This window comes from Ranitomeya variabilis, chromosome 5, assembly GCF_051348905.1.
Source record: "Ranitomeya variabilis isolate aRanVar5 chromosome 5, aRanVar5.hap1, whole genome shotgun sequence".
NCBI lineage: Eukaryota > Metazoa > Chordata > Amphibia > Anura > Dendrobatidae > Ranitomeya > Ranitomeya variabilis.
This window is the reverse complement of record NC_135236.1, coordinates 179,112,906-179,257,084: the sequence shown is the minus strand read 5'-3', so window position 1 is coordinate 179,257,084 and position 144,179 is coordinate 179,112,906. Positions and strand designations below refer to the sequence as shown.

The 144,179-nt window shown below is 44.3% G+C and overlaps 1 protein-coding gene across 2 annotated transcripts; it reads left to right on the top strand.

The window, feature by feature from the left end:
- Window positions 1–78,485: 78,485 nt before the first annotated feature.
- Window positions 78,486–143,699, top strand: CKMT1A (creatine kinase, mitochondrial 1A). Of its 2 annotated transcripts, none has more exons than XM_077263581.1 (10): window positions 78,486–78,626; window positions 113,150–113,353; window positions 117,663–117,861; window positions 124,181–124,276; window positions 124,372–124,593; window positions 129,266–129,351; window positions 133,298–133,421; window positions 142,607–142,741; window positions 142,905–143,030; window positions 143,359–143,699. In XM_077263581.1, exons 2-10 carry the CDS (start codon window positions 113,202–113,204, stop codon window positions 143,473–143,475), a joined length of 1,257 nt encoding a protein of 418 aa, XP_077119696.1. In that variant the 5' UTR covers window positions 78,486–78,626; window positions 113,150–113,201; the 3' UTR covers window positions 143,476–143,699. The 2 variants fall into 2 exon arrangements, with proteins under 2 accessions (XP_077119696.1, XP_077119698.1); XM_077263583.1 differs by having other exon boundaries at window positions 78,511–78,626; window positions 113,184–113,353.
- The last annotated feature ends 480 nt before the right edge of the window (window positions 143,700–144,179 follow it).

The following is a 144,179-nucleotide window of genomic DNA, read 5'->3' as shown; positions in this document are numbered from 1 at the left end:
GTCTATTTTTTTTAACAATAAAACACTCTTGTTAGACCGCCTAGTAATGAGAACATTAGAACAGGATACATCACATAGTGAAGTCGGTGGCCTTCGGGATATAGCAATACAAAGACTTCCTTTAAAAATAAAATTGTTAATTTACCACTATACTTTTATGTAACAGATAATAGAATAAAAAAGTATAGATGGGGAAGAAGAGGATGGTGGGGGAGGATTAGGGGTTTACTACAACAGTGGAGAGAACAGCCGACCTGTCAATAAATGTAATCAGGTGAGATGCTATTGCGCATCGGAGTGTTTGCTATTGGATTGAAGTGGCGTCACAGAATCCAGAGGATCCTTAGGGGTTAATGATGGCCAGATATTCATTACTAGTTCTAAAAGATTTCCAGGGAGGCCATGTTAAATAGAATCTATCTTGTGAAAAATAGGTGTATGCAGATATCTCCTCTATATAGTATAGTTGATCAACCTTATTAACCCAATCTGAGAGGTTCGGACAGCTTTTGGTCATCCAGTAAACTGAGACAAGGAGTTTAGCTGCCGAAAGGAGAAATGCCACTAGAGATTTATATTTAAATTTTGATTTGTCCCCCTTCCAATTCAGAAAAATGAGTGTTAGAGACGGAGGTTGTAGTAATTTACAAATGTCAGTTGTGTATTTCAATACTTCCTTCCAAAAGGTTTGTATTTTTTCACAGGACCACCACATATGCAAGAAAGTTCCAGTATCTTTGGAGCATCTCCAACAGGTTGATGTGGCCTTAGGGTACCATAGGTGGGATAACGATGGTGTAGTATACCATCTGGTGATGATTTTGTATGAGTTTTCTTGCACCCTAATGCAACTTGAGGGGCCGTGTGAGTTTTTATATATTTGATCCAACTCCCAATCTTGTAATTCAATACCTAAGTCTTTCTCCCAACTACGGATAAAAGCTCGTTTGAGCGGAGTTGTATTCCTTATGATTACTTGATATAACTTGGTCAGAACTTTCTTTGGTGAATTTCTCTGCACTAAGAGTTGTTCGAAAGTTGTAAGTTCTCTATGATAGTGGCCTGTCTTAAGATAATGTTTTATGGCATTTTTGAGCCTGTTATAGTGAAGGAAGCTTAATTGAAGTTGGGGGAATTTTCATTGTAATTCCGATAATGGAAGCAATGTGCCGTCAATCATTATACATTCCAGATTGTCTCTGATCTTGTATAGGGGGTCTGACGCTGGGGACATAGAGTCCTTTGGGTAAAGCTCTGGTAAATCCGCCACTCTAACAAATGGAGAGGGCAGAGGCATCAGTATCTGCGAGTGTTTCGACCAAGTTCTAATAATGTTTTTGGATATTGTGAGATTTTAATTTTGTGAATAAACTCTTTGGAAGCATGAATGATAGCATGAAGGGGTACTGGGATTGTGGTATCCGCAATTTGTGTCCAAAGATTCTGGACATCTACTCTCCACCATTCAACCATCAAAGATAACGTCACTGCATTATGATATTTTTGAGGATCTGGAGCTCCCATACCCCCCCCTAGACTTGGGACGTGATAGCGTCGTGTAATTGATTCTGGGCCTAGAATCCCTCCAAATATACCTCCCAAACATTGAGCGTACCCTAGAAAAGAATGCATTGGGAACGTTTATTGGTAACATTCTGGATATATAACTGAATTTAGGGAGTATAAAGCCTTTCAAAAGGTTCTTCCTTCCTATCCATGAGACATAAGGGGCTCTCCAAGACTTCATTAATTCAATGGTATTATTAAGAAGCGGGGTGTAGTTAAGTGAGAAGAGTAAGTGCCAGTGCGGACTCAGTTTAATTCCTAAGTATTTGATGAATTTTAAGTTCCATTTAATTGGGAATTTAGTTGTGATGTGTCTAATGTTTTTTTGTTTTACGTTTATGCTCATTGCTTCCGATTTGTCTAGATTTATTTTAAAATTAGAGAGGGTCCCAAACTTCTCGATCAATCCCAATACCGCTGGAATCTCCTTATCAGGGTTGGTCAGGGTTAGTAGTAGAGGCAAAAGCCGCTACTGTGTGGGTTGAACCCTCCACTTGAACTCTCCTAATATCTGGGTGCTGCTTAATATTCTGGATTAGAGTTTCGATTGATAAGACAAATAATGTAGGAGATAGGGGACATCCCTGTCGCGTGCCATTCTTAATTTCAAAGGGGGCGGAAAGATCTCCATTTACCCTTACTTTTGCGGTAGGGGAGTTATACATTTGAAAGATAGCTTTTATTAGGATCGGAGGGAAGCCGAAGCGACCCAACGTCTCCTGCATGAATGTCCAGTCCACCCTGTCGAACGCCTTCTCGGCATCTATACCCAACAGAACCAGTGGCTTATTGTGAGTGAGAGCCCGTTGCATTAGATACAGTATTTTCAGAGAAATGTCTCTTCCTTCTCTGCCCCTCACAAAACCTGTTTGCTCTGGCATTACCAGTGAGTCAAGTATCAGGTTGATTCGGTTAGCGATCATCTTTGCAAATAATTTTAGGTCATTGTTTAGGAGAGAGATCGGCCTGTAGTTGCTACACACTTCGGGGTCCTTACCCTCCTTGTGTATAAGAGAAATATGGGCCTCCAATGTTTGCTAGGAGAAGGGTGCTCCTTTTAGTGTTTCATTAAACAGTTTCAGGAGAAGGGGACCGAGGGTCTCCTGGAAGGTTTTATAATAAGAGTTAGGGAGGCCATCAGGCCCTGGACTTTTGCCCATTGGACCGCTCGACAGGGCGGACCGGAGTTCACTTAACCCGAAGGGGGCCACCAATTCAATTCGCTGAGCCTCACTGAGGGATGGTAGTTTAAGTGATTCTAAAAATGAATTGATCTCGACTTTACGTTCCGTTAATTGGACATCAGTTTCACCTGGGCGTATATTATATAAATCGGCATAATAATCTCTGAAGGCAGAGGCAATTTCATCTGGATTTTTAGTCAAAGTTCCTCCCGGGGTTTTTATTGAGTATATTAATGCTTTTGCTTTCTGTTTTTTGATCATTGCCACCATAAACTAAGACATTTTATCTCCATGCGCAAACATTTTATTTTTCCATCTGGTATATAATTTAAGCGAGTCTTGGTTTAAAAGGTCTTTCAGAGTTTGTCTTTTTTTTTTAAAGTGATATAAATATTTGGGGGTCTAACGATAATTTGTGTTTTTGTTCCAACTCCTGAATTTCTTTATAAAGGGTTTTCACTTCTGTTTGTCTTGTTTTATTTTTATACGAGGACAGGGAGATCATCTCTCCTCTTATGGCCGCCTTATGCGCTTCCCATACCGTTGCGAAGGAAATGGTATCGCGATCATTAATTTCAAAGAATTCCTTTAGTTTTGTTAATATCTTATCTTTGGTAGATTTATCAGTCAAAAGAGTCTCGTTCAATCTCCATACATTAGATTTAGGCCTCTGTCCAATCAGTATTTTGCTAATAAGTATCGAGTGGTCTGAATGGATATTTGGAATAATTTGTATATCCTTTAGAAGTGAAAACATTTGCAGTGGAATAAAAAGATAATCAATACGACTGTAAGATAGTTGTGTTTGAGAAAAGTGCGTATAATCCTTGGAGGTGGGATGAAAATACATCCAAGCATCTATTAATTGGTGCGAATTTAGAGTCGAGTGAATTCGTCTAAAGGCTTTTTTAGGGATATTAGACTTCCCAGTGGAAGAGTCCACTACCGGTTCTAGTGGGGTGTTAAAATCTCCTCCTAATATTAAATGGCCCTTCAACAAAACTGTCTACTTCTTCATTGTTTTAGCCAGCCAAATATCCTGCTTTGTGTTGGGTGCGTAAACATTGCCTATTGTGATTAAGGGTACTGTCACACTCTGCAACTTTCCAACGATCACGACCAGCGATACGACCTGGCCGTGATCGTTGGAAAGTCGTTGTGTGGTCGCTGGAGAGCTGTCACACAGACCGCTCTCCAGCGACCAACGATGCCGAAGGCCCCGGGTAACCAGGGTAAACATCGGGTTACTAAGCGCAGGGCCGCGCTTAGTAACCCGATGTTTACCCTGGTTACCAGTGTAAAAGTAAAAAAAAAACAAACCGTACATACTCACATTCCGGTGTCCTTCAGGTCCCTTGCAGTCTGCTTCCCGCTCTGACTGAGTGCCGCCGTAAAGTGAAAGCAGATCACAGCGGTGACGTCACCGCTGTGCTCTGTACTGCCTTACGGCTGGGAGTCAGTCAGAGCGGGAAGCAGACTGCAAGGGACCTGAAGGACACCGGAATGTGAGTATGTACGTTTTGTTTTTTTTTTACTTTTACGCTGGTAACCAGGGTAAACATCGGGTTACTAAGCGCGGCCCTGCGCTTAGTAACCCAATGTTTACCCTGGTTACAAGCGAACGCATCGCTGGATCGCTGTCACACACAACGATCCAGCGATGACAGCGGGAGATCCAGCGACGAAAGAAAGTTCCAAACGATCTGCTACGACGTACGATTCTCAGCAGGGTCCCTGATCGCTGCTGCGTGTCAGACACAGCGATATCGTATGGATATCGCTGGAACGTCACAGATCGTACCGTCGTAGCGATCAAAGTGCCACTGTGTGACAGTACCCTAACTTGTGGGCGACTATACCCTTGATAAAGATAAACCTTCCTTCCCTATCTCTAAGAGTGTCCAGAAGTTGGAAAAGGGTATGTTTGGAAATGGCGATCGCTACTCCCCTAGATTTCCTGGATGTCGAGAAAGAATGGAACCATGTATTATAGTAATGTTTTTCAAAACTGGGGGATTTGTCTTGGATGACGTGAGTTTCTTGTAATAACAAAATATCTACACCCAGCTTCCTAATGTGTGCTAATACCTGGGCTCTTTTGATCGGCGTGTTTAGACCTCTCACGTTATATGAGGAGATGGTTGTCTCTTGAATGTGGTCAGGCATTGCAAATCTGGATGTAGATGGGTCTCCGATGATAATATAGTTTTGTTCGTCGGCAGGGGTGGGGTGGGGAGGAAAGGGGGTGAGAAATTGAAAAAGAGAGGTAGAAAATCACTAACATTATAACAAAAACAAAAGAAACAGGGGCTTGACGCCCAATACCATATATTAGAACCATTAGGCTTTTTAGTTTGTGCCGAGCAGGAAATTGAAGTCAAGAAGTAAATAATAAACAATAAACAGCGAACATGCCATTCGGACAATATATCTATATTCAAGAAGATCTAAAGGTTGTGGTTATTAAGACCATCCTATTGGAGCGGTCTACAGATAGATCTATATTAATTTTGAAGTGGTCCAGAAACACTTTTTTTTTTTTAAAGTTTGTAAATAAACATTCAACTGTGTAACTTTGTTAATCATTTACGGTCGCCGAAGCACTCTCGGGACTACTTCAATCAGCAGGAAGTATCTTCGGTCAAGATTTTTGTTCCTAAAAGAAAAGGAGGTGGAAGTTCTCCAGGCATTATGAAAGTTCATCGCTGGGATTTCGTTGGTCGCTTTTTGGGTCTTTGTCCCTTAGGATTTTCTGTAGTGTTCCAGGGCTCATGGTCCGGGAGGCTCGGGAGCCGGAGATCATTATGAATTGTCCTCAGATCTGGAAGGTGATCCAAATGGATGTCTAATTCCTCGCATACTCGGCTGACGTCCGAAGATGTTCTGATTGTGAACCTCTCACCATTAGCGGTTATTAGCAAACCAAATGGAAATAGCCAGCGAAAAGGGAAGCGCCGTTCTTTGAGGACGTCTGTCAGAGGTCTCAGAAGGTACCTTTTGGTAAGGGTTGATGGTGCGAGGTCTTGAAAAATTTGTATTTTTGAGGTTTTGTATGTCAGGTTTTCTTGAGATCTGGCATTCCTAATAATTTTTTCTTTCACTCGGAAGTCCATAATCTTACAAATGATATCTCTTGGTCGATCCAAGGTTTTAGGTTTTGGTTTCAATGCTCTATGAGCCCTCTCCAGGATCAGAGACTCATCATCACTACTTAATTCCGCCAACGGGAGAGCTCCTGGAGAATAGCGGGGATGTCTTCCCGGTCAGGGGCTTCCGGAATGCCCCTTACTCTTAAATTGTTCCTTCTGATTCTATTCTCTATATCCTCCATGGCGGTGCAAAGGGTGTTAAGATGGTCTTCATGTTGTTGAATTCCTGTGGAAAGAGCTTTAGCATAGGTTGTGAGTTTCGCCTGGGTTTCCTCCAGTTCCTCTACTCTGTTACCTATGTGTTGTATGTCTTTCTTAATGTCAGAGAGATCTTTAGATAAGGGTGCCAGAGCAGAAGATAGAATGTTTTTAAGGAAACCTCTTGATATAGGTTTATCAGAGTCCTCAGGATCAGACGGGTTCCCTCCCCAATCACCAGATCCCGATTCGTCCCGGGCTTCTTTGTTATTTGGTGAATTTTGTTTAGAACCTCCAGATTTAGTAATACATTTTTCCATGTTGTTGTTGGGGGGCTGTCCGCCGTGATCGGTGGAGCGGCCTATTTTAACCATAGTTTCTTTAATAAAGTCTCCCTTTTTTTTTTACTTTTTCCTATTAGAAAATTATTCTTCCTGCCTCTGCCCCAGTCGCCACTAGATGGGGTATTTGCTCCAAATTTGGTTCCTCTTATGATGAAACATGGAATAAAAGAATATAGATTTTAGAGGAGAATATAGATATTTTCCTGTCCATCTCGGAATATTGTATTACTTATAGATAGTTACCAAGTAGCGATTTACAGTGATGCTCGCTGCAGGTGTTTAAAATAGTTTGTTCCAGCTAGATAAGTTAGCAGACAAATCAAGGCATTCTGTGCTCCTTGGTGACTGTTTATATAGTTGTAGTTAGCTGTGCCCAAGATTGGGTAAAGTTATCTAGCCTTGTTAGGTGGTATAAAAGAAGACCTCCAATATTTCAGATTGGTGTGGAGGAGTGTGCGTTATTTACCGTATTTATATCACAGCTTCTCTACCCCTATCTCTCCTCCCATTAAGTAAACAGGTGGCTTGGAGGGGTCTCAAAATGGTATTGAGGTCTCCTACCTTGCAGCCAGAAGACACCGCCGCTGTCGCCTGCCAAGCAGGGCCTGCACTCTCCAGCTTCTGCACGGCTCCCCTCAGGTACACCCGCTCCCTCTCAGCGCTTCCTTCGTCCGTACCAAGGGACTAGAGCAGTGATGGGCAACCTTTTGAGCTCGGTGTGTCAAAATTCGCCAAAAAACCGAGCATAACTTGGGTGGTGTGTCACCTTGATAAAAAAACAATTTTGCGACATGTATAGTTTAAATAACAAATATGTATAATTAGAATTAACTTACCTGCTTAGTGACTTCTTTGTTCATCTGTCAGTTGGTTTCTTTTGTTGGTCTTGCTATTATTTAACTTGTGTGGGGTGCCGTGAACTAAGATAAGTGAGGGGGAGGGGGAATTCTTCCAGTGATGGCGAACCTGTGGCACTCCAGCTGTTGCAAAACTACAATTCCCATCATGTCTTCACAGCCAAAGCCTTTGCTTTGAATGGCCAGCCATGATGGGAATTGTAGTTTTGCAACAGCTGGACTGCCACAGGTTCGCCATCACTGATGCCTCCCTCTCACTTATCTCAGTAATGGCCAATGACACCCCACAGTTCACTGGATGATGGTTGCTGTAGTAGTCACAGGGCCTGAGTCCAGACAGCTATCACAGGGCCTGAGTCCAGACAGCAATCACAGGGCCTGAGTCCAGACAGCAATCACAGGGCCTGAGTCCAGACAGCAATCACAGGGCCTGAGTCCAGACAGCTATCACAGGGCCTGAGTCCAGACAGCTATCACAGGGCCTGAGTCCAGACAGCAATCACAGGGCCTGAGTCCAGACAGCAATCACAGGGCCTGAGTCCAGACAGCTATCACAGGGCCTGAGTCCAGACAGCAATCACAGGGCCTGAGTCCAGACAGCAATCACAGGGCCTGAGTCCAGACAGCTATCACAGGGCCTGAGTCCAGACAGCTATCACAGGGCCTGAGTCCAGACAGCAATCACAGGGCCTGAGTCCAGACAGCAATCACAGGGCCTGAGTCCAGACAGCTATCACAGGGCCTGAGTCCAGACAGCTATCACAGGGCCTGAGTCCAGACAGCTATCACAGGGCCTGAGTCCAGACAGCTATCACAGGGCCTGAGTCCAGACAGCAATCACAGGGCCTGAGTCCAGACAGCAATCACAGGGCCTGAGTCCAGACAGCAATCACAGGGCCTGAGTCCAGACAGCTATCACAGGGCCTGAGTCCAGACAGCTATCACAGGGCCTGAGTCCAGACAGCTATCACAGGGCCTGAGTCCAGACAGCTATCACAGGGCCTGAGTCCAGACAGCTATCACAGGGCCTGAGTCCAGACAGCAATCACAGGGCCTGAGTCCAGACAGCTATCACAGGGCCTGAGTCCAGACAGCAATCACAGGGCCTGAGTCCAGACAGCTATCACAGGGCCTGAGTCCAGACAGCTATCACAGGGCCTGAGTCCAGACAGCTATCACAGGGCCTGAGTCCAGACAGCTATCACAGGGCCTGAGTCCAGACAGCTATCACAGGGCCTGAGTCCAGACAGCAATCACAGGGCCTGAGTCCAGACAGCAATCACAGGGCCTGAGTCCAGACAGCAATCACAGGGCCTGAGTCCAGACAGCTATCACAGGGCCTGAGTCCAGACAGCTATCACAGGGCCTGAGTCCAGACAGCTATCACAGGGCCTGAGTCCAGACAGCTATCACAGGGCCTGAGTCCAGACAGCAATCACAGGGCCTGAGTCCAGACAGCTATCACAGGGCCTGAGTCCAGACAGCTATCACAGGGCCTGAGTCCAGACAGCTATCACAGGGCCTGAGTCCAGACAGCAATCACAGGGCCTGAGTCCAGACAGCTATCACAGGGCCTGAGTCCAGACAGCTATCACAGGGCCTGAGTCCAGACAGCTATCACAGGGCCTGAGTCCAGACAGCTATCTCCTCAGGCCTCAGAAGTGCAGCCTGGGACTTCTGGTCGGTGCAGCCTGGGACTTCTGGTCGGTGCAGCCTGGGACTTCTGGTCGGCGCAGCAGGGAGCAGCGCAATGTCGCCCAAACAACACAGATCCGACGCAGAGGCCTGGGACTTCCGGGAGCTGCGCCGGGCCTACCGGAAGTCCCAGGCCTAGACGCTCTGCACCGGAGCTCTGTTGTTTGGACCCACAGACCTCCTGCATGGCATCCGATCCGATAAAAAATCGGATCGGATGCCATTGTTTAGTATTCCGATACCGCAAGTATCGGGTATCGGCCGATATTTGCTGTATCGGAATTCCGATACCGAGATCCGATACTTTTGTGGTATCGGGTATCGGTATCGAAACAACATTAATGTGTGTAAAATAAAGAATTAAAATAAAAAATATTGCTATACTCACCTGTCCGACGCAGCCTGGACGTCCGCGAGGGAACCGGCAGCGTTGTTTGCTTAAAAATCGCGGTTTTCCTTCCTTACTTGAAGTCCCGGCTTGTGATTGGTTGCGTGCCGCCCATGTGACCGAGACGCGACCAATCACAGCAAGCCGTGACGTAATTTTAGGTCCTTCAGGATTTTAAAATTACGTTCCGGCGTTGTGATTGGTTGCGTGCGGTCACATGGGCGACGCAACCAATCACAACGCCGGAACGTAATTTTAAAATCCTGAAGGACCTAAAATTACGTCACGGCTTGCTGTGATTGGTCGCGTCTCGGTCACATGGGCGGCACGCAACCAATCACAAGCCGGGACTTCAAGGAAGGAAGGAAAACCGCGATTTTTAAGCAAACAACGCTGCCGGTTCCCTCGCGGACGTCCAGGCTGCGTCGGAGAGGTGAGTATAGCAATATTTTTTATTTTAATTCTTTATTTTACATATTAATATGGTTCCCAGGGCCTGAAGGAGAGTTTCCTCTCCTTCAGACCCTGGGAAAGAAGCAATTTCTATGGGGCCGCGGCCGGCGGCCGGCGTGTCACTGAAAATGACTACGCGTGTCAGCACTGACACGCGTGTCATAGGTTCGCCATCACTGGACTAGAGGATCCCCACCCGGCAATCTTCCCGCCGCAGCTGGCGTACGTGTACCTCGATGGCGGGTGAGGAGTGAAGGGTACCTGCTCCTTTAATGTCACCCGTGGTCCGATTAGCGCGCCTCCTCAGCCGAAGTTCTCACGGCTGAAAGGGGGACTCCTCGCCTCTCACCGCGGTGCGATGTTCTCCCGCATCGTCCGCTGCACCAGGGGAGGGGGGGAGAAAGGCGCCGGAGTCCTGTCTCGTGCGCCACTCTGAGGTCCGACTCCTGCAAGGCCCCAGAGATGCGGGTTCCTCTGGGGTGATAGATCCCTTCTGTGGGGTGCAGTTTCCTGCCTCTATCAAGGTGAGATTGACTTAGAGGGCTCCGGTAAACTTTTAGCCTGTATCCAGGGCCCTGTGGTGGAAAAAGCCTCAGATGAGGCAGGAGCTCCACACCACACGTCCCGCTTCATCGGCGGCCATCTTGGATCTCGGGAAAGGTCTTTTAAGGGAAAAATGTTTATAACTCTGTAGTGATGCCACCTGTGGTGTTTGGTCAATAGTGGGACCGACGGTGCGTTAAAGGGGTCCTCTGGGGGATGTTATTGCAGCACTTATGGTACACTTCCCACAGGTAAAGCGGGGTCCCCAGGGGTCCTAAGGTGTAAGACGTTGATGGCATGTGCCGGTGAATAAAGATAGGACACGAGTTGTAAGTCTTTACCTGGTTTACTGTAGTTGGCAGGCCACAGCCCAGGGCACTGGCAACAGGTATATAGGAGTCCAGGCAGCCCAGAAACAAGCAGAATCCCCTTGGCAAGTCAGGTTAGGAGCCTTCCACTCTGCGCTTGCTAAAGTCCCTTGCTGCCTGAAGTGCTCTAAGCAAGGTCCTAATTCTTCCTCCTGTCCTGGGACAGGTACCTGTATGGTAGGCAGCTTGAGCCGTGCCTACTGGGGTCTTTACACGGTGACTCCAGGCTCCAAGATGCTGCTGTACCATAGGTGTAATTTTGGGCAATGTCTGTATGATCTTATGCTCTCCTGTTCTGCTAAGTGCCTTGTAGTTCTACTCTAGCCTCGGGCTCCCGGTACCTGGTCTCTGTGCACTGACTCTTCGGAGGCCTATCCTCAGCCTCCTTGAGCCCTGAATCTCTCCTCTGTTCCTTTCCTGTCTGTCCTCGCTCACAGACTCTCTGTACAAACTGAACTGACTCCTCCTCCAAACCAGGATCTTTATCCAGGGAAGCTGCCCTAAAAAAGGGTTTTGAACTCCCCCTCTTGCCTGGATTTGGATGGTGTTGCGTGTGTGATAACCTGCCAAAGGGAATCTCACTTGTCTCCAGGCATAGCACTACACTCCCCGAGAGGAAGGCAGCACTACTGTGGTACACGAACTCCTGGGGTGCCACATATACACGCAGCATCACACGTGTGGGACAGACTCCTGCAGCGCTCCCCAATTTGGATGCACAGATTAATGGACTAGGGGCTCATCGGGCAAAACCGGTGACCGTCCGTTGCCGCCAGAAGCTGGTCCGTGATTCTTTGGATCCATCTGAGGACACACCGGCCGTTGCCGGTACTCCAACTACCATCAGACTGTTTGTGGATAAGGATCAGAGACGACCACGATAAGTGGCGTTTAACTATCAGACTGTTGCATTAACTATGATCCCTGTTTACTGTTTATTAACTCTCTGCGAGTAGAGCATTTTCACCCTTTTGTTAAAAAATTTAATAATATTGTTATACAGCATTGTTCTACAATCCCTGCTTTACTGCATTTCCACACCTGCTTACACTAACGCACACAGCTAATCTGCAGGCTTTTCCTTGGAAATAGATTTGTGGAGCTCCCAGTCCTGTAGGTGCAGGTGTTCACGTAGCAGGGCTAAACCTCTGACCTTTGATACTGATTAAGACAGGTAAATCAACATACGTGATTGTTACCATGGAGACAAGCTGTGCTACTTTTTCACGATAATTCATTGTAAGAGCGAAAATGACTTACATTTAACATTCACCATGGTACCATGTAATTCTTCCTTGTTAGGCCGGCGTCACACTGGCATATTGAATCCGATGCAAGAGCATCGGATGCGATATGCTAATGACACTCGGCTCCTGCTCGCAGCAGAGCGGGAGCCGAGTGTCATGCGTCTGTGCTCCGATTCTCTCGCACAGGGTGGATCGGAGCACAGCTGCGGAGAAGGCGGAGAAATTAATTTCTCCATCTCCTCCATTGCTGGGGTCCGCTTATAACGCACATCACTCGGATGATATCCAAGTGATGTGCGTTGTCTCACTCGCACCCATAGGCTCATATGGGTGCGAGTGAGCCGAGAGTTTTCCTCGGTCCGAGACAATCGCAGCATGGTGGGAGCTGCCCCATAGCTTAACATTGGTCCGAGTGCAATGCGATTTTTTATCGCATTGCACTTGGCCGTTTAAAACACCAGTGTGACGCCGATCTTACAGTGAATCTTGTTTTACCTGTTGTTCAAACTCTTTAAGGTGTGTACCTCAGTATATAAATTGTTAGAGAAGCACTTTTATTAACAGTTTTGTGGGCAAAACCTGTGTAAATATGTAGTATATGTCATGTAATATGTAAATATATGTAGTGTGGTATAGGTGTATTAATACAGGTGCGTCTCACAACATTAGAATATCATCAAAAAGTTAATTTATTTCAGTTCTTCAGTACAAAAAGTGAAACTCATATATTATATAGAGTCATTACAAAAAGAATGATGTATTTCAAGTGTTTATTTCTGTTTATGTTGATGATTAACCCCTTTCTAACCTCAGATAGAATAGTACGTCCAAGGTCAGATCCCCTGCTTTGATGCGGGCTCCGGCGGTGAGCCCGCATCAAAGCTGGGACATGTCAGCTGTTTTGTACAGCTGACGTGCCCGCAATAGCGGTGGAATCGTGATCCACTCGCCGCTATTAACTAGTTAACAGCCGCATTTAACTAGCGCTTCTGGCCATTGGGTCGGAAATGAGCACATCGCTGACCCCCGTCACGTGATCGGGGGTCAGCGATGCTTCGGCATGACAACCAGAGGTCTATTGAAGACCTCTATGGTTGTTGATGCCGGATTGCTGTGAGCGCCACCCTGTGGCAAAAGTAAAAAAAATGTTTTAAAAAATATGTAAAAAATAAAAAAATATAAAAATTTAAATCACCCCCTTTTGCCCTATTCAAAATAAAACAATAAAAAAAAATCAAATATACACATATTTGGTATCACCGGGTTCAGAATCGCCTGTTCTATCAATAAAAAAAGATTAACCTGATCGCTAAACGGCGTAGTGAGAAAAAAAAATTGAAATGCCAAAATTACGTTTTTTTTGGTCGCTGTCACATTGCATTAAAATGCAATTACAGGCGATCAAAAGAACATATCTGCACTAAAATGGTATCACTAAAAACGTCAGCTCGGCACGCAAAAAATAAACCCTCACCCAACCTGAGATCACGAAAAATGGAGATGCTACGGGTATCGGAAAATTGTGCCTTTTTTTTTTTTTTGCAAAGTTTGGATTTTTTTTTACCACTAAGGCTAGTTTCACACTAGCGTTAACTGCAATACGTCGCAAATGCGTCGTTTTGCCGAAAATACGCATCCAGCAAAAGTTCTTGCTGGATACGTTTTTTCGTCATAGACTAACATTAGCGACACATTAGCGACGCATTGCAAAACGTCACGTCCGTTTTGCGACGCTTGGGCGTGTGTTAGCGGACCGTCGGGAGAAAAAAACGTTACATGTAACGTTTTTTGCTCCCGACGGTCCGCTTTTTCCGACCGCGCATGCGCGGCCGGAACTCCGCCCCCACCTCCCCGCACTTCCCCGCACCTCACAATGGGGCAGCGGATGCGTGGGAAAAATGCATCCGCTGCCCCCGTTGTGCGGCGGAGACCACGCTAGCGTCGGGAACCTCGGCCCGACGCACAGCGACGGGTTGTTCCCGACGCTAGTGTGAAAGTAGCCTTAGATAAAAAATAACCTAGACAAGTGTGGGATTGCACCTTTTTTTGCAATTTATCAGCACTTGGAATTTTTTCCCGTTGTCTAGTACATGACATGCAAAAACCAATGATGTTGTTCAAAAGGACATCTTGTCCTGAAAAAAATAAGCCCTCACATGGCCATATTGATGGAAAAATAAAAAAGTTATGGCTCTGGGAAGGAGGAGAGTGAAAAACTCAAAACCAAAAAAAACCTGGGGTCATGAAAGGGTTAAGGCTTACAGCCCATGAAAACCCAAAAGTCATTATCTCAGTAAATTAGAATAATTAACATAAAGTGACTGTATATACCTGCCGATTGCCATCTTCTCCGGTATCCAGTGGCAGGGTCACATGATGACTATTTTGACCTGCCAGATCATACTGGGGTGTTTGTGTGAGCCAGACTTGGCTATTACAATGTAAGTCTATGAAGCCTCGTTCTGACACCCCTTAGAAACTTACATTGTAAGGCCTCATTCAGATGTCTGATTTTCATGTACAAGTGTTATCCTTGGTATTCACAGATAGCACTTGTACCTGTGATTGTGGGGCCACTCATATGTCCATAAATTTTTGCGGTCATCCAAGTGTTTTTGATTTCAACAGACTGTCCCAAATAAAAAGGTGGAGAAACTTTTTTCCCCTGTACGTACGAGAAAAAACAATAACACTTGAGTTAGGAATTGTGGTTCTGTGCTCCCATCTGGGAATGGATTGGGTACGGTGGTACGCTACTCCGGTCACAAACGCCGCCATTGTCCTGACTCTGTAGGCAGAGCTACCATGCCCACAGGGAAAATGTCCCAATCTTATTTAGTGTTATGTTCTGGCGTAGTAGGATGTGTGGGGACAAGGGACGCCGTATCTCCCACGAATTTCACTGCCAAGTAACATGGAACACTGTGTTTCCTGGTCACCAGGCAATGCAGGATGCTGCTGTGTTTGGTATTAGGCAGTAGTGGGATTGTGTCCATCGGTTGTGCAGGTTAACAGGGAGGGGTTGTCTGGGGGTGATTGAAGATATTCAACACATGATCATTTCCAGGCAGGTTATTTTACCCTGTTCCCAACTCAAGTCTTTGCTGTTTATTACAGTTCCTGTGTGTTGTGGTGGTGAGTGGTGCTTGCAGTATTGGTGGCTCTAGTTCAGGGTTGGTCCTAGAGTTCGTTTCTCTTTCTCTTTGTGCTTCACCCCCAAGGGTTCTCGTAGAGATATCTACCTGGTCTTGACTAGGCTTCGGCTGTGTCGCAAGACGCCAGCTGCTTAGCAACAGTGGGGCTGAGAAGGGCTCTGCCAAAGTTCCTCTCCTATTTACTGGGAGCTGGGTGCAGGGCCGGTTTTAGACAATGTGGGGCCCTAGGCAAAAGTTTAAAATGAGGCCCCCAATGCTCACATACTGCACCATGACTCTCAAACATTTTGGTTGTATTGACATGAGCTGAGTTCAGGCCGTTCAATGCGTGTGATCTACAATATTGAAGTCGTTTGGCTCTTGTTTCTCGGCCTCTTTACACCGGCTAATAAAGAACGATGGGGACAGAACACTAGTAGATGAATCTGTCCCCATACAGTTTCATGTCATAAGCAGCAGGGCTGGCGAGTTGGAGTCAGTGTCCATTTTAAAGCGCTGCACGACAACTGCGGTAATATGTGATGCTGTTCCAATTTTGACATATATATATATATATATATATAAACTCTCGTCTGTTCTTCAGCCAGTAAAAATGTGCATGACACACAAACACACACCACACTCACACGCTATCACTGTGTGTCTATACCCAGCCATATACATATACTAACATATATTCAAGTTAGAGTAATGCAAAAAATGTGTGTGTATATATATATATATATACAGGTCCTTCTCAAAAAATTAGCATATAGTGTTAAATTTCATTATTTACCATAATGTAATGATTACAATTAAACTTTCATATATTATAGATTCATTATCCACCAACTGAAATTTGTCAGGTCTTTTATTGTTTTAATACTGATGATTTTGGCCTACAACTCCTGATAACCCAAAAAACCTGTCTCAATAAATTAGCATATCAAGAAAAGGTTCTCTAAATGACCTATTACCCTAATCTTCTGAATCAACTAATTAACTCTAAACACATGCAAAAGATACCTGAGGCTTTTAAAAACTCCCTGCCTGGTTCATTACTCAAAACCCCCATCATGGGTAAGACTAGCGACCTGACAGATGTCAAGAAGGCCATCATTGACACCCTCAAGCAAGAGGGTAAGACCCAGAAAGAAATGTGCTGTATCAAGGCACCTCAATGGTAAGTCTGTTAGAAGGAAACAATGTGGCAGAAAACGCTGTACAACGAGAAGAGGTGACCGGACCCTGAGGAAGATTGTGGAGAAGGACCGATTCCAGACCTTGGGGAACCTGAGGAAGCAGTGGACTGAGTCTGGTGTGGAAACATCCAGAGCCACCGTGCACAGGCGTGTGCAGGAAATGGGCTACAGGTGCCGCATTCCCCAGGTAAAGCCACTTTTGAACCATAAACAGCGGCAGAAGCGCCTGACCTGGGCTACAGAGAAGCAGCACTGGACTGTTGCTAAGTGGTCCCAAGTACTTTTTTCTGATGAAAGCAAATTTTGCATGTCATTCGGAAATCAAGGTGCCAGAGTCTGGAGGAAGACTGGGGAGAAGGAAATGCCAAAATGCCTGAAGTCCAGTGTCAAGTACCCACAGTCAGTGATGGTGTGGGGTGCCATGTCAGCTGCTGGTGTTGGTCCACTGTGTTTCATCAAGGGCAGGGTCAATGCAGCTAGCTATCAGGAGATTTTGGAGCACTTCATGCTTCCATCGGCTGAAATGCTTTATGGAGATGAAGATTTCATTTTTCAGCACGACCTGGCACCTGCTCACAGTGCCAAAACCACTGGTAAATGGTTTACTGACCATGGTATTACTGTGCTCAATTGGCCTGCCAACTCTCCTGACCTGAACCCCATAGAGAATCTGTGGGATATTGTGAAGAGAAAGTTGAGAGACGCAAGACCCAACACTCTGGATGAGCTTAAGGCCGCTATTGAAGCATCCTGGGCCTCCATAACATCTCAGCAGTGTCACAGGCTGATTGCCTCCATGCCACGCCGCATTGAAGCAGTCATTTCTGCCAAAGGATTCCCGACCAAGTATTGAGTGCATAACTGAACATTATTATTTGATGGTTTTTTGTTTGTTATTAAAAAACACTTTTATTTGATTGGTCGGGTGAAATATGCTAATTTATTGAGACAGGTTTTTTGGGTTATCAGGAGTTGTAGGCCAAAATCATCAGTATTAAAACAATAAAGGCCCCGTCTCACTAAGCGATTTACCAACGATCACGACCAGCGATACGACCTGGCCGTGATCGTTGGTAAGTCGCTGTGTGGTCGCTGGGGAGCTGTCACACAGACCGCTCTCCCCAGCGACCAACGATCAGGGGAACGACTTCGGCATCGTTGAAACTGTCTTCAACGATGCCGAAGTCCCCCTGCAGCACCCGGGTAACCAGGGTAAACATCGGGTTACTAAGCGCAGGGCCGCGCTTAGTAACCCGATGTTTACCCTGGTTACCAAAAAAAACAAACACTACATACTCGCCTTTCGGTGTCCAGGTCCCTTGCCGTCTGCTTCCTGCTCTGACTGAGATCCGGCCGTACAGTGAGAGCAGAGCGCAGCGGTGACGTCACTGCTGTGCTCTCACTTCTCACTGTACGGCCGGCAGTCAGTGAGAGCAGGAAGCAGACGGCAAGGGACCTGACGGACATCAGAAGGCGAGTATGTACTGTTTGTTTTTTTTCACATTTACGCTGGTAACCAGGGTAAACATCGGGTTACTAAGCGCGGCCCTGCGCTTAGTAACCCGATGTTTACCCTGGTTACCAGTGAAGACATCGCTGGATCGGTGTCACACACACCGATTCAGCAATGTCAGCGGGGCCTCAACGACCAAAAAAAGGTCCAGGCCATTCCGACACGACCAGCGATATCGCAGCAGGGGCCTGATCGCTGCTACGTGTCACACATAGCGAGATCGCTATGGAGGTCGCTGTTGCGTCACAAAACTTGTGACTCAGCAGCGATCTCGCTAGCGATCTCGCTATGTGAGACGGGGCCTTAAAAGACCTGACAAATTTCAGTTGGTACATTATGGTAAATAATGAAATGTAACACTATATGCTAATTTTTTGAGAAGGACCTGTATACACACATACACGGCACATGCTTATACACACACACATGGCACGCACTTATACACACACACACATACATGGCATGTACTTATACACAAACACGCATGGCACATACATACATGTACATGGCACGCACTTATACACATACATGGCATGCAGCATTTATTCACACACATACAAACATGGCACACATTTATACATACATACGTGACATGCACTTATATACACACACGGCACGCACTTATATACACACACACGGCACGCACTTATATACACACACACGGCACGAACTTACAGTATATACACACACACGGCACGCACTTATATACACACACACGGCACGCACTTATATACACACACACGGCACGCACTTATATACACACACACGGCACGCACTTACAATATATACACATACATGGCACGCACTTATACACACACACGGCACGCACTTATATACACACACACGGCACGCACTTATATACACACACACGGCACGCACTTATATACACACACACGGCAAGCACTTATATACACACACACGGCACACACTTATATACACACACACAGCAAGCACTTATATACACACACACGGCACGCACTTACAGTATATACACACACATGGCACGCACTTATATACACACACGGCACGCACTTATATACACACACACGGCACGCACTTATATACACACACACGGCAAGCACTTATATACACACACACGGCACACACTTACACTATATACACACACGGCACGCACTTATATACACACACGGCATGCACTTATATACACACACGGCACGCACTTATATACACACATGGCACACACTTATATACACACACACGGCACACACTTATATACACACACACGGCATGCACTTATATACACACACACGGCAAGCACTTATATACACACACACGGCACGCACTTACACTATATACACACACGGCACGCACTTATATACACACACGGCACGCACTTATATACACACACACGGCACGCACTTATATACACACACACGGCACACACTTATATACACACACGGCACACACTTATATACACACACGGCACGCACTTATATACACACACACGGCACGCACTTATATACACACACACTGCACACACTTATATACACACACACGGCACACACTTATATACACACACACGGCAAGCACTTATATACACACACACGGCACGCACTTAGAGTATATACACACACATGGCACGCACTTATATACACACACGGCACGCACTTATATACACACACACGGCACGCACTTATATACACACACACGGCAAGCACTTATATACACACACACGGCACGCACTTACACTATATACACACACGGCACGCACTTATATACACACACACGGCACGCACTTATATACACACACACGGCACGAACTTACAGTATATACACACACATGGCACGCACTTACAGTATATACACACGGCACGCACTTACAGTATATACACACACACGGCACGCACTTATATACACACACACGGCACGCACTTACAGTATATACACATACATAGCACGCACTTATACACACACACGGCACGCACTTATATACACACACACGGCAAGCACTTATATACACACACACGGCACACACTTATATACACACACACGGCAAGCACTTATATACACACACACGGCACGCACTTACAGTATATACACACACATGGCACGCACTTATATACACACACGGCACGCACTTATATACACACACATGGCACGCACTTATATACACACACACGGCAAGCACTTATATACACACACACGGCACGCACTTACACTATATACACACACGGCACGCACTTATATACACACACACGGCACGCACTTATATACACACACACGGCACGAACTTACAGTATATACACACACATGGCACGCACTTACAGTATATACACACGGCACGCACTTACAGTATATACACACACACGGCACGCACTTATATACACACACACGGCACGCACTTACAGTATATACACATACATGGCACGCACTTATATACACACACACGGCACGCACTTACACTATATACACACACGGCACGCACTTATATACACACACACGGCAAGCACTTATATACACACACACGGCACGCACTTACACTATATACACACACGGCACGCACTTATATACACACACGGCATGCACTTATATACACACACGGCACGCACTTATATACACACACGGCACACACTTATATACACACACACGGCACACACTTATATACACACACACGGCACGCACTTTTACACACACACACGGCAAGCACTTATATACACACACACGGCACGCACTTACACTATATACACACACGGCACGCACTTATATACACACACGGCATGCACTTATATACACACACGGCACGCACTTATATACACACACGGCACACACTTATATACACACACACGGCACACACTTATATACACACACGGCACACACTTATATACACACACAGCACGCACTTATATACACACACACGGCACGCACTTATATACACACACACGGCACACACTTATATACACACACACGGCACACACTTATATACACACACACGGCACGCACTTACAGTATATACACACACATGGCACGCACTTATATACACACACGGCACACACTTATATACACACACACGGCAAGCACTTATATACACACACACGGCACACACTTACACTATATACACACACGGCACGCACTTATATACACACACGGCATGCACTTATATACACACACGGCACGCACTTATATACACACACGGCACGCACTTATATACACACACACGGCACACACTTATATACACACACGGCACACACTTATATACACACACGGCACGCACTTATATACACACACACGGCACGCACTTATATACACACACACGGCAAGCACTTATATACACACACACGGCACGCACTTACACTATATACACACACGGCACGCACTTATATACACACACGGCATGCACTTATATACACACACGGCACGCACTTATATACACACACACGGCACACACTTATATACACACACACGGCACGCACTTATATACACACACACGGCAAGCACTTATATACACACACACGGCACGCACTTACACTATATACACACACGGCACGCACTTATATACACACACGGCATGCACTTATATACACACACGGCACGCACTTATATACACACACGGCACACACTTATATACACACACACGGCACGCACTTATATACACACACACGGCACGCACTTATATACACACACACGGCACGCACTTATATACACACACGGCACACACTTATATACACACACGGCACGCACTTATATACACACACACGGCACGCACTTATATACACACACACGGCACGCACTTATATACACACACGGCACACACTTATATACACACACGGCACGCACTTATATACACACACACGGCACGCACTTATATACACACACACGGCACGCACTTATATACACACACACGGCACGCACTTATATACACACACACGGCACGCACTTATATACACACACGGCACACACTTATATATACACACACACGGCACGCACTTATATACACACACACGGCAAGCACTTATATACACACACACGGCACGCACTTACAGTATATACACACACATGGCACGCACTTATATACACACACGGCACGCACTTATATACACACACACGGCACGCACTTATATACACACACGGCAAGCACTTATATACACACACATGGCACGCACTTACACTATATACACACACGGCACGCACTTATATACACACACGGCATGCACTTATATACACACACGGCACGCACTTATATACACACACGGCACACACTTATATACACACACACGGCACACACTTATATACACACACACGGCACGCACTTATATACACACACACGGCAAGCACTTATATACACACACACGGCACGCACTTACACTATATACACACACGGCACGCACTTATATACACACACGGCATGCACTTATATACACACACGGCACACACTTATATACACACACGGCACACACTTATATACACACACACGGCACGCACTTATATACACACACACGGCATGCACTTATATACACACACACGGCACGCACTTATATACACACACGGCACACACTTATATACACACACGGCACGCACTTATATACACACACACGGCACGCACTTATATACACACACACGCCACGCACTTATATACACACACGGCACACACTTATATACACACACGGCACGCACTTATATACACACACACGGCACGCACTTATATACACACACACGGCACGCACTTATATACACACACACGGCACGCACTTATATACACACACACGGCACGCACTTATATACACACACACGGCACGCACTTATATACACACACGGCACACACTTATATACACACACACTGCACACACTTATATACACACACACGGCACGCACTTATATACACACACACGGCACGCACTTATATACACACACGGCACACACTTATATACACACACGGCACGCACTTATATACACACACACGGCACGCACTTATATACACACACACGCCACGCACTTATATACACACACACGGCACGCACTTATATACACACACACGGCACGCACTTATATACACACACGGCACACACTTATATACACACACACTGCACACACTTATATACACACACACGGCACGCACTTATATACACACACACGGCACGCACTTATATACACACACGGCACACACTTATATACACACACGGCACGCACTTATATACACACACACGGCACGCACTTATATACACACACACGCCACGCACTTATGTACACACACGGCACACACTTATATACACACACGGCACGCACTTATATACACACACGGCACGCACTTATATACACACACGGCACACACTTATATACACACACGGCACGCACTTATATACACACACGGCACGCACTTATATACACACACACGGCACGCACTTATATACACACACGGCACGCACTTATATACACACACACGGCACGCACTTATATACACACACACGGCACACACTTATATACACACACACGGCACGCACTTATATACACACACACGGCACGCACTTATATACACACACACACGGCACGCACTTATATACACACACACGGCACGCACTTATATACACACACACGGCAAGCACTTATATACACACACACGGCACGCACTTATATACACACACGGCACACACGGCACGCACTTATATACACACACACGGCACACACTTATATACACACACACGGCAAGCACTTATATACACACACACGGCACGCACTTACAGTATATACACACACATGGCACGCACTTATATACACACACGGCACGCACTTATATACACACACGGCACGCACTTATATACACACACACGGCACGCACTTATATACACACACGGCAAGCACTTATATACACACACATGGCACGCACTTACACTATATACACACACGGCACGCACTTATATACACACACGGCATGCACTTATATACACACACGGCACGCACTTATATACACACACGGCACACACTTATATACACACACACGGCACACACTTATATACACACACACGGCACGCACTTATATACACACACACGGCAAGCACTTATATACACACACACGGCACGCACTTACACTATATACACACACGGCACGCACTTATATACACACACGGCATGCACTTATATACACACACGGCACGCACTTATATACACACACGGCACACACTTATATACACACACACGGCACGCACTTATATACACACACACGGCATGCACTTATATACACACACACGGCACGCACTTATATACACACACGGCACACACTTATATACACACACGGCACGCACTTATATACACACACACGGCACGCACTTATATACACACACACGCCACGCACTTATATACACACACGGCACACACTTATATACACACACGGCACGCACTTATATACACACACACGGCACGCACTTATATACACACACACGGCACGCACTTATATACACACACACGGCACGCACTTATATACACACACACGGCACGCACTTATATACACACACACGGCACGCACTTATATACACACACGGCACACACTTATATACACACACACTGCACACACTTATATACACACACACGGCACGCACTTATATACACACACACGGCACGCACTTATATACACACACGGCACACACTTATATACACACACGGCACGCACTTATATACACACACACGGCACGCACTTATATACACACACACGCCACGCACTTATATACACACACGGCACACACTTATATACACACACGGCACGCACTTATACACACACACGGCACGCACTTACACTATATACACACACGGCACGCACTTATATACACACACACGGCACGCACTTATATACACACACACGGCACGCACTTATATACACACACACGGCATGCACTTATATACACACACACGGCACGCACTTATATACACACACGGCACACACTTATATACACACACGGCACGCACTTATATACACACACACGGCACGCACTTATATACACACACACGGCACGCACTTATATACACATACGGCACACACTTATATACACACACGGCACGCACTTATATACACACACGGCACGCACTTATATACACACACACGGCACGCACTTATATACACACACGGCACGCACTTATATACACACACACGGCACGCACTTATATACACACACACGGCACACACTTATATACACACACACGGCACGCACTTATATACACACACACGGCACGCACTTATATACACACACACACGGCACGCACTTATATACACACACACGGCACGCACTTATATACACACACACGGCAAGCACTTATATACACACACACGGCACGCACTTATATACACACACGGCACACACGGCACGCACTTATATACACACACACGGCACACACTTATATACACACACACGGCAAGCACTTATATACACACACACGGCACGCACTTACAGTATATACACACACATGGCACGCACTTATATACACACACGGCACGCACTTATATACACACACGGCACGCACTTATATACACACACGGCACACACTTATATACACACATACACCTACACACACACATACACACAGATGCTGCACAACAAATGCTCATTTGATACATGTGATTCACATAAACACACACACAGAGCTCACAGACAGCACACACTATACACTGCACACACCTTAGATACATGCTTTATGCTGGAGGGAATGAGATGTTCCACACTATCAGCTGCAGCTCCTCCTGCTCCCAGCAGCACTGTCCCAGCAGACACCTTCCTGCCCTCTGCTCTGCTGGGACTGCCGACAAGAGCAGGAGGAGCTGACAGCAGGACAGGAGCCACCATCACCAGAAGCAGCACACATAGTGGGACGGTGCACTTCTACTTATCTGCCAGCTCAGGTTGGTAGCTGCCATCTCTAGCTCCCCCTCAGAGGCTCCGTGCAGGAGGACAGGAGCACTGGCCAATGAGCACTTCTATCACTCTGATGGGGGAGGTTCAGTGGCCGCTGCTCCTGTGCTTCATTGCACGCTCCTTTTTCACTGCAGAAACATCCAGACAGTCCCTGAGTACATGGCCTGTGGTGACATCACGGTCACATTGCAGGTCACCTGATCGTGATGTCACTACAGGTCCTTAACCAGTCTCTACATCGGAAGCTTCACTGATAATGCTATTATCAGTGAAGCGTCTGCTGTAGATGCTGGGGGCCCCCAAGGGAGTGGGGGCCCCAGGCAGCTGCCTAGTCTGCCTGGCCCTAACGCCGGCCCTGGCTGGGTGAAGAGTATTCCCTGACCTTTATGGCTTGCTTAGCTGGGACAGCTTGCTTCAAGTGGGTCTGTGCTTGTTCCTTTGCTGGTTTGGTACCAATCTTGCTGAATCTGTCTGTGATTGCGCATTACAACTTGGACCACATTCTGATCAAACTCTGTTCAGAGTCTGATCAAAATAATTGGTTTGCATATATGAAATATCGGACATCTAAATGAGGCTTAAAAGTGACTTCCATCTGACACACTTGCCCCCTATTCATCAAGACGATGTGGAGGAGTCAGGCACTCCTGATTCATGAAGAGGTACATGCCTTCTCTCCTCCACGCTTGTTCGCTCCTCACCCAATCGCCTCCATGACTTCTCCCGAGTATCCCCCATCCTCTGGAATTCTATGCCCCAACACGTCTGGTTATCCACCACATTTGGATCCTTCAAAAGAAACCTGAAAACCCACCTCTTCAAATAAGCTTACAGCCTGTAATGACCACACGGCAACCTCAACACCATCGGAGCTACTGCAACCATTCGACCTACTGTCTCCTTCCCCATAATAATGTAGCATGTAAGCCCGCAAGGGCAGGGTCCGCTTCCCTCTGTACAAGTCTGTCATTGTTAGTTTTGTTTACTGTAAGTGATATTTGTATTTTGATGTAACCCTTTCTCATGTACAGCACCATGGAATTAATGGTGCTATATAAATAAATAATAATAAAAATAATAATAATGCACCAATTCTGGCACTTAGTCTTTGTTCTTCCCACTTACCCTGGCACATTGGCAAGTGGGGTAATGGTTTTGGGGTTGATTTCAGCTGTGTAAAGTCCGCTGACATCAAGCCCAGGTATTAGTAATGGAGAGGTGTCTGAGACACCCCCATTACTAACTCCATAGTCAAAAATAAAAAACACAGAGAAAAGTTCTATAATTGTACAAAACACTCACCTCTATTACCCATTTACTGTATTACCTTTAAAAAAATCAAATAATCCAAAGGAATCATGCGTAAATCCATCCCACGCCGCATGTCAATCCCCAATGCAGTGCTGAGTGGTGACATCACTCACGTGACAACTCAGCACGTCCACCAGAATATACTGTCAGTAGTGCGGCTGCTGCAAAGAGTGCTGATGTCAATAAGATTATTGCAGTTTATCGGCTATGAACTGAGATACGGTAACCTTGCCGTCGTCAGCACTTGTCGCAGCAGCTGGATTTACACGCTACTGTCAGTGTGTTCAGGCAGTCATTCTGAGTGGTGGTCACATTACTGATGTCACCACTCAGTACTGCATCTGGATATAGCCCCCTGACCGCTGAACCCATGGACTGCGGGTTTACTCGCCGGGTATCAATGTATGTCCAGACTGTCTATACCGTGGATGTTGTCACCCAAGTGGGTGAACCGCATTTGTGCCAGGAACGCAACAACAGACAACAGAGGCCCTCTTGGACTCAAGGAGCCTAGTGACACTCGTGCATGGGTCACTGATCTCCGGCCTAGAACCCTCGGGGGGAAAGTCGGGGTCATGTGCATACACGGTGAACTCTGAGAGTACCCGACAGTAAAGGTGACCTTTTCCTCTCTGTGTGGGGAAGTTAAGCATGTGGTGTGGGTAGTTAAAACCCTTCCTTATGGGACTGTGTAGGGAAGAGACTTCCCCCTGGTTTGATCCTTGTGGGAGAGTATCATGGGCTTATAGAATGTTAAAGTTGGAAGGGAACTCGAGGGTCATCGTGTCCAACCCCTTGCTCAATGCAGGATTCACTAAACCATCTCAGACAGATGTCTGTCAAGCATCTGATTGAAGACTTCCATTGAAGGAGAATTTACCACCTCTCATGGCAGCCTGTTCCACTCATTGATCACCCTCACCATAAAAAAGATTTTTTTAATATGTAATGTGTATTTTCTCCCTTTCAATTTCATTCCATTGCTTCTCGTGTTTCCATGTGAAAATGAGGATACTGATGATCCCTCTACACTGTGACATCAGATATTTGTAGACCGCTACTAAGTCTCCTCTTAGCTTTCTTTTTTGCAAGCTAAACATTCCCAGATCCTTTAACCGTTCCTTGTATCACATACTTTGCAGTCCGCGTACCATACTGGTAGCTCTTCTCTGAACTTGGTCCAGTTTTTTAATGTTTTTTTTAAAATGTGGTGCCTAGAACTGGACACACTATTCCAGATGAGGCCTGACCAAGGAGGAGTAGAGGGGGATAATTACTTCACGTGATCTAGACTCTGCTCTTCTCTTAATACATGCTAGAACTGTGTTTGCCTTTTTTGCTGCTGCATCACACTGCTGACTCATGTGCAGTCTGTGATCTATTAGTATGCCCGTCTTTCGCACGTGCTGTTGCTTAGTTCTATTCCTCCCATTCTATTGATGTCATTTTCATTTTTCTTGCCCAGATGTAGAATCTTGCATTTCTCCCTGTTAAATACCATTCTATTAGTTACTGGCAATTGTTCAAGTTTATCTAGGTTCTTCTGTATCCTTTCTCTTTCTTCTCAAGTGTTAGCAATCCTTCCTAGTTTTGCATCATCTGCAAATTTGATTAGTTTACCTTCAGTTCCCTTATCTCGGAACATTTATAAAAATGTTGAACAACACTTGGGCCAGGACAAAGCCTTGTGTTACCCCAATTGAAACACTCTTCCAATTGGATGTGCAACCATTTATTACCACTCTTTGAGTACTATCACTGAGCCAGTTATGAATTCACCTAACAGTATACTTGTTAATCCCATACTTGGTCATTTTTTCAATAAGAATAGAATGAGATACTTTATCAAATGCTTTGCTGAAGTCGTGATATACTAGATCTACCATATTTTCCTGACACACCCAGTCAGTGATCATAGAAGAAATTTAGATTACTCTGGCATGACTTGTTTGCTACAAACCCATACTGGCTCTGGTTAATTACTGTATTCTTTCCCAATTAGTTACATATCTGCTATTTAGTAATTTGTTCAAATATCTTTCCTGGTATAGAAGTAAGACTCACTTGCCTGTAAATTTCCGGTCTCCGTCTTTTTCCTTTTTTGAAGATAGGGACAACATTTACCCTTCTCCAATCTTCTGTGACTTCTCCTGTTTTCCAGGATTTCAAAGATTCTGGCTAGTCGTTCTGCAATTTCCTCTGCTATCTCTTTCAGTACCCTAGGATGTAATTAATCTGGACTAGGAGATTTTTAAATTAGTTAAGTGTTGCTTCACCATCTCTCTGTTTATGGATAGTGTAGATTCTTTTATTCTGTCAATGGCACCGTGAAGATCAGTTGATGTTTTGATTGCTTTCTTAGAGAATACGGATGCAAAATAGGAATTTAAAAGTTTGTCCTTCTCAACATCATTTTGGACCACTTCATCCTTTTCATCCTGTAAAAATACTATTGCATCTTTTGACTTTTCTTTTGCTTTTGACATACCCCCAAAATCCTTTTTACTGCTTTTAGTCTCCCTTGCAAGTCTTACTTCATTACTGGCTTTAGCACTTCTAACTCTTGTCCTGCATTCCCTGCAAACAGCATTATTTTCTTCTTTAGACGTGCCCCCCTATTTCAATTTGATATACATTTATTTTTTCCTTTTTAGCAAGTGACTAAATTCTGTTTTCCTCTATCCTGGTCTCTTTAAATGCTTCCAATTCTTCCTTCTTTTTTTGGGATTGTTACTGAATGTGCAGTAAGAATTTCATTTAGCAAAATCTCCCATACTTCTTGGACATTTCTGTCCTTTAAAACATCCACCCATTAGACCTTTCCTACCCTGTTTTTTAGTCCATTAAAATCTGCCTTTATGAAGTTCAACTTTAAAGTCTGGGCCCTGGTTAGTCTTCCTCCTCTTGTGATACAAAATTCAAAGACAGCATAATTACTGTCTCCTAAAAGCCCAGCTACCTTTACTTCCTTAACCATTTCCTCCCTGTTGGTAAGACTTAGGTCCAAGATTGCAGATCTTCTTGTTCTCTCTTTTATCTTTTGAAAGATATAATTGTCAGCAAGATAACATAAGAATTTTCTGGACCCAGTACTTTTGCCTGAGAGAGATTCCAAACAAATATCTGAATGGTTAAAATCTCCCATGATCACTATGTCATTTTTTTTTTAGAACAGAGACATCTGATGTAAAAAGAGTTCATTCATATCTTTAGTCTGTCCAGATGGCCTATAGTAAACACCTACAATAGTGTCCTATCTGTTCTTTTCTTCTTGAATTCTTACTCAAACAGGTTCTACAGAGCTGCCAGTATATGTTTTCCTAGCATACAATGCAATACCTCCTCCCTTCTTGTTAATCCTTTTTCATATTTGAAGTTGCAGCCTTCAACATTTGTATTCCAAGCATGTGTATCATCTTACCAAGTTCAGTGATGCCTATGACATCATATCTCTCTTCTTGTGTTAGCAGCTCTAATTATTCTCCTTGTTTGTTTACCATCCCACATTGCTCTAGTTTAAAGCTCTCCTGTTGAGTGTAGCAAGGCATCTACCACATACAGTGGATACGGAAAGTATTCAGACCCCTTTAAATTTTTCACTCTGTTTCATTGCAGCCATTTGATACATTCAAAAAAGTTCATTTTTTTCTCATTAATGTACACTTTGCATCCCATCTTGACTGAAAAAAACAGAAATGTAGACACTTTTGTATATTTATTAAAAAAGAAAAACTGAAATATCACATGGTCATAAGTATTTAGACCCTTTGCTCGGACACTCATATATAAGTCACATGCTGTCCATTTACTTGTGATCCTCTTTGAGATGGTTCTACTCCTTCATTGGAGTCCAGCTGTGTTTAATTAAACTGATAGGACTTGATTTGGAAAGGCACACACCTGTCTATATAAGACCTCACAGCTCACAGTACATGCAGACCAAATGAGAATCATGAGGTCAAATGAACTTGCCAAGGAGCTCAGCGAAATCATTGTTGCAAGGAACAAATCTGGCAAAGGTTAGAAAAAGAATTTCTGCAGTACTCAAGGTTCCTAACAGCACAGTGGCCTCCATAATCGTTAAATGGAAGAAGTTTGGGACCACCAGAAGTCTCCTAGACCTGGCCGTCCAGCCAAACTGAGCAATCGTGGAAGAAGAGCCTTGGTAAGAGAGGTATAGAAGAACCCCAAGATCACTGTGGCTGAGCTCCAGAGATGAAGTAGGGAGATGGGAGAAAGTTCCAGAAAGTCAACTATCACTGCAGCCCTCCACCATCGGGCCTTTATGGCAGAGTGGCCCGACGGAAGCCTCTCTTCAGTGCAAGACATATGAAAGCCCACATAGAGTTTGCTAAAAACACATGAAGGACTCCCAGACTATGAGAAATAAGATTCTCTGGTCTGATGAGACGAAGTAAACATTTTTGGTGATAATTCTAAGCGATAAGTGTGGTAAAAACTAGGCACTGCGCATCACCTGCCCAATACAATCCCAACAGTGAAACATGGTGGTGGAAGCATCATGCTATGGGGGTGTTTTTCTGCTGCAGGGACAGGACAACTGGTTGCCATTGAAGGAAACATGAATGCGGCCAAGTACAGAGATATCCTGGATGAAAATGATGCAACAAGTTTTTCACACCTGGATTTGGATTTGAGGATACTCTGCCATTCTTCCTTGCAGATCCTCTCCAGTTCTGTCAGGATGGATGGTGAACATTGGTTGACAGCCATTTTTAGGTCTCTCCAGAGATGCTAAATTGGGTTTAGGTCAGGGATCTGGCTGGGCCAGTCAAGAATGGTCACAGAGTTGTTCTGAAGCCACTCCTTTGTTATTTTAGCTGTGTGCTTAGGGTCATTGTCTTATTGGAAGGTGAACCTTCAGCCAAGTCTGAGGTACAGAGCACTCTGGAAGAGGTTTTCATCCAGGATATTTCTGTACTTTGCCTCATTCATGTTTCCTTCAATGGCAACCAGTCATCCGGTAGTCCTGTCCCTGCAGCTGAAAAACACTCCCATAGCATGATGCTGTCACAACCATGTTTCACTGTTGGGATTGTATTGGGCAGGTGATGAGCAGTGCCTGGTTTTCTCCACACATGCCGCTTAGAATTATCACTAAAAAGATCTATCTTCCTCTCATCAGAATAGAGAATCTTCTTTCTCACAGTCTGGGAGTCCTTCATGTGTTTTTTAGCAAACACTATGCGGACTTCCATATGTCTTGCACTGAGGAGAGGCGTCCGTCGGGCCACTATGCCATGAAGGCCAGACTGATGGAGGGCTGCAGTAATAGTTGACTTTGTGGAACTTTCTCTTTCTCCCTACTGCATCTCTGGAGCTCAGCCACAGTGATCTTGGGGTTCTTCTTTACCTCTCTCACCAAGGCTCTTCTCCCACGATTGCTCAGTTTAGCTGGACTGCCAGGTCTAGGAGACTTCTGGTGGTCCCAAACTTCTTCCATTTAAGGATTATGGAGGCCACTGTGCTCCCAGGAACCTTGAGTACTGCAGAAATTCTTTTTGTAACCTTGGCCAGATGTGTGCCTTGCCACAATTATTTCTCTGAGCTCCTTGACCAGTTCCTTTGACCTCATGATTCTCATTTGGTATGACATGCACTGTGAGCTTGAGGTCTTATATAGACAGGTGTGTGCCTTTCCAAATCAAGTCCTGTCAGTTTAATTAAACATAGCTTGACTATGGAGCAGAACAGTCTCAAGGAGGATCACAAGGAAATGGACAGCATGTGACGTGTCTGAGCAAAGGGTCTGAATACTTATGACCATGAGATTTCATTTTTTCTTTTTTAATAAATTTGCAAATATTTCTATATTTCTGTTTTTTTCAGTCAAGGTGGGGTGCAGAGTGAACAATAATGAGAAAAAAATGAACTTTTTTTTAATTTACCAAATGGCTGCAATGAAACAAAGAGTACAAAATTTAAAGGGATCTGAATACTTTCCGTACCCACTACAATCCCTGATAGAAGTTATGTCGCTTATCCATGTTATGTAAATTAAAGCTTATAACGTGACGTTAAATTCATCCACTGGTTGTATAAATTATTCTATTGAAAGCTGAAACCCTCCGAAATGTGGTTTAGGTTAAGAAAATAAATTGGCATCAATGCAGAAATATTGATCGGTTAATGGACACAGAATGGTCAGATTTTGGCAAGACAAAAGTTTTGTTGCCCACAGAAAGTAATGTGATATTCAAACAAATAATTAACTTAAAATACAAATATATGTTTCATAACATTGGTGAATAAAGTTGTGGTGCTATTAGAGTCACATTTAATATTTTGTGTGACTTCCATGAGCTTGAAGGACTGCATCCATGTGGTTCAAACAATGATTCATACAATTTATTAATGAAGTCATCAGGAATAGCAAATAATGCAGTCTTACATGCCTCCCAGAGTTCATCTAGATTCTTTGATTTTGTCTTCCAAGCTTCCTCTTTCGTCCTACCCCAAACATGCTCAATGATTTCATATCTGGTGACTGGGCTGGCCAGTCCTTGAGCACCTTGATCTTTTTTGCCTGGAGGAACTTTGTTGTACAGATGGATGTATGAGATGGAGCACCATCCTGCTGCAGAATTTGACCCCTTTTATGATTTGGAATATAAGAGGTAACTAATATTTCTTGATATTTTGGCTATTGATATTGCCTTCCACCTTGCAAATGTTTTGCACACCCCCATACTGAATTTAACCCCAGACCATGATCTTTCCACCACCAAATTTAAGTTTTCTGGGTGTATTTTGGATCCATAAGGACTCCAGTAGGTCTCCTGCAGTATTTGTGGTGGCTGTGGTGTAATTCTACTGAAGATTCATCAGAGAAATCCAACTTCTGCCACTTTTCCAGCACCCATCTGTTTAGCAGGCTGTGGGACTTTGCAAATGCCACACGGTTTTTTATTTGCCTTTTGTTTAGTGGCTTCTGGGCACTGATTCGACCATGGAGGCCATTTTGAGACAGAATCCTACAAACTGTTCTAGTTGAGACAGGGACTTGAGGTGACCAGGCCTGTTGGAGCTCTGCTGCAGTGGAAGAGGGGCTTGCTTTGGATTTTCTAACCAACAAACTTTCCTCCTGAGCAGTTGTCTTGCGGGGTCTGTCGGACCTGGGCTTGTCAAACACATCTCCAGTCTCTTTAAATCTTTTTTTAATTCTTAGTACTTGACGCTGAGACACGTTAAAGGTGCCAGCCATCTCTGCAGTGGATCTGGTCTTCAGCCTCTTGATAATCCAGGCTTTGGTCTCAGGGTGGATTTTTGGCATGTTGTCAGAGCTCAAGTTGCAGTTCAAGTGAAGGTCTGGGGTGCTGGGTTTATACACACACACACACACACTAATTAACAGATCATTTACTGAGCACAGGTGAGGATGTAAACTAGGATTGGGAGCATTATATGACCAGGAGAGAAATCTTTTGTCTTGCCAAAATCTGACCATTCTGTGCCATTAACTGATCAATATTTCTGCATTGATGGCAATTTATTTTCTTAACCTAAACCACATTTCAGAGGGTTTCAGGTTTCAAAAGAATAATTTAGACAACCAATGGTTGAATTTAACATCAGGTTATAAGCTTTTATTTACATAACATGGATAAGCGACATTACTCCTGTGAGGGAGTGTATATATATGTGTATATATATATATATATATATATATATATATATATATATACAGACGCACTGCTCAAAAAAATAAAGGGAACACTAAAATGCCATATCCTAGATATCACTGAATAAAATATTTCAGTTGCAAATCTTTATTCATTACATAATGGAATGTGTTGAGAGCAATAAAACATAAAAATAATCAATGGAAATCAAAATTAATATCCCAGGTGTGGATTTGGAATGATACTCAAAATCAAAGTGGAAAGTCAAATTACAGGCTGGTCCAACTTCAGTGGAAATTGTTGTGAATTAGACTTTTTGGCTCCCTCTTGTGGTCACTAGTGGTATGACTCTGGGATTGTCTTTTTTCTATTTGGCACTCACCTGGGCCGTTAGTCCAGGGGTGTCGCTATATTAACTTCCTGGATCCTTAGTCCAGTGCCTGGCATCGTTGTAATCAGATCCTTCTGTTGCTCCTGTCTGCTGGTCCTGGCTCTTGCAAAATTAAGCTAAGTCTTGCTTCTTTGTTTTTTGAGTTACTTGCTTTGCTACTATTTTTGTCCAGCTTGTACTAAATGTGATTTCTGACCTTGCTGGTAGCTCTAGGGGGCTGGTGTTCTCCCCCCGGCCGTTAGACGGTTCGGGGGTTCTTGAATATCCAGCGTGGATATTTTAATAGGGTTTTTGCTGACCATATAAGTCATCTTACTATATTCTGCTATTAGCTAGTCGGCCTCTCTTTGCTAAATACCTAGCTCATTCTTATGTTTGTCTTTTCCTCTTACCTCACCGTTATTATTTGTTGGGGGCTTGTATCCAACTTTTGGGGTCTTTTCTCTGGAGGCAAGAGAGGTCTTTCTTTTCCCTTCTAGGGTTAGTTAGTTCTCCGGCTGGCGCGAGACGTCTAGAACCAACGTAGGCACGTTCCCCGGCTACTTCTATTTGTGGTGCTAGGATTAGATATATGGTCAGCCCAGTTACCACTGCCCTATGAGCAGGTTTTTTGTGTTTGCAGACTTGGTATTTATTCCTGAGACCCTCTGCCATTGGGGTCATAACAGTATGCCAGGCCTACATTGAATGTCTAATGCATTGCAGAAGTGGGATATAAGAAAGGAAATTCTGAAATTTTTTTTTTTTTTTCCTCTCTTCCTCCCCTTTACCTCTGAGTGGCTTGAGCTTGCTGCAGACATGAATGTCCAGACCTTGATTACAAGTGTGGACCAGCTTGCTGCTCGTGTGCAAAGCATACAAGATTTTGTTACCAGTAGTCCAATGTCTGAACCTAAAATACCTATTCCTGAACTGTTTTCTGGAGACCGATTTAAGTTTAGGAATTTCAGGGATAATTGTAAATTGTTTCTATCCCTGAGACCCCGTTCATCTGGAGACTCAGTTCAGCAAGTTAAAATTGTTATCTCTTTTTTACGGGGCGACCCTCAGGATTGGGCCTTCTCGCTAGCGCCAGGAGATCCGGCATTGGCAAATATTGATGCGTTTTTTCTGGCGCTCGGATTGCTTTACGAGGAACCCAATCTTGAGGTTCAGGCAGAAAAAGCCTTGCTGGCTATTTCTCAGGGCCAGGATGAAGCTGAAGTGTATTGCCAAAAATTTCGGAAATGGTCCGTGCTTACTCAGTGGAATGAGTGTGCTCTGGCCGCAAACTTCAGAAATGGCCTTTCTGAAGCCATTAAGAATGTGATGGTGGGTTTCTCCATTCCTACAAGTCTGAATGATTCCATGGCGCTGGCTATTCAAATTGACCGGCGTTTGCGGGAGCGCAAAACCGCTAATCCTCTGGTGGTGTTGTCTAAACAAACACCTGATTTGATGCAATATGATAGAATTCAGACCAGAAATGAGCGGAAAAATCATAGACGTCAGAATGGGTTGTGTTTTTACTGTGGTGATTCTACACATGTTATATCAGCATGCTCTAAACGCCTAACAAGGGTTGTTAGTCCTGTCGCCATTGGTAATTTGCAACCTAAATTTATTTTGTCTGTGACTTTAATTTGCTCATTGTCCTCCTACCCTGTTATGGCGTTTGTGGATTCAGGTGCTGCCCTGAGTCTTATGGATCTGTCATTTGCCAAGCGCTGTGGTTTTGTTCTTCAGCCGTTGGTTAATCCTATCCCTCTGAGGGGTATTGATGCTACGCCATTGGCGGAAAATAAACCGCAGTTTTGGACACAGGTAACCATGTGCATGACTCCTGAACATCGGGAGGTGATTCGTTTTCTTGTTCTGCATAAAATGCATGATTTGGTCGTTTTGGGGTTGCCATGGTTACAGACTCATAATCCAGTCTTGGATTGGAAGGCAATGTCTGTGTCAAGTTGGGGCTGTCAGGGTATTCATGGTGATTCCCCGCCGGTGTCTATTGCTTCCTCTACTCCTTCGGAAGTTCCTGAGTATTTGTCTGATTATCAGGATGTGTTCAGCGAGTCCAGGTCCAGTGTTCTGCCTCCTCATAGGGACTGTGACTGTGCCATAGATTTGATTCCAGGTAGCAAATTTCCTAAGGGAAGACTATTTAATCTGTCTTTACCTGAGCATACCGCAATGCGTTCGTATATCAAGGAATCTCTGGAGAAGGGGCATATCCGTCCTTCCTCTTCCCCTCTTGGTGCGGGATTCTTTTTTGTGGCCAAGAAGGACGGATCTTTGAGACCTTGTATTGACTATCGGCTTTTGAATAAAATCACTGTTAAATTTCAGTATCCTTTGCCTCTGTTGTCAGACTTGTTTGCCCGAATTAAAGGTGCCAAGTGGTTCACCAAGATAGATCTTCCTGGTGCGTACAACCTTGTGCGCATTAAGCGAGGAGATGAATGGAAAACCGCGTTTAATACGCCCGAAGGTCATTTTGAGTACTTGGTGATGCCTTTTGGGCTCTCTAATGCTCCTTCAGTGTTTCAGTCCTTTATGCATGATATTTTCCGGAAGTATCTGGATAAATTTATGATCGTTTATCTGGATGATATTCTGTTTTTTTCTGATGACTGGGACTCGCATGTAGAGCAGGTCAGGATGGTGTTTCAGGTTTTGCGTGAGAATGCTTTATTTGTTAAGGGCTCAAAGTGTCTCTTTGGAGTACAGAAGGTTCCCTTTTTGGGGTTTATTTTTTCCCCTTCTGCGGTGGAGATGGACCCAGTCAAGGTCCGTGCTATTCATGATTGGACTCAACCCACGTCAGTTAAGAGTCTTCAGAAGTTCTTGGGTTTTGCTAACTTCTACCGTCGTTTTATTCCTAATTTTTCTAGCATTGCTAAACCTTTGACGGATATGACCAAGAAAGGTTCTGATGTTGCTAACTGGGCTCCTGCAGCCGTGGAGGCTTTCCAGGAGTTGAAGCGCCGGTTTACTTCGGCGCCTGTTTTGTGCCAGCCTGATGTCTCACTTCCCTTTCAGGTTGAAGTGGATGCTTCTGAGATTGGGGCAGGGGCCGTTTTGTCGCAGAGAGGCCCTGGTTGCTCTGTGATGAGACCTTGTGCCTTTTTCTCGAGGAAGTTTTCACCTGCTGAGCGGAATTATGATGTTGGCAATCGGGAGTTGTTGGCCATGAAGTGGGCATTTGAGGAGTGGCGTCATTGGCTCGAGGGTGCTAAGCATCGTGTGGTGGTCTTGACTGATCACAAAAATTTGATGTATCTCGAGTCTGCTAAACGCCTGAATCCTAGACAGGCCCGCTGGTCATTGTTTTTCTCCCGTTTTGACTTTGTGGTCTCATATTTACCAGGTTCAAAGAATGTGAAGGCTGATGCTCTTTCAAGGAGCTTTGTGCCTGACTCTCCGGGAGTCGCAGAACCAGTTGGTATTCTTAAAGAGGGAGTTATCTTGTCAGCCATTTCTCCGGATTTGCGACGTGTGTTGCAGAGATTTCAGGCTGATAGACCTGACTCTTGTCCACCTGACAGACTGTTTGTTCCTGAAAAGTGGACCAGCAGAGTCATTTCCGAGGTTCATTCCTCGGTGTTGGCAGGGCATCCGGGAATTTTTGGCACCAGAGATCTGGTGGCTAGGTCCTTTTGGTGGCCTTCCTTGTCACGGGATGTGCGGTCGTTTGTGCAGTCCTGTGGGACTTGTGCTCGAGCTAAGCCTTGCTGTTCGCGTAGCAGCGGGTTGCTCTTGCCCTTGCCTGTCCCGAAGAGGCCTTGGACACACATTTCCATGGATTTCATTTCAGATCTCCCGGTGTCTCAGGGCATGTCTGTCATCTGGGTGGTATGTGATCGCTTTTCTAAGATGGTCCATTTGGTACCTTTGCCTAAGCTGCCTTCCTCTTCCGATCTGGTTCCTGTGTTCTTTCAGAATGTGGTTTGTTTACACGGCATTCCTGAGAATATTGTGTCTGACAGAGGATCCCAGTTTGTTTCCAGGTTCTGGCGATCCTTTTGTGCTAGGATGGGCATTGAGTTGTCGTCTTCGTCTGCCTTTCATCCTCAGACTAATGGACAAACGGAGCGAACTAATCAGACTCTGGAGGCTTATTTGAGGTGTTTTGTTTCTGCGGATCAGGATGATTGGGTGACCTTCTTGCCGTTGGCTGAGTTTGCCCTTAATAATCGGGCTAGTTCCGCTACATTGGTTTCGCCATTTTTCTGCAACTCTGGTTTCCATCCTCGTTTTTCCTCGGGACATGTGGAGCCTTCTGACTGTCCTGGGGTAGATTCTGTGGTGGATAGGTTGCAGCAGATCTGGAATCATGTGGTGGACAACTTAAAGTTGTCACAAGAGAAGGCTCAGCGTTTTGCCAACCGCCGCCGCGGTGTGGGTCCCCGACTTCGTGTTGGGGATTTGGTATGGCTGTCTTCTCGATTTGTTCCTATGAAGGTCTCCTCTCCTAAATTTAAGCCTCGCTTGATCGGTCCTTACAAGATATTGGAAATCCTTAATCCTGTGTCCTTTCGCTTGGATCTTCCTGTGTCGTTTGCCATTCACAACGTGTTCCATAGGTCTTTGTTGCGGCGGTACGTTGTACCTGTGGTTCCTTCTGTTGAGCCTCCTGCTCCGGTGTTGGTTGAGGGCGAGTTGGAGTACGTAGTGGAGAAGATCTTGGATTCTTGTCTCTCCAGGCGGAGGCTTCAGTATCTGGTCAAGTGGAAGGGCTATGGTCAGGAAGATAATTCCTGGGTGGTTGCCTCTGATGTGCATGCGGCCGATTTAGTTCGTGCCTTTCACGCTGCTCATCCTGATCGCCCTGGTGGTCTTGGTGAGGGTTCGGTGACCCCTCCTTAAGGGGGGGGTACTGTTGTGAATTAGACTTTTTGGCTCCCTCTTGTGGTTACTAGTGGTATGACTCTGGGATTGTCTTTTTTCTGTTTGGCACTCACCTGGGCCGTTAGTCCAGGGGTGTCGCTATATTAACTTCCTGGATCCTTAGTCCAGTGCCTGGCATCGTTGTAATCAGATCCTTCTGTTGCTCCTGTCTGCTGGTCCTGGCTCTTGCAAAATTAAGCTAAGTCTTGCTTCTTTGTTTTTTGAGTTACTTGCTTTGCTACTATTTTTGTCCAGCTTGTATTAAATGTGATTTCTGACCTTGCTGGTAGCTCTAGGGGGCTGGTGTTCTCCCCCCGGCCGTTAGACAAGTCGGGGGTTCTTGAATATCCAGCGTGGATATTTTAATAGGGTTTTTGCTGACCATATAAGTCATCTTACTATATTCTGCTATTAGCTAGTGGGCCTCTCTTTGCTAAATACCTAGCTCATTCTTATGTTTGTGTTTTCCTCTTACCTCACCGTTATTATTTGTTGGGGGCTTGTATCCAACTTTTGGGGTCTTTTCTCTGGAGGCAAGAAAGGTCTTTCTTTTCCCTTCTAGGGTTAGTTAGTTCTCCGGCTGGCGCGAGACGTCTAGAACCAACGTAGGCACGTTCCCCGGCTACTTCTATTTGTGGTGCTAGGATTAGATATATGGTCAGCCCAGTTACCACTGCCCTATGAGCAGGTTTTTTGTGTTTGCAGACTTGGTATTTATTCCTGAGACCCTCTGCCATTGGGGTCATAACAGGAAATGCCTCAAGACAAGGAAATGATGCTCAGTAGTGTGTGTATGGCCTCCACATGCCTGTATAACCTCCCTACAACGCCTGGACATGCTCCTGATGAGGCTGTGGATGGTCTCCTGAGGGATCTCCTTCCAGACCTGGACTAAAGCATCCGCCAACTCCTGGACAGTCTGTGGTGCAACGTGACGTTGGTGGATTGTGCGAGACATGATGTCCCAGATGTTTTCAATCGGATTCAGGTCTGGGGAACGGGCGGGCCAGTCCATAGCTTCAATGCCTTCATCTTGCAGGAACTGCTGACACACTCCAGCCACACAAGGTCTGGCATTGTCCTTCATTAGGAGGAACCCAGGGCCAACCGCACCAGCATATGGTCTCATGGGGTCTGAGGATCTCATCTCGGTAGCTAATGGCAGTCAGACTACCTCTGGCAAGCACATGGAGGGCTGTGCGGCCCTCCAAAAAAATGCCACCCCACACCATTACTGACCTACTGCCAAACTGGTCATGCTGAAGGATGTTGCAGGCAGCAGATCGGTCTCCACGTCATCTCCAGACTCTGTCACATCTGTCACATGTGCTCAGTGTGAATTTGGTTTCATCTGTGAAGAGCACAGGGTGCCAGTGGCGAATTTGCCAATCCTGGTTTTCTGTGGCAAATGCCAAGCGTCCTGCACGGTGTTGGGCTGTGAGCACAACCCCCATCTGTGGACATTGGGCATTCAGACCATCCTCATTGAGTCGCCTTCTAACCGTTTGTGCAGACACATGCACATTTGTGAACAAAATCCTATGTAGAAAAGCACTACAAAACATATCTAATAAATATAAAATTAATGAAAATAAATCATACATATAAACCCAAAAAGATATTCATCAACAAATAAAAAAATGATTATATTGTTTTATTAACATATAAGGCAAAATGACACAACAATACATAAAAAAAATAATAAAAACAAGGAATTTTATTAAAATAATTAAAAAACAAAAATACAAAGAAAAAGAAATATACCTGTATGTTGGAGTGGTGTGTGAGGGGGCAGTGGTGCGTCATATCGGTTGGTATTTGTGGCTGGTTTATTTACTATATTTGGCTCTTTGCCCATACACCGCATATACTCAAGTATAAGCCGACCCAAGTATAAGCTGAGGCCTCTAATTTTGCCACAAAAAACTGGGAAAACGTATTAACTCGAGTATAAGTCTAGGGTGGGAAATGCAGCAGATACTGGTAATTTTCAAAAATAAAAATAGATACCAATAAAAGTAAAATGGATTGAGACATCAGTAGGTTAAATGTTTTTGAATATCCATATTGAATCAGGAGCCGCGTATAATGCTCCTTACAGATCATGATGGGCCCTATAAGATGCTCCATACAAAATACGCCCCATATAATGCTCCATAAAGTTCATGATGAGCCCCATAAGATGCTCCATACAAAATACGCCCCATATAATGCTCCATAAAGTTCATGATGGGCCCCATAAGATGCTCCATACAAAAATATGCCCCATATAATGCTGCACAAAGGTTAATAATGGCCCCATAAGATGCTCCATAGAATAATATTCCCCATATGCTGCTATTAAAAAAAAACCTCTTGTTCCTTCTTGCGCAATGGCTGAGGTAGCGGTCCTGCTGCTGGGTTGTTGCCCTCCTACGGCCCCCTCCACATCTCCTGGTGTACTAGCCTGTCTCCTGGTAGCACCTCCAGCCTCTGGACACTATGCTGACAGACACAGCAAACCTTGCCACAGATCGCATTGATGTGCCATCCTGGATGAGCTGCACTACCTGAGCCACTTGTGTGGGTTGTAGAGTCTGTCTCATCCTACTACTAGTGTGAAAGCACAACCAATATTCAAACATCCAAAACATCAGCCAGAAAGCATTGGTACTGAGATGTGGTCTGTGGTCCCCACCTGCAGAACCACTCCTTTATTGAGTGTGTCTTGACAATTGCCAATAATTTCCATCTGTTGTCTGTTCCATTTGCACAACAGCATGTGAATTTGATTGCCAAACATTGTTGCTTCCTAAGTGGACAGTTTGATTTCACAGAAGTTTGATTTACTTGGAGTTATTTACTTGGAGTTCGATTTTTCGGGTCAGTCCATCCTGTTCGTGACGCCAAGTTGGAGTGCCCGCTAGGACCTTGGGGTACTCGGGCTGGGTTCGGTGGTCATTAAAGTGGTAGTCACGGAAGCAGAGACCCAGTCCATGGCCCTGGGTGTCCAAGATAAAGGGAAGGTCTTTAAAGGGGTTGTTTTGAATTAAGAATGTTCATGACGCCACCTGGATGACCGACGCTTCTTAAAGGGGTCCACTAGCGATGATGGTACTGCAGCAGGAATGGTATGGTTTCCCACAGGTGAAGCTTGATCCCTATGGCTCCCGGTGTAGTGGGTAAAGATGACAGATGGTGTAGTGCCGGGAAGAATTGGTGGACACAGGTTGCAGTTTCTTCACCTTTTACTGGTGTTATACAGCCACAGTCCAGGGTACGGATCATAGGTGATGGAGAGGTCCAGGCAGCCTGGAAGCAATCTGGAGCTGCTTTAAGCAGGTGGGGTTGGAAGCCTTCCTTACTGCGATGAAGTGTGCGTTCCTTGCTGCCTGAGGCTTCTCACAAGGTCCTCTCCCTCTCTGTCCTAGGACAGTACCTGCATGGCAGGCAACTCGAGTCTTTTACAAGTGTCCCTAGTTGTGGCGACTCTGGGCTCTATATGCTGCTGTGCCTTCAGATGTAGTTGTGAACACGCAACTTTAAATCTCCTGCCCTCCTGTTTCTGCTGTGGCATACAGTCCGACACAGTCTCGGACTATCGGTGTCCGGTTCCTGCTCTTCAGTGCGGAGAGAGCCCAGTAGCAGCTCCACTCCAGCTCCTCACTTCTCCTATGCTCCTTCTCCCTCACACTCTCTACAGACTAATCTAACTCCTTCTCCAAGCCAGAACATATATAAGGAAGTTCCCCTGAAACCGAGTCTAGAGCTCCCCTTTCTGGCCTGGAGTCAGAAAGTGTTGAATGTACAGGTTACCTGTTAAAGTGATCCTCCTCGTTTCCAGGCATGGCATCACCCTCCCTGAAAGGAAGGCAATGCTACTGTGGTACCCAAACTCCTGGGGTACCACATACTCCTTCCCCTTCATGAGGTTAACCAATCATAAGCAACACAGAGAGGAAAAAAAATGTCCTCCTTTTCTCCTTACTGATTTTTGCAGCTATTGTGTAGAGCAGGGGCGTGGAACCTCTGGCCGGCTGGGACAGATACCATTTTGTGGGCTATTGGCCCTTAATTCCTATTTAGACTGAGACTTATACACCAGTCCCAGTGTCTCCTACTTGATGTATAAACACCAGTCCCAGTGTTTCCTATGTGATGTATATACACTAGTACCAGTGTTTTCTATGTGATGTATATGCATCAGTCATAGTGCTGAGCATTCCGATACTGCAAATATCGGGTATCGGCCGATATTCGCTGTATCAGAATTCCGATACCGAGTTCCGATATTTTTGCAATATTGGATACCCGAATCGGAAGTTCCCATAGTGCAATAATGCATTATAATTGAGTGTGGGTGGTGCGTGGGTGGAGACTGCGTGTCTCTGTGCGGGCGGGGTCTGTGAGGGACCGTGGGGGGTCTGCGTGCCTGCCGGGGGTCTGTGTGGGCTGCCGGGGGTTCTGTGCGGCCTCTCAGGGGTCTGTGCGGCCTGCCGGGGGGTCTGTGTGGCCTGCCGGGGGGTCTGTGCGGCCTGACGGGGGGCTCTGAGCGGCCTGCCGGGGGTCTGTGCGGCCTCTCGGGGTCTGTGCGGCCTGCCGGGGGTCCGTGCGGGCCTCTCGGGGGTCTGTGTGGGTCTGCTGGGGGTCTTTGTGTCTGTGCAGGCATCGTCCGATGGGACTACAAGTCCCATCGGACGATGCCTGCTAGAATGACAGTGATTGACACATTAGCCAATGATGGGACAGTAGTAGTCCCATCACCCGGCTAATGCGTTGCATGTAAGAAAAAAAATACTACATACATACTACATTCATACTACATACATGCTACATACTACATACATGCTACATACATACTACATGCTACATACATACTACATACATACAACATACATACTACATACATACTACATACATACATACTACATACATGCTACATACATACTACATACATATAACATACTACATACATACATACTACATACATACATACTACATACATGCTACATACATGCTACATACTACATACATACTACATACATGCTACATACATACTACATACATACTACATGCTACATACATACTACATACATACATACTACATACATACAACATACATACTACATACTACATACATACATGCTACATACATACTACATACATATAACATACTACATACATACATACTACATACATGCTACATACATACTACATACATACTACATGCTACATACATACTACATACATACATACTACATACATACATACATACATACATACATACTACATACATACATACTACATACATATGTACATACATACTACATACATGCTACATACATGCTACATACTACAAAGATTAAAATAACAAACATCCAATATACTCCCTGTCCGCAGAAATCCACGAGTGTCCCACGACGATCTCCCATGGAGAACGGCAGCATCAGCTGATGCGACCGCTCTTCAGGGGCTCCAGGAACACAATGACAGGAGGAAGGTATCCTTTTGCACTGTATTCCTCCGCCGCTGTAAAAAAATAGTCCCTAGTCTCACTTTATGCCATTGCTGTGTGAGAAATTTTCCCACGCAGCAATTGCCATAAAGTGAGACTTTGAACTATAGTAACCTCAGTGATGCACTGCAGGAACAGAAAAAACGTTCCTCTGTATGTGTTTTCCGTCCGGCGGAAACAGCTTTTTTGACGGATCCGGCAAAAAACGGATGAAACGTGTGGCCATCAGGTGCAATCCGGCGCTAATACAACTCTATGAGAAAAAAACAGTTCCGGCGGAAAAAAAATGGATCCAGTGAAAAAAAAAATGGATCCGGTGGAAAAAAACGGATCCGGCGGAATAAAAAATTGATCCATCGGAAAAAACGGATCCGGCGGAAAAAACGGATCCGGCGGAAAAAAACCGATCCGGCAGAAAAAAACGGATCTTGCAAATGTGCTCGCAGGATGCGTTTTTTACCCATAGACTTGTATTGCCGACGGATCGCAACGGATGGCCACACGTTGCGTCCGTCGTGCAACGGATTCGTCGTGTTTTCGCAGACCGTCGGCACGAAAAAACGTTCAAGTGAACATTTTTTTGTCCGTCGCGTCTGCCATTTTCTACCGCGCATGCATGGCCAAAACTCCACCCCCTCCACCCCGGACTTCAGAATGGGCAGCGGATGCATTGAAAAACTGCATCCGCTGCCCACGTCGTGCACAAATTTCACAACGTGCGTCGGTACGTCGGCCCGACGCATAGCGACAGGCCCGTACCAATGCAAGGGTGAAAGAGGCCTTAATGAGCATTGAATTAAAAAAAAAAAACGGCGTGGGCTCCCGCGCAATTTTCTGCGCCAGAGGGGGAAAGCCGATGTCCGGGGGCCAATAATTGTAGCGTGCTATGAATATCAGCCCGCAGCTGTCTGCGTAGCCTTTACTGGCTATTAAAATAGGGGGACCCCCCAAAAAATGACGAGGGGGCCCCCTATATTTTATAGCCAGAAAAACTATGCAGACAGCTGCGGGCTGATATTCATAGCCTAGAGAGGGGCCATAGATATTGGCCCCCCCGGCTACAAATACCAGTCCGCAGCCGCCCCGGAAATCGCGCATCTGGCACTTAGCCCCTCTCTTCCCACTCCCGTGTAGCGGTGGGATATGGGGTAATAAGGGGTTAATGTCACCTTGCTATTGTAAAGTGACATTAAGCCGGGTTAATAACGGAGAGGCGTCAATAAGATGCCTATCCATTATTAATCCAATAGTAATAAAGGGTTAATAAAACACACACATTAGGAAAAAAATATTTTAATATTCTTCATTTAACCATACTTACCATACTTCAGCGCCTGCAAAAAACGTAAAATAATAAACCGGATACTACCTGTCTGCCGTAGTCCAATTAATAACGAGTGTCCCATGATGATCTCCCCTATAGAACAGTGACATCGGGTGATGTCACTGCTCTATAGGACCCTCAGTGACACACTGACAGGAGACAATGGCTCCTGCAGTGCATCACTGAGGTTACTATAGTTCAAAGTCTCACTTTATGGCAATTGCTGCGTGGGAAAATTTCTCACACAGCAAGGCCAAAAGTGAGACTGGGGACTATTTTTTTTTACAGCAGCGGAGGAATACAGTGGCGGAAGGATACATTCCTCCTGTCATTGTGTTCCTGGAGCCCCTGCAGAGCAGTCGCATCAGCTGATGCTGCCGTTCTCCACGGGAGACCATCGTGGGACACTCGTGGATTTCTGCGGACAGGGAGTATATTGATTGCTTGTTATTTTAATCTTTTTTACAGGTGACACTGGCTTCGGGGATAAAAATGACAAATAATGGTGAGTATGTACTCTATGTTTAATGTACTGTATGTCTGTATGTATGTATTGTATGTAATGTATGAATGTATTGTATGTAGTATGTATGTAGTATGCATGTAGTATGTAATGTATGTGTGAAGGGACAAATTAAGAAAGATTCTCCATTTTGTGCTGTTTGACTCCATTTTGCTGTTTTAAGATAAATTTTGTTACTAGGCTAAAGTTTACAGCTGTTATGAGACCTTGATTGTTGCAATCTAGACAGGACATGAGACTGAGGGTGTATTGTTCTACGAGACTTTGACGTAGACTGTTCCTGCATTCTTATAGGTTAAGAATTGTGAGCGTGTTCTTATGCTGATTGAAGTATAATTTCTATGACTATGAAAAGTCATACACAATAAACGGGGGCCCAGAGATCTGCTTGATCCCCCCCAAACAGAGACACACGTCTCCGTCTGGTCATTTTCAGTTGCCGGCAACGCCCTGTAGATTAATTTGGAAATCACTGAGTTAACCGTGAAGGATCACTTTAGATCCTCCCTAAACAGTTGGCGCCCAACGTGGGGCCCCAAGCAGGAACGCTTCTGCCCCCCGGAGGACAACAAGACAAAGGACCCTCGGACCGGACACAGGCACTAGAAAATTGGGACTGATCTTCCCCCACAACAACCACGGTAAATTGGCAGTTATACTGTTCAGACTGACCGTTTGGTGTAGTTTTCCTGTGTTTGTGCTGCAAAGAGGATCTGAGGTTTGTCCCCTATGGTGGGGTGATTCTTGTGTGGAATCATATAGAGGTGTAGTTCCGTTAGGAGCCCAGTGCTCGAACCGTACCTCATAAGGGACGGACGCCCCGAATTGACCAGTGATGTAATTCTCTTTATAGTCAAAATATCCTGAATTCCTGATCACTGTTAGAATCAGGCGCGGTGAGGTGATCGAAGATGGGTAGGATGCGTAACTCAGGAATATATAGATATATATGTATATGTCCAGGGGTATTCGGAGGGAAAGTTTGAGACGCCCTCCTCCTTTCACTGAGTACCGCGATTTTGGGTTGTCCATGAGGGGGACAGGTAGACCCAGTGGAATAAAACTAATACGGCCGCTCTGGTATTGTGCACGACAAAGTAAGGATATTTAGCTCTAAAGTAGAATCAGTTTCTGTGGAAGAAGAAGACTTTGAATTTGTGTGATGAATCTGATATTGTTAGCCCAAAGACGGGGAAAATATTCTCAATCATTGGTTTTTCTAAGGTGTTCTGGCATGTGAATTGTGTGATGAAGGTTTTGTAGAAATTAATTAAGTCTGAGAACTGCTGTATTCTGTCTCTGTGTGAAATTTCTAAGATACCTGATGGGAGGGGTCAAACAGCTGCGCTAATGCTTTCTTCTTTCTGTGCTGAGGAATGCTGCGATTTTCTCATCTCTGCTGTGTCTCTGGTATGGAGGGGGCACGTAGCTGCGTTCTCTTTGTATTTTCTGTCCTTGGTGTAGTACGCGCTGGGAGATCTGTGTTTTGTTTAAAGCAACAATATTGTTTTGCAGTACAAAGAAATATTGTAAGTTGAAGTTGGAAGTTGAAAGTGAAATATGGTCCCTCCCCAGGAAATTAAGCCTCTACTCCCGACTGTAAGCCCTATGCCCCTTAACCCCAAGGCACCAATATATCCTTGACTGCCGAGATGTTCTATGGGCGTCTTATGGTAGTATTTAAAGATCTGGGATTCTCATTGTAAAATAAAGCCCATACACACCTTTTTGTAGTAGCTTTAATGTCTGGCCTTAAATCTGAATTGAAAGAGGCAATAATGTCAGTCAGACCCGATATTGAAACTTCCATATTGAGACTCATCGGATGATGCATTAAAAGTTGTAAAAAAAAAAAAGGTTTACAGAACTTAGCCCATTCTGCATCAGCAGGGAAATCAAAAGGTTAAACCAGTAGCCGCAGCGATTTCTGCTCCAATCTCAGCCCCCCCCCCCCACAGCTGCAAGGACGCAGCTCCGTTCCTTATCAGTGGCCCACACAACAGACTTCAGCTCCAGCCCTCCCACCCTACACAAATTCAGTTCTCCAATATCCCTTTTAACCCTATGTCTGGGAATCTCACTCCCCAGCCCCGCCATGTCAATTCTCAGACCAAGAGCTTGTTTTAATTAGAGTAGATGGCAGGCCCAATAAACATACTCTTACAAAACCCATCCCATTTGGACCCTTCCCTAAAGTTACTGCTCAGTTCGTAATCTCTCCTACATGTCCGGTAAATTTACTGGGGGCATATTTATCATAGTTCTGCTCCAGAATAGAATTCCAAGATGATGGTCAGATGGTCCTCACGTTATATAACCCCTATGCAGATGAACACAGGAGATCTGTATCCTACACGCCCTTCCCGCGGTTATGATGGCCCTGATAGCCCTAGAACTACCCCCAATAATGCCTGTAGAACCAGTAAAAGTGTTTCTCAAATCTGGTGTTCCTTTTCCCAAAGTCCATCAATACCCTTTGAAACATGATCAGGAGCAGGGCCTCAAGGGGCAAATACAAACGTTACTCGATAATGGTGCCCTGGTACCCTGTGTTTCCCCATGTAACACGCCCTTGTTTCCCGTTAAGAAAAAGACCCCACCCGGCCAACCCCCTGTGTACCGGCTGGTACAAGATCTACGGGCAGTTAATGCAGCTACTGTTCTGGAAACTCCGGTGCCTAATCCACATACTCTTTTGTCCCAGATACCTCAGGATGCTGCTTGGTTCACAGTTATCGACCTTGCCAATGTTCTTTCAGCATTCCATTACACCCAGATTGCCAGTTCTGTTTGCATTCACTTATCAGGGACGACAATTGACATGACAGTTATGCCACAAGGGGCCCAAAATAGTCCCAATCAGTTTGCAAAAAATATGGGCGAGTGTCTTTTACCCAGGCAGTTAAATCACCCCTATGTCACGCTGTTTCAGTATGTGGATGATCTTTTGTTGTGTGCACGAACAGAGCAGGAAACCATTGTTGCCACTGTTAGCCTCCTCAAGTATCTGGCAGATCTGAACTGTCGGGTTTCGGCCTTGAAACTTCGGTTCTGCCTTGGTCAAGTGATATTTTTGGGTCACTGTCTCCTTCAGGGTGTCAGACACCTCATAAAAGAAAGAAAAATAGCCGTCAGCGCCCTTCCTTTTCCAAAAGATGAGACTGAACTCCAGCGTTTTCTTGGACTATGTACTTATTGTCGTCAGTGGATACCGGACGCATCCCGCATAATGCAACCTCTCTACAATGCCCTGAAAGATGGTTCAAGATATGCTGATGATTTTGGCAGATTCCACACCAGATACGCTGTTACTACGGAAGACACTGTAGTGCACGCAGCTGCACTCCCTCCCTCACTGTCAGCACAAGAAGTAGAACTTCAGGCTCTGTCTACTGCATGTGTTCTGGCCAAAGACAGGTGGGCTAATATATACACAGACTCACAGTATGCATTTGGTATTGCTCATGATTTTGGAGCCCTATGGGCCAATCGAGGGTTTATTACTACCGCTGGGACTCCAGTGAAGAATGCTGAAGCTGTTAAAACCCTCATGGACTCAATCAAATTACCTACCCAGGTGGCCATTATCAAAGTTAAGGCGCACGGTTCTAGGAACAGTCCACAGACTGTTGGTAATGCCTTTGTGGATAAGTAAGCAAAAGCTGCTGCTCTCCTACCCGTTGACCTGACCATACCAGCTATGGTGACCACACGCTCTCAGCGTAAACAGTTACAAGAAACACTGACTCTACAGGAACCTGATGATCTACGCCAGACTGAGGTTTTCTGTCGGACACCGTGAGACCGCTTAATGACGATGCAGAGAATGTCTCCAAAGGAAGAAGTGAAGCAGTGGAAGGCTGATGGAGCATGTATGGACAATGGTCTCTGGAAAAAGGACCAACTTGTGTGTCTCCCTAAGCGGATGTACCCTGCTATTGCCACGTGGGCACATGGGCCCACACATCAAGGAAAAAACCAGGCCCTAGCCCTGGTACAAAAATTCTACTGGGCTCCAGGTATTTCTACAGTCCTGACAGCACACAACCGTGCATGTAATATCTGTTAGACCTGCTATCCCGGTCAACTTCAATGTGTACCCCCGAAGCACCTTGCTAAGCCCTACTATCCTTTCCAAAGGCTCCAGGTGGACCACATCACGTTGCCTAAGTCTGGAAGGTATAAATATTGTCTGGTGGTTGTCGACATGTTCTCCAGTTGCCCAGAAGCATTCCCCATTACTAACATGACTGCAAAGACCACAGCAAAGAAACTGGTGATGGAAGTCATATGCAGATATGGTGTTCCAGAAGTCGTCGAAAGTGACCAAGGTCCGGCCTTTTCTTCTCATGTGTATCAGGAGGTTCTGACAATGTTTGGATCCACTGTAGCCCTCCATACTCCGTACTATCCACAATCTAGTGGGAAAGTTAAGAGGCTGAACGGCACACTGAAGGGACAATTGACCAAAATGATGCAGGAGACTACGGCTCCATGGCTAGAGCTCCTACCCATTGTACTGTACCACATTCATACTACCCCTAAGGCAAAACATGGCCTGTCCCCATATGAGATATTATTTGGTGCTAAGTCCCCAGCTGCAAATTTCCAGTCTCAGTAGTTGTCAGAAGAAACTGACCGTGCTGTTCAATATGTTATTCAGCTTAGTAAAAATCTTGCTAACACCTATGTTTTAGTTTCTTCTTCCCTTCCAGATTCAGCAGAAACCGACACTTGTCACAATTTAATGTCTGGTGCTTTTGTGGTCGTGAAAAGCCATGTCAGAAAATACGGACTAGAACCCTTGTATGACGGTCCCTACCAAGTTCTCCTCATTACTCTAATGTCAGTAAAGCTGGAAGGAAGGCCAACGTGGATCCACGCATCGCGATGCACGCTGGTTAAACAGACTAGTAGCAAATAAGGGGACATAATGTTTTGGTTTTTCGTATTTCCATATAATAATATTGGTAACCGCATGAGACAGCCTAAATTCCCCAATATCCTTGAATAATAAGTTTGTACAATATCATGAAAGATTAGTAGTACAGATGGGTATAGCCAATAAAATTCTCAGTTCTATTTTCATTTACCCTATGATTACACAAATGTGGGATGAATTGCTTAGGGCCATAGATTTTCTAGATGATCAAATTTGGGATATATTGGATATACTTAATAATACTGTTGTTGTCCAAAACCAACTTATCATAGTCACTCAAAGATTAATATAATACAGACAATGACCGTAATAAGGACAGTTGGTGGGCAGACACCTTTTTTTAATCCAGCCAATTGGTTTGAGGGACTTGGGGCCGGATAGCTGGAATCTTGCAAAGTTTGTTATATATTGTTGCCTTTATCCTTGTCATGTATGTAATACTAAAACTTGTTCTTTGGTGTATTTCTGTATGTATTAGGAAATTCTGCACTAGGATAACTAATGATGAAACCAAGAGCGTTGCTACCCCTGCTCTTCTCTACACCGATTTCACAAAGTCACCTGATGAAGATGCTGAAGCCAAGCACATGGCTACCTTCAAAAGATCCCCACCACTGTTATCAATAATTGTTATTCGTAAATTCTAGTATACAGGGGGGACGGGTACGCCGCAACAGCCATGGCTGGCAACATGGCACCAGCCATGTGAAGACGAGTACCCCTCGAGCTTATAGCTTGGGATAGTACCTCTGATGCTGGACATTACAAAATTTATCTAGGGGGGGATGTGAAAGGACAAATTAAGAAAGATTCTCCATTTTGTGCTTTTCGACTCCATTTTGCTGTTTTAAGATAAATTTTGTTACTAGTAGTGTTGAGCGATACCGTCCGATACTTGAAAGTATCGGTATCGGAAAGTATCGGCCGATACCGGCAAAGTATCGGATCCAATCCGATACCGATACCCGATACCAATACAAGTCAATGGGACTCAAGTATCGGACGGTATTCCTGATGGTTCCCAGGGTCTGAAGGAGAGGAAACTCTCCTTCAGGCCCTGGGATCCATATAAATGTGTAAAAGAAAGAATTAAAATAAAAAATATCGCTATACTCACCTGTCCGACGCAGCCTGGACCTCAGCGAGGGAACCGGCAGCGTTGTTTGTTTAAAATTCGCGCTTTTACTTGGTTACGTGAAGTCCCGGCTTGTGATTGGTCAGGGCGGCCATGTTGCCGGGACGCGGACCAATCACAGCAAGCCGTGACGAAATTACGTCACGGCTTGCTGTGATTGGTCCGCGTCCCGGCAACATGGCCGCCATTAACCAATCACAAGCCGTGACGTCACGGGAGGCTGGACACGCGCGCTTTTTAAAATGGGCGCGTGTCCAGCCTCCCGTGACGTCCCGGCTTGTGATTGGTTGCGCCGCGGTCAACCAATCACAAGCCGGGAGGCTTGTATAATACATCAGCTGAGAGGTGATACATGGGAATGTGAGACACATCCTGCAAATTCGACCAAACTTATTATGCAATAATTGATGTTTTGACAACATTGGCAGTTTCCCCTTGTTTGGTTTAGTTCATCCTCACTCATTTTGTGCGCCGCAGTCAACCAATCACAAGCCGGGAGGCTGGACACGCGCGCATTTTAAAATTTTAAAATGGGCGCGTGTCCAGCCTCCCGTGACGTCCCGGCTTGTGATTGGTTGCGCCGCGGTCAACCAATCACAAGCCGGGAGACTGGACACGCGCGCATTTTAAAATTTTAAAATGCGCGCGTGTCCAGCCTCCCGGCTTGTGATTGGTTGATCGCGGCGCAACCAATCACAAGCCGGGACGTCACGGGAGGCTGGACACGCGCCCATTTTAAAATGCGCGCGTGTCCAGCCTCCCGTGACGTCACGGCTTGTGATTGGTTGCGTCTCCCATGTGACTGCGACGCAACCAATCACAAAGCCGGGACGTAATTTTAAAATCCTTAAGGACCTGAAATTACGTCACGGCTTGCTGTGATTGGTTGCGTCGCCCATGTGACTGCGACGCAACCAATCACAACGCCGGAACGTAATTTTAAAATCCTGAAGGACCTGAAATTACGTCACGGCTTGCTGTGATTGGTTGCGTCCCGGTCACATGGGCGGCACGCAACCAATCACAAGCCGGGACTCACGTAAAGGAAAGAAAAGCGCGAATTTTAAACAAAGAACGCTGCCGCTTCCCTCGGTAAGGTGCAGGCTGCGTCGGAGAGGTGAGTATAGCAATATTTTTTATTTTAATTCTCTCTTTTACACATTTTTACATTAATGTTGTTTCGATACCGATACCCGATATCACAAAAATATCGGATCTCGGTATCGGAATTCCGATACAGCAAGTATCGGCCGATACCCGATACTTGCAGTATCGGAATGCTCAACACTAGTTACTAGTCTAAAATTTACAGCTGTTATGAGACCTTGATTGTTGCAATCTAGACAGGACATGAGACTGAGGGTGTATTGTTCTACGAGACTTTGACATACAGACTGTTCCTGCATTCTTATAGGTTAAGAATTGTGAGCGTGTTCTTATGCTGATTGGTTGAAGTATAATTTCTATGACTATGAAAAGTCATACACAATAAACGGGGGCCCAGAGATCTGCTTGATCCCCCCCAAACAGAGATACACGTCTCCGTCTGGTCATTTTCAGTTGCCGGCAACGCCCTGTAGATTAATTTGGAAATCACTGACTTAACCGTGAAGGATCACTTTAGATCCTCCCTCAACATATGTATGTAGTATGTATGTTTTTTTTGTTTTTTTTTCATTCAACACATTAGCCGGATGATGGGACTACTACTGTCCCATCATTGGCTAATGTGTCAATCACTGTCACTGTAGCTAGCATCGTCTGATGGGACTTGTAGTCCCAGCGGACGATGTCTGCACACACGCACAGAGCCCCGGCAGCCCGCACAGGGCCCCCGGCAGCCCGCACAGAGCCCCAACAGCCCGCACAGAGCCCCCGGCAGCCCGCACAGAGCCCCGGCAGCCCGCAAAGAGCCCCCGGCAACCAGTACAGAGCCCCCGGCAGCCCGCACAGAGCCCCCGGCAGGCCCGCACAGAGCCCCGGCAGGCCCGCACGGAGCCCTGGCAGGCCCACACAGAGCCCCGGCAGGCCCGCACAGAGCCCCGGCAGGCCCGCACAGAGCCCCGGCAGCCTGCACAGAGCCCCGAGAGGCATGTAAGACCCCGCCCACACACACGGACATGCACAGTGTCCGCCCACGCACCGCCCACACTCTTCCCTGCTCCGGAACAGGATGTAGAAGGACAGAAAGGGCTTATTTACATTCCGATATTTGTATCCCATTGACTTGCATTGGTATCGGGTATCTGTATCGGCGATATCCGATATTTTTTGGATATCGGCTGATCCAATCCGATACCGATACTTCTGGATAGCGGAAGGTATCGCTCAACACTAGTCATAGTGTCTCCTATGTGATGCACAGTTGTTCTCAAAAGTTTATATAACCGGCTGAATTTTTGCTTTCTTTGCCTTTTTTCAGAGAATATGAATGATGACACCAAATTTTTTTCTCCACTCATGGTTAGTGGTTGGGTGAAGCCATTTATTGTCAAATTGCTGTATTTTCTCTTTTTAAATCATAATGACAACCCAAAACATCCAAATGACCCTGATCAAAAGTTCACATAACACATTTCTTAGGCTGGTTTCACATTTGCGGTCGGGAGGGCTGCGGATGGCAGCGTACTTCCTCCCTTCTTCCTCCTTGAAGCCCCTGAGTACCCAATGTTAAAGATAGGTACGCAGGGCAACGCAGGACGCATGGAGCAGTAGGTGGAGCGTAGGCAGGGCTTCAAGGAGGAAGAAGAGAGGAAGTACGCTGCCATCTGCAGCCCTCCCGGCCGCAAATGTGAAACTAGCCTTTATTACGTGTTTTGCCCCTCTAACATCAATGACAGCTGGAAGTCTTTTGTGGTAGTTGTGGATGAGGTTTATGTGAGCAGTGAGGAATTTTGCACTTTAAAGGGACTCTGTCACCTGAATTTGGAGGGAACATTGGTTCATTCTCTGTCCTCCATAGTATACGCCTGCGTAAGGCAAGATTGCCTTGTGCAGGCATGTACTACGGAGGACAGAGAATGAACTTCAATCCAATATTGCAGCCAGCATGCAGCCAGCGGGTAAGGAAAGGGTGAATCAAACACCTGAAAACCCCGCCCATATGACTGAAAATTGTTCCCTTCAAATTCAGGTGACAGAGTCCCTTTAAGGAGCCTTACAGTGTAATATGCATTTGTGTTCAAAACAACTTAATGCAGCAAACTGTTGTTACAAAACCTATCATTGCAAAGAGTAATTTGCATTCCAGACCTACAGAACTTGTCACATCATTGCATAGTGTCTGTGAGGGAAAACAGTTTTTCTTTAATTTCACCTCTCAGAGATACTAGCTTGTAAAATTTAGGTTAGAATTTCTGTTAAAGTTTAGCTAGGCGTAACTAGAGAATGTTCTCTGGGGGCATGCACATTTTCCTTTCCATGAAGATGACCAATCATGAGCAGGGATCGTCATGTAGGGGAAAAATGAACACACCCTCCTCTCCTCATTAATCTCTTCAGCTACTTTGCAGAGCTACAACCAAGCTTAGTTATTTATCATTACAAACCCTTCCAGATTTCATCTCACAGCAGTCAGTGTAGGCAGAAGATGAGTCCTGATACCACTGTGAGAGTAGATCTGGGATGCTTTGTAACAATACATAAATCAGCTCAGCTGTATGTCTACACCATGGGTGGGGAATAGTGATGAGCGAGCGTTCTCAGATATCTGTTTGTTAGGCATTCCCCGCATATGTTGCAGCTGTTGAAACATGCTGCTTCAAGGACTCAAACATATTACTCGAGCACTATTATTATACTATTCCATGATGTAGCCAGTTTAACATACCTACACTGGTTAAAGATCTTCTTTTACCACCTTTATGAGCAGGTATTAGTTCCTCCATCATGAAGTGCTGTGTCTGTCATGACTGTAAACTGTCACTACTTGTAAACACGCTGTGACAGTTCCATGCAGACAGCGGTCACTGACAGCAAGCGACACAGGAAGAGGTGCAGAAACTCAAGTTGTCGGTCATTGCACTCAGGGTGCTGTGATAGGTAAGTCAATCTGATTGACCGATTACAGCATGGTCGCTAAGGAGGTGCTGAAACATCAGCACCTCCCGCCCAATCACAGCAGGAGCTCAGCGCTGTTAGTGGCTGAGCTCCTGCACTAACAGTCAGGGACAAAAGCAAAGGAATCCTCCAGTGATGAAGCCCATGAAGCCTATATAAAATGGAGAAACTTTATTGAACTATACACAGGCATAAAACTGGTCACCCAGCACTTGGATGGACAAACCGACACGTTTCAGCAAGCAACCTTAATCATGGTATGTACAGAATTTACGCTAAAATGTCATTTCGCTAATGACTCTGATTCTACCCTATTAGACTTACCACCTCTATATGATTCTGCCCATCCAGACTGGCAGGATTTTGTTTTCTTCCTTTAATGAACTCAGACACCTTACTTTATTGCGGGGTCTTGCTGCTGAATCTGTCAGTGCAGCAGAATTGTTAAATGACAATTTCCACACTCCTAACCTGTTTTTTGTTACCCTGTACAGTCCCGCCCTAAGATCTTTTATATTTTCCAGGATCTTATTGAAAGGGAATTGATTAATTTAGATTGAAAAAATGTATTTGTACATGACAACTTATATTTAGAATAAAGATTAGCTCTTGATATGCTTAAAGCCAATGATAATCTAACCATTCGTTCTGCAGATAAAGGGGATTGTTATTTTGAACTCAACATTTTATCGCCAAGAAAATTCTAAGATCCTTAATGATAGTAATTCTTAGGCCGGGGACACACTTAACGTATAAAAAAACGGTCCGTTTTTCACGGCCGAGAATCGCACAAATGTTTCAAAAACAGTGATCCGTGTGCAGTGCGAGGATGCGATTTCCTCGCATCAAATGATCCGTGTGACATCCGTGTGACATCCGTATGGCATCCGTATGCCGAGATTTTCTCGCAAGCTTGCAAAACCGACATCTAATGGATTTATGTGCTCAAATGTTCGGGAAAACATATATACAGTATATATATATATATATATATATATATATATATATATATATATGTCATTGAGACACATATATATATATATATTCTGTATTTAGATTTCATTCAGCGCGATATCTGTGAAAAGCCGGTAATTCAATTGCCGGCTTTGCATTTCTCCTTCACAAACCCGACAGGATATGAGACATGGTTTACATACAGTAAACCATCTCATATCCCCTTTTTTTTGCATATTCCACACTACTAATGTTAGCAGTGTGTATGTGCAAAATTTGGCCGCTGTAGCTGCTAAAATAAAGGGTTAAATGGCGGAAAAAATTGGCGTGGGCTCCCGCGCAATTTTCTCCGCCAGAATGGTAAAGCCAGTGACTGAGGGCAGATATTAATAGCCAGGAGAGGGTCCATGGTTATTGGCCCCCCCCTGGCTACAAACATCTGCCCCCAGCCACCCCAGAAAAGGCACATCTGGAAGATGCGCCTATTCTGGCACTTGGCCACTCTCTTCCCACTCCCTGTAGCAGTGGGCTATGGGGTAATGAAGGGTTAATGCCACCTTGCTATTGTAAGGTGACATTAAGCCAGATTAATAATGGAGAGGCGTCAATTATGTCACCTATCCATTATTAATCCAATTGTTTGAAAGGGTTAAAAAACACACACACATGATTAAAAGGTATTTTAATGAAATAAACACAGCGGTTGTTTTAATAATTTATTGCTCTCTCATTCCATTTTCAGACCCTCGCTTGGCAAAACAATAAACACACAAGATACATACCCTCTCTGATGAACTGTCACGTCCCACGAAGTAATCCATCTGAAGGGGTTAACTAATATTACAGGCAGAGCTGCGATAAACCACTCGCTCGTGCCTGTAATCCCCGGGTGCTGAAAGGAAAGCAGTGATCTATACTTACATTCAGTCGCGGTGATGCGCCCCTGCTGGATGTTCTCATGAACTGCAGCCTGGGAACTTTTTCCCACGCTCCAGGTCATATGAGGACATCCACCAGGGGGCGCATCACCGCGACTGAATGTAAGTATAGATCACTGCTTTCCTTTCAGCACCCGGGGATTACAGGCACGAGCGAGTGGTTTATCGCAGCTCTGCCTGTAATATTAGTTAACCCCTTCAGATGGATTACTTCGTGGGACGTGACAGTTCATCAGAGAGGGTATGTATCTTGTGTGTTTATTGTTTTGCCAAGCGAGGGTCTGAAAATGGAATGAGAGAGCAATAAATTATTAAAACAACCGCTGTGTTTATTTCATTAAAATACTTTTTAATCATGTGTGTGTGTGTTTTTTAACCCTTTCAAACAATTGGATTAATAATGGATAGGTGTCATAATTGACGCCTCTCCATTATTAATCTGGCTTAATGTCACCTTACAATAGCAAGGTGGCATTAACCCTTCATTACCCCATAGCCCACCGCTACAGGGAGTGGGAAGAGAGTGGCCAAGTGCCAGAATAGGCGCATCTTCCAGATGTGCCTTTTCTGGGGTGGCTGGGGGCAGATGTTTTTAGCCACGGGGGGGCCAATAACCATGGACCCTCTCCTGGCTATTAATATCTGCCCTCAGTCACTGGCTTTACCATTCTGGCGGAGAAAATTGCGCGGGAGCCCACGCCAATTTTTTCCGCCATTTAACCCTTTATTTGAGCAGCTACAGCGGCCAAATTTTGCACATACACACTACTAACATTAGTAGTGTGGAATATGCAAAAAAAATGGGGATATGAGATGGTTTACTGTATGAAAACCATGTCTCATATCCTGTCGGGTTTGTGAAGGAGAAATGCAAAGCCGGCAATTGAATTACCGGCTTTTCTATAGAGCAGCGCTGCGTATTTCTCGCAATGCACATGCATGGTCCGTGTGTAATCCGATTTTTTCTCGCCCCCATAGACTTGCATTGGCGAGTCTCGGCCGAGATACGCTGACAATCGCAGCCTGCTGCGAGTTCCCTCGGATCCGAAATATGGTGGAGAAAATATCGGATGATGGGAGCTGCACCATAGATTAACATTGGGCCGAGTGCTATGCGATTTTTTATCACATAGCACTCGTCCGTATTACGGTCTAGTGTGACCCCGGCCTTATGCTGGCTGTGTTAAAGTCTGATCCCACTACTCAATTACAAATGGAACTGTCTAAAATTCTTAGTGAGGGTATTTGTACAGGTGCCATTACTGCCCAAATTTCTGAATATTTATTCATGGAGTGCCCAATAATACCCATTTACCATGCCCTTTCCAAAATCCCCCAAAATGTGTTACCCCCACCATTTAGACCTATCATCTTCGGTATTGGGGCTTTGGGGAAAAGACTATGGGAATGGTAAATATGTATTTACAGCCACTTGTGAGGGCACTGCCTGGTTTTATCAGGGATCTAGGAAAAACAAATAAAGCCAGCTCACCGAACAACTACCGCAGGTGCACAGAGCTCCGCGTTGATTCACATCAGTCACATGTGAAGAAAGAGAAAAACTGGTTCCAGCTCCATAAACGTAAAAATCAAACTTGGTACTTTATTGATCCATTAAAAACAGTAGACGTGTAGCTCTCCAAGTAGCACAGCGGGGAAAAGAGCGACGCGCTGCGATCACTAAAGATCTTTGTCAAAGCTATACACATAATGCCCAATCAACATTATATAGACACCATTCACCAATAGAAAGATATCAAAGAATCACATGACTGATCCAAGGTACTAAACATGCAAAAAAGTACAATACACAAAATACAAAATTATAATAAGAAAAAACTATAATAAAATCAAGGAAAAATTATATATCAGTAATTTGACATTAATAGTGATACATTAATTCATTATGTTTATTAAGACCAGCAGGGAACCTGGTATTTAAATAATATATCCAGAACGCCTCACGTATGAGGAGACGCCGTCTGACATCACCCTCACGTAAAGGCTTGTTCACATGTTCTATGCCATATATACGAAGAAATTTTGTACTACGGGCAAGTTGTGCAATGAAATGCTTTGAAGCTGCTGAAACATTACGACCGGAGTCACCAGTATTACCAGTATATATCATATAAATGTTCAGTAATACGAACCCTGAGTCTGCGTGATGTACATCCAATATAAGATAACTGGCATGCTGTACACTCTATTTTATAAACCACCTGAGTGGTATTGCAATTAATGTATTGCTTAATATTAAACTTGCCGACTTATCAGAGTTATTAAAAGTTTTAGTGATATGCACATGTTTGCAAGTTTTACAGTTATTTTAGCCACATCGAAAGAAACCAGTGCAATCTAACCATGTTTTATTTTTGGCTCTATTTGCAGAAAACACGCTTGCCGAAATTTTATTGCCAATGTTAGGGGCTCTCCTGGCTATCACATTAACTCCTGACTTCAAAATGTTGGACAGACTTTCATCTTCATATAAAACTGGAAGAAATTTGTTAATGATTTTTTTACTTTCATGAAACTGGGGACTGAATTGAAAACATACATATTGTGTCTGGAATCAGTTCTGCTAATGAACATTTGTGTGAATGTTATCTTATGTTATCTAGCAACCAGGAAACCCCCACATGTACTCAGGCTGGCTAGCAGCCCCAAATCATGCAGCTGCGTCAACAAAAATTAAATCTCCGAGCTCTCACAAATACTCGGAGACCACCCGAGCGTGCTCGGGAAAACCCGAGCAACGAGTACACTCGCTCATCACTAGTTATGGCACCCGCAAACATAACAATATTAGATGCATAGACGCATTCTCTGCGTCTGGAGGAGAGAAGGTTTTTCCACCAACATAGAAGAGGATTCTTTACTGTTAGCGCAGTGAGAATCTGGAATTCCTTGCCTGAGGAGGTGGTGATGGCGAACTCAGTCGAGGAGTTCAAGAGAGGCCTGGATGTCTTCCTGGTGCGTAACAATATTGTATCTTAGGGTCCCTTTCCACTTGCGAGATAAAAAACGGTCCGTAATCTGGACCGAAAAAACGGATGGAACGTATGCGATTTTCATGCGAGTGTCATGCGAGTACAATGCGATTTTTAATCGCATCATCCGTTTTTTATACTCGCATCATCCGTATGACATCCGTATTACTGTCCGATTATTACGCACCAGTGTCCTTTGAAAAGCCGGCAATTCAGCGCAGTGTACAGTAAAATCACACTGACAGGTTAGAATAGACTAGATATATACACATAGAATAGGTATATATACATATATATATATGTCAGTGAGACACCTATATATGTATATTTATATTTAATGCAGCGCAAGATAGCATAAAAGCCGCTAATTCAATTGCCGGCTTTTAATTTCTCCTTCCCAAACCCGACAGGATATGAGACATGGTTTACATACAGTAAACCATCTCATATCCCCTTTTTTGTGCATATTCCACACTACTAATGTTAGTAGTGTGTATGTGCAAAATTTCAGCGCTGTAGCTATTAAATTTAAGGGTTAACTCGCGGAAAAAATTGGCGTGGGCTCCCGCGCAATTTTCTCCGCCAGAGCGGTAAAGCCAGTGACTGAGGGCAGATATTAATAGCCAGGAGAGGGTCCATGGTTATTGGCCCCCCCTGGCTAAAAACATCTGCCCCCAGCCACCCCAGAAAAGGCACATCTGGAAGATGCGCCTATTCTGGCACTTGGCCACTCTCTTCCCACTCCCTGTAGCGGTGGGATATGGGGTAATGAAGGGTTAATGCCACCTTGCTATTGGAAGGTGACATTAAGCCAGATTAATGATGGAGAGGCGTCAATTATGACACCTATCCATTATTAATCCAATTGTAGGAAAGGGTTAAAAAACACACACACACATGATTACAAAGTAGTTTAATGAAATAAAGACAGCGGTTGTTGTAATAATTTATTGCTCTCTCAATCCATCAGGAACACCCTCGCTTGGCAACATAATAAACGCACAAGATACATACCCTCAGATGTCCGATCATGTCCCACGATGTAATCCATCTGAAGGGGTTAACTAATATTACAGGCAGGAGCCCTGCAAATGCAGCTGTGCTCCGTGCTTGTAATTCCCCTGCGAATGAATGAAATGTAGGTCATTGACCTACATTTCCCTCAGTCGCGGTGATGCGCCCCCTGGTGGATGTCCTCATATGACCTGGAGCGTGGGAAAAAGTTCCCAGGCTGCAGTTTATGAGAACATCCACCAGAGGGCGCCTCACCGCGACTCAATGTAAGTACAGATCCAGCTTTCCTTTCAGCACCCGGGGGATTACAGGCACCAGTGAGTGGTTTATCGCAGCTGTGCCTGTAATATTAGTTAACCCCTTCAGATGGATTACCTCGTGGGACATGATCGGACATCAGAAGGTATGTATCTTGTGCGGTTATTATGTTGCCAAGCGAGGGTGTTGCTGATGGATTGAGAGAGCAATAAATTATTACAACAACCGCTGTGTTTATTGCATTAAACTACTTTTAAATCATGTGTGTGTGTTTTTTAACCCTTTCCTACAATTGGATTAATAATGGATAGGTGTCATAATTGACGCCTCTCCATTATTAATCTGGCTTAATGTCACCTTCCAATAGCAAGGTGGCATTAACCCTTCATTACCCCATATCCCACCGCTACAGGGAGTGGGAAGAGAGTGGCCAAGTGCCAGAATAGGCGCATCTTCCAGATGTGCCTTTTCTGGGGTGGCTGGGGGCAGATGTTTGTAGCCACGGGGGGGGGCCAATAACCATGGACCCTCTCCTGGCTATTAATATCTGCCCTCAGTCACTGGCTTTACCGCTCTGGCGGAGAAAATTGCGCGGGAGCCCACGCCAATTTTTTCCGCCATTTAACCCTTTATTTCAGCAGCTACAGCGCTGAAATTTTGCACATACACACTACTAACATTAGTAATGTGGAATATGCAAAAAAAAGGGGATATGAGATGGTTTACTGTATGAAAACCATGTCTCATATCCTGTCGGGTTTGTGCAGGAGAAATGAGAAGCCGGCAATTGAATTAGCGGCTTTAATGCTATCTAGTGCTGCATTAAATATAAATATACATATATAGGTGTCTCACTGACATATATATATATGTATATATACCTATTCTATGTGTATATATCTACTCTATTCTAACCTGTCAATGTGATTTTACTGTACACCGCCCTGAATTACCGGCTTTTCAAAGGACACCGGTGCGTAAAAATCGGACAGAACTCGCATGGTGCGAGTGCTGTGCGATTTTTTTCTCGCACCCATTGACTTGCATTGGCGAGTCTCGTCCGAGAATCGCAGCAATACGCAGCATGCTGCGATTTTTTTCTCAGCCGATCCAGATTTTTCTCAGTCCGATTTCGGCTGAGAAAAAAATCGCAAATCAAAAGACACCTATTAACTAACATTGGTCCGAGTGCAATCCGATTTTTTATCGGATTGCACGCGTCCGTTTTCCTCGCAAGTGGAAAGGGACCCTTACAGTTATTAGGTTCTTTAGAAGGACGTAGATCTGGGGATTTATTCTGACAGAATATAGGCTGAACTGGATGGACAAATGTGTTTCTTTGGCCTTGCTAACTATGTTACTATGTTATTGTGTAATAAAATCTGCACTACAATATGTAACTCCTTACCTTCTGAGCTTTGCAATGTGAATCAAAAGTGGTTCCCGATTATGATGTAGGGTATTGGCGAAATCAGGAGAAATTGCACAAAAACTGAGAGGTCCATTTTCTCTTATTAGTCCCTATAAAAAAAAAAAAAAATTGGGGCTAAAACAATATTTTAGTTGTAAAGATGTAATTATTCTTTCTTCACCGCCCAATGGCATAAATTAATGTGACGCATATGTGGTTAAAACATGCTCACTGTACCACTAGATGAATTCATTGAGAGGTGTAGTTTGTAAAATGCCATCACTTATGGGGGATTTCTGCTATTCTGACACCTCTTGGGCTCTGCCAATGTGACATGTCATCCTCAAAGCATTCCAGCAAAATCTGAACTCCAATATGATGCTTCTGAGATTTGCACTATGCCTCAAAAATAGTTTTCAACCACATATGGGGTATTGACGAACTCAGCAGAAATTACACAAAAACTTTTACTGTGCATTTTCTCCTGTTACCCTTTTGAAAATAAAAAATGTGGGGATAAAGTAAAATTTTTGGGAAAAAAAGTAAAATGTTAATTTTTTCCTTCCCTATTGCATTAATTCCTGCTAAGCAACTTAAGGGTTAACAAACGTCTTAAATGTGGTTTTGAGGGGTGCAGTTCTTAGAATGGTGTCACTTTGAGGTAATGCCTGTGATATAGGCCCCCTCAAACTCACTTCAAATGTGATATGGTCCCTAAAAAAATGGTTTTATAAATGTTGTCTTAAAATGAGAATCAACTTTTAACCCTTCTAACTTCCTAACAAAAAAAAATATTTTTCAAAAATTGTTCTGGTGGAAAGTAAACATTTGGTTAATGTTATTTTTTAATTATTTTGTGTGATATAACTTTCTGGGTTAAAGGGAACCTGTCACCCTCAAAATCGAAGGTGAGCTAAGCCCACCGGCATCAGGGGCTTATCTACAGCATTCTGTAATGCTGTAGATAAGCCCCCGATGTAACCTGAAAGATGAGAAAAAGAGAGGTTAGATCATACTCACCCAGGGGCGGTCCCGCTGCGGTCCGGTCCGATAAGTGTCGTGGTCCAGTCCGGGGCCTCCTATCTTCTTATGATGACGTCTTCTTCTTGTCTTCATGCTGCAGCTTCGGCGCAGTCATACTTTGTCTGCCCTGTTGAGGGCAGAGCAAAGTACTGCATTGCGCAGGCGCCAGGAAAGGTCAGAGAGGCCTAGCGCCTGCGCACTGCAGTACTTTGCTCTGCCCTCAACAGGGCAGACAAAGTACGACTGCGCCGAAGCTGCAGCATAAAGACAAGAAGAGGACGTCATCCTATGAAGATGGGAGGCTCCGGACCGGACCGCGACACCCATTGGATCGGACCGCCCACCCAGGTGAGTATAATATAACCTCTTTTTCTCATCTTTCAGGATACATCGGAGGCTTATCTACAGCATTACAGAATGCTGTAGATAAGCCCCTGATGCCGGTGGGCTTAGCTCACCTTCGATTTTGGGGGTGACAGGTTCCCTTTAAGGCCATGAGAACTAAAAGTTTGAAAAATGTGAAATTTTAAAAATTTTCTACAAATTTCCAAAATTTTTACAAATAGTTGTTGTGTAAAAGTCATATCGAACAAATTTTATCACTATCATGATATTTCACGAAAAAACTATTTCAGAATCAGTGGGATCCGTTGAAGTATTCCAGAGTTATAACCTCATAAAGTGACAGTGGTCAGAATTAAAAAATGAAGCTTGGTCATTAACTTACAAAATGGCTTGGTCCTTAAAGGGTTAAAAACTGTTGAAGAATTGGACAACAATGAAGAAAAATACAGAGATAATATTACACCCTTGAGAAATCTAAGATCAACAGCTGTGGTAAAAGTAAAAAGTAAAATATTGTACCATTAAAGGCAGGATCCTAAGTTTCCTTATCAGTTTTGGGAACATATAATTCATTCAATTATCCTTGTGTAGACTTTGGACTGCTACTAACACTTCTTATCGGTCTAGTCACAAACTGTAAAAGTCAGATAGGTTAAAGGGACAGTGCACCAAAGGTTCATCTTATCTATACTTGCTGTGCATTTGAATGTGGTATATTGCTTCCTGTAATGAGCTGTTTCAGGCTTTAGCATATTCTGGCTACATGATGGCCTTTGGACAAGTTTTGTGCACAAGTGATCTTTCCGGTGCATACACCGAACATTCTATAAAGAATGGATGTCACCAAAACCCCTAGTCACTTGCACATGGCCATATAAGGCTACGTTCACATTAGCGCTGTGCGGCGCAGCGTCGGGCGCAGCCCCGGCGACGCCTGCGTCATGCGCCCCTATATTTAACATGGGGGGCGCATGGACATGCGTTGTCTTGCGTTTTGTGACGCATGCGTCATTTTGGCGCAACTATCAGGGCGCAGAGGACGCTGCATGATGTAGTTTTTTCTGCGCCAAAAATCATGCAAAAAATGAACGCATGCGTCACAAAACGCTGCGTTGTGCATGCATTTTGCATGCGTTGTGCGTTGCGTAGCCGACGCTGTGCCGCACAACGCAAATGTGAACGTAGCCTAAGACAGCAGTCAGGCGGTGTATTTTTGGAGTTATTGATAGTTGGAGACAGTCAGTCATTACATGTCTCACACTGGTAACACAGCCTTTCATGTAAAATAAGCTTTGGAGGTAAATTCTCAGAGACATCTGTGTCTGACCCATAGATTTTAATAGCTCATTTACAGAATTTTTGCTTTCTTGGCCTTATTTTCAGAGACTATGAATGATAACACCAAAACTTTTTCTCCACTCATGGTTAGTGGTTGGGGAAGCCATTTATCATCAAACTACCATGTTTTCTCTTTTTAAATCATAATGACAACCTAAAATATCCAAATGACCCTGATCAAAATTTTACATAACCCATTTCTTAATACCGTGTATTGCACCCTCTAACATCAATGATAGCTTGAAGTCTTTTGTGGTAGTTGTGCATGAGGTTCTTTATTTTCTCATATGGTAAAGCTGACCACTGTTCTTGGCAAAAAGCCTTCAGTTCCTGTAAATTCCTTGGTTGTCTAGCATTAACTGTGCGCTTGAGATCTCCCCAGAGTGGCTCAATGCTATTGAGGTCAGGAGACTGAGATGGCCACTCCAGAACCTTAATTTTCTTCTGCTGTAGCCAATGACAGGTTGACTTGGGCTTGTGTTTTGGATCGTTGTCATGTTGGAACATTCAAGTACGTCCCATGCGCAGCTTCCGGGCTGATGAGTGCAAATTTGCCTCCAGTATTTGCTGGTAACGTGCTGCATTCATCTGTCCTTCAACTTTGACCAAGTTTCCTGTGCCTTTGTAGCTCACACATCCCCAAAATATCAGCGATCCACCTCCGTGATTTACAGTAGGAACGGTGTTCCTTTCATCATAGGCCTTGTTGACCTCGCTCCAAATATAACGTTTATGGTTGTGACCAAAGAGTTCAACTTTGGTCTCATCACTTCAAATTACCTTGTTCCAGAAGTTTTAAGGCTTGTCTCTGTGCTGTTTTGCGTATTGTAGGCATTTGCGCAGTAATGGCTTTCTTCTGGTAACTCGACCATGCAGCCCATTTTTCTTCAAGTGCCTCCTTATTGTGCATCTTGAAACAGCCTCACCGCTAGTTTTCAGAGAGTCCTGTTTTTCAGCTGATGTTATTTGTGGGGTTTTTTGCATCCCGAAGAATTTTCCTGGCAGTTATGGATGACGTTTTTGTTGGGCCACCTGACCGTGGGTTTGTTTTTACAGACCCCCTGATTTTCCATTTGTAAATCACAGTTTGAACGCTGCAGACTGGCATTATCAATTCCTTGGGTATCCTTGGATTTTGTATCCCTTTCCTGTTTTATACAGTACAACTACCTTTTTCTGTAGATACGTGGACAACTCTTTTGCTTTCCCCATGACTCACAATCCAAAAATTTCAGTGACTGGATGAAAGATGCAAGAGTCTGGATCCTAGAAACTCACTCAGCTTTTATACACACATACTGATTACAAGCAAACAGGCCACAGGTGAGGCTGTGACCTTTAGTAGCCATTCAAACCCATTTGTATCAAATTCTGTGCATGTTATCAGGCCACGATCACCAGGGTATGTGAACTTTTGATCAGGGTCATTTAGATGTTTTGGGTCGACATTATGATTTAAAAAGAGAAAACACAGTAGTTTGACAATAAATGGCTTCACTCAGCCACTAATCATGAGTGAAGAAAAAGTTTTGGTGTTATTCATATTCTCTGAAAAAAGGCCAAGAAAGCAAAAATTCTGCAGGAGTATGTAAACTTTTGAGCACAACTGTATGTATTATATGTGTATATATCTATTCAATCTATTCTATTCTAACCTGTGCGTGTGATTTTACTGTACGTGGCACATGAATTGCTGGCTTTTCAAAGGATCTAGAGGTATGGTTCTACAGGAAGTAGTTTTTTTCCTCTGGGGGAACTCAACTTTATCAGCATGCACAAAGAGACACAAGATTGCCCCCCAAAACGCACCAAAACTGCAACAAAAACACAAACAAAAACCGCACCAAAACATGTGTTTTTGCCGCAGCTTCTTTCCTGCCAAGAAATCAGGTTTTGCTGCTGTAAAAAAAAATGCTGCAAAAATGCCCAGTGTGAACGTACAGGTTTTGGAAATAAAGAAAATACAGGAGCGCGTCTTTAACATACATTATGTTTAATTATTATAATGGTAGTTAAAAGCAAAATGACATACAACTTTCATTACATACATTGTAGAAACTATTAGAACAATTCTACATCTTTGAGCTGAGTTCAGAAGAAAATGTTTTCAGTGAACGTGCATCTGTGTGAGCATTGAAAGTAAATGTGCTAGTGCAGATGAACAATTTTCCACACAGACCATAGTTTTATGTCTAAAAAATAGCAGGTAATAACAGACATCTTCTGCACTGTGACGTGGACAAGCACAGGGAGCTGCACAAGCATCCAGCCACGTCTGCAACCCAACAATATCAATGCAGGTCTGAATCTGATCCTGCAGTTACAATTTACTGTATAATAAATGGTTATACATCTAATGTTATGTTATATAATATCAAGATAGTATGAGACAATGGAACCAAAACATTTCACTATCACACAGCCATAGCACAATAACTGATTTTGAAATGTCTTTTAGAATTTGACAACTTGCTTATAAGAGTGTGATCACACTGCATTCAGGCACCCATTCAGTGGCTCCATCTGGGATTATGCCAGAACCTCCCGCAAAACGGGACACTGGATTTGGGTGTAGGTGCCAACAGGGCCACAAACTGTAATATTGCAGACAGTGTGAACCTGTGCTCTGTTGTGCATCATTTTCAGGTGTGTATGCCTACTGAAGGCGGACATTCAGATGTAGTAGACTGTGAAAGTACATCTACAGTAGGAGTACACTCCTGAAAAAAGTGCCGGCCGGAAAGTGAGAGCAGAGCGCAGCGGTGCTGCGATCTGCTCTCACTGTACGGCTGCACTCAGAGCAGGAAGCAGACGGCAAGGGACCTGAAGGACACCGACGGGTGAGTATGTACGGTTTGTTTTTTTACGTTTACGCTGGTAACCAGGGTAAACATCGGGTTACTAAGCGCGGCCCTGCGCTTAGTTACCCGATGTTTACCCTGGTTACCCGGGGACTTCGGCATCGCTCCAGCGCCGTGATTGCACCGTGTGACCGCAGTCTACGACGCTGGAGCGATAATCATACGATCGCTGCGACGTCACGAATCGTGCCGTCGCAGCGATGAAAATTTCAATGTGTGACGGTACCCTTAGTCTTCTGATTGTAATTCTATCAAGGGTTTTAATAATCAGCATCAAAAGGAGTCCTCAAGGTTTTGTCAATATAATCTATGTAAGTAAAGGAAGAATTGCTAACATTGAGCTTTGTATTTCTTATCAATGATAAGGTAATCCTCCTAAACTTAAAGGGAATCTGTAAGTAGTATTAACCATACTAACCTGTTTACATGGGCATGTAGGTCACAGGAAATTGAATAAAATGATACGTTGATATGTGTGGTGCCTTTATCCAGAGAAATCCATTTTTCTTAATATGTACAGTTGTGCTCAAAGGTTTACATACCCAGGCAGAATTTTTGCTTTCTTGGCCTTTTTTCAGAGAATATGAATGATAACACCAAAACTTTTTCTGCACTCATGGTTAGTGGTTGGGTGAAGCCATTTATTGTCAAACTACTGTGTTTTATCTTTTTAAATCATAATGACAACCCAAAATATCCAAATGGCCCTGATCAAAATTTTACAGAACCCATTTCTTAATACCGTGTATTGCCCCCTCTAACATCAATGATAGCTTGAAGTCTTTTGTGGTAGTTGTGGATGAGGTTCTTTATTTTATCATATGGTAAAGCTGCCTACTGTTCTTGGCAAAAAGCCTCCAGTTCCTGCAAATTCCTGGGCTGTCTAGCATGAACTGCACGCATGAGATCTCCCCAGAGTGGCTTAATGATATTGAGGTCAGGAGACTGAGATGGCTACTCCAGAACCTTCATTTTCTTCTGCTGTAGACAATGACAGGTCGACTTGGCCTTGTGTTTTGGATCGTTGTCATGTTGGAACATTCAAGTACGTCCCATGCACAGCTTCCGGGCTGATGAGTGCAAATTTGCCTCCAGTATTTGCTGGTAACGTGCTGCATTCATCTGTCCTTCAACTTTGACCAAGTTTCCTGTGTCTTTGTAGCTCACACATCCCCAAAACATCAGCGATCCATCTCCATGATTTACAGTAGGAACGGTGTTCCTTTCATCATAGGTCTTGTTGACCTCGTTCCAAATGTAACATTTATGGTTGTGGCCAAAGAGTTCACCTTTTAGTGAAGCCATTTATTGTCAAACTACTGTGTTTTCTCTTTTTAAATCATAATGACAACCCAAAACATCTAAATGACCCTGATCAAAAGTTTACATACCCTGATGATTTTGGCCTGATAACAACTTGTAATCAGTGTGTGTGCATAAAAGCTGAGTGAGTTTCTGCGATCCAGACAGACTCTTGCATCTTTCATCCAATCAATGACATTTTTGGATTGTGAGTCATGAGGAAAGCAAAAGAGTTGTCCACATATCTACAGGAAAAAGTAGTAGAACTGTATAAAACAGGAAAGAGATACAAAAAAAGATATCCAAGGAATTGATAATGCCAGTCACCAGCATTCAAACTGTGATTTACAAATGGAAAATCAGAGGGTCTGTAAAAACAAAACTACGGTCAGGTAGACCAACAAAAGTGTCATCCACAACTGCCAGAAAAATTCTTCGGGATGCAAAAAAACCATAAATAACATCAGCTGAAATACAGGACTCTCTGAAAACTAGCGGTGTGGCTGTTTCAAGATGCACAATAAGGAGGCACTTGAAGAAAAATGGGCTGCATGGTCGAGTCACCAGAAGAAAGCCATTACTGTGCAAATGCCTACAATACCCAAAACAGCACAGAGACAAGCCTCAAAACTTCAGGAACAAAGTAATTTGAAGTGATGAGACCAAAGTTGAACTTTTTGGCCACAACCATAAACGTTATATTTGGAGCGAGGTCAACAAGGCCTATGATGAAAGGAACACCATTCCTACTGTAATGCACGGAGGTGGATCGCTGATGTTTTGGGGATGTGTGAGCTGCAAAGGCAAAGGAAACTTGGTCAAAGTTGAAGGACAGATGAATGCAGCACATTATTATAATTATTTATTTATATATCACCATTGATTCCATGGTGCTGTACATGAGAAGGTTACATCAAAATACAAATATCACTTACAGTAAACAAAACTAACAATGACAGACTGGTACAGAGGGAAGAGGACCCTGCCCTTGCAGTATTACATTGTACAGGATTATGGGGACGGAGACAGTAGGTCGAGGGTTGCTGTAGCTCCGATGGTGCTGAGGTGGCTGCGTGGTCATTACAGGGTGTAAGCTTCTTTGAAGAGGTGGGTTTTCAGGTTTCTATTGAAGGATCCAAATGTGGTGGATAACCAGACATGTTGGGGCACAGAATTCCAGGGGATAGGGGATACTCGGGAGAAGTCTTGGAGGCGATTGGGTGAGGAGCGAATAAGCATAGAGGAGATTATGTGAGGGAAGATATTGAGAGACTAGTTCGGAAACATGGAGGAGAAAGGTTATGGATGGCTTTGTAGGTCAGCGTTAGTTTAAACTGGATACGCTGGGAAATTGGGAGCCAGTGAAGGGATTTGCAAAAGAGGGGAAGCATGAGTGTGGTGAGGAGAGAGATTAATTAGTCGGGCAGCAGAGTTAAGGACCGACTAGAGGGGTGCGAGAGTGTTAGAAGGTAGGCCACAGAGGAGGATGTTGCAGTAGTCAAGGTGGGAGATGATTAGGGCATGCACAAGCATTTTGGTAGAGAGGGTTGAGGAAAGGGCGGATTCTGGAAATATTTTTGAGCTGGAGGTGACAGGAGGTGGCAAGAGCTTGGATGTGCGGTTTGAAGGACAGGGCAGAGTCAAGGGTTACTCTGAGGCAGTGGATTTTGGGGACAGGGGAAAGTGTGATTTCATTTATTTTGATAGATCAGGTTGGGAAGATATGCGAGATGGAGGAAAGATAATAAGTTCAGATTTGTCCACATTGAGCTTGAGGAAGCGAGAGGAGAAGAAGGAGGATATGGCTGATAGACACTCTGGGATTCTGGAGAGCAGAGAGGTGACATCTGGGCCAGAGAGGTAGATCTGAGTGTCATCAGCATATAGATGGTACTGAAAGCCATAGGACCTTATGAGTTGTCCCAGGCCGAGTGTATAGATTGAGAAGAGTAAGGGTCCAAGGACAGAGCCTGTACAAAGGGGTTGTGGTGGGTTAACAACAAAGACTTGCCTTGTTTGGTCTATCTTATTTTTGAAGTGCGTGGCAAAGTCCTCGGCAACGATTGGGGAACTCGGAGGGGGTAGTGATGGGCGGAGGAAGGAGTTAAAAGTGTTGAACAACTGTTTGGGGTTGTGGGATAAGGAAGATACAAGGGTTGTGAAGTAGGCCTGTTTAGCAGAGGTGAGAGCTGATTTGAATGCGAGTGTTGCTTGTTTGAGTACAGTGAAATCATCTTGCGAATGCATTTTCTTCCAATGCCTTTCTGCATTTCTGGATACTTGCCGAAGCTTTTTAGTGATGTTATTGTGCCAGGGTTGTCTATTAGTGATGAGCGAGTGTACTCGTTGCTCGGGTTTTCCCAAGCACGCTTGGGTGACCTCCGAGTATTTGTTATTGCTCGGAGACATAGTTTTCATCGCCTCAGTTGCATGATTTATGGCTTCCAGATACGCTGAATACAGTACATGTGAGGAATGCCTGTTTGCTAGGGAATTCCCACATGTATTCAGCTTATCTGGAAGCCGTAAATCATGCAACTGAGGCGATGAAAACTATATCTCTGAGCAATAACGTGAATACATGTGAGGAATGCCTGTTCGCTAGGGAATTCCAACATGTATTCAGCTTATCTGGAAGCCATAAATCATGCAACTGAGGCAATGAAAACTATATCTCCGAGCAATAACAAATACTCGGAGGTCACCCGAGCGTGCTCGGGAAAACCCGAGCAACGAGTATACTCGCTCATCACTATTGTCTATTGGTTCGTCGCACTCTGCTATGCATGACAGGGGCGACCGTGTCCATAGCTGATGCAAGAGTGGCATTGTAGAAAGCAGTGGCAGTGTCTGTGTTGTGGAGTGAGGATATGGATACTAGTGGTAGGATAGAGTCACAGAGTGTGTGGGTGTCTAGGTGTGCGAGGTTCCTGCATAGGTGCGCATGTTGCTGGACATGGGTGACAGGTGAGGAAGATGGATGAGAAAGTGAGTAGATGGTGGTTAGATAGAGGGAGAGGAGAGGTTGTAAATTTAGATAGGGAGCAGCAAATACTGGAGGCAAATTTGCACTCATCAGCCCTGAAGCTGCGCATTGGGGCATATTTGGACGTTCCAACATGACAACGATCCAAAGACAAGGCCAAGTCAACCTGTCATTGGCTACAGCAGAAGAAAATGAAGGTTCTGGAGTGGCCATCTCAGTCTCCTGACCTCTATATCATTGAGCCACTCTGGGGAGAGCTCCAGAGCGCAGTTCATGCTAGACAGCCCAGGAATTTACAGGAACTGGAGGCTTTTTACCAAGAAGAGTGGGCAGCTTCACCATCTAAGAAAATAAAGAAACTCATCCACAACTTCCAGCTGTTATTGATATTAGAGGGGGCAATACTCGGTATTAAGAAATGAGGTATGTGAACTTTTGATCAGAGTCATTTGGATATTTTAGGTTGTCATTATGATTTAAAAAGAGAAAACACAGTAGTTTGACAATAAGTGGCTTTATCCAACCACTAACCATGAGTGGAGAAAAAGTTTTGGTGTTATCATTCATATTCTCTGAAAAAAAGGCCAAGAAAGCAAAAATTCTGCCGGAGTAAGTAAACTTTTGAGCACAACTGTATATGTATATATAATAGCAGGGCCGGACTGGCCATCCGGCAATTCTGGAAAATGCCAGAAGGGCCTATCTGGTCAGGGGTTGCCTTGTCTGCTACATTGTTAACAGAATCGGTGTTCTCAAGATACCCATACTGTTAAGAGTTGTGACGGATCACAAAGTGGCTGACTCCATCACTTACCCCAGCAGGCCACGGGCATCATTAGAAATATTGGTCTTGTAGAAAATCTTCCTTTCCTCCATCCAGGGTAATATTAGCATTATGTCCAATCTGGTTCATGGGGACAGTAGCATTGCTTTCCTCACGGGGAGAGTATTGTTACGTTTGGAAGAGATGAAAGATAACCCTCACCAGGTAATCACAAAGCACACAACATGTTCACACTCCAGGCCACAAGGGGGAGCTTTTGATCCTATTTAATAGGTGACTCCCCTATATACATTGTGGTTTGGAGGGAAAGAGAAATTAGATTGTCAGAGAGACAGAAGAGAGCAGATGGACCTCGAGGGTCAGAATGTCTGAAGGGGCCGTGTGGTCTGAAGTACCACAGCTCCTGGAAAGAGACATACAGAAAGCTGAACATTGTTCAGTGAGCATGCAGGAGAGCGAAGCACAGGAGAGTGATATCAGGGGAGACCAGCTAAGATCAGGTTGCCTCCTTCTGAGGCGCAGATAACCGGTAGCCGGAACATCGAGGTTGTAAGGACTCTACGACTTACAGCAGAGACTGGCAGGACAGCTGAACTGCATGTTACCTGTCCACCTTAATAACCAGGAAGCACGGTGACACCATTGGAATCCGGGGCGTGCTAGAATCCCTATAAACAGGCTCAAGTCACCAGTCATACGGGTTATGTCCTATCCTATATGGGGGACAGAGAGAGAACATCTGTGAGGAACTTATGTGAAACCATAGGCAGTAAGGAACTACAACACCACAGCGCTATAGGAAGGCTTTTACTTCCACCTGCAAAAGGGGGACTCTGGATTCGCTTCCAAACCGTCCGGACCCTGCCTGCCCTGTGATCTGGTGCCCTGGACTGTGGCTGCCAGAAGTCTTCAGTAAACAAGGTAAAGAGACTGCAACCCTGTGTCTTCATTCTTTACTGCGCTATTCACCATCTTCCATCTACACACCGGGAGCCCTGTGGACATACTTCACCTGTGGGAAGTTATACCATCTAGCTGTCATAACATCACCCCAGAGGACCCCTTAAAGCAGCGTCAGTCCCCACTGACCGAATACTACAGGTGGCGTCATGAACATAAACTTTATTCCCTTTAAAGACCCTTCCCCTTTTACATGGGCGTACCAGGGCCACGGACCGGGTCGCCACCGTGACATCCCCCTGTGAAACACCGGACCCGGTACCGAATACCCCATGACCCAGGCGGGGCGACTCATATGCTCCTGACATTGTTGAGCCATGTTTGGAAACAATTACATTAAACAAGCAGATGAATATTGTACAATAATTCAGCTCACAATACCAAGGACTGGTTATTAGAATAAGTTTTAGAATTCCTAGAATGCAATAAAGAAATGTCCTCTCTGTTCCATTTATATGCAGCGCCCCAGAGTCCTGGTCGTTGCAGTAATATTATTCTTCCACCAGGGGGAGTGATATTATGTCTGAAGGCAATAAAGGAGATCTTCTTACCAGGTATCACAAACCATACACTACACTTCACACTCCAGACCACCAGGGGGAGCCTTGCTCCTATCTACTAGGGCACTCCTCACATTAGGGTAAAACTGGTGGTTTGGATAGAAAGAGGGTCAGACGCTGGCTGGGCTTCACCCAGTGCAGTTCCTGTCAGGCAGACAGAGGGGAAGGAGAAACACCACAAAGCTGCAGACAGAGAGGTCCCTGACAGGGGTGGGATCCTGTCAGAGGCCTAGACAGAGAGTCACGGAGCTTCGCCTGCCCCACGTGCGGCAGCATCCTAAGGAAGGGCACAAAGAGAATTGTATTGTAGAGGGTGAGAAACAAAGTCATTGCACAAGGAGATAACACCAGAAGGAGTTCTGCCCTGTAATAGGTGCCTCCTGAGGCGCGAAGCCGGTGGCCGGAACACCGAGGGAGCAACCGTCTCCAAGCCTTGCTCCAAAGACCGGCAGGACAGTCAATTCCAAGTTGGCTGCCCGACCTTAATACCCAGGAGGCACGGTGGCAACTGTGGGGGTCGGGGCGTCTCTAGGGTCCCTATAAACAAGCCTCAGGCCATCAGTCATACGGGTTTGTCCTATCCATATCATCTGGGGGACAGAGAGGAAGAAATAACATCTAGAACATCTACAACAGTTGTGAGGACCTTACCGAGTTGCTCAGCAGGGAGGTACTACAACGCACAGGTGCTAGAGGAAGGCTACTGATTTCCACCTGGATAAGAGAAGTCTGGATTTGCCTTCAGACCGGCTGGACTCTGCCTGCCCTGTGATCTGGTGCTCCGGACTGTGGATGCTGAAGTCTTCAGTAAAGGTAAAGAGACTGCACCCTTGTGTCCTCGTTATTCACTGCGCCTTACATCATCCACCATCACCATCTACACCTCTGGGAAGCCCTGGGGACATACTTCACCTGTGGGAAGGTATACCATCTAGCTGCTATAACGTCACCCCAGCGGACCCCTTACAGCAGCGTTGGTCACCCTGACCGAATACCACAGGTGACGTCACAAACACTACCATTCTATACGAACTCTGCCTTTTATTGGACGCCCCTCATAGGGCCACGGGCCGGGTCGGGCCACTGTGACATCCCCACTGAGAACTGAAGGACCCGGTACCGAGTACCCCATTGCCCTTATGTGGGGGCGCTCCAAATCCACCACCGAAAATTTTAGCCAGACTTTATATACAGTATATATATATACAGTGTGTGTGTGTGTGTGTGTATGTATATATATATATATATATATATATATATATATATATACATATATATAGGCAAAAACAGGCAATAGCAATTATACTACAATGAATCTCATCATTGAACATCCGGGGGTCAAAGCTCATTCTGCAGTGTATGTGATAAGATCTGACAGTGTGTGCTAAGGAGGCGTTACATTGCTCCTGTAGAAAAGTCTCCAGGCTGAAAAGTCACTTCCTAGTGTGCAGATTGTGCCATTCTGAACTGCAGATAGACGACCGTCACCGTCCACACCACAGTGCAGTCACCAGGTAAGAAACCAACCTCTAAATGAGCTCAATGAGTAAGATGTGTTAATGTGTAAGATTCTGTAGTCGCTGATGATGACACAATGTATTCCTAGTCTTTTAGATGTGACATTAAATGATATATGTATTAGATTGTATGATGACTTTCTACTGACCTTTACATGTTGGCATAGAACGAGCATTGTGAAACAACTTACCTTCAGAAAGAACTCATTCAGAAATTGAAGTTTAGATAACAGGTTAGAAGTATCGTTTTCGTGGGTTTTCTTTTGTTTTCGGGAGGTGGGTTGGTTTCATTTGGATGCACTATTGGTAAATTATGTTCTAGGTAAAGTAAATTTTGAAATGTACCAGGAAAAAAGCTTAGACTCAACCTCTCACAGCGCCCTACCTAATTCTTCATTGTTTTACATGTAGCATCTAGTAAGTACGATATTTACATGTAAAACACAGCATCGGACAAATAACATACCAATGCCCAGTTTCTGGGGGAGAATATTTCCATAATACATTGAATACGCCTCATTGGAACCTTTCCGTGTTCAGGGACAAGCACCATTTGTTTTCTGTGTCTTTACTAGTGTACTGTTTGAACTGCATTACAGCATACATTTTCCTTTTTGTAAAAGATTGGGTTAAAATATCCAGAAAGATATACCGTACTTGAAAATGCTAAGAAAATGTATTCTTATTGGCAGGGCTGCCTTGGTGGCAGTACTGATACTCGGGTAAGTGTGGCACTGGCTCTAGTCACGTTTCTATTCTCAACAGTCAGGTGCAGCAAGTACGTTCTGTAGAATACTATGAACGGAGGCTGTAAGAACAAGGCCTCATTCAGACGTCTGTGTTCCTTACGTATGAGAAAAATGGACTGATCATTTTGACCAGAGTTTGATCAAAGGTTGATCAGAGTGTGATCCAAGTGTCATCAGTTTTTCTTGTATGTGAAAAAAAAAGTTTCTCCACCTTGTTATCCAACAGCAGTCTGATTACCGAGGACGCCGGCAATGGAGGAGATGGATGAATTACGTTCTCTGTCTCCTCCGCATCTGTGCTGCGATTCTTTCATGCAAGAAATTTGGAGCACAGAGCACTGACACTCGGCTCACACTATGGCAGGGTTTGAGCCGACTGTCACTTGCATAGTCTGCCCGATTCTCTCACATAAGGCCGTGTGACCCCAGCCATAGACTGACTCACACCCTATCTCTTGAAGCAGTTAATGAAGCTGTGCAAAGGTCATTATAAAGGGAGGGGGAGCAGCTGTGATTCTGCCTATTATGAATGGTGAATCCCGTTATCAGTTGAGCATTAATGTATTACCTATCATTGTAATCCTGCCTCTGCTGATAAGGAAACTGCTGTAAACTCTTCTAGAAAAGACAGGAAGTATGAATTAAAAAAAGCCTCAGTTGCCAATGTGACTTGCATTGGCCAGTTTTGACCGATATATACGCAGCCATTTGCAGCATGCTGATACTTTTTTCTCATCTAAATTCCACCTGAGGAAAAACTCGTAGATGAGCACTGACTCATTGAATGACATTGGTGCGTAGTGCAATGCAATTTTTTTCTTCCATTGCACTCGACAATTTTGTACTCAAGTGGGAGCAAGGCCTAAGGGCTTATACCCATCACTGTTAAAAAAAAAAAAGTCCGATATTGTTCCTGAAGAGTTGGACGAGTGTGATGCAAGTGACATGCGATTCTCATGTCAGTACAACCCAGTTTTTATAATCTAGCAACCGATTTACTGTACATTCGAATGACATGTGACTGCAATCAGTGTGCAATGCGATTTTAACATGAGCTTTTACATACAGTACTCTGTCATTTAAACATAGCTTTCCAAGGAAATATTCTTCAATGTATATTAGATAGAAAATAAATGGTGTGGGATCACCATAATCTTATTAACCAGCAAAGGGAAAACAAACACGTGAAGGTTATTAATATCAGCTCACAGCTGGCTACTAAGCCTTTACTGGTTATTAAGGTTGGGAACTCCCCCCAAAAATTACATATGGACCCCTATAATTAATAACCAGCAAAGGCTAGGCATACAGCTGTGGTCTGATATGGGGGATAGTCATTATTCTGGGTGTTATTGTTTTGACAATTTGACCATGGGGTTAGTAAGGGGGGTGTCTTGTTGACGCCTCTCCATTACTAACCCCTGGGCTTGATGTAAGCTGCCAATACAAAGCTGACATCAACCCCAATACCATCATCCCACTTGCCAACACACCAGGGCAAGTGGGAAGAGTGAAGCTAAGGCTTTTCTGGGGCTGCTAAGAGCTGATATATTTAGTCTGGGAGGGGGCCAATATCCATGGCCCCTTCCTAGCCTATTAGTATCAGCCAACAGCTGTCTGAGTAGCCTTTGCTGGATATTAATTATAGGGGGACCCTACGTTATTTTTTTGGGGGGTCCCCATTTTAATAACCAGTAAAGGCTAAATATACAGCTATGAGATTATATTAATAGCCTGGGAAGCTACATGGTTATTACCCCCTTCCCAGACTATAAACATCTGCCCCCAGCTGTCCGCTTTCCCTCTGCTGGATAAAAAAATGCTGGGGGATTCCAAGCCATTTTTTACAGAAAATAATTTATTTAGTAATAAAATACATGTATGGTAAGCTATAGAAGCACTGTAATAATTGTATATGTGACTGACATCTTTATATCTATCTATTCTATGTGTATATATATATATATATATATATATATATATATATATATATATATATATATATATATATATATATATATATATATATATCTCCTATCTATTCCATTGTGACGGGTCACACTGTGTTTTTCCTGTATGCGGCAGATGAAATGTCGGGTCTTTAAGGACATGGGTGTGTAAAAATCGGACAGGACTCGCATGGTCCGAGTGTCGTGTGATTTTTTTTTATCACACCCAGACTTGCATTGGCGAGTCTCGTCTGAGATGCGAGGACAATAGCAGCATGCAGCAATTTTTTTTTCTCAGCCCAATCTGAACTGAGAAAAAAATTGCAGATGAGCAGGGACTCATAGATTAACATTGGTAAGAATGCAGTCCTAATTTTTTTTATTGTATTGCACTTGTCCGTTTTTCTCACAGATGAGTATGAACCCTAAGACTCAGTACGGATAACATTACCTATGATAATATATGAGATAGTTCACATGTCAAATTTTTTCCTCTGACTGAGAGGTCCGCTCAAAAGTACAGAGACATGTCCAATATGGATTCGAATGTCTGATTAAACTCATCAAAGCAAGTCTATGAGTCTTGGAAAAAATCGGATAGCACTCGGATGTCATCCATGTGCTGTCCGGTTTTCCTGGCTTGACTGATAGGAAAAGTTTGCCTATCAGTGTCTTTTTCATCTGAGACAAACTGATGAAACTCCGACCAAACTCTGATGGTAAAAACTGGCAAACTGACTAAACTCTGATTACACTCTGATCAAACTCGCTTTTGTGTATGAAGCCGGCGTCACACTAGCGAGTTTTACGGACGTATGAGCGCAGAAAATACGTCCAGAAAATACGCATTGCACACGGCTCAATGATTCTCTATGGGGCAGCTCTTATCTGCTGTATATTACGCATCCGTAATATACGGTATGTTACAGGCGAAGAAAATCGCAGCATGCTGCGTTTGTCAGTGTATTGCGCAAAAAATCCGCCAATGAAAGTCTATGGGGATGAGAAAATTCCGGATTACACATGGACCATGTGTGTGACTTGCGAGAAATACGCAGCGGTGTTCTATAGAAAAGCCGATAATTCAGTGCGGCATACAGTAAAATCACACTGACAGAATAGAATAGAATAGGTAGAATAAATGTGTACACATAGAATGTGTGCGTGTATATATATATATATATATATATATATATATATATATATATATATATATATATATGTCAGTATATACACTCACCGGCCACTTTATTAGGTACACCTGTCCAACTTCTTGTTAACACTTAATTTCTAATCAGCCAATCACATGGCGGCAACTCAGTGCATTTAGGCATGTAGACATGGTCAAGACAATCTCCTGCAGTTCAAACCGAGCATCAGTATGGGGAAGAAAGGTGATTTGAGTGCCTTTGAACGTGGCATGGTTGTTGGTGCCAGAAGGGCTGGTCTGAGTATTTCAGAAACTGCTGATCTACTGGGATTTTCACGCACAACCATCTCTAGGGTTTACAGAGAATGGTCCGAAAAAGAAAAAAAATCCAGTGAGCGGCAGTTCTGTGGGCGGAAATGCCTTGTTGATGCCAGAGGTCAGAGGAGAATGGGCAGACTGGTTCGAGCTGATAGAAAGGCAACAGTGACTCAAATCGCCACCCGTTACAACCAAGGTAGGCCTAAGAGCATCTCTGAACGCACAGTGCGTCGAACTTTGAGGCAGATGGGCTACAGCAGCAGAAGACCACACCGGGTACCACTCCTTTCAGCTAAGAACAGGAAACTGAGGCTACAATTTGTACAAGCTCATCGAAATTGGACAGTAGAAGATTGGAAAAACGTTGCTTGGTCTGATGAGTCTCGATTTCTGCTGCGACATTCGGATGGTAGGGTCAGAATTTGGCGTAAACAACATGAAAGCATGGATCCATCCTGCCTTGTATGGAGCATCTTTGGGATGTGCAGCCGACAAATCTGCGGCAACTGTGTGATGCCATCATGTCAATATGGACCAAAATCTCTGAGGAATGCTTCCAGCACCTTGTTGAATCTATGCCACGAAGAATTGAGGCAGTTCTGAAGGCAAAAGGGGGTCCAACCCGTTACTAGCATGGTGTACCTAATAAAGTGGCCGGTGAGTGTATATATTTATATTTAATACAGCGCTAAATAGCAGAAAAGCCGGTAATTCAATTGCCGGCTTTTGCTATCTCCTTCACAAACCCGACAGGATATGAGACATGGTTTACATACAGTAAACCATCTTATATCTCTTATTTTATTACATATTCCTCTTTACTAATGTAAGAAGTGTCTGTGTGTCAAATTTGGGGTCTCTAGCTATTAAATTAAAGGGTTAAATCCCGGAAAAAATTGGCGTGGGCTCCCGCGCAATTTTCTCCGCCAGAGTGGGAAAGCCAGTGACTGAGGGCAGATATTAATAGCCTAGAGAGGGACCATGGTTATAGGACCCCCCTGGCTAAAAACATCTGCCCCCAGCCACCCCAGAAAAGGCACATCTGTAAGATGCGCCTATTCTGGCACTTAGGCTACTTTCACACTAGTGTTAACTGCATAACGTCGCAAATCCGTTTTTTTGCCGAAAAAACGGATGCGTCAAAAAAGTGAAAAACGGTGACAAATGTATGCCACGCATCCAGCATTTCGACGGATACGTCGCAAATCCGCTAAACGTTTCCGTCGAAAATACTGGATGCGTTGCATACGTTGCATACGTTTTACCATCCGTTGTATCCGTTTTTCCGACGGATCCGTTTTTAAAATGGGAGGCTCCCAAATTTGATTGGCTACTGGAAAATTTGAAAACCTATATAGTACTGTATTTACAGCCCATCTTTGTGGGTTTTAGTTTTGTGGCAGCGATGGAAGGTGTTCTTGGGAGGATTGCTAGTTTGGTTACCGACGTTATCTTTGAGACGAATCGCCTGGATATCATAGTGCGGGAGAAGGAGGCGGCAGCGGAAAGGCGTAGGATGCTTCTGCAGCAACGGAGACGGAGACGACTCTGGATTCATCCGATTAATCAACTACGGATGACTCGGGGTGTCCAGTCCACTCTGTACCTGGAGTTGCGGCACAATCCACACAAATTCTACAACTACGTGCGGATGAGGATTGAACATTTCGATTTTTTGCTTGCAAAACTGGAGGATGTCATCCGAAGACAGGATACAAGGATGAGGCTTGCCATCACACCGGCGGAGCGGCTGATGGTGACCCTGCGGTAAGCCTCTTTTTTTTATTTCATTGCTGATATTGAATGTTATATTACATGCTGCAGACAATACTGCGCTGACATATTGCGCACTATTTTCTGCAGCATGTAATTTTGGTTTTCTTGGCGGACATTCAACTGCTTTATTTAAATGTCATTGCTGATATTGAATGTTAGATAACAGACTGCAGAAAATACTGCGCTGAAATATTGCGTTGCATTTTCTGCAGTTTTTTTTTTTTTTTTTGGTTTTTTGGGTTTGATGACATGCAACTGCTTTTTTTTCTGTCATTGGTCATTTTGAATGTTATATTACATGCTGCAGACAATACTACGCTGGCATACTGCGCACTATTTTCTGCAGCATGTAATTTTGGTTTTCTTGGCGGACATTCCACTGTTTTTTTACACCGGTTTCATGCTGGTTTTATTGGGTGTCCCGTCCTTAAAAAAAAATTAACAGTGCCATATTAAAACTTGTTGGTCTGTGCAATTTTTTCTAACATTTTTTTTTTTTTTTTAAAGTTTCCTAGCTACGGGTGAATCTATGACTTCGCTCCATTATCAGTTCAGGCTGGGCATTTCAACTATCTCTGGAATAGTGAAGGACACATGTCGGGCTGTTTGGACCACTTTGCAACCAGAGTATATCCCCCAACCATCCATGGAAATCTGGTTGCGAAGTGCTGAAGAGTTTCAGCAAATTTGCAATTTCCCTAATTGTGTGGGTGCAGTTGACGGGAAACATATAAGGATTGCGAAACCGGCAGGAACAGGATCGGAGTATTATAATTATAAGAAGTATTTCTCCATCGTCCTTATGGCTATTGCAGACGCCAACTGCAGGTTCCTTGCCGTGGACATAGGAGCGTATGGACGGTCCAACGATTCGCAAGTTCTTAAAAACTCTCCGATGGGTCGTTGCCTTTATGGAGAGAGCTACGATTTACCGCCAGCCAGACCACTGCCAGGAACAAATGACCCAGCCCTGGAATATGTTTTTGTAGGTGATGAAGCCTTTCAACTGTCGCCGCACCTACTGAAACCGTACAGTAGCCGGAACTTAAACCATACCAAGCGGGTCTTTAATTACCGGCTTACTAGAGCACGAAGAGTAGTGGAGTGTTCCTTTGGCATATTGACGGCGAAGTGGCGAGTTCTGCTGACGGCTATCAAGCTGAAAACAACAACTATAGACGAGGTAGTTAAAGCCTGTGTGGTGCTCCACAACTTTGTCCTTTCAAAGGAGCCCGTTTCCTTGGATGATGAAGATTTGGAGACCACCTTGTGGGACTACCGCAGCAGCTCGGTTCGCTCTACAAGTTCAGTTACAAGGATGAGGGACCAGTTTGCCGATTATTTTGTCTCACCTGTCGGGCGGATCCCGTGGCAAGACATGATTGTGTAACCAGTTTCCCATGTGTTTTGTTTATGTAAAAAATGTGTTTCTGCCAAAAAAAAAAAAAAAAAGGCCAAAAAGCGTGGTTTTCTTGCTAGTAAAACCATTATGTTATACCTTTAACATGTCTGGTGTTTGTTTTTATTAAACCTTTTTTATTATATTACCTTAATAAATCCACACACACACAAAGAGTACAATAATAATCAGAATTTTATTTTAACTCTTTTTTTTTGCCAAAAAAAAAAGGTTTTTTTTATTTTCCTTTTTTTTTTTTTTGGAAAACTTTGCAAAATTTTTTTGACATAAACATTTTAAAAACATATTTACAAGTCTTCAAAAGTTTTGGGTGGAGATATGAGAGGAGGAGGGGCAGGAAGGTTGGACCACGTCGATAGGTGGGGAAACCCTACTTGTTTGGGGTGCAGTGGAAGGGGGGGTTAAACCAAGAGGCTGACCAGAGGGGGGTGGTGTTGGGGTAGGGGGAAGAGAAAAGCTGAGTAAAGAAAACATTGGGGAAGTAATTTGGTCTGGGGGCCGGGATTGTTGTGGGGACTGGGTCGGGTATTGTGACTGGGTAGGGTAGTGGGACTGGGTTGGGTAATGGGGCTGGCGTGGGGTTTGGTAATGGTGCTGGTGTGGGGATTGGAGCTGGGTTTGGTAATGGTGCTGGTGTGGGTATTGGGGCTGGGTTTGGTAATGGGGGGTATGGTGTGGAAATGGGGCCTGGGGTGGGGCCTGGGGTTGAATTGGAGTGGAGGTGTGGGGAGGTGTGTGGGTAGCTTCATTAACGGCCTGCAGTGCAGCATTATGGCAGGTATTCATTACCCGCATCTGTTGCTCAAAAGAAAGCTTCTCCATGCTCATGAGCATGGATTGGAAAAAAAGATTGGCCGGATCGGGACTTACAGCTGAATGCAGCCTATCCAAGCGACTGCTGGTTTCACGGCTTGTTTCACTGATGCGTGACTGCACCATGTTGAAACCAGCAGTCACTTGCTCTCCCAAAATTTTGAAAGAGCCTTGGAAGGATGCATTCAGGTGTAAGAACTCAGGAGCATAGCTCCTTTCCTGACCCCTCTGTCGCTGCCGCCACGAACCTAATGGTGGTGTCGAGGTGGCAGGATCAGAGGGGTGGGGTAAAGGGAACGCTAACTGTTCAGCATCAGATGCGAGCAATGAAGCCTGCAATAATGCTCCACTGCTTGGGGCGGATGAAGTGGAGGGGACAGAGGGGTCAGAGGAGGGGACAGAGGGGTCAGAGGAGGGGACAGAGGTGTGGGGCCTACCGACGTGGCCCTCAGTGGCGGACTCAGGAGGGATCGCTCCAGAGGGCGCAGAGGAAGATGCAGGCGCCCGGTGGCTGGAGAAGGTGCTGTGAAAGAAAAAACAAAAGAAATTAATACATTGGAATGAAAAAGCCCTGACTGAAAGCAAACTAAGTAGACAGGTTAACATGGTTATTAGTGGGCTGTAGAATACTTACACTCTGCTTAGCATGGTTCGCCTCAGGAAGGAGAGGGCCTGGCCATATTTATATTTGCTCCTCTTCCTTCCTGCAGAGCCACTCGGGGCCTTCATCTCATCGTTGAATTCCCTCTTAAAGCGATCCCTCAGTGACCGCCACCGCTTCCTAACCTTTCCAACTGTGAAGACAAGAATCAAAAGAAAAAACAAAAAATTGGTAAATGCAATACATTACAGTCAGCTCAAAACATCACTGGAAAGTGAATACTTACCTAGTTTGCTCTGCTGCTGAGGATGAAGGCTCTCCCGCCTTGGAAACAGGTTGCGACACACTTCGTCCCAGAGCCGACGGGTGACACCGGTATCAGCATGCCTGCGGTCAGCCATGTTCCACAGCGGCTCCCGCTCGCGAACCTCCTCGATGAGACAATCGATGTCAATGTCATCATCATCATCCTCTTCTGCGGGAGCACGCTGTGAAGCCTGTGTCAAAAAAAAAAAAGGAAAACAAACAAATTAGTACACTGAAATACTAAAGTACCAATAGAATCCCCCTCCCCCCCAAAAAAAACTCACTGATGGCCGACCGCGGCGACGAGTCCGCCGACTCTGGGAGTGTCTGGGAGAACCTTCAGCGGCAGCAGCAGCAGCCTGAAATAAAGTAAACAAATTCTCAGTTAAGGTAGGCATATATTTTCTGTGTTTAGTAATCTGTTTTGTGTATGGTGCAGTGTGATGTGCGAAGCAACTGTTTCACCACTACTTACACTTGGTTCCTCCTCCACTTGCATCTCTCCACCCATCTCGCCCCCTTCTGACAGCTCCTCATCTGATTCAGCTTCCTGTTGAAATATAATTTATGCATGTGGTTAGACATCAAAATGTAATTTTAAAAAGCGAAAAAAAATAAACCCATTTTTTGTGTTAACTTACCGATACACGCTGTTGCTGTGGAGGAGGGCTATCAGAAGAAGACATTGTTTTGTGGTCCTGGTGGGCAGCGGCTGTGTTCCTGGTGGGCAGCGGCTGTGGTCCTGGTGTTTCTGTAAGTTAAAGAGACACTTGCAATCTGCTCGACACATTGAAGTAGCAGATTGGGGGTCTTCAAAACTTACTTCTAACACTTCTTAGCTGTGGTCCTGGTGGGCAGCGGCTGTGGTCCTGGTGGGCAGCGGCTGTAGTCCTGGTGTTTCTGTAAGTTAAAGAGACACTTGCAATCTGCTCGACACATTGAAGTAGCAGATTGGGGGTCTTCAAAACTTACTTCTAACACTTCTTAGCTGTGGTCCTGGTGGGCAGCGGATGTGGTCCTGGTGGGCAGCGGCTGTGGTCCTGGTGTTTCTGTAAGTTAAAGAGACACTTGCAATCTGCTCGACACATTGAAGTAGCAGATTGGGGGTCTTCAAAACTTACTTCTAACACTTCTTAGCTGTGGTCCTGGTGGGCAGCGGCTGTGGTCCTGGTGTTTCTGTAAGTTAAAGAGACACTTGCAATCTGCTCGACACATTGAAGTAGCAGATTGGGGGTCTTCAAAACTTACTTCTAACACTTCTTAGCTGTGGTCCTGGTGGGCAGCGGCTGCGGTCCTGGTTTATCTGTTAAGGCCGGAGACACACTGGTGCGAGAGACGGCCGAGTCTCGCTGGTTAAAAGCAAGCTGTGGCACCTGCACTCCGGAGCGGAGCGTGCGGCTCCATAGCAATACATGGAGCTGCACGCTCAGCTCCGGAATGCAGGTGCCACAGCTTGCTTTTAACCAGCGAGACTCGGCCGTCTCTCGCACCAGTGTGTCTCCGGCCTTAATATGTATAATGGATCTATAGTTAGACCACCCCCTGAACTAGGTAATGTTCAACGATAAACACCCTACTAAAATGATGTCAGAAATGTTCATACAGGTGAACACCAAAAACCACCCCAAAAAGTTGCACGTTATACCATTCATTTCCATGTCCCAAAAAATTAAATTTTTAAATGTTAACACAATGAAAAAATATATTTGACACATTTTATTTAAAAAAAATAACCTCCCCCCCCCCCCAAAAAAAAAAAAAAAAAAACTTTACAGGTTAACCTTTATTAAAAAAAAATGAGCCCTCAACCAACCCTGTATTGCATGTGTAACCATTGGTACATACACCAGTTTTAAATTTACCTTTATGAAATAATACTACGGACATTTTTTAAAAAAACATTTTATTATTTTTTTTTTTCTCTCTTTTTAAAAAAAATCACAATTAGGAGCTGACATGCTCTTTATTTTAAATACAAGTACTTCAACTGCAAATGGTTATAACTGTAATTAAAATAAAATCAACACTTTTATTAAATAGAAAAAACCCACACTCACACATTCAAACCACAAGCTGCAGACCGCTAGACTTTTTTAAAAAACACATCAGATTGAAAAAAAAAAAAAAAAAAAAAAACACATTTAAACCACATGCTGCACAGACCACTATACAGTCAATACATCAGAAAAAGGCAAATAACCAATTACAGCATGGACAAATGCACATGCAATCAACAAGACGCACACAAAAAACATGCATGGTATGTGTCCACATTCCGGATCGCATCAGAATTTGGTCAGGATTTCCCATCAGTATTTGTAAGCCAAAACCAGGAGTGTAAAAATTAGGTAAAGTATAATAGGAAAACAGGCACACTTTTGCTTTTATCACCCACTCCTGGTTTTGGCGTACAAATACTGATGGAAAATCCTGACCACATCCTGATGCAATCCTGCACATGGACACATACCCTCCCACATGAACAGGCATAAAATTGGCAAAGGCATAATAAGGTGCAGGCACATGATACAAAAGCACACAACCGTCCAAAAATACACACATACACATGCACGCACATAGCTTTATGCAAATACACATATGTACAACAAAGGCAGAAAGGTGAACCCAATCAGAAGACGCATACACACACACACATACAAAAGGCTGACAATCCTTTGGCTGAAGCAGCAGGTCTTCACAGTGGCTGGAATCAGGCTGCATCTGGACTCTAGCATGGCACTGGCTGGTGCAGGACGATGGCAGGCCTCAGGTTCTCTTCAGGTTTTAAGCTCTTTCTGTAGTCAGTACCTCATATACACACACAAATGCACAGGCACACAGATGCACACAAAAATTGCAATACTCACACTGGCTCTATGGTGGCTGGAGTCCTGTGGCTGGAGTCCTATGGCTGGCTTCTGTGGCTGGAGTCCTGTGGCTGGCTCCTGTGGCTGGCTCGGGTCTTGTGGCTGGCTGGGGTCCTGTGTCTGTCTCCTGTGGCTGGCTCTATGGTGGCTGGCTCCTGTGGCTGGCTGGGGTCTTGTGGCTGGCTGGGGTCCTGTTGCTGGCTGGGGTCTTGCTGGCAGGCTTCTCTCTTTTGTCTTCTTGCTGGCATATGTGGGGTTGAAGGCCCAGGCCAGGTTTATATAGATTTGGGGGTGTCTGACCAATTGGCAACAAAATACTTCTTCTGAGCATGCTCAGTGTAAAAAAAATGTATTGCAGCGCTGTATTGCGTCGTACGACGTGTCCCGACGCATCCGTCGCTCATAGGCTTCCATTGCAGCCAACGACGTATGCCGCAGGATGCGTCGCGACACGTTTTTTAGGCGGAGACAAAAAACGTTACAATCTACGTTTTTTTGAGACGACGTGTCGCCAAATTTCGACGCATCCGTCGTAAAACGTACACGACGTATGCCAATCCGTCGCCATACGTCGCCAATACAAGTCTATGGGAAAAAAACGCATCCAGCAAAAAGTTTTGCTGGATGCGTTTTTTCTGAAAAAAGACGTTTTGAGACGTAATGCAATTAACGCTAGTGTGAAAGTAGCCTTAGCCTCTCTCTTCCCACTCTCCTGTAGCGGTGAGATATGGGGTAATGAAGGGTTAATGTCACCTTGATATTGTAAGGTGACATTAAGCCAGGTTAATAATGGACAGGCGTCAATTATGACACCTATCCATTATTAATCCAATAGTACGAAATGGTTAATAAAACACACACATTATTAAAAGTCTTTTAATGAAATAAAGACACATGGTGTTTTAATATTTTATTATACTCTCAATCCACCTGAAGACCCTTGTCACCTGAAATAAAGTTAAAAAACAAACAACAATATTCCATACCTTCCGTCGTTCAGTCTTGTCCCTCTCTGTAAATCCATCTGAAGGGGTTAAATACTTTTACACCCAGGAGCTCTGCTAATGCAGCTGTGCTCCTGCCTGTAAAACTTGGTGAATGAATGGAATGCAGGGGAATGTACTGTAGTTACCTCGAGTCACAGTGATGTGCCCCCTGCTGGATGAACTCATATGAACTCGAGCCTGGGAGCTTTTCAGAATATTTTCCCATGCTCGAGTTCATATGAGTTCATCCAGCAGGGGGCGCATCACCACAACCCGAGGTAACTACAGTACATTCCCCTGCATTCCATTCATTCACCAAGTTTTACAGGCAGGAGCACAGCTGCATTAGCAGAGCTCCTGGGTGTAAAATTATTTAACCCCTTCAGATGGATTTACAGCGTGGGACAAGACTGAACGACGGAAGGTATATGGAATATGTAAAGGAATATGTAATAAAAGAAGGAATATGAGATGGTTTACTGTATGTAAACCATGTCTCATATCCTGTCGGGTTTGTGAAGGAGATAGGAAAAAGCCGGCAGTAGAATTACCGGCTTTTCTGCTATCTAGCGCTGAATTAAGTATAAATATATATATATATATATATATATATATATATATATATATATATATATATATATATGTGTGTCTCACTGACATATATATATATATATATATATATATATATATATATATATATATATAGACTGTATATATGTTTTTAAGAATATTTGAGCCGATGGATCCATGATATGTCCATTTTGCAAGCCTGCGCAAAAAAAATAGCCGTATGGAAGCTATACGGATGACACACGGATAAATTTGTGCGTAAAAATCGCATCCTCGCATTGAATACGGAACAGTGTTTTGGGACAATCAGGCTGCGTGTCCACGCTCAGGATGGCCGGCGGTATCGCCGCTCGGCGCTAAGCCCCGCCCCCTTTCTGGGACGCGATCATGCCGGATGTGTACTGTACACATCCGGGATCATCGCACCCCTCGCCATAGGGCCCTGTGATATTACCTGCGGCGACGCAACGTCGCCGCAGGTAGCACGGACATGCTGCGATCTGAAAAGACGCGCAGCATGTCCGGAGTCGCAGGACCGCCGCGTGCGGGTTTCCACGCATAGTGGACACGGGATTTCACAAAATCCCCTCCACTATGCTGGAACATCTGGACGCTGCGTGTTTGACGCTGCAGCGTCAATCACGCAGCGTTTACTTACCGTAGACACTCACCCTCACTGCGTATTACGGCCGTAAAAAACAAACCGTATTTTCATACACCTAGTGTGATGCCGGCCTGAGAAACATCACTGACGTCTGAATGAGCCCTAACTGCTTGGAGGAAGTTATAGATAAGGGTGTGACATGTAAGGCTGGTTTCACACTTGCGTTTTTGTCTGCAGCGTTTTTTTGCACAATAAACGCATGCATTTTTCCCCTATATTTAACATTGAAAACGCATGCGGTTTTTTGTACGCGTTTGGTCGCGTTTTCAAACGCATGCGTTTTTTATCTGCATGCGTTCATTTTCAGAAATGCAACCTGCAGTATTTTCTTGCGGCGTTTTTTTTGCCGCGAAAAAACGCATGCGTTTTTTCGCGGCTAAAAAAAATCCTTTGCTGTCTATGTAAACGCATGCGTTTTTAAGCACATGCGTTTGTTTGCGTTAAAACGCATGCGTTTTTATAGAAAAAAAACAGAAAACACACTGAAAAGCCACCCACCACCATCAAGGTGATAAAGGGATCCAAACCCTAACCCTAACTCTACCCCTAACCTCACCCCTAACCGTTTAATGAACATTTTCTGACAGTCATAGTGCCACGTATTTAAGTGCCACGTATCACGTATTTAAGTGCCACGTATTTAAGTGCCACGTATTTAAGTGCCACGTATTTAAGTGCCACGTATTTCAGTGCCACGTATTTCAGTGCCACGTATCACGTATTTCAGTGCCACGTATTTAAGTGCCACGTATTTTCAGTTGCACGTATTTTCAGTTGCACGTATTTCAGTGCCACGTATTTCAGTGCCACGTATTTAGTATTTAAGTGCCACGTATTTAAGTGCCACGTATTTAAGTGTCACGTATCACGTATTTAAGTGCCACGTATTTTAGTGCCACGTATTTCAGTGCCACGTTTTTAAGTGCCACGTATCACGTATTTCAGTGCCACGTGTTTCAGTGCCACGTGTTTTAGTGCCACGTATTTAAGTGCCACGTATTTAAGTACCACGTATTTAAGTACCACGTATTTCAGTTGCACGTATTTCAGTGCCACGTATTTCAGTGCCACGTATTTCAGTGCCACGTATTTCAGTGCCACGTTTTTCAGTGCCACGTATTTCAGTCACGTTTAGGGGTAGGGGTAGGGTTAGGGTTTTCTTGTTTTTTCTTGTGTTTTCTTGTGTTTACTTGTGTTTTCTTGTGTTTTTCTATAAAAACGCATGCGTCTAAAAAACGCATGCGTTTTACCGCGTTTACATGCGTTTTTCACACATGTGGTTTTTTTAAAAACGCATGCAGATAAAAACGCAAGTGTGAAACCAGCCTTAATCATTAATGAAACAGGCCACAATTCCCGAATAGAAGTTTGTAGTAAGAGCTCTAAGGGTGCGTGTCCACACTCAGGACGGCCGGCGGTATCGCCGCAGCGGCGAAGCCGCTCGGCGCTAAGCCCCGCCCCCTTTCTGGGACGCGATCATGCCGGATGTGTACTGTACACATCCGGGATCATCGCACCCCTCGCCATAGGGCCCTGTGATATTACCTGCGGCGACGCACGGACATGCTGCGATCTGAAAAGACGCGCAGCATGTCTGGAGTCGCAGGGCCGCCGCGTGCGGGTTTCCACGCATAGTGGACACGGGATTTCACAAAATCCCCTCCACTATGCTGTAACATCTGGACGCTGCGTGTTTGACGCTGCGACTCTGCACAGCGTCAAACACGCGGCGTTTCCTGAACGTGGAAACATACCCTTACACATGTTTTAATAGAATATTTTAAACATTTCAACTTTTTTTCCCATACATTTCTTAAATTGTATTGTCACTGAACCCCCCCCCCCCCAAAAAAAAAACAACCCAAACTTAGATTATGTGCACACAGCATCTTTTTCCGGCGGATAGGCCACAGGGCGCCCCATATAATGATCATAGTGCAGAGCAATTTCAAAAGAACATTTCTGCGCATATGCTTCATCTTATGTCATATCTTTTAACCCCTTAATCCCATATGACGTACTGTCCCGTCGAGGTGACCTGGGACTTAATTCCCAGGGACGGGATGGTATGTCATAGGCGATCGGCCGCACTCACGGGGGGAGCTGACTATTACAGCTGACATCCGGCACTTTGTGCCAGGAGCAGTCATGGACCGCTCCCGGCAAATTAACCCCCAAAACACTGCAATCAAACATGATCGCAGCGTTCCGGCGGCATAGGGAAGCATCGCACAGGAAGGGGGCTCCCTGCGTGCTTCCCTGAGACCCTCGGAACAACGTGATGTGATCACGTGTTTCTGAGCGTCTCCTCCCTGCAGGCCCCAGATCCAAAATGGCCGCGGGGCTCATTCCGGGTCCTGCAGGGAGGTGGTTTGCAAGTGCCTGCTGAGAGCAGGCGCCGGCAAGCCTCCTGCATTGCCTGTCAGATCGCTGATCTGACACAGTGCTTTGCAAAGTGTCAGATCAGCGATCTGACACTATACCATGATGTTCCGCCCTGGGACAAAGTAAAAAAGATTAAAAAAACACATATTTACATGTGTAAAAAAATAAATAAATAAATTCCTAAATAAAGAGAAAAAAATATTGTTCCAATAAATATATTTCTTTATGTGTCACACTTAGGTATTTTCTAACGTATAGACCCCTCAAAGTTACTTCAAATGTGATGTAGTCCCTAAAAAAATGGTGTTGTAAAAATGAGAAATTGCTGGTCAACTTTTAACCCTTATAACTCCCTAACAAATAAAAAATTTGCTTCTAAAATTGTGCTGATGTAAAGTAGACATGTGTGAAATGTTACTTATTAAGTATTTTGTGTGACATATGTCTGTGATTTAAGGGCATAAAAATTCAAAGTTGGAAAATTGCAAAATTTTCTAAATTTTCACCAAATTCCGTTTTTTTTCACAAATAAGCGCAGGTAATATCAAAGAAATTTTACCTCTATCATGAAGTACAATATGCCACGAGAAAACAATGTCAGAATCATCTGGATCCTTTGAAGCGTTCCAGAGTAGTGTTGAGCAATACCGTCCGATACTTGAAAGTATCGGCCGATACCGGCAAAGTATCGGATCCAATCCGATACCGATACCCGATACCAATACAAGTCAATGGGACTCAAGTATCGGACGGTATTCCTGATGGTTCCCAGGGTCTGAAGGAGAGGAAACTCTCCTTCAGGCCCTGGGAACCATATAAATGTGTAAAAGAAAGAATTAAAATAAAAAATATCGCTATACTCACCTGTCCGACGCAGCCGGGACCTCAGCGAGGGAACCGGCAGCGTTGTTTGTTTAAAATTCGCGCTTTTACTTGGTTACGTGAATTCCCGGCTTGTGATTGGTCAGGGCGGCCATGTTGCCGGGACGCGGACCAATCACAGCAAGCCGTGACGAAATTACGTCACGGCTTGCTGTGATTGGTCCGCGTCCCGGCAACATGGCCGCCATTAACCAATCACAAGCCGTGACGTCACGGGAGGCTGGACTTGCGCACTTTTTAAAAAACGCGCGTGTCCAGCCTCCCGTGACGTCACGGCTTGTGATTGGTTAATGGCGTCCATGTTGCCGGGACGCGGACCAATCACAGCAAGCCGTGACGTAATTTCGTCACGGCTTACTGTGATTGGTCCGCGTCCCGGCAACATGGCGCCGTGACCAATCATAAGCCGGGACGTCACTGGAGGCTGGACACGCGCGTTTTTTAAAAAGTGCGCAAGTCCAGCCTCCCGTGACGTCACGGCTTGTGATTGGTCCGCGTCCCGGCAACATGGCCGCCATTAACCAATCACAAGCCGTGACGTCACGGGAGGCTGGACTTGCGCACTTTTTAAAAAACGCGCGTGTCCAGCCTCCAGTGACGTCCCGGCTTATGATTGGTCACGGCGCCATGTTGCCGGGACGCGGACCAATCACAGTAAGCCGTGACGAAATTACGTCACGGCTTGCTGTGATTGGTCCGCGTCCCGGCAACATGGACGCCATTAACCAATCACAAGCCGTGACGTCACGGGAGGCTGGACACGCGCGTTTTTTAAAAAGTGCGCAAGTCCAGCCTCCCGTGACGTCACGGCTTGTGATTGGTTAATGGCGGCCATGTTGCCGGGACGCGGACCAATCACAGCAAGCCGTGACGTAATTTCGTCACGGCTTGCTGTGATTGGTCCGCGTCCCGGCAACATGGCCGCCCTGACCAATCACAAGCCGGGAATTCACGTAACCAAGTAAAAGCGCGAATTTTAAACAAACAACGCTGCCGGTTCCTTCGCTGAGGTCCAGGCTGCGTCGGACAGGTGAGTATAGCGATATTTTTTATTTTAATTCTTTCTTTTACACATTTTTACATTAATGTTGTTTCGATACCGATACCCGATATCACAAAAATATCGGATCTCGGTATCGGAAATTCCGATACAGCAAGTATCGGCCGATACCCGATACTTGCAGCATCGGAATGCTCAACACTATTCCAGAGTTATAACCTCATAAAGGGACAGTGGTCAGAATTGTAAAAATTGGCCCTGTCATTAACGTGCAAACCACCCTTGGGGGTTAAGGGGTTAATGACCTCAGAGCGCTGGTGTGGTGGCAAGTATGGAAATATTTGTGGAGTTGATGTCGGATTGTAATGTCAGCTGACATCAAGCCCACAGGTTAGTAATGGAGAGGCATCTATAAAATCTATAAGATGCCCCCATTACTAACCCTATAAAGATATTGTAATAAAGACACAGATAGAATAAATTCCTCTATTTGAAATAAAACTCCCCACCCTATTTTACCTATTTGTAATTAAAAATATTAAAACACCATATTCCTCACCTGTCCGCCAATAATCCATTTGTCTCACGAAGAGCCCATTTCTACTAGATCTGGATTGCATGGCTGAGCGCTGGCATGATGCAATTACCAAGATGACATCAACCCCACAAATATTAACTAATTTGCCACCACATCAGGGCATGTGGGCATCTAACAGATGCACCTTTTCTGGGGCGGTTGTGGGCTGCTATTTTTAGGCTGGGAAGGGCCAATATCCATGGCCCCTTCCCATTCCGAAAATACCAGCACCCAGCTGTCTGCTTTAGCTTGGCTAGTTTTCAAAAATGGGGGGGATCCCACGCCATTTAAAAAAAATAAAAAATTAAATAATTAGAAAAAATGGCATGCGGACCCCTCTATTTTTGATCACCAGCCAAGCTGAAGCTCACAGCTGTGGGCTGAAGACCACAGCTGTCAGTTTGGCCTGCTATGATTATCAAAACTAGACGGGACCCCACGTCTTTTTTTTTTTTTTTACACAGTGTGCCCCTGCCAATCACAGCTATGCCAATGCTTGTCATTGCAGCACCCCAGAGTCCTGGTTGTTGCAGTACCGTGGCTCCGCCACTATGGGGAGCTATGGTACGTCTGATTGCACTAAAGGAGTTTCTCTGACCAGGTAACACCTCACTACACTTCACACTCCGGCCACCAGGGGGGGTGGTCCTATCTAGTAGGCCACTCCTCACACTATGGTAAAACTGGGGGTTGGACAGGAAGACAGGGAGAAGTAGCTGGGAAGAGCTAGTGAGAGGACCTGTCAGGGATGGGATCCTGGCAGACTCCTCAGAACAGAACTAACCAGTGCAAAACGGGAATACAGTAAAGAAGTATTGGGACCAGAAGGAGTCGTGCTGTTAGACCGAGGCAACATCCTTCTGAGGCGCAAACAGTCGGTGGCCGGAACGCCGAGCAAGTAAGAGACTTTAAGTACACTGCAAACCACGGCCGGACAGCTAATTATAGGTTGGCTGTCTCACTTAACACCTAAGCAGACAACGGAGGCAGTTGTGGGAGAGGGGCGACTCTAGGGTCCCGGAAGAACTCCAGGCCTACCCCGTCATACGGGTGTGTCCTACCATATCATCTGGGGGACGGAGAGAACGAACATCAGAGACAGACAGAAACAGTTGTGAGGACTATCCCGGGAGCTCAGCAGGGAAGAACTACAACCTCCAGCGCTAGAAGGTAGACACTGATTCCCACCTGTAAAGAGAACTCCTGATGTGCCTTTGGACCGGCCGGTCTCTGACAACCCAGTTAACAGCGCTCTAGACTGAGGTCTCCAAAACCTTCAGTAAAGAGGTAAAGAGACTGCAACCTGGTGTCTTCGTTATTTACCGCGACTTGCACCCCACAACTGCACCATCATCATCACTTATTGCACCGGACGTCCCCCACTGACAGACAGGGCCACGGACCGGGTCTAGCCACCGTGACAACCCCAGGACTGAGACCTAGAGGCCCGGCTCCGGGTACCCCTCGGCCCTGCGGCGGTGTGGGGGCGCTCCATCATGGCTGTAATTGAGCTGAAAGTGCCCACACCAGCAAAGCTTGTTAATTGGCTGCACCACAGCCTTTCAACAAAATTTATTCAGGCTGCTGAACCTGAACCGTAGCATGGACTTCATTGAGAATACCATGTTTGGGGTCTGTGCAAGGACACTAGGCATTTGGTACAGACCCTGAACTTTACCATTCAGGTTCGCCCATCCCTACACTCCATTTATATTCAGTATGAGATCAGAAAAACAAGGTGGACAGCAGTGTGAGCAACAATATCTTATCTCAGCAGCCTCTTCTTCTTATAATTGGGATATCAAAAAGGTAAAAGTCACTTGCTGTTAGGCCGGGGTCACACTTGTGAGTTCAATGTGAGAAACTCACACTAGTCTCTCGTATCAAGTCCCGTCGCTGCCGCTGGCACTCGGGACCGAAGTTTGCGGCTGCATGTATTTCTCCGTTTACTTCAGCATCTTTGGGAATTCCAGTAAAAGATCAAAAACAATCTACCACAATGAATAGCCACGCTAGTATAGATGCAGTGGCAAGTGACTTTTACCTTTTGATATCCCAATTATAATGAACACAGTCAATCTTTTTAATGCTAGCATATTTGGACATTAGTAAGTCTCATGCTATAATTTCTGTATAATCTTTTGCTTCCTCCCCTGCCCAGGAGATGTGGTATGATCAGACCATATTCCTGCACGGTCAGACACAGACATTACACAGCACACAGCAGGGACACATTTATAAGATTATCTCAGCACAGTAACATTTTATTTAAACACATCCAATTTTGGAAATTATTATTATTATTCTGAAATCTATTGATTAAAATCAACTTTTGTTCATGGAAAACCCCTTTAAATCAATATTGAAGATATTACTATTCCAGATAAACCAAGTCTCACATACCCAGATAGCATCCATGTGCCAAATGGCAGACAGAGAAGTAATAATGGCAGGGTGCCATGATACTGTTATTTGCAATGAATAATCAGAAGCAAGCTTATATTTTTTTCATTGTTTTCCTTAATTCACAGATAGTAGTAATAATATAAAAGTGAGATCTCATATAGATCTCATCTCATTTACAGTCTCTCCATCATCCACGAGTACGGTAAGTAGAATATTAATAGCCCAGGTGCCTGTGGGCATGTTCAGCAAGAAGCTCTACTGCTGTGATCTAGAGATAATATATATATCACATATTGTCAAGCATTCTCCAGAACATAGCATCTGCTCAGTATTCACAAAGACAGGATGGACAGCAGTGTGAGCAGCCTCTTCTTACCTCAGCACTCCTGGTGTTTCCAGTATTGGATCAGAAAGACATGATGGACAGTAGTATGAGCAAATAATACTTGTTTTGATTTTGGAAGTAAAGCATGTTGTATATCATCATGATCACTGTCTTGCTACACTGGCAGAAGTGTGTCCTAAAATTTGAACAAGAAAGGTGCCTGTGAGTTGTGACCATGTATGAAGAGTCTTCTCACATTGTTGTTCCTGGTTTTTCTGAGCTTTGCAGCTATTTCTGCTTTCAAAATAACTGGATGGACAGCAATGTGAGTAGCCTCTTATTACCTCAGCACCCCTAATATCTCCAGAATTATAACAGATAAGAAGGTGTTACAGAAACCCCCAGCACCCAGAATATGTTGTTTTCCATTCATTCCTTTCCTCCTGTAGATGGGGTATCACATCCCGCTGTCTGCCACCAGTGTAACAGGGTCTACCGTGCTGGAGTACCTCTTTGAGTACCACCCCGTGTTTTAGGTCCACTCTGCTTTGGCTGGATTCTGAATGAAGGACGCTGACTGGAATGGCTTCATTACATGGGCACATATAAAATATCACTGCTTCTCCACGTATTTCCAGTGTGACAACTCTTTACTCACAGGACACAGAATATATATCACAACAGATACAGAGGGCAGGCCAATTCAAAAGCGGCAGGCCAGACATACATTACAATAGTGTTATGATCCCAATGGCAGAGGATCTCTGATATTCCGGCAAGATAGCAAAAATATAAATACTGCTCTAGGGAGGTGGAAACTGGGCTAACCGCATACCTGATCCTGACACAAACAACTAAAAGTAGCCGGTGAACGTGCCTACGTTGGTTCTAGACGTCTCGAGCCAGCCGGAGAACTGACTACCCCTAGAGGGAAAAAATAAGACCTCGCTTGCCTCCAGAGAAATTGAACCCCAAAGATATAGAAAGCCCCCAACAAATAATAACGGTGAGGCAAGAGGAAAACACAAACGTAGAGATGAACTAGATTCAGCAAAGTGAGGCCCAATAGTCTAGATAGCAGAAAATAGATAGTGGACTATGCGGTTAGCAGAAAACCCTACAAAACATCCACGCTGAACATTCAAGAACCCCCACACCGACTGACGGTGTGGAGGGAGAATATCAGCCCCCTAGAGCTTCCAGCGAGTCAAAAAATCAAATGTAAAGCAAGCTGGACAAAAACACTGAATAATGCAAACGATCCAAATTGTACAAAACAGACTTAGCTTTTCTTGCATGAGGCAGACTGAAAGGAATCCGGAGGAGACCAAATAGGTCTGGATACAACGATGCCAGGCAAGAGACTGAGTCCAGAGGAGACTCAAATAGGAAACACCCGCTGCTTAACGACACAGCTGGAGCTCAGGCCTGCAACAAGACATACCTAACACAATACCGTTAGTGACCACCAGAGGGAGCCCAGAAACATAGTTCACAACAGTACCCCCCCCTTGAGGAGGGGTCACCGAACCCTCACCAAGACCCCCAGGGCGATCAGGATGAGCAGCGTGAAAGGCATGAACCAAATCAGCCGCATGAACATCAGAGGCGACAACCCAGGAATTATCCTCCTGACCATAGCCTTTCCACTTGACTAAATACTGGAGTTTCCGTCTAGAGATACGAGAATCCAGAATCTTCTCCACCACGTACTCCAACTCGCCCTCAACCAAAACTGGGGCAGGAGGTTTAACAGCAGGAACCATAGGCACCATGTACCGCCGCAACAAGGACCTATGGAACACATTATGAATAGCAAAAGGCGCTGGAAGGTCCAAGCGAAAAGACACCGGGTTAAGGATTTCCAAAATCTTATAAGGACCGATAAAGCGAGGCTTGAACTTAGGAGAGGAGACTTTCAAAGGAACATGCCGAGAAGACAACCAAACCAAATCCCCAACACGAAGTCGGGGACCCACACCGCGGCGGCGGTTGGCAAACCGCTGGGCCTTGTCTTGTGACAATTTCAAATTGTCCACCACATGGTTCCAAATCCGCTGCAACCTATCCACCACAGAATCAACCCCAGGACAGTCAGAAGGTTCAACCTGACCCGAGGAGAAACGAGGATGAAAACCAGAGTTGCAGAAAAAGGGTGAAACCAAGGTGGCAGAACTAGCCCGATTATTAAGGGCAAACTCGGCCAGTGGCAAAAAGGTAACCCAGTCGTCCTGATCAGCAGAAACAAAACATCTCAAATAAGTCTCTAACGTCTGATTAGTTCGCTCGGTCTGGCCATTAGTCTGAGGATGAAAAGCCAACGAAAAAGACAAATCAATACCCATCTTAGCACAAAAGGATCGCCAGAATCTGGACACAAACTGGGATCCTCTGTCAGATACAATATTCTCAGGGATGCCATGCAAACGAACCACATTCTGAAAGAACAAAGGAACCAAATCAGAGGAGGAAGGCAACATAGGCAAGGGCACCAAATGGACCATTTTAGAAAAACGATCGCACACCACCCAGATGACAGACATCTTCCGAGACACCGGAAGATCCGAAATGAAATCCATGGAAATGTGCGTCCAAGGCCTCTTTGGGATAGGCAAGGGCAAAAGCAACCCGCTGGCACGAGAACGGCAAGGCTTAGCCCGAGCACAAATCCCACAGGACTGCACAAAAGAACGCACATCCCGTGACAAGGAAGGCCACCAAAAGGACCTGGCCACCAAATCTCTGGTACCGAAAATCCCAGGATGTCCCGCCAACACCGAAGAATGAACCTCAGAAATAACTCTGTTGGTCCATCCATCAGGGACAAACAATCTCTCTGGTGGACAACGATCAGGCCTATCAGCCTGAAATTTTTGCAGCCCTTGTCGCAAATCTGGGGAAATGGCAGACAAAATTACTCCCTCTCTGAAAATACCAGCCGGCTCAGAGACTCCCGGAGAATCAGGCACAAAACTCCTAGAAAGTGCATCAGCCTTCACGTTCTTCGAACCAGGCAGGTACGAGACCACAAAGTCAAAATGGGAGAAAAACAACAACCAACGGGCCTGTCTAGGATTCAGGCGCTTGGCAGACTCGAGGTAAATCAGATTTTTATGATCAGTCAAGACCACCACACGATGTCTAGCTCCCTCGAGCCAATGTCGCCACTCCTCAAATGCCCACTTCATGGCCAACAACTCCCGATTACCAACATCGTAGTTCCGCTCAGCAGACGAAAATTTCCTTGAAAAGAAGGCGCATGGCTTCATCACGGAGCCATCAGAACTTTTCTGCGACAAAACAGCCCCTGCACCAATTTCAGAAGCATCAACTTCAACCTGGAAGGGAAGAGAGACATCCGGCTGGCACAAGACTGGCGCTAAAGTAAACCGACGCTTCAGCTCCCGAAAGGCCTCCACGGCCGCAGGAGACCAATTCGCAACATCAGAACCCTTCTTGGTCATATCCGTCAAAGGTTTAACCACGCTGGAGAAATTAGCGATAAAACGACGGTAAAAATTAGCAAAGCCCAAGAACTTCTGCAGGCTCTTAACAGACGTGGGCTGAGTCCAGTCATGAATGGCACGGACCTTAACTGGGTCCATCTCCACAGTAGAAGGGGAAAAAATAAAACCCAAAAAAGAAACCTTCTGTACCCCAAAGATACATTTTGAGCCCTTCACAAATAGAGCATTCTCCCGCAAAACCTGAAACACCATCCTGACCTGGTTCACATGGGACTCCCAATCATCAGAAAAAAAAAAATATCATCCAGATAAATAATCATAAATTTATCCAGATATTTCCGGAAGATGTCATGCATGAAGGACTGAAACACAGAAGGAGCATTAGATAATCCGAAAGGCATCACCAGGTACTCAAAATGACCCTCAGGCGTATTAAATGCCGTTTTCCATTCATCTCCCTGCTTTATGCGCACAAGGTTATACGCACCACGAAGATCTATCTTGGTGAACCAACTGGATCCCTTAATCCGAGCAAACAAATCAGACAACAATGGCAAAGGATACTGAAATTTAACAGTGATCTTATTCAGAAGACGATAATCAATACAAGGTCTCAGAGACCCGTCTTTCTTGCCCACAAAAAAGAATCCTGCACCAAGAGGGGACGAGGATGGGCGAATATGCCCCTTCTCCAAAGACTCCTTTATATAACTCCGCATCGCGGCATGCTCTGGCACAGATAAATTAAAGAGTCGTCCCTTAGGAAACTTACTACCAGGAATCAAATCTATAGCACAATCACAGTCCCTATGAGGAGGAAGGGCACTGGACCTGGCCTCATTAAATACATCCTGAAAGTCTGACAAAAACTCAGGGATCTCAGAAGGAGTAGAAGAAGCAATAGACACCAATGGAGAATCGCCATGAATCCCCTGACACCCCCAACTAGACACAGTCATAGCTTTCCAATCTAAAACTGGATTATGGGCCTGTAACCATGGCAGACCCAAAACGACAACATCATGCATTTTATGCAGTACCAAAAAACGAATCGCCTCCTGATGTACAGGAGTCATGCACATGGTCACCTGCGTCCAATACTGAGGTTTATTCTCTGCCAATGGCGTAGAATCAATTCCTCTAAGAGGAATAGGATTTTCCAAAGGCTCCAGGACAAAACCGCAGCGCTTGGCAAATGACAAATCCATCAGACTTAAAGCAGCACCAGAATCCACAAAAGCCATAACTGAGTAAGAAGATAATGAACAAATTAAAGTCACAGACAAAATAAACTTAGGCTGAAAAGTACCAATGGCGACAGGATTAACTTTTTTCTTTAAACGTTTAGAGCATGCTGAGATAACATGTGTTGAATCACCACAGTAGAAACACAACCCATTTTGACGTCTATGATTTTGTCGCTCGGCTTTGGTCAGAATTCTGTCACATTGCATAGAATCAGGTGACCGTTCAGACAGCACCGCCAAAGGATTATCAGATTTGCGCTCCCGCAAACGTCGATCAATTTGAATGGCTAGAGCCATTGAATCATTTAGACCTGTAGGGATAGGAAACCCCACCATCACATCTTTAATGGCTTCAGAAAGACCATTTCTGAAATTTGCGGCCAGTGCACACTCATTCCATTGAGTAAGCACGGACCATTTCCGAAATTTTTGGCAATATACCTCAGCTTCGTCCTGACCCTGAGAGATAACCAGCAACATTTTTTCAGCCTGATTTTCAAGATTAGGCTCCTCATAAAGCAAACCAAGTGCCAGAAAAAACGCATCAACATTCACCAATGCAGGATCTCCTGGCGCCAGAGAGAAGGCCCAATCCTGAGGGTCGCCGCGCAAGAAGGAAATAACAATCTTAACTTGCTGAGCGGAATCACCAGAGGAACGAGGTTTCAGAGACAGAAACAATTTACAATTATTCCTAAAATTCAGGAATTTAGATCTATCTCCAAAAAACGGCTCAGGAATAGGTATTTTTGGTTCAGACATAGGGCTATGGATAACAAAATCCTGAATGCTTTGCACCCTAGCAGCAAGCTGATCCACACTAAAAGTCAAAGTCTGGACATTCATATCTGCAGCAGAGTTTCAGCCACTCAGAGAAAAAGGGGATGGAAGAAGCTAGGCAAACTGCAGCAAAAAAAAAAAAAACAACTCAGAACTTCTTTTTAATCCCGCTTCTGCGATGCATTAAACATTTTTTTTTAGGCCTGGCATTCTGTTATGATCCCAATGGCAGAGGATCTCTGATATTCCGGCAAGATAGCAAAAATATAAATACTGCTCTAGGGAGGTGGAAACTGGGCTAACCGCATACCTGATCCTGACACAAACAACTAAAAGTAGCCGGTGAACGTGCCTACGTTGGTTCTAGACGTCTCGAGCCAGCCGGAGAACTGACTACCCCTAGAGGGAAAAAATAAGACCTCGCTTGCCTCCAGAGAAATTGAACCCCAAAGATATAGAAAGCCCCCAACAAATAATAACGGTGAGGCAAGAGGAAAACACAAACGTAGAGATGAACTAGATTCAGCAAAGTGAGGCCCAATAGTCTAGATAGCAGAAAATAGATAGTGGACTATGCGGTTAGCAGAAAACCCTACAAAACATCCATGCTGAACATTCAAGAACCCCCACATCGACTGACGGTGTGGAGGGAGAATATCAGCCCCCTAGAGCTTCCAGCGAGTCAAAAAATCAAATGTAAAGCAAGCTGGACAAAAACACTGAATAATGCAAACGATCCAAATTGTACAAAACAGACTTAGCTTTTCTTGCATAAGGCAGACTTAAAGGAATCCGGAGGAGACCAAATAGGTCTGGATACAACGATGCCAGGCAAGAGACTGAGTCCAGAGGAGACTCAAATAGGAAACACCCGCTGCTTAACGACACAGCTGGAGCTCAGGCCTGCAACAAGACATACCTAACACAATACCGTTAGTGACCACCAGAGGGAGCCCAGAAACATAGTTCACAACAAATAGCCGCAGGTGGCCGGAGTCTGCTGATATTTACTGTGGGAATTACAAAGGTGGGGGAGGTCAGAAGGGGGATATCTTGTCCCCTCTGCCCAGGGGCGCAGCCTGTGGGCTGATGCATTAGGGACATGAATCTCACATGGAACCTATTATACATACATATGACTGCACAACATATTCTGGGTGCTGATGGGTTCCGTAACAGAAGGTAATCACCATAGTACATCAAAATGACTCCTGCTTCGTTACACTGGCAGAAACCTGTCCTAGAATGTTAATAGACAAGTGCATGTGAGCATGGGCAGGATGAAGCTCCAATGCTGTGACCTGGCGGTAGCTTATATATAGCACTTTGCCAATCTATCTTCAGAATACAACAGCCACTCAGCATTCAGAAAGACAGACTAGACAGCAGTGTGACCAGCTTCTACTTACATCATTACCACTGATATCTCCAGTATTAGATCAGGCAGACAGGATGGACACTAGTGTGAGTAGCTTCTTTTTACTACAGCACTCTATTGTCTTCAGCATTAGATCAGACAAACAGGGTGGACAGTAGTGTGAGTAGCTTCTTTTTACTGCAGCACCCTTGCTACCTACATTTTTAAATCAGTTAGACAGGGTGGATAATTGTGTGAGCAGCCTCCTTTTACCTCAGCATCCCTGGTATCTCCAGTATTAGATCAGAAAGATAGTGTGGACAGCAGTGTGAGCAGCCTCTTCTTACCTAGGCACCACCAGTATATCCAGTATTGGCTTTGATAGGCAAGACAGAGAATAGTGTGAGAAACCTTTTTGAACCTCAGTGCCCATGTAATCTCCAGTTCTAGATCAGAATATTTACTGGGAGCACATCTGTTTACATATGAAAGAATGGGTTGGAGCTTCCTACCGCACCTGTCCTATTAACATTCAAGGACTAGTTTCTGTAAGTCTAACAAGGCAGCTGTCATTTTTTATGAACTACAGTAATTAATTTATATAAAGTATGATTTGATAATTAAATGTATGTAGGAAATTATTTATAATCAATGTTTTTCTGTATTTTTTTCTTGTACAGAAAATCACTTTAAGGTCTCCCTCACAACATATGTATCTGACGAGTGCTATCCAATTTTTTTTTTACCGGAGAGCTCTCAGACAAATGTTATTGAATGGTGCAGTACTGATGCACAATTTTTTTCCCTGACAGAATCTGTCATACAAAATCACAGCATGCTGCGATTTCACTTTGATATCAGATGCCACTCACTCTTTCAAGTCTATGGGTGGGTGGAAAACATCAGACTGCATTTGGATGACATCTGGAGTGCAAACTGATTTCCGCGGACTGACACTATGGAGAAGATGGAGAAATTTTGTTCTCCATCTTCTCACTGTGTGCTCCGATTCTTTTATCCAAGAGAATTGGATCAAACTATGCTGACACTTGGATCAAACACTGATCAGAGTTTGATCAGACTGTCATTTGCATAATAGGCCCGATTCCCTCGAATCTACAACCATATGACTGTAGCCTACAGGTGGTTGCACAGGATAGACATTTAGCATCTATTCACAGGGTGATAAAAGCCTAATTGCTAGTACCCACATCATAGCAAACCCCATAATCACTAAAATGAAGTTCAAGCATCCCATTCCTTTTCACTACACCCACTACAGTAAGGATAAGCTTGTGGTATACACCATTTAATGTATATGGGTCTGATGGAAATAGCCAATCGCAGTGGCTTTCCTTGTTCTTATTGGAATGTGCACAAATGTGCTGCAAAACTACAGGTATACATATTGAAATAGGGTGTAAAGAAATACATTCGAAACAACCCAGAATAAGTGTCACATTTCAGATTCCTCAAAGTCCCCCACCTCCCTTTTATGCTTATGACAGCTCTACACATTCTTGGCATTCTCTATCAAATAGTCACCTGGATTGGCTTCCAGTAAAAAGGTGTGTCTCATCAAGAGTTCATTTGTGGAATAACCTGCTTTTGAAAGTGTTTGCGACCATCTGGTCTGTTTTTCAGGGTCATTGTTGGTGTATAGTTCCATACGGCTCTGACCCCTATTCCACAACTGTTCTAGGACCAGTCAACTATGTAAAACTAGATGACAGTCCATTATTACTTTAAAACATGAACATCAGTTAATCCAGAAAATGCATTCCCTGCGGCCAATCAGTGGCCGCTACACTGTCCCCTCGTTCGGACATACTTCTCATCTGGAGGAAGTCAGAGCTGCGCCCGCTCTCTCACTTCCTCCAAATGTCTGATTTGTCCAAAGGAGAATGAAGTGGCTGCTGATTGGCAACAGGGATCGCGTGACATTGCTATGTTGCGCAATCCCTGGAAGAGCCAATGTCGACACAGCATCCACCCCGGAGGTTATTATTGGTGTTAATATTTTACTTGGGAGAAACATATTGGTTGAGAAGGAGTTGTCTGAGTAGTGGACAACCCCTTTAATGTTGAGATGTGCCTGCAACTTGACGACTCATTTGATTCACACGTAGAGTGATGACGCCATTAGGCCTGTTTCACACGTCAGTGGCTCCGGTACATGTGGTGACAGTTTTCTCACGTACCGGAGACACTGACACACGAAGACACATTAAAATCAATGTGTCTCTGCACATGTCAGCGTGTTTTCACTGACCGTGTGTCCATTTGAAAAACACGGAGACATGTCAGTGTTCGTGGGAGCGCACGGATCACACGGACCCATTAAAGTCAATGGGTCCATGTAAAACACGTACCGCACATGGATGCTGTCCATGTGCAGTCCGTGTGCCGTGCAGGAGACAGCACTACAGTAAGCACTGTCCCCAGCTTGTGGTGCTGAAGCCGCCATTCATTTCTTCTCTCCAGCAGCGTTCGATGGAGAGATGGAATAAAAAAATATTGTTTTTTTATTTTTTTTGCGGTTGAAATAAAGTTCCCTGTAACCAACCCCCTCCCACCTATGGGAGGTGGAGCCGCATATTCATCACTGTAATGAGCGGCACCACGTGGCCACTCATACAGGACAAGCTGCGGTGCTGAGAGGAAGCATCGAGGGAGCTGGGTGAGTATTTTATTTCCAGCGGGCGGGCGCACAGGGGTTGGGAGGGGGTGGGTGGGGGTTGGTTACCAGGAACTTTATTTCAACCTCAAAAAAAATAAAAAAAACAATGATTTTTTCATTCCTTCTCTCCAGCGAACGCTGCTGGAGAGAAGAAATGAATGGCAGCTTCAGCACCCAAAGCAGGGGACAACGCTTACTGTAGCGCTGTCTCCTGCACGGTCCGTGTGGTACCCAGTCGGCACACGGGCGGCACACGGCTGCCGCATGTGTGTCACACTGATGTGCCACGTGAGCACACGAACACACGGATAACTCCGGTACCGATTTTTCCGGTACCGGAATTATCTGGACGTGTGAGACTGGCCTTAGGCTAAGTTCCCACAATGAGTATTTTCTGAGTTTTTGATGTTGCAGATTTTCTGCAGCATTTCTGCACCTACAGCTCCGGCAAAAATTAAGAGACCACTGCAACATTTTCAGTTTGTCTGATTTTTCTCTTGATAGTAATATTTCTGAGTAAAATGTAAATTGTTCTTTTATTCTATAAACTTCTGACAACATGTCTCCGAATTTCCAAGCAATAAATGTTGTATTTTTTTCTGAAAAGGAGAAATGGTCAAAATTTAAAAAAAAACAGTCCTTTCAGACCTCAAATAATGCAAAGAAAACAAGTTCATAATCATTTAGAAACAATACTAATGTTTTAACTCAAGAAGAGTTCAGAAATCAATATTTTGTGGAATAACCAGCTTTCATGCGTCTTGGCATGCTTTCCAGCAGTCTTTCACACTGCTTCTGGCACAAGAATGTAAGCAGTTCTTCTTTGTTTGATGGCTTGTGACTATCCATCATCCTCTTGATTACATTCCAGAGGTTTTCAATGGGGTTCAGGTCGGGAGATTGGGCTGCCCATCACAGGGTTTTGATGTGGTGGTCTCTTAGTATTTGCCAGAGCTGTATTAGGGTATGTTCACGTTACATTTTGCCTTTTTTCTGTGAATTCTTGCTGGGAAAAGTTGCAACATTTTACTTTCTCAGCAAAGTGAATGAGATTACTGAAATCTCATACACATGTTGCTTTTTTCCTTGCACATTTGAAGTACCGTAGTTTCAAATCTGCAGCATGACAATTCTTTCAGCGTTTTTCACCCAAATGAAAGGGGCAATAAACACATAAAAACCACTGCAAAAATGTGTGTATTTTCTGCACCATTTTCCATGCCAACACTTCAGTATTTGCAGCAGAAAAATACTGAACACGTGCACACACCGATAGGATAATTAGGTTACTTGCATTTTCTATTGCGTTTTTTACATATGTTTTTATCGTTTCAACATTTTTTTTGTCTTTTTTTAACCTCTTTCTGACCTCGGACGGGATAGTATGTCCGAGGTCAGATCTCTTGCTTTGATGTGGGCTCCGGTGGTGAGCCCGCATCAAAGCCGGGACATGTCACTGTTTTGAACAGCTGACATGTGCCCGCAATAGCAATAGCAATAGCACATGACAGCGGCATTTAACTACTGCTTCCGGCCATTGGGCCGGAAATAAGCGCATCGCTGACCCCATCACATGATTGGGTGTCAGCGATGCGTCGGCATAGTAACCATGATGCTGGTTGCTGATGCCGGCTTGCTGTGAGCGCCACCCTGTGGTCGGCGATCATAGCAAGCCTGTAATTCAGCTATATAGGAGCGATCTGATGATGTAGCAGAGCCGATCGAGTTGTGCCAGCTTATAGCCTCCCATGGAGGCTATTGAAGCATGGCAAAAGTAAAAAAAAAAAAAATGTTTAAAAAATATGAAAAAAAATATATAAAAGTTTAAATCATCCCCCTTTCGCCCCATTCAAAATAAAACAATTAAAAAAAAAAATCAAACCTACACCCTACACATATTTGGTATCGCCGCGTTCAGAATCGCCCGATCTATCAATAAAAAAAAAGATTTAACCTGATCGCTAAACGGCGTAGCGAGAAAAAAAATTCAAATGCCCGAATTACTTTTTTTGGTCGCCGCGACATTGCATGAAAATGCAATAACGGGCGATCCAAAGAACGTATCTGCACGAAAATGGTATCATTAAAAATGTCAGCTCGACACGCAAAAAATAAGCCCTCACCCGACCCCAGATCCCAATAAATGGAGACGCTACAGGTATCTGAAAATGGCGCAATTTTTTTTTAGCAAAGTTTGGAATTTTTTTTCACCACTTAGATAAAAAAGACCCTAGACATGTTTGGTGTCTATGAACTCGTAATGACCTGAAGAATCAAAATGGCAGGTCAGGTTTAGCATTTAGTGAACCTAGCAAAAAAAACAAAAAAACAAGTGTGGGATTGCACATTTTTTGCAATTTCACCACACTTGGAATTTTTTTTACATTTTCTAGTACAAGACATGGTAAAACTAATGATGTCACTCAAAAGTAAAACTCATTCTGCAAAAAATAAGCCCTCACATGGCCATATTGACGGAAAAAAAAAATTATGGCTCTGGGAAGGAGGGGAGCGAATAACGAACATGGAAAAAACGGAAAATCCCAAGGTCACGAAGGGGTTAATATGGCTTTTTTTTTTTTTTTTTTTTAAAAACTGCTTTGTTTTGGATACTTTCTGTTATTTTGCTTTGATAAAACTTTGGTAATAAAGTCATGTGTGGGTTACACGCAATTTTACTGCATGAAAAACGCTCATGCGTTCAAGTCTATGGGGAAAATCTACAAATAAAATGCACATTCACCTCTACCTGTTGCAGATTGAAAAATCGCACCGCGGGTCAGTTTCTACTGCATAACAATACGCAATGGTCATGACTCATGAGATTTCTATAAATTCTCATCCACTTTGCTAGAACTGTAATTCGCTGCTTGTTTGCACTACGAAAATATGTGGCATAAAATACTCAGCAAATTCTCATTGTGGGAACTTGGCCTACGTGTAACATGATAATGGATTATGAAACGTGCTATGTTATTCTTCATGCACCATCACTATAATGCTGCTACATGTTTTAAATGTCCCACCACGTTGTGGAATCTCCTTATTGCATTATCCCCTATGAGAGCTGAGGGCAGGCCAGATTTCTCGAGTCTAAGGCAGGTCTGTTCTCTCCGCGCCTTGCTGTAATCTCTTCTGTTTTGTTCGGTAGTTTCTATTCATATCACGTCCACCCCCTCAGCCACTGCTCTCTTTTCTCTCATCTCTCACGCACTCTCCATCTCTTGTCCTTGGTGTCTCTGCAGATCGACTGAGTCCCTTCTTCTGTCACTCTCCTAGAGCTCCAAGATTGTAAAAATGGCCAGCACCTTCTCAAGAGTCCTGTTATTCAGGAAATCAGCTGGACTCCTGGCAATGGCTGGCGCTGGGTCACTGGCCGCTGGGTACCTCATTAGCAGAGAAGTCATCAGCGCTGATACCGAAAAAAGCCGGAGACTCTACCCACCAAGGTAACTGCAAGTTTTATTTTACATCTAATATCTTGATCAATATTTATATGAATTTATTATATTTATTTATATATTATCTTTTCTATTCATTTTGTTAATTCAGGCTATGGTTATAAACCATTTTGAATTCATTGAATCAGTTTATTTTTTCCGCTTTGATTTTTTTTAAAATACCAAGTACGGATCCGTTCAGTTTAATTAGCTGCCATTATGATAGAAGCCCCACTGAACGCTCTAGAATCCAGGATGGAGGGGGTTGGGGTCTTTATTGATAAACGCTGGGGGGATGGGGATCGTAATATTTAATGAATTCATTAAGAAAATTCTCATATTAATATCTGAGTACCTCAGAGACCAAATCCCACCCGAAGCGTTAGAATAAGTTATAACTATTACAACATACATTTCGTTTTTATTCTTTATTGATAAGAAATCGCCAGCATTCCTCCTCAGCATGTCTCATGTTTTATCAATGTATTTTGCATATATATTTTCTCTCTTGTTTCACCTTGCAGTACATTCCTTTAGACAGAGATGACATAAAATAATGTAATATTACCAGGAATGGCTGGAGGGAGATGCTTACTTAATTATAGGCAGCAGCGCACAGTCTGGTACCTCTGCAGAGAAGAGCTATCCATCTCTTGCGTTATGCAGAGTGCTGCATCTCCGGGGCACGGCAAAGGAAATCAATACCTTCTTCTCCGTAACTAAGAATAAAATGTGTTTTTCCTAATAGACACTATGGTAAAATGTAGCCATTTTCTTTGACAAGAATGCAGGGTCCATGTTATTATTTTTTACCGGTTGGCAGAATACTGGGTTTTGCACGTTCATATTTGCTCTTGATGGCATGTATACTGCTGACATCAGCAGAAATAGAATTCACCTACTGACCTGTGCTCATCAGAAAGCATTGTGGTGTGAGCGGCTGCATTAGATGTTAGGAACGTGCACTGCTAATGACGCTATCTGAATATCTGCATAACGAATTGCTTAGAATAAGCTGTGACCGTGGCTGTATTCATGTAAAGCTTTAAGCGTGCAAAGCTTAAGAACGCTGAGCCAGCAAGCTTCTTACGGAGTTCACCACCTTAGCCTACATTCTGCTACGTGGTAATGTATTGAGGCCCCCTAAGAGGACACGCATATGGTATATTAACTTGTGAGCAGCAGACGGCACCACACGGTGTTCAGAAAAGATTTATCTGTTATTCTAGATTAATGTCTGGTGAGAAGATAATCATGATCTGACGTGACGTGCTTAATTACATCAAATCATCAAAATGTATCCATTAATAATAATAATCTCCCTAATCCCTGCTGCACCCCCATAAACTTTATTGTGAGGATCAGCCAACTGTGCATATTTCTGGCAGCAATTATCTCCTGAAGCAACAAAGGACTGGGCATGCTGTAATCCGACATGCCTGATCCTTCTTACAGTCAAGATGCCTGAGTACATATTTAGAGAGTTGTTTGATCCCTTCAACGTTTATCTAATATGTAAATGTAAGTTCAATTTTAGTATCAGTGTAGCTCTTGGGCCCCAGTGCAGGACCACGTGCCATTTTTGATATTGGTATCTTCTGGGGCAGAGAGGCCTTTCGGTCCAGGTATGACTGTTACCGTGCTACCACTGCCTTCGCTAATGCTACCCTCTGGTATAAATGTATGCATTTTGATAGCGCTGTTTATAGCAAATGAGAAAGAAGGGAAAAACATTCTTCACAGATCATGTTATTGTACAGTAGTTACATACTGTACCATGGCCCGAAATCACAACCTAATATGTCTGATGTAGCTGACTGGTCAACATTAATGTAGGGTAGATACATATTCAGGGCCAATATAATAGTAAATAGAGCCCGTAGGCAACAAGCAAAGTAGGCAAGACTGCTGTATACAGGCACCACATTGTGCCCCAATAACGCTCAGGCCTCTATTAAAAAAGGCCCTGAGCAAGTGGTGTATTCCCACTCCTAATACTGGCCCTGGACATTGGGTGACTATTATCGGAATGACATAATTCCCCATTACAATGCATGATTAGCTCAGTTATATGTGATGGTATTTTGAAAAGGTAATGGGATAAGGAAACACCTCTGAAGGTTCTTTCTTCTGGGGCAAACATGTTCAGACAGAAATAAAACACCTTGTTTTCTATAATGATAGCTCTCCGATGAGAGTTTCCGAGACCCACGGACAGAAGATTGTTGATGTATCCTGTTCAAATGAGAACAATCCAACAATAGAACTCAAATGTTTAGCATTTAAGGTCCATTTACAATGATATTACCGCTGATCAGTAAACTTCTGCCAATCGAGACGGTCGTCTAAATGTCTGTGTGTAAACTATGCGTACTGGGAGATCCACACCACATTGCTCTGTGCACATAGGCTGCCATAGTTCTCAGCAGTGCGAGTCCTGTTTACACAGGACAATACATCCCCTTATAACGATGATCTTTTCTGCTGCACAAAAGATCATTTTACCCAATGAACGAGCGTTTTGCCGCCTGTTTACACTGCAGATATTCGTGAGATGAACGTTTTTAACAATGGTCCATCATGATTATCTTACAGTGTAAATGCCTCTTTACTAAAGACTTGGGAGGAAGATAGCAATCAATATCAGCAGCCTGGATGACTAAGATTATTACTGTACTGTTGAGCTGAGCAATACTTGAGAGTTCTACCAAGAAGGCATTAATCACTCCATGCTCCATGGCCCACCAGCACTGGCTCCTCGTAGTGTGACGCTCAGTTTATGCTGTGTGATGGGAGGTGGATATTTCCTGCTGATCAATATTTGCCACTTATAATGGCAATAAAACCTCAGTATCCACTCCCTTCATATCCTGGTATTGATCGGTGCAGTGCAGTAGAGTTTGATGAGTTATCACAATATCACAAGCAAAACATTGATGAGATTGTCAATGAAATGTGAATAACTTTTTATACTATTTTAGTTGGCTCACGCAAGGCCGAATTCAGATGTCGGTAAACCACTGTCCATACACAGCCCCGCCATGTACGAACTGGCTGCAGGTCTCCTAACGCGAACTCAACAGCCTCATATAAGGCTACGCGGCTGTCAAGTTCATATCAGGAGACCCCCGACCAGCCCATGCATCTCGGGCAGTACTAGGACACTATTTCATGGAAATAAATAAATAAGTAAATAAGGTCTAAAGAAAAATATTGTCAGTACTTCAGTGTTCTTTAATCATTCATTGGAGCCTACAACCTCCTACTAAATGACTGAGGTCACTACACTCACTGGCCACTTTATTAGGTACACCTGTCCAACTTCTTGTTAACACTTAATTTCTAATCAGCCAATCACATGGCGGCAACTCAGTGCATTTAGGCATGTAGACATGGTCAAGACAATCTCCTGCAGTTCAAACCGAGCATCAGTATGGGGAAGAAAGGTGATTTGAGTGCCTTTGAACGTGGCATGGTTGTTGGTGCCAGAAGGGCTGGTCTGAGTATTTCAGAAACTGCTGATCTACTGGGATTTTCACGCACAACCATCTCTAGGGTTTACAGAGAATGGTCCGAAAAAGAAAAAAAATCCAGTGAGCGGCAGTTTTGTGGGCGGAAATGCCTTGTTGATGCCAGAGGTCAGAGGAGAATGGGCAGACTGGTTCGAGCTGATAGAAAGGCAACAGTGACTCAAATCGCCACCCGTTACAACCAAGGTAGGCCTAAGAGCATCTCTGAACGCACAGTGCGTCGAACTTTGAGGCAGATGGGCTACAGCAGCAGAAGACCACACCGGGTACCACTCCTTTCAGCTAAGAACAGGAAACTGAGGCTACAATTTGTACAAGCTCATCGAAATTGGACAGTAGAAGATTGGAAAAACGTTGCTTGGTCTGATGAGTCTCGATTTCTGCTGCGACATTCGGATGGTAGGGTCAGAATTTGGCGTAAACAACATGAAAGCATGGATCCATCCTGCCTTGTATGGAGCATCTTTGGGATGTGCAGCCGACAAATCTGCGGCAACTGTGTGATGCCATCATGTCAATATAGACCAAAATCTCTGAGGAATGCTTCCAGCACCTTGTTGAATCTATGCCACGAAGAATTGAGGCAGTTCTGAAGGCAAAAGGGGGTCCAACCCGTTACTAGCATGGTGTACCTAATAAAGTGGCCGGTGAGTGTATGTACCCGGTACTTTGTCTAGAGCCGTACCTGATTTCACAAATGACAAAATGGTTTTGCCTTCTATATAATTTAGGTTTATACTTTGAGATAGTGTCAAGTCAGTTTAACTTGTTTGTTTGTTTTTTTACAGTGCAGAGTACCCAGACCTCCGGAAACATAATAACTGTATGGCAAGTAACTTATCTCCTTCCATCTACGCCAAGCTCTGCAACAAGTCCACTCCTAATGGCTTCACCCTTGATCAATGCATTCAGACCGGTGTAGATAACCCAGGACATCCCTTCATTAAAACTGTGGGGATGGTAGCAGGAGATGAAGAATGCTATGAGGTAAGAGAGCAGGGTGAAGGCAGTAGTATGGACTTATACTGGATTTTCATGTACACTGTATGGTTTTTTGAACATGGTCCAGATGTGTCCACCCTCACTTTTTCTTGAATTTCATTTAGGACTCTGATTTTTGACAAAACAAATTTAATACAATATCACGACATGCAAGCGAACCTCTTGATCATAGATGTCTATACTATGTGTGGCCATGGAGAGGTTGTGCAACTCGCATCACAACCACTGCATGGCCACACTTAGTACAGACATCTCCTGACATAGTATCTAGAAATCATGTTGAAAGAGCTCATAAATAATCTCAGAATATGCTAAACCAAAAGGAAACGTAAAGAAGGTTCAATCTGTATTTGTTCTAAGGAATGAACTACTGAAATCTCATAGTTAATACTGTGTGAAAGCAAAGGGGAGCACATTATCATCCCGAGGCAACAATTTTCTTTTTCTGAACAATATCCTTGTCAACATGAAAGCTGTTTTGCTTTTTATAGGACAGATAAAGTCATGTAATTAACAGACTCTTTGACAGTTTAATCTTGATAACTCGATATACTGTAGTTCATTATCACTTCACAATAGTAATGAATGGGTTGCCCTTCTTGACTGTTATTTGTAGCATCATCAATCAAATGTTTTGTTGAGAGAAACAAAACAATGTTCAGACATCATTTTTATAAGAGTTATTATTATAAATTATTATTATTATTATTATTTATATATCACTATTGATTCCATGGTGCTGTACATGAGAAGGGGTTACATACAAAATACAAATGTAAATTATGGTGAACAACCTAACAATGACAACCTGGTACAGAAAGGAGAAGACCCTGCCCTCACAGGCTTACAGTGTACAGGATAACGGGGAAGGAGACAGCAGGGTAGGAGGTTGCCGCAGCTTCGGTGGTGTTGAGGTGGCAGTGGGGTCATTGTAGGCTGTAAACTTTCTTGAAGAGATCAGGGTTTTAAAGATCCATCTGAAAGTTCCTAGAGTGGCGGATAATCGGATGTGTTGCGGCACAGAATTCCATAGGATGGAGAGATACTAGGGAGAAGTCTTGGAGATGATTGGGTGAGGAACGTTTGAGTGTGGAAGAAAGAAGAAGGTCTTGGAAGGACTGGAGGTTGTGCGTTGGAATGTATTGTGAGATTAGTTCGGAGACATATTGAGGAGACAGATTATGGACGGCTTTGAGAACCAGTGTTAGCGGTTTGAACTGTATACGTTCAGGAATTGGGAGCCAATGAAGGGATTTCTAGAGGGGAGAAGCAGAGGAGTAGCTAGGAGAGAGGTGGATTAATTGAATAGCAAAGTTAAGGATGTACTGGAAAAGTGCTAGGGTGTTGGCTGAGAGGCCATAGAGGAGGATATTACAGGACTCGAGGTGGGAGATAATGAGAGCTTGCACTAACACTTTAGTACAATCAGGGTTGAGGAAAGGACAAAGTCTGGAAAATATTTTTGAATTGGAGGCAGAAGGGGCTTGTAAGAGCTTGGATGTGTGGTTTGAAAGACTGGGCAAAGTTAAGGGTTTGTCCGGGGCAGCGGACTTCTAGTACTGCGGAGAGCATGGTGTCATTATTGTCATTAAAGGGAACCTGTCACCCCATTTTTTCAATATGAGCTAAAAATAGCTTTAAATAGGGCCTGCGCTGGGCTTTATAACTGTGTCTTTATTGTCCCCTGATTCCCCCCCTTTGCTGCCAAAATACCTTAGTAAAGTCGCCGTTTTCGCCTGCCAATCACGGCAGTCTGGTCAAATGGGCATTGTGAATTCGCTGTTTCTCCCTCACCTCTTGCTTTTCCCTAAGTAATTTCTTCCCGGCGTTTGCGTAGTGCTTCGCGCCTGCGCAGTTAAGTATAATGTCGGGCCTGCGCATTATGCTTTGCCCAACTGTGGGCATAGCATACAGCTCGTCTCTGCGCATGCGCGGCTCTTCTCTGTAACCTGTGTGTCCCGGAAGTCTGGCTATGCAAATGGTGTTGTCCTGGATGCCGGTAAAATTTCCCCATCCAGAGCTTCTTGCGTAAGTTGCTTATCTACAAAACTTACGCAAGAAGTTCTGGATGGGGAAATTTTACCGGCATCCAGGACAACACTATTTGCATAGCCAGACTTCCGGGGCACACAGGTTACAGAGAAGAGCCGCGCATGCGCAGAGACGAGCTGTATGCTATGCCCACAGTTGGGCAAAGCATAATGCGCAGGCGCGACATTAGACTTAACTGCGCAGACGCGAAGCACTACGCAAACGCTGGGAAGAAATTACTTAGGGAAAAGCAAGAGGTGGGGGAGAAACAGCGAATTCACAACACCCATTTGACCAAACCGCCGTGATTGACAGGCGAAAACGGAGACTTTGCTAAGGTATTTTGGCAGCAAAGGTGGAGAATCAGGGGACAATAAAGACACAGTTATAAAGCACAGCTCAGGCCCTATTTAAAGCTATTTTTAGCTCATATTGAAATAATGGGGTGACAGGTTCCCTTTAATTGAGATAGACAGATAGATAGATAGATAGATAGATAGATAGATAGATAGATAGATAGATAGATAGATAGATAGAGTAGGGGGATTAGGTCATATGTAGGAAAGATTCTGAGTTCAGTTTTGTCCACATTGAGCTTTAGGAAGTTAAAGGAGAGGAAGGAGGATATGGCTGATTCTCTGGGATTCTGGACAGCAGAGAGGTGACGTCCTGGCCTGCAATGATGCCTCTCTACCACTGCTTTGGTATTCGTTGACAATCTGCAGAGGTGTCATCATCATGACTACAATGCACATGACCACTGTAACTAATCAGGTATTGATGGTGATGTCAAAGCAGATGGTGTGTGCCATTTAGCCGAGTGATTGGCTGCAGTGGTCACGGGAGCTGTAGTCACGACTTTACCGCTACAGCTTGTCCACAAACTGAACATGAAGTTAGAAAACCATCTAACCTCTTCTGTAGTTGATTCGGACAGTTTGGAAGCACTGAGCCCACACCATTGTTCAGCGTTTCTTCTTTCTTCAGGAAAAGGAAAAATCCGGCTTCCAGGTCAAAGATTATCGATTAAAACCATATCTTTGTTGTCTTGTTAAAATCCAAATACATTGCAATAGTAGGAGAAACCTCCAAACACATTATAACTGACTGCCATTGGAAGTCGGACCTTTCCTTTCTTTTTGGATTAATAAAGACCGAAGCAGCGGCAGAGCGGTGTCGCTGGAGCACATGAGGATCAGAAACAGAAGTTTATGATTTGTATCCAGTGCAAGCAAATAGGAATAAAAAACTTATTACCAGAAAACCCCTTTAATAAGAATTGATACTTTGTGTCATATATGACTGATACTATAAAGCTAGGTGCACCCATTGAGTATTTGGTGAGTTTTTACCTTAATATTTGTCAGCCAAAACCATGAGTGGAACAGTCAGAGGAAAAGTACAGAATAATAGAAACACGTCACCACTTCTGTATTTATCAGCCACTCCTGGCTTACAAATATTGAGGTAAAAAACTCAACAAATACTCAAAGTGTGCATGTGGCGCCCCTATGAGTCCAGTCACCACAGAGGTACTGCACCTCAGCCAGAGGTGTGGTACTCCGCTCTCAGGTAAGGAGGGAGCACTACCCGATACTCACACACTAGCATTCAACACCACACAACTCCAGGCCAGGGGATCTGGGCGGACCCTATTGAGGGAGGGCCCCATCAGGCTGGAGGGGGAGCTAGGTAGAGGGTGTGGTTGGAGTGTGACAGTTGTGAGGAGTTGTCATGGAAACAAGAGGGAGGAATTAGTTAGTCAGTTAGAGAATTGGTGAGGAAAAGTGGATGATCGCAGACGTGGAGAAAGAAGCTCCTGAGAGAGGGAGAAGGGGTCCTAGGGGCCAGGAAAGTGAGGAACCCATCCTGGGCGCCTGAATCCACACCAACCGTAGTCAGGTGGAAGGACCTGGTCACAGTGGGGGAACTGGTCCCCAGTCTAGTAGAGGAACTACAAGACTCAGCTAGCAAGCCGGAGGCTGTGGTAACTGTAGGTGCAAACAGCCACATCCACACACATTCACACATAGTATCAAGGGGACCAGGAGGACATCGCCTGACAGGATCAGCTGCTGGCTCGGGACACTGTGTGTGAGGCGCAGGGCAGGAGGGTGAAGCCAGCGCAGAAAGACAGCCAAGGAAGGAATATAAGAAAGGGAGTCTCAGGAAAGTGAACCCCAAATTACCTGAGAGCTGGCTGGACCACAGACAGACCCAGAGGACACAGCACCCGGCTGGGGATTGCATCTCAGAACTGTGAGTAAAGTGTGGAAACTGCACCTTGCTGTGTCCTCAGGATTATTTACTGCATCACCTGCCCTGCACTACAGCATTCACCATCATTGACTTAACACTTCCACTGCCGTGGGGCCTAGCTCCACCCGTGGAGAGCTGTAACTTCTCAGCTGTGTCACCAACTGCCCCAGTGGACCTGAATCGCAGCGTTGGCCATTTCCCTTATTGCCGTACACCACGGGTGGCGTCACAAACAAATCCCCTATAAACTTTATTTCCCTTTCAATTAATTTTACATTGAACACCCAGGGCCACAGATCAGGTCACTGCTGTTGTGACAAACCCCCCGTCGGACCTGGCCCGAGTACTCCATGGCCCTAGCGGGCGCTCCATGCACATGGCCTTAGGCTACATTACCACGATGATTTTTTGGTGAGTTTTTTATGCTACATATTTTCGAAAAAAAATGCAATCAAACTATTTTACTTAATGGGTGCAGAAAATCTCTAACATCAAAAGCTCATTGTGGGAACTTAGTCATAAATATATTGGATTACTTGAATTTTTTTCATTGCATTTTTAGTGAGTTTTTCACATGCATTTTTATCATGTTTTTGACCCTGAGGTTTTGTCGCTTTATGGTTTATCATGTTTTAAATAAAGTTGCTTTGTTTTTGATACTTCTTAGGCTGGTTTCACACCAGCTTTCGGCAGGGCTGCGGATGAAATCCTTCTTCCTCCTTTAAGCCCCGCCCACTCCCGTGCCTCTTCCTTCACCTCCGCCTACATCTGCATGTGTCATGCATACCCTATCTTTAACATTGGGTACACAGGCCATGTGGATGTATACGGATGCCTCCGCATGTGTCGTCTTGACGCTGCGCTGACCTGCGTCAAACGCAACATGTTGCATTTTATTGCGGTCGGCGCAGGGTCAAAATGGTGTATGAGGAGGCATCCGCATACATCCGCATGGCCTGCGTACCCAATGTTAAAGATAGGGTACGCAGGATGCATGCAGAAGTAGGCGGAGCTGAAGGAAGAGGTGCGGCAGTGGGCGAGGCTTAACGGAGGAAGAAGGATTTCATCTGCAGCCCTGCCAAACGCTAGTGTGAAACCAGCCTTAGACAAAACCTTGTTGATAAAGTCATGTGCGGATTACTTGCGTTTTTTATGTGTTTCCACAGTGAGAATGCACAAAAAATGCATATTCATTTTTTTGCAAACTTTTCACATCTAATATAAGTCTATGGGAAAATCTGAAAACACACGGTAGAGAAATTGCATGATGTGTATTTGAAATATACACCTCAAATCAGTTTACGCTGAGATTAAAAAAAAGCACAGAGGGCAGGAGATTTTATAAATCCCATCCACTGTGCTGGAACTGTAATACACAATGTTTTTATAGCAGTGAAAATATGCAGATACAAAAACTCATCTTGGGCACACAGCCTAAAGGGGCAGTCAGATGGCAGTATAGATCGGACGATGATCACATCGCATTGCACGGACTGGCTGGCTGCTCTCCTGACTTAAAACGTGATAGCTGCATAGAAATACATGCTGTCATGCTTGGGTCAGGAGAGCCGTCAGCCAGTGTGAGCATTGCGATGTGATTGTCATCCGTGATATACGGCCGTTTGACTGCACACCGATGATTATTTTTTGGTTGTGTGTGGGTTTTTTTTACATTAAAATATGCATAGGGAAATAATGTTCACCCTTCTCTTCATTGTACAGGTTATGTCTTCCACAGAATAAAAGCAGTTTATCTTTCCAAGGAAGGGATGTGCATATCCAGAATCTGGTTAAGGTCTCCATTTTAATTTTTGCAATGGGACCTCTTCTTCTCTGTACATAGCACCCAATATGATATACACTTTATTATTAGCATTGATATAGAGTGGATTCACAGGAGAGATTTATTTATGCCACTGATTTGCCCACAAATATCTTGATACACTAGATAAGTTACAAAGTAAGAACCGTAACCTGTAAGAATGTCTGAAGAGATTTTTTTTTTATGTTTCAGGTATTTGCAGATATTTTTGATCCTGTAATAAAGGAGCGTCACAATGGATATGATCCAAGAAACATGAAACATCCCACAGACTTAGATGCCAGCAAGGTATTAATAGAAGAATACATTGATCGTGAATATTAGCATGGACTCATTTATGATACGTTTTGCAATTTTGTAACATGTTTTTTTATTTTTGGCAGATTAAAGCCGGCCATTTTGATGAACGTTATGTACTGTCATCTCGGGTTCGGACAGGAAGAAGTATCAGAGGTCTCAGCCTGCCCCCAGCATGCACTCGGGCAGAGAGGAGGGAGGTGGAGCGAGTGTCAGCTGATGCCCTCAGTGGTCTTTCTGGAGACCTGGCTGGACGATACTACAGACTAAGTGACATGACAGACAAAGAACAGCAGCAGCTAATAGATGTAAGAGGGAACATTTCTGAGCTAGGCGTATAGTGAGAGCCACTTTTAGGGTACATTCACACTGCCGATTTCTCCATATCCAAGAAAAACAGCCCATTTATTCAGATCAGACTGTGATCATCACAGTGGCATCAGTTTTCCTCAGACACGAAGGGAAAAAAAATCCTCCATTTCCTATATTCTGTCAGTCCGTGAAAATCAGATGGCGCGCGGACCTCATAGCACTTGCACAAGAAGATCAGTTGTGTGCACGAGCCCTTATAGAGAGAGCCAAGTCGCAGATAGCTGTGAATACAGCGTTCAAGCTCCGATTCATCATCACACTACACAATGTTTAACTATAATAATATAGTATGGTTCTCTATCTCATCCAGCAAAGTGAAGAATGAGTGTCTGAAACTGTTTTGAGAGCAGTATTTTGCATCAATATTTGTAAGTAAAAATCATCTGTGGGCCCCAAACCATTATAGGTACAAATCTTTCCCTTTCCTTTTTTTCTCTCCTATTTTTGGCTTAGGGTATATTCACGCTGAGTTAGGCCGGGGTCACACTAGACCGTAATACGGACGAGTGCTATGCGATAAAAAATCGCATAGCACTCGGCCCAATGTTAATCTATGGTGCAGCTCCCATCATCCGATATTTTCTCCACCGTATTCAGGATCCGAGTGAAATCGCAGCATGCTGCGATTGTCAACGTATCTCGGCCGAGACTCGCCAATGCAAGTCTATGGGTGCGAGAAAAAATCGGATTACACACGGACCATGTGTGTCCATTGCGAGAAATACGCACCGGTGTTAGAGAAAAGCCAGCAATTCAATTGCCGGCTTTTCATTTCTCCTTCCCAAACCCGACAGCATATGAGACATGGTTTACATACAGTAAACCATCTCATATCCCCTTTTTTTTTGCATATTCCACACTACTAATGTTAGTAGTGTGTATGTGCAAAATTTGGGCGCTGTAGCGTGTCAAATAAAGGGTTAAATTGCGCAAAAAATTGGCGTGGGCTCCTGCGCAATTTTCTCCGCCAGAGTGGTAAAGCCAGTGACTGAGGGCAGATATTAATAGCCTAGACAGGGTCCATGGTTATTGGCCCCCCCTGGCTACAAACATCTGTCCCCAGCCACCCCAGAAAAGGCACATCTGGAAGATGCGCCTATTCTGGCACTTGGCCACTCTCTTCCCACTCCCGTGTAGCGGTGGGATATGGGGTAATGAAGGGTTAATGTCACCTTGCTATTGTAAGGTGACATTAAGCCAGATTAATAATGGAGAGGCGCCAATTATGACACCTATCCATTATTAATCCAATTGTATGAAATGGTTAATAAAACACACACACATTATTAAAAATTATTTTAATGAAATAAACACACAGGTTGTTTTAATATTTTATTGCTCTCTCAATCCACCTGAAGACCCTCGCTTGGCAAAATAATAAACCCACAATATACATACCCTCTGATGAACTGTCAGGTCCCACGAAGTAAATCCATCTGAAGGGGTTAAATCAATTTACAGGTAGGAGCTGCGCTAAAGCACTCGCTCGTACCTGTAAACCCCGGGTGCTGAAAGGAAAGCTGGGTGATCTGTACTTACATTGAGTCGCGGTGAGGCGCCCTCTGGTGGATGTTCTCATGAACTGCAGCCTTGGAAAAGTTCCCACGCTCGAGTTCATGTGAGTTCATCCTACAGAGGGCGCCTCACCGCAACTCAAGGTAACTACAGATCATCCTGCTTTCCTTTCAGCACCCGGGGTTTACAGACACGAGCGAGTGCTTTAGCACAGCTCCTGCCTGTAAAATGATTTAACCCCTTCAGATGGATTTACTTCGTGGGACCTGACAGTTCATCAGAGGGTATGTATATTGCGGGTTTATTATTTTGCCAAGCGAGGGTCTTCAGGTGGATTGAGAGAGCAATAAAATATTAAAACAACCTGTGTGTTTATTTCATTAAAATAATTTTTAATAATGTGTGTGTGTTTTTTAACCCTTTCAGACAATTGGATTAATAATGGATAGGTGTCATAATTGACGCCTCTCCATTATTAACCTGGCTTAATGTCACCTTACAATAGCAAGGTGACATTAACCCTTCATTACCCCATATCCCACCGCTACACGGGAGTGGGAAGAGAGTGGCCAAGTGCCAGAATAGGCGCATCTTCCAGATGTGCCTTTTCTGGGGTGGCTGGGGACAGATGTTTGTAGCCGGGGGAGGGCCAATAACCATGGACCCTCTCTAGGCTATTAATATCTGCCCTCAGTCACTGGCTTTACCATTCTGGCGGAGAAAATTGCGCAGGAGCCCACGTCAATTTTTTCCGCCATTTAACCCTTTATTTTACAAGCTACAGCGCCCAAATTTTGCACATACACACTACTAACATTAGTAGTGTGGAATATGCAAAAAAAAGGGGATATGAGATGGTTTACTGTATGTAAACCATGTCTCATATTATGTCGGGTTTGTGAAGGAGAAATGAGAAGCCGGCAATTGAATTACCGGCTTTTCACATATATCGCGCTGAACTGAATATAAATACAGAATATATATATATATATATGTGTGTGTCTCAATGACATATACACTCACCGGCCACTTTATTAGGTACACCATGCTAGTAACGGGTTGGACCCCCTTTTGCCTTCAGAACTGCCTCAATTCTTCGTGGCATAGATTCAACAAGGTGCTGGAAGCATTCCTCAGAGATTTTGGTCCATATTGACATGATGGCATCACACAGTTGCCGCAGATTTGTCGGCTGCACATCCCAAAGATGCTCCATACAAGGCAGGATGGATCCATGCTTTCATGTTGTTTACGCCAAATTCTGACCCTACCATCCGAATGTCGCAGCAGAAATTGAGACTCATCAGACCAAGCAATGTTTTTCCAATCTTCTACTGTCCAATTTCGATGAGCTTGTACAAATTGTAGCCTCAGTTTCCTGTTCTTAGCTGAAAGGAGTGGTACCCGGTGTGGTCTTCTGCTGCTGTAGCCCATCTGCCTCAAAGTTCGACGCACTGTGCGTTCAGAGATGCTCTTAGGCCTACCTTGGTTGTAACGGGTGGCGATTTGAGTCACTGTTGCCTTTCTATCAGCTCGAACCAGTCTGCCCATTCTCCTCTGACCTCTGGCATCAACAAGGCATTTCCGCCCACAGAACTGCCGCTCACTGGATTTTTTTTCTTTTTCGGACCATTCTCTGTAAACCCTAGAGATGGTTGTGCGTGAAAATCCCAGTAGATCAGCAGTTTCTGAAATACTCAGACCAGCCCTTCTGGCACCAACAACCATGCCACGTTCAAAGGCACTCAAATCACCTTTCTTCCCCATACTGATGCTCGGTTTGAACTGCAGGAGATTGTCTTGACCATGTCTACATGCCTAAATGCACTGAGTTGCCGCCATGTGATTGGCTGATTAGAAATTAAGTGTTAACAAGAAGTTGGACAGGTGTACCTAATAAAGTGGCCGGTGAGTGTATATACATACTGTAGATATGTTTTAATGAACATTTGAGCACATAACATCCATTAGATGTCGGTTTTGCAAGCCTGCGAGAAAATCTCGGCATACGGATGCCATACGGATGTCACATGGATGTCAAATGGATCATTTGATGCGAGGAAATCGCATCCTCGCACTGCACACGGATCACTGTTTTGGAAACATTTGTGCGATTCTCGTCTGTGAAAAACGGACCGTTTTTTTATACGTTGTGTGTGTCCCCGGCCAAGGGTATATTCACGCTGAGTTATTTTATGTGGATCTTGAAACAGATGCATTTCAAAATCTACATAATAAAAACTCTTCAAATACTCTTTGGTTCTGCCAAAAAGCACATTAAAAACATTTCAAATCGTCTGACAACAAGATTCCCATATATTTAAATGAGAAACCGCGCCTATAATGCACATATCACATTTTTTCATGTGTTTTTAACATGTATTTGAAACAGCGTATCTATTCTTTGCTTTTATGTTTTCTGTTCATAATTCATGGCAAAACATGCGTTTCTGTTGCAATCTTATCTCAGTTTTTGTTGCATTGTTTATGAGGCTTTTGCAGCGGAAAAGCTAATAAAAAACACACCTTTTTGCTACCCCCATATTATAGTCAAAAACATATAAAATATATCATATTACAGTGTGTGACGCTACCCTGTGAATACTCTACAATGTGAATTTTTGAACAGATCCGCTTCAAAATCTAGGGCATATACTGTAACCCTGTGTAAACATGGCTTGAAGGCCAAGTTTCCACAATGAGTATTTAATGCCTTTTTTAACATTTTAACATTGCAAAGGTTAGAAGAAACTTTGTAGTTTATTTATCCATCCGCAAAAAGCATTGATGCCGCGTTAGAACGTGGCTGGCAGTAATGCACTGAAATAAACTAAAACAGAATAAACTAGATGTGGATAATAATTTACCTTTGCTGTCCTTAGGTGATATCCTGATCTGCAGAACCATTACCACCCCAGCAACACACAACATTCTGTAATGAATGGATGAGATCAATTACTTGATGTAATTTGTGTTTATAAAATACAGTTTTCTTTGGAATAATCTAACACTTAATTTTATCAGACAGTGACACAAAGCAGCTTTATTCTCTAGCTTTGTACAGGGTAAAAACTTCCTTTCCTCGTTCCCCAGGATCACTTCCTCTTTGACAAGCCTGTATCCCCGCTCCTTACAGCTGCAGGAATGGCGCGTGACTGGCCCGATGCCCGTGGAATCTGGTGAGACGTTGCTGTGTACACAACTATTTATCAGAACCTCGTGTTTATAACAGATCCTCTTTTGTTTTCAATGTCTCAGAGAGAATTTCCCTTCAACTGCAGAAGAAAGTTATACTGTGCTGGCAGGATAAGCTGCCCCTTTCTGTCCACCCCCTGCCAAGCGCAGGGCTTATGTTCTGCAGAAGGACAGCAGCTCTGCTTTATAAGCCAGCTGGCTCAGTCCGCACACTTGGTGTCCATTCCTTTGCCGCAGCGAAGTCCACGTGGATAAATACAGCTGCGGACTTCATTGCGAAAATGGTGGTTAGGCCCCATATGTGCCTTTTTGCACTGGACATTTCAAGCATAAATTCACATGCTGCAGATTCCCATCCATCTCACCAGTGAGATTACACTATGAGTATTCTCTGCAGTCAGCTCTTACAATCTCATACACAACACGCACTGGAAAATGCAGATTTTTCCTTCCAGAAAATCTGCTGCATTTGTCCCCTATGGGAACGCACCCTTATGTCTCAGTCAGTTTTTCTCATACAAGTGCTATCTGTGTTTTGCGCGGATAGCACACGTACCTTTAACAGTCTATGGCGCTGTTCACATGCCGAGTTTTTTCTTTGGAGTGAATGGTCATTGCATATTTATGGAGACATGTCCGATATTTATCCGAGTGCCAGATCAAAACCAGCAATGCGAGTCTATTGGCACATGAAAAAAATCGGAAAGGACAGGACCCAGATCTCATCCATGTGCTGTACATATCCCACCGACTGATAGGAGAAGGTGGAGAAACATTTTCCTCAGCTGTGAAAAAACTGATAAAACTCGGACCAATCTCTGATGACACACTGATAAAAATCACTGATGAAACTCAGTCTGCTTTTCTAATACGTGAATGAGGCCTGTGGTTGTGTGCACACGTCGCTTTTTTTTCACTGTTTTTCGCTATAAAAACGCTATAAAACCGCAAAAAAACGTTCACATTAAGCATCCTATTTAATAGAATGCAATCCGCATTTTTTGTGCACATGCTGCGTTGTTTACCTGAGCGGAAACACTTTCCATAAAAAAAGCAGCATGTTCAAAAATTTGCGGAATCGCGGGGATTCCGCACACCTAGGAATGCATTGATCTGCTTACTTCCCGCATGGGGCTATGTCCACCATGTGGGAAGTAAGCAGATCATGTGCGGTTGGTACCCAGGGTGGAGGAGAGGAGACTTTCCTCCACAGACTGGGCACCATATAATTAGTAAAAAAAAAAGAATTGAAATAAAAAATAGCGATATACTCACCTTCTGATGGCCCCGGAGTCTTCCCGCCTCTCAGCGGTGCACGCTACCACTTCCGTTTCCAGGGATGCTGTGTGTGAAGGACCTGCGGTGACGTTGCGTTCACGTGACCGTGACGTCATCACAGGTCCTGAACACAAAGCATATATAGGAACGGAAGCCGCCGCGTGCATCGCTGAGAGGCGGGAAGACTCCAGGGGCCATCTGTCATGTCAGACGCTGTTCAGACCAGGTCGTTCGACAGACAGCGGTAATTCCGCTTTTGACCACTATTTGCTCATTGGCGTCGGCTAGATTTTATCTAGCTGTTCCGGGATTAATTTACCTGATCCTCGGATTGGAAGCTGGGCCATGCCCATTGCCTTTAAATAGTTCTCCTGATCATTGGGCGTCGCCGATTATAGCTTCTGTCTTGTGCGTTGTTATCTCGGTCTGGAGTGGAGAGCTGGTTGTTGGAGATTCGTGGCTGGTGGTGTATTTTCCTTAGTCTTATTTACTCCTTCCTATATTTGTATTTATTTTGCCCTGCACATTTATAGTGTATTCCTGAGTGACTGCGGCGTGGTGTATATTTTCCTTTATCCTTGTCTGTGCTAACAGTGGGTATTGGTGTATTACCTCTTCACTGGGTGGTGGGCGGTTGGTTTCAGCCTCGGGTTGAAACAGGAGACAGGGCGAGGGTCGAGGCCTGGACATGCACACCATCAGTGTAAACTCCAGGTAGAGGGTCAGTCAGGATTTCCCTAGTCTGAGGGAAATTGCAGGGGCCCGGGTTATTAGCTCTCGCTCACCTAGTCTCCCCGTGACACCATCAGAAGGTGAGTATAACAATTTTTTTTATTTTTTTATTATTTTTAACATTATATCTTTTTACTATTGATGCTGCATAGGCAGCAGCAATAGTAAAAAGTTGGTCTCACATGGCAAACGCTATGTTTGACAAGCGTGACCAACCTGTCAATCAGTTTTCCAAGAGAGGCTACAGATCGCTTGGAAAACGCTAGCATTCTGCAAGCTAATTATGCTTGCAAAATGCTAGGAATATGCATGCCAATTCCGCATGCGATATACCCACGGCAGGAGTTGCAGAATTGCCGGGGAAATTTCCGCGGCAATTCTGCAACGTGTGCACTTAGCGGCTTAAGTTCACACAATGAGAATCTGGTGATTTTTAATCAATTAGATAATTAAGGTTACTTGCATTTTCAGTGCATTGTTTTAACAAGCATTTTTGTCCCTACTCCTTTATTTTAGAAACGTTCTGCTACTTTTGCTTTCATAAAACTTTTTGATAAAGTCATGTTCGCTTTTCATCCATTTTTACTGTGTTTCCACTGCAGAAACACAATGAAAACACACATGCATTTTTCTTACCTATGGATTTTTCTCATCACATTCAAGTCTATGGGGAAAATCATTGTAGCGCAGGTCAGTTTAAACAGAATAACAAAATGCTCAATGGTCATGAGATTTCTTCACTGGAACTGTAATACGCTGCTTGTTTTGTGCACAGAATGGACATAAGCGATTTTCACTAGTGTTTTATCAGCGTCAGTTTTTACCACCGAAGTTTCATCAGTTTTCTTTTTAAAAAAAAGATGGCGTTTTTATATGCTTCTATTAAACAGTTCATGAAAACAGACAGCAATTAGATGTCCTCTGAGTGCTGTCCAGTTTTTTTTCATAAACATAAGGATGAATGACCTCGGGGAGATCAAAACATCCAACACCGCGGAGACACCATCACGTGTTTCTCCGCGGCTTTTCTACATGCATTTGCATATTTCCCTTTATGGATAGGGGCAGTGTTCTGGATCACTGCGTTGAGAAACACGTGATGGTGTCTCCACGGTGTTGGATGTTTTGATCTCCCCGAGGTCATTCATCCTTATGTTTATAGCCTTTTCACTAGGCACTGCTCCTAATAGCCAGTTTCCTACTCCACACTGATGAGGGGCAAATACCCCGAAACAGCTGTCTGTGGATGGATACCATGTTTTGGCATAGGTGGTTTTCCTTTATTGGATGCTGCCCTTCCCGTGGTTGTTCCTTCCCGGTGAAAGACCTGGCTATTTATTGCTTGCGTTGAGAAACACGTGATGGTGTCTCCGCGGCTTTTCTACATGCAATTTTTTTTCATAGACCCAGAGACTTGCATTGGCGACTTTGATGCATGACTCAAATCAAAATCGGACATTCTCAGTGATTTTACCTTAGGGTACGTTCACATAGAATAAATCACGTCTTTTACTATAATTGCTCTGAAATCTTAGCAAAAGTTTTGCAAAACAAAACATTGTGGGAAAAATGGTCTCTGACTGCATTGTGTGAATGTAAGAAAGGTCCTATAGCAACGTGTGCAGAAAGCTATTAAGCCGCATGGTGTTTTGCTCCATGTGATGTCAAAAGCTGCCATTTTTTTTTGCTGGAACCACTATGTTTAGGGAATAATACATTTACATAAGGCATCCTACGGAGCATGAAATTAGAAACATATGTCAGTACAAGAAAACCTCATAGAAGGCTTTACTGTAGGTTCTTATTCTGGCTGAATATAACTGGAGGTTATATGGAGCTGTAATATATCATGAGGAAGCTAGTAATATATGTACAATATACATGTATTTATAGCATACAAAAACATTTCTATCCATACAGGCACAATAATGAGAAAACCTTCCTTATTTGGATCAATGAAGAAGATCATACCAGGGTTATCTCTATGGAAAAAGGAGGAAACATGAAAAGGGTCTTTGAGCGTTTCTGCAGGGGACTCAAAGAGGTAAGAGGAAATGGTAAATGAGCTGTAATTACAGGAATCACTGATGCCAGTGGTCTGGCAAGTAATTGCTGAAGTCACAGATTGACTGCAGTGGTAAATAAACACCAGGAGAATAGCTGGAGCTCTGGCAGGAAGAAGAGTTGAGTAAAGACCTTGTTCTATAACATTTGCATCTGGGTAACCCCATTAATGAAAGTACATCTGAGAAACCCAGTGATGGTATTCTCATCATTAATACATCTGTCTGCACACAATAAAGGAAACAAATACATATTCATGTAAGAGTGGGAAAACCTGTGTTTAAAACGTTGTCCAGCCCCTCAAGATAGTTTACGGAATTCTACAAAATAACAACTGATCTCAGCTTCTTGAGTGTCACTACTTCCTGTGTACCTGATGATCTTTTGTTCTGCCTGCCAGTGATGATGTGCACACATGGACATGTCATTACTGAAGCCAACCACTAGGTGCAGTAGATGACACTAGATCTAGTAGGCACCACTGAAGCCAAGAACTAAATGTAGAAAACACGACTGAGGACACAACTGAAGCCATTTACTAGATGTAGTACACACCACTGAGGACACCACTATAGCCACTCACTAGGTGCAGTAGACACCACTGAGGACACCACTGAAGCCAGCCTTTATATATAGGAAACATCACCGAGGTCAGCACTGATGTAGTAGACACCACTGAAGCCAAGTCACTAGATATAGTAGACATCACTGAGGTCACCACTGAAGCCAATCACTAGGTGCAGTAGACACCACTGAGCTCACCGCTAAAGCTAATCACTAGGTGCAGCAGACACCACTGAGGTCATTGCTGAAGCTAATCATTAGGTGCAGTAGACACCACTGAAGTAACCGTTGAAGACAATCACTAGGTGCAGTAGGCACCATTAAGGTCACCGCTGAAGCCAGTCACTAAGGTGCAGTAGACACCACTGAGGTCACCGCTGAAGACAATCACGAAGACAATCACTAGGTGTAATCTAATCACCAACGTCCAGATCATATAACTGGCACTTCCAAATGCATAATCACTAACTTCGGTCTAACCTAAGAGACAGCCGAAACGAAGAGATCCAGAGTAAAATTAAAATAAAGCTTTATTGAAAAAAGTTTCTATTCAATGCAATAGTGCACAAGCAGTAGTATACATCACTGAAAGCATGTACTGCGGGTTAATGAATACATAATCATATACTATCTGGTACAATACTGGCTGCCTAAGCATGCATACAGTACAACCGGTACAAATGTGTAATTGACCAGAAATTGTAATAATAATAATATCTACCTGTAGCAGACCCAGCGTCCCACCTCACCCCAATGCGCGTTTCGCAAACAGCTTCTTCCGGGGGCGACAACACTGAAGCCAGACGTTATACACTGCTCAAAAAAATGAGGGAACACTAAAATACCACATCCTAAATATCTCTGAATGAAGTGTTCCAGTTGCAGATTTTTATTCATTGCATAGTGGAATGTGTTCAGAACAATAAAACATTACAAATTATCAATGTAAATCAAAATTAATATCCCTTGGAGGTCTGGATTTGGAATGATACTCAAAATCAAAGTGGAAAATCAAATTACAGGCTGACCCAACTTCAGTGGAAATGCCTCATGACAAGGAAAGGATGCTATGTATTGTGTGGCCTCCATCTGCCTGTATGACCTCTCTACTGTACAGCGCCTGGGCATGATCCTGATGAGGCGGAGGATGGTCTCCTGATGGATCTCCTCCCAGACATGGAATAAAGCATCCGCCAACTCCTGGACAGTCTGTGGTGCAACGTGACATTGGTGGATGGAGCGAGACATGATGTCCCAGATGTGCTCAATCGGATTCAGGTCTGGGGAACGGGCGGGCCAGTCCATATCTTCAATGCCTTCATCTTGCAGGAACTGCTGACACACTCCAGCCACATGAGGTCTGGCATTGTCCTGCATTAGGAGAAACCCAGGGTCAACCGCACCAGCATATGGTCTCACAAGGAGTCTGAGGATCTCATCTCGGTACCTAATGGCAGTCAGGCTACCTCTGGCGAGCACATGGAGGGCTGTGCGTCCCTCCAAAGAAATGCCACCCCACACCATTACTGACTCACTGCCAAACTGGTCATGCTGAAGGATGTTGCAGGCAGCAGATTGCTCTCCACGGCATCTCCAGACTCTGTCACGTCTGTTACATGTGCTCAGTGTGAACCTGCTTTCATCTTTGAAGAGCACAGGGCGCCAGTGGCAAATTTGCCAATCCTGGTGTTCTGTGGTAAATGCCAAGCGTCCTGCACGGTGTTGGGCTGTGAGCACAACCCCCATCTGTGGACATCGGGCACTCAGACCATCCTCATGGAGTCGGTTTCTAACCGTTTGTGCAGACACATGCATATTTGTGGCCTGCTGGAGGTCATTTTGCAGGGCTCTGGCAGTGCTCCTCCTGTTCATCCTTGCACAAAGGCGGAGGTAGCGGTCCTGCTGCTGGGTTGTTGCCCTCCTATGGCCCCTTCCACATCTCCTGGTGTACTGGCCTTCCAATACAAAAATGTACAGCGCTCCACCCAGGTGTAGAAATCTTCAAGCAACGCTTTATTAAGCCATAGAATACACAGCGACGTTTCGACCAAAAACTGGTCTTTTTCAAGCATGCTTGAAAAAGACCAGTTTTTGGTCGAAACGTCGCTGTGTATTCTATGGCTTAATAAAGCATTGCTTGAAGATTTCTACACCTGGGTGGAGCGCTGTTCATTTTTGTATTGGATGGTCTTGGAATATCCAGGAAGGTTCCCTGGACGTGGAACGGGTGCCCCAGAGAAGTGAGTGCTGTCAGCCCCTCTGTACTCCTTCTGGTGTACTGGCCTGTCTCCTGGTAGCACCTCCAGCCTCCAGACACTACGCTGACAGACACAGCAAATCTTTTTGCCACAGCTCACATTGATGTGCCCTTCTGGATGAGCTGAGTCCGTTTCATGCTACCACGAGTGTGTAAGCACAATCAACATTCAACCATTTGTGCAGACACATGCATATTTGTGGCCTGCTGGAGGTCATTTTGCAGAGCTCTGGCAGTGCTCCTCCTGTTCATCCTTGCACAAAGGCGGAGGTAGCGGTCCTGCTGCTGGGTTGTTGCCCTCCTACGGCCACCTCCACATCTCCTGGTGTACTGGCCTGTCTCCTGGTAGCGCCTCCAGCCTCTGGACACTACGCTGACAGACACAGCAAACCTTTTTGCCACAGCTCACATTGATGTGCCCTTCTGGATGAGCTGAGTCCGTTTCATGCTACCATGAGTGTGAAAGCACAACCAACATTCAACCATTTGTGCAGACACATGCATATTTGTGGCCTGCTGGAGGTCATTTTGCAGAGCTCTGGCAGTGCTCCTCCTGTTCATCCTTGCACAAAGGCGGAGGTATCGGTCCTGCTGCTGGGTTGTTGCCCTTCTTCGACCCCCTCCACATCCTGGTGTACTGGCCTGTTCCCTGGTAGCGCCTTCAGCCTCTGGACACTATGCTGACAGACACAGCAAACCTTTTTGCCACAGCTCACATTGATGTGCCATCTTGGATGAGCTGAGTCCATTTCATGCTACCACGAGTGTGAAAGCACAACCAACATTCAACCATTTGTGCAGACACATGCATATATGTGGCCTGCTGGAGGTCATTTTGCAGAGCTCTGGCAGTGCTCCTCCTGTTCATCCTTGCACAAAGGCGGAGGTAGCGGTCCTGCTGCTGGGTTGTTGCCCTCCTACGGCCCCCTCCACATCTCCTGGTGTACTGGCCTATCTCCTGGTAGCGCCTCCAGCCTCTGGACACTACGCTGACAGACACAGCAAACCTTTTTGCCACAGCTCACATTGATGTGCCATCCTGGATAAGCGGAGTCCGTTTCATGCTACCACGAGTGTGAAAGCACAACCAACATTCAAAAGTGACCAAAACATCAGCCAGAAAGCATTGGTACTGGGGTGTGGTCTGTGGTCCCCAACTGCAGAACCATTCCTTTATTGAGGGTGTCTTGATAATTGCCAATAACTTCCATCTGTTGTCTATTCCATTTGCACAAAAGCATGTGAAATTGATTGTCAATCAGTGTTGCCTCCTAAGTGGACAGTTTGATTTAACAGAAGATTGATTTACTTGGAGTTATCTTCTGTTGTTTAAGTGTTCCCTTTATTTTTGAGCAGTGTATGTAGTAAACATCACCGAGGTTAGCAGTGATGTAGTAGATACCACTGAAGCCAAGTCACTAGATATAGTAGACATCACTGAGGTCACCACTGAAGCCAATCACTAGCTGCAGTAGACACCACTGATCCCGCCACTGAAACCAATCACTAGGTGCAGTAGACACCACTGAGGTAACTGCTGAAGAAAATCACTAGGTGCAGTAGATACTACACAGGTCACCGCTGAAGTCAATCACTAGGTGTAGTAAATACCACTGTGGTCAACACTGAAGCCAATCACTAGGTGCAGTAGACACAACTGAGACCATGGCTAAAACCAATCATTAGGTACAGTTGACACCACTGAGGTCACCACTGAAGCCAATCACTAGGTGCAGTAGATACCACAGAGGTCACTGCGGAAGCCAATCAATATGTGCAGTGGTCAGCACTGAGGTCACCGCTGAAGCCAATCACTAGGTGCAATAGAGACCAATGAAGTCACCGCTGAAGTTAATCACTAGTTGCAGTAGACACTACTGAGACCATGGTTGAAACCAATCACTAGGTGCTATTGACACCACTGAGGTCACCACTGAAGCTAATCACTAGGTATAATTGATACCACTGAGTTCACCGCTGAAGCTATTCATTAGGAGCAGTAAACACTACAGAGGTCACGGCAGAAGCCAATCACTAGGTGCAACAGACACCACTGAGGTAACTGCTGAAGCCAATCACTAGGTGCAGTAGATACCACTAAGGTCAACATTGAAGCCAATGACTAGATCCAATAGACACAACTGAGGTCACAGATGAAGCCAATCATTAGGTTGAGTAGACACCACTGAAGTAACCGCTGAACCTAATCGCTAGGGGCAGTAGACAGCAGTGAGGTCACAGCTGAAGCTTTTCACTAGGTGCAGTAGACACCACTGAGGTCACCGCTGAAACCAATGACTAGATTTCAGTGGACACCATTCAGCCCACCACTGAAACCAATCATTGGGTGCAGTAGACATCACTGGGGTAACCGCTGAAGCCAATCACTTGGTGCAGTAAACCGCACTAAGTTCACCGCTGAAGCTCATCATTAGCTGCAGTAGACACAACTGAGGTCACCGCTGAAGACAATCACTACGTGCAGTAGATACTACAGAGATCACCACTGAAGCCAAGCACTAGATACAGTAGATACTACAGAGGTCACTGCTAAATCTAATTACTAGGTGTAGTAAATACCACTGAGGTCAGCACTGAAGCCAATCACTAGGTGCAGTAGACACTAGTGATGAGCGAATATACTCGTTACTCGAGATTTCCCGAGCACACTCTGGTGACCTGCGAGTATTTTTTAGTGCTTGGAGATTTAGTTTTCATCTTTGCAGCTGAATGATTTACATCTGTTAGCCAGCACAAGTATATGTGAGGGTTGCCTGGTTGCTAGGGAATCCCCACATGTAATCAAGCTGGCTAAGAGATGTAAATCATTCAGCTGAGGTGAGGAAAACTAAATCTCCAAGTGCTAAAAAATACTCGTAGGTCACCCAAGCGTGCTCGGGAAATCTCGAGTAACGAGTTTATTCGCTTATCACTAGTAGACACCACTGAGGTCCCCTGTTGTGAATTCCGTTCTCAGGCTCCCTCCTGTGGTCATGAGTGGTACTGTGTGAGTTTGTTCTTGGGCTCCCTCTGGTGGCCTTTAGCGATATGGCTGGTCTTGGCTGGGCTCAGCTGTTTCATCTCCTGCTAGGCTGGGCCTATTTAACTCACCTGGACCTTTACTTGTCGCCTGCTGTCGGTGTGTTCAGTCCTGATCCTGTGCTCTCCTGAATATTCCTTGTGACCAGTCTCCTGCTATGAGAAGCTAAGTTTGCTTGTTCAGTTTCTCATTATTTCCTTGAAAACGTTTCTCATTATATTATGAGTTCAGCCCAGCTTGCTTTTATGTGATTTTTTTGCTTGCTGGTTAGTTCTGGGGTGCAGAGTGCGCCCCTCACATCGTGAGTCGGTGTGGGGGTTCTTGTATTCTCTGCGTGGTTTACTTTTGATAGCTTTTGTACTGAACGCACAGACACCTATCTATTATCTGCCTATCTAGTATTAGCGGGCCTCATTTGCTAAACCTGTTTCATCACTACGTTTGTGTTTTCCCCTTAACTCACCGTTATTATTTGTGGGGGGCTATCTAAAACTTTGGGGATATTTCTCTGAGGCAAGTGAGGTCTTTGCTTTCTCTCTAGGGGTAGTCAGTTTCTCAGGCTGTGACGAGGCGTCTAGGTTTTCAGGTAACGCTCCACAGCTGCCTTTAGTGTGTTTGGATAGGATCAGGATTGCGGTCAGTATAGCTTCCACATCCCCAGAACTTGTCCTATATATTCAGGGTATATGTGTCAGGTCAGTTTGAGATCCTACCACCAGGATCATAACAGTCCCCGCTGAAGCCAATCACTAGTAGCAGTAGATAACACTGAGGTCACTGCTGAAGCCTATCACTAGGTGCCGTAGACACCACTTTAGCCAATTACTAGGTGCAGTAGACGGCACTGAGGTCCCCACTCTTGCCAATTTTACAGCATTCTAAAGCTTTTGACAGTTTAAATATTTGATAATTCATTGAATAAGGTTCAAACTCTTTCAAATGTTATATAGTATTTTCATGAATAACCTGCTACATCCCTACTTGGCTTACTGGATACCTTTTGAAGTGGCCACTACATGCAATGAACTATATGTGAAAGTAAAAAAAAAGACATAGAAGGCTTGTGCTTTCAGACTCCATAAAGTCAATATACAGTGGGTACGGAAAGTATTCAGACCCCTTTAAATTTTTCACTCTTTGTTTCATTGCAGCCATTTGGTAAATTTAAATTCATTTTTTTCTCATTAATGTACACTCTGCAACCCATCTTGACTGGAAAATAAACAGAAATGTAGAAATTTTTGCAAATTTATTAGAAAAGAAAAACTGAAATATCACATGGTCATAAGTATTTAGACCCTTTGCTTAGTATTGAGTAGTAGCACTCTTTTGAGCTAGTACAACCATGAGTCTTCTTGAGAATGATGCAACAAGTTTTTCACACCTGGATTTGGGGATCCTCTGCCATTCTTCCTTGCAGAGCCTCTCCAGTTCTGTCAGTTTGGATGGTGAAAGTTGGTGGACAGCCATTTTCAGGTCTCTCCAGAGATGCTCAATTGGGTTTAGGTCAGTGCTCTGGCTGGGCCAGTCAAGAATGGTCACAGAGTTGTTCTGAAGCCACTCCTTTGTTATTTTAGCTGTGTGCTTAGGGTCATTGTCTTGTTGGAAGGTGAACCTTAGGCCAAGTCTGAGATCCAGAGCTCTCTGGAAGAGGTTTTCATGCAGGATATCTCTGTACTTGGCTGCATTCATGTTTCCCTCAATAACAACCAGTTGTTCTGTCCCTGCAGCTAAAAAAACACCCCCACAGCATGATGCCACCACCACCATGTTTCACTGTTGGGATTGTATTGGGCAGGTGGGGATCAGTGCCTGGTTTTCTCCAAACATAGTACTTAGAATTTTCACCAAAAAGGTCTATCTTTATCTCATCAGTCCAGAGAATCTTATTTCTCATAGTCTGGGAGTCCTTCATGTGTTTTTAGCAAATTCTATTTGGGCTTTCATATGTCTTGCACTGAGGAGAGACTTCTGTCGGGCCGCTCTGCCATAAAGGCCCACAGTGATCTTGGGGTTCTTCTTTACCTCTCTCACCAAGGCTCTACTCCCACAATTGCTCAGTTTGGCTGGACGGCCAAGTCTGGGAAGACTTCTGGTGGTCTCAAACTTCTTCTTGCAAAACATTCTACATTTCTTTTATTTCAGTCAAGATGGGGTGCAGAGTGTACATTAAGGAGAAAAAAAAATTAACTTTTTTGAATTTACCAAATGGCTGCAATGAAATAAAGAGTGAAAAATTTAAAGGGGTCTGAATACTTTCCGTATACACTGTTTATACAGTTGTGCTCAAAAGTTTACATACCCCTGCAGAATTTTTGTTCTCTTGGCCTTTTTTCCCATTTATTGCCAAATTACCGTGTTTTCTCTTTTTAAATCACAATGACAACTCAAAAATCCAAATGACCCTGATTAAAACTTCACATATCCTGGTTATTTTGGCCTGATAACATGCACAGAAGTTGACAAATGCGTTTGAATGGCTACTAAAGGTAACATCCTCACATGTGACCTGTTTGTTTGTAATCAGTGTGTGTATAAAAGCTGAGTGAGTTTCTGGGATCCAGACAGACTCTTGCATCTTTCATCCAGCCACTGATGTTTCTGGATTGTGAGTCATGAGGAAAGCAAAAGAATTGTCAATGGATCTATGGAAAAATTTTGTTGAACTGTATAAAACAGGAAAGTGATACAAAAAGATATCCAAGGCATTGATAAGGTCAGTCAGCAGCGTTCAAACTGTGATTAACAAATAGGAAATCAGGGGCTCTGTAAAAACAAAACTATGGTCAGGTAGACCAACAAAAATGTTGTCCACAACTGCCAGGAAAATTGTTCAGGATGCAAAGCAAAACCCATAAATAACATCAGCTGAAATACAGGACTCTTTGAAAACTAGTGGTGTGGATGTTTGAAGATGCACAATAAAGAGGCTCTTGAAGACAAATGGCCTGCATGGTCGAGTCACCAGAAGAAAGTCATTACTGCGCAAATGCCACAAAGTATCTCACCTACAATATGCAAAACAGCATGGAGACAAGCCTCAGAACTTCTGGAACAAGGTAATTTGGAGTGATGATGAGACCAAAATAGAACTTTTTGGCCACAACCATAAGCAAAGCAAGCAAAAATTCTGCCGGGTATATAAACTTTTGAGCACAACTGTGTATATACATATTTATATATTAGATTATAAAATGTGTAAAGGTTGTTCTGCAGATAATGCCCTATACTTAGTTCCGACATTCTAAAACTCTTTTCCTGGATGATTATATGCTCTAAGACATTGTAAATGGTTCATTTGTAGGTTGAAAGATTAATTCAGGAGAAAGGCTGGGAATTCATGTGGAATGAGAGGCTGGGCTATATCCTCACTTGTCCTTCTAATCTTGGCACAGGTCTACGTGCCGGAGTACACATTAATCTACCTCTACTGAGTAAGGTATGTTGGGTTTACACTACTTCCAAAGTAAAAGAGGATTTTTGGATGACAGATCGGTGGGAGTCATTCAGGCTGACCAAGGCGATTTTAGAATCAATAGGATCTTCATCCTGAGTTTCCATAATGTAGTGGTGAGGTGAGAAACCACTTGTTCTTTTTTTAGGATACTCGCTTCTCCAAGATTCTAGAGAATCTTCGTCTCCAAAAAAGAGGAACAGGAGGAGTGGATACAGCAGCTGTTGGAAGCACTTTCGATATCTCAAATCTAGACCGTTTGGGAAAATCTGAGGTAAAGTTCAGCAGCTTTAGATTGTGTAATTGCTGACATATTCCAAATTAAATTCCATTACCATTAAAATGACATCCTTTAAGGAACGGGAAGTTTCTGTTAATCCTAGATCCGAGTACTACGGAGTGATGGTAAAGAATGGTCTTTACCACAAAAGACCTGAAACATAAGGCCATCCAGCAGTTTAATCCTGCACATATTTGTAGTGTCACCTTTGGGTCACAATAAGCTTTGTTCAGAAAGCTGATTTGTGAGCCAAAAGTATCTCTCCAACCTACTTACTCTTACTAACTGGAGCCATTATCTAATCCCTATGTAATCCCTGCAGGTGGAACTAGTGCAGCTGGTCATTGATGGAGTGAACTATCTGGTTGACTGTGAGAAGAGACTAGAGAAAGGACAAGACATCCGTATTCCTGCTCCTGTGGTTCAGTTCAAGCATTAATGCAAAGCTCTTGTAAAGCAAGCTATGTGGCCTACAGTATCTGTATGCACCATTATTAATAAAGCACTAGTAGCTGGTACCTAGTGCGTTCATACATTGCTATCCTTCCACGCTGCTGCAGCAGAACATGCAGGCTACATGTGCGGCGGCCCTATCATGTTGTGAATGTTGATGCTTATGAACAGCATATTGTCATCAGCTAAATAAAGCTCATTGCTGTCCTATTAGGCCTGGATTTCTTTATTTTTTAAAATAAATCATTCGTGCACCGAAAAATGAATGTATTTGCATACAATACATTTGTTTTTGGTACTGTTCACATTTATGTTTAGGATTACATTATGGTTTCCATTTAAACAATATCTGGAGTAAATAGTAGAGATTTCAATTTTTAAGACCCTGGTCCAGCGTCCAGGTCAATAATCCATGGTCTCCAAACAAGCGTCCAGAGTGATTACAGACTTATCATTTTGGATCGGACAACCGATTTAAGTGTGCTTTCTCACATTACAAGGTGAGCATTGCCATGTCACCCCCATACCGCTGCTATCTGGCCCTCTTGCGCTTATTTGTCCCCTCAGCTTTCTCTCAAGTATACATTTTTTACATTAATTTTCCACTTGTCAGGATGCAAGTTTGAGCATAGTCTTAGATCCATCTGAAAATCTATAGCTGTGAACGGCAGTCACGACACTAATGAAATA

What these genes read in the sequence shown, in the direction of transcription:
- CKMT1A (XM_077263581.1), top strand. Translation starts at nt 113,202, where the DNA reads ATGGCCAGCACCTTCTCAAGAGTCCTGTTATTCAGGAAATCAGCTGGA. An exon ending in CGGAGACTCTACCCACCAAG is followed by an intron (nt 113,354 to 117,662) that starts GTAACTGCAAGT and finishes GTTTTTTTACAG; the next exon opens with TGCAGAGTACCCAGACCTCC. An exon ending in ATCTACCTCTACTGAGTAAG is followed by an intron (nt 142,742 to 142,904) that starts GTATGTTGGGTT and finishes TTCTTTTTTTAG; the next exon opens with GATACTCGCTTCTCCAAGAT.